Below are 142,747 nucleotides of genomic sequence, written 5' to 3'. Positions count from 1 at the left end.
GACTGATTCTCACAGTACTTGGTTAAGATAGAGACAGATTGTGTTTTTATTACTCAACTGTCTGCTGAGAAGTTAAAGTGGGTGATTTTCTGTAAAACAGCCTTTTTGTTGTTTATTAGCAAACCAGATGGAAATGCCATTTTTTATTTATTTGCAAGTTTTTTGTTAAAAGACAATAATGGGATATAAAAATGTAGGAGGCTCTTACGATAACCAGCGTTATTATAACAAGTAGTAAGCAGTGGTTCTACTAACCTATGAGCGCAAAAGGTCTGACTCATCCCAGGGCCTTGGAGCAGCCAGGTGTAGAAGGATGAGGCAGCTCTAACCAGGAAGCAAAGAAGCTGGAGCACACAGGTTGTAGAAGGAGCAGGTTTGGGTTAATGCGTGGATGGAGAATCAGAGGGAGCTGTGAGGATCTTCCTTTGACTCAGTGAACGCAGCTCATCCGTAGACTCAGTGCTGTTAATTACTGCGCGCTAATCTCATAAACCTTGCGCCGCTCTGTGAACAGGTTGCATCAGAGTGAAAAAGCAACACGACTGTGCAGCTGGGCTAAATAAGCTGAGAGAAGCTAACTTTGAACTCTGCAAATAAAGCTTAAAGGAAAAGGGAACAGACGTTTATGAGAGTGGATCAGGTCCAGGCTTTGTGATGAAGTCGAGCCGCTGCAAAATAGTCCAGGACGATAGAGACTCCTGATGCTACGCTGGTTTATGGAAACAATCTGAGAGGCAAACTTTCCCTTCTCAAGATGATTTCCATTAAATGCCAGAGATTAATCCTGCCAGACTGTAAAGCGCTTGAGGGTCGCCATTAATCCACCCACCGTGAGTAACCTGTACAACGCTAACCATCAGCAAAAGTGAGACGAGCAGGCTGGAAGTCAAACCTGGCAGCGTCTCAGCGGATTACCTCTGCAGTCATCGCAGTAATCACGCTTTTGTCCCTTTTGCTTCAGCACAACTGCACAGATACACATCCATCCACACGCGCCGGCGTACCCTCCGCCGGCTCATCCGAGCTGAATTGCCATGGCAACGCTGGGCTAAAGATATTTCCAAGTAGCAGCGCCATGGCAGGATTTCAAAGAGCAGACGTCTATAAATGCAAACATCCTTTGGAGGAGCGCGATCAGATGCTGAATGGGGGTGCGGTGAAACTCGAGACGGAAGAATTGGATTTAAACCCAACGCGTTTCCGTAATATATGAGTCTGATGAAACCAAATTAGATGAGTTAGATTCTGTTTTTCTGATTTGGTGTAAACAGACCGGAGATCAGCAGGTGTTAATCCAGCTTCCACCACCGTGGCTTGTTTGACGTTAACACGGCTCCATCAGGCTTTAGGCTGCAGCTGGTAATTGGCCCAATAGATGCTAACACGTCCCAGGATAAAAGAAGAAAAGCCCCATTTAGTGGCTCAACTTTTCATTCCATAAGAGCAGAACAGACCATTGTTCAGTTCAAGTGTGACATTGGATTGAATTCTGCCGCATGAAGTGAGCCTCCGTTCCCTTTTATTCTGCCACAACAATCATTTCCCATCGTTGGATTCCTTCCACGCATCTGCACATGAATCAAGTGCTCGGGAACCCGCTTAGATGTTTACGGTGCGTTTCCATATGATCAAGGCTCTGTAGAAACAGGTGTGGGTCATATAGTGAATTATAAACATGTGAAATGTCATTTCAACCTCCTTTTGTCAACTACTGTATGGCGGAATCATCTCTCTCAAACAGATGGTTTTAGATTTCACACACGTCTCACACCATGAATGTCTGTGTCTGCCGTTGCAATCTGTCAAGGAGCCTGCTTTGGTTCGACCCTAAAAGAAATGCATTCATTCAAGGACTGATTCAAGGTCTTTGGATTTCCCATGTGAAAAGAAATGACAAATTTCACTCTACAGCAAAACCAAATTAATATTAGAAGTTACACACTTTATTGATTCATTGGGAAAATAGCTCTGGACACCTGGCAGTTAAACTGTGGACTGGTGTGTTGTACAGTGTCAGTATAAGACCTGGCCACAGAAACTGGATGACTGCTGCACCAGCTGAGCTGCTGCCACCGCAGCATGAGGCCCAATGTGAAATGACCACTTCGTTTTCTGTTACCGAGCAAACAGGTTGCAACAAGATACAGATGCTCAAAGTACCAGCACTGTGTAGCATCTAACTGTGCAAACTACTGTATCTAGTCTGATAGCGAAGCACACGACGCCTGAGCCGTCTGGATCACCTGAAGCCTGTCACTGGAATTTAAATATGTCTGATTCGATCTGCAGTTTAACACCCTTTTCATATCTGGTACAAGCAGAGACGATGTTTCATCTGGAAGAAATGTCATGTGAATTCATCCTGTGGGTTGAGTTACAATCTGTCAGCAGCCTCCTCGTCTCAGCCGAGCCACAGATGCGCGAGGTGGAGGTCAGCAGCGGGGACGAGGGTGAGGCGCTCACACAGAAGGTTCTGAACGCAGAAACCCGTTCTGACAGAACGTTGGACCACGTGGTGAGAAACGACTCTTTGATGCTTTGTCTCATTTACGTCACAGGCCACAACATCCAGCAAGGATTCAGAGAACCTTTTTATGACTATGTTAATTCCCATACGATAAAAATTTAATCAAAAAAAAAGAGCATAAGAAAGAAATGTACCATCTCATGTCTGACCTTGACTGAACCAAAGAATTTACAAAGAATTGTAAAAAGAAAGCTTGTATTATTTTAATGCTTATTCTCCAAGTTAAACATTTACAGAGACTCTGCAGCCTGAAGCCAGTAATTAAAACTATCTCCATCCAAACAATGAATTGGCCTTATACATAAATCAAAGCCAGGTTTCCCACAGCAGAGAGCAGCTGTCTATTAGACCTTCAGTGTTCTTTAGGCCGATTCAGCAGCTCGTCCATCCAGCACCAGATCCCAGGTCCTCAGTCCAATATGAGCGAAACACTGATCCCCAAGCTGCTCTTTGGTCAAATGAGAGGCGTGAGACAAAGGAGCTGGAGGAGCGACTGGCGCGTTACTGACTGGTTACACATTAACAGCTGAGGCGGCGGCTCTGCAGCTGCTCGCTGGCTGCATAATCGCGCTTTAACGCGGGGAATATAGTCGGCAGGGCTCATCCTGTGCTCAATCCATTCTGTTCAGTCGTTTTTAATATCTCTCATCCGAGTCCCTGAACTTTGTGTTTGAAGAGTGGCTCCAGTTGCCGTCCCAGCCTTCTATTTCATGGCAGAGCCGCTGAGACGCTGTGGTCAAATTGTATGACACAGGGTATAAAGAAGAATGTGGCTCTTTCTTCAACGACGTCAAACATTGTCACATCGCAGTAAATCCGGTGCCTTCGCTGCCGTTTAGTTCAGCTTCCTCTCACAGCAGATCATGGCTGAAAGCAAAGGCCTCCACCTACAGCCTACGCATCCACCTTCAGTTCAGACCTCCATCTTCAGTTCAGACCTCCATCTTCAGTTTACGTCTCCACCTTCAGTTCAGACCTCCACCTTCAGTTCAGACCTCCATCTTCAGTTTACGTCTCCACCTTCAGTTCAGACCTCCACCTTCAGTTCAGACCTCCACCTTCAGTTCAGACCTCCATCTTCAGTTTACGTCTCCACCTTCAGTTCAGACCTCCACCTTCAGTTTACGCTTCCACCTTTACCTCAGGCCTCCACCTCCAGTAAAGGCCTTCATTTTCAAACGAAGCCTTCACCTTCAATCCATTCCTCCACCTTTAGTTTAGGCCCAGGCCTCCGCCTTCAGTTCAGGCCTCCACCTTCAGCCCAGGCCTCTGCCCTCATTAGAGGCCTCCATCTTCAATCGAGGCCTCCATCTTCCATCCAGGCTTCCACCTTCCGCTCAGGCCTTCATCTTCAGCCACAAAGACAGCTGTCTCATCTGTGCTACTATTCAGATCAAGACACACCTGCTCATCAATTTTCACCTATTCCCATCATGTGCCTGCAAAGGATCATTAATGAATCTGCATTGTCTCCATTGTGACGGCTGGTAAATCTGGTCTAACCTTCATTTGCCTTTAACCACTACATCAGTCTTTTCAGCATCTCAGCACTCCATGATGACAATAGATTACCTTCTAAATAACTAGACGCGGCCCCTGAACAGCCGCCTTCCTTTCCAGACAGTCAGGTAGTTTCCATATTAATGAAGGCTGGGTAGACAGGACCGAGGTGTATTTGCTTGGACAGAGGACAGCAGACACTCACATTTAATCACGGCGCTGCTGCACTGATGTTTGCTCATCTTGTCGAAGCAGAAGCAATTTGTCATACTTTGCAGGCGATGGGCCTCAGTCCGAGCTTCAAAGAGAGACAATGAGCCGTCTGACCCGGGTCTTCTACCATTTCACCGTATCGTTTTTATGAAGCATTGAGTTCAAAGGTACTGCCGCTTCACTAAGGGACGATTCCAGTGTGTGACAGTGCAATTTATTAACAAAAGATTTTCACAAACTTTTGATTTTGACCCTTCAAAACTACATCTGTCTTTTATGGAGTCGGGAGAAATAGCTGAGCCTGTTTCATCTTTTAAAGGCCTAACTTGCATGTCATAGCGGCGCTGTGAGTCATTCCTCTTTGTCCGTGGCGCTGAGGAGGAGTGTAATGGAGCATGTGAAGGAATGAGTGTTTATAGGGCCGCTTTGGTAAGGCCCGAAACACCCAATTAACTGCAAGAGGGAAACATTGGTTTGTGTTTTTCTTCAAGGCGAATGAGTCAAAAACAAGAAGACACGCTGAAAAAAAACAGACGGGACAGGTCACAAACCCATAACGCAGCTCCATGTCCTACTGCTGGTGGCACAGTTCACCCCGAGTCCGTGTCTGCCATCACACTGGAACCAGCAGCGTTAGACTCAACATTCATAGTTCATGCATGCACACAAAACAAATTCCCAGAATTTCTCCCAGGAGGAACTGGATCTGAACGCACATAGACTATCTGTCATGCTACTGTCTGAATGAATGTGTTTGTGTGTAAATGAGACGCGATCCTTGCGCCTCTTAGCAACACTGTAGCGGTAAAATGAATGACATGCAGTAAATGGAACACAGTGTTTTATAGACTGAAGAGACCAAGGGTCAAGTGTGGAAGAAAAAGCTTCTGGAAAAGGTTCAGAGATCATACACACTTAAACTGCAGAAGAGACTGTAGGGAAGACGCTGCAGTAAGAGCTTTAAATGAGTTAGAGAGTAGAGATTAGTTGATGTGTTTGTTGTGATTAGTTTGGGTTCAATTTAAACCTTTAATTGCTTACATCTTTGTTTTATGTCTTCAGTGGACAGTGTTGGCCAATCCATGTCTTACTTTTCAGGTCAAACTTGTGCATTTTTGCTACTATGTCGACTTTTCACATTGCGAAATGTGTTGTACACTGTATCTGCTCTAAGCTTCCCATTTCCAGCTTGTAATTCACCGCTGCAGGTAATTTTCCCAAATTCCCAGAGCTGAGTTCCACTCTATCCTGTCCTTGTGCTGTCATGCCAAATGGCAGATGCACCCGCTCCTGGAAAGTTTTGGAGGGGAAACAGAGCGAGGGTTTTGGAGCCCAGCTGTCAGCCAGATGAAGCCTCCTGCTCTCTGTGTGTTCTGCGAGCAGCAAGGATTCGGGTTCTGTCGGCAGAGTAAATAACATGTTGTCGTGTTTCTGTCAAAGTTTTGCCTCCTTGGCACCGAACACGCTCTATACAAGCGCGGCGCTGCCAAACTAAGCTTGGCTAATTGGTGATTTTAGACTGGGGATTAGTGAGGAAGCAGAATTCATCACAGTAAACACATGGTAAACAGGGAATGTTTTCCAAGACTTGGAGATGAATCAAATATTGTTACGTTGCTAAATCATTGGGTCTATTATCAGAAAATGTTTCTTGTGTGAGAGTTTTGGGAGCAAGTGTTATTATTCTTTTGTTTAGCATTCTAGTTGATCTTGAAGCAGAATTTCAGGCTCTCGCTTATCAAGCCTGATGTTAAATGAAGTCCCCTAAGATGTCTCAGCTCTTCTCAGGGCGGCAATAACAACATGGCTTGTAACTAGAGCAAGTTTGGGCAAACTCGCCGGCGCGCTCATCCCCATTTAACGTAGTAAAGTTTTCAGCGGGCACCAGGCAGAACAAAGCCCAACTTCAATTAGCTAAGCTCACTGGTTCCCAGTTGGTGCGACTCTAAGGCAAAGGCTTGACATCACTTCTGAGCCTCATCCTCGCCAGAATTTATTACAAGCTTCTGTGATCACAGAACATGTTACACAACCTAATGATTCAGCTTTTATCTCATAATAAAGGCCACAATGCACATAGATATGAACCTTTCACATTATAGAACCCAAAATAGGCGAAGGCTTGCGATGCAATGCGGACTACAATTAAAAGTGTAGAGGCCAAGATTTGTTCAGATGTTTGTACCATTTATGCACATCATCTACCCCCTTGTATAAATAAAGTTAAGAGTGTACAGTATGATGAGGGCATAATCGGGGCAACACAGTAGTTCAATGATAGGGAAAACCTAGAGAGTTTTTCATGAAGCAGTCAGCTTTTAAATACCATCGTCTGTGCTGTTTAAAAAAAGAAATCTGCAGCCACAATGGATTTTTAGGAAAGTATTTCAACACTGACACAGATTTCATCAGTTTTGCTCCGTACGCTATCGCAACTGAACTGAAATGGGCCTGAACAGACGATGGTCTGTTTTAATTAAGGACACTGTATCTGACTCCTTTTTGGTGGCCGGAAGATGTCGATATGTAGACAGATCGTCCAGAAATGTGTCAGTGTTCTGTCCGAGCCCTTTCCCTCACAGTGTCTGAGCCAGAGCCACTGCCTCCATTGCTAAACGTATGGTTTAACACTGTTAAACCATACGCTATGTCACTGATCCCTTCATTACATCATAAAGAGGGTAATCTTAAACTCACTGTTTTAATAAGATAAGATTCTCTAAAGCAGGAAAATATAATAAAAGGAGGGGGTGCACTTCTAATCCCTGTGGCATCAGTCTGTCAGGCACCCAGAAGGTACAGAAATGTATAAAAATGACTAAAAACTATAATCTGTTGATTAGGAAAACTTTAACAGATGGATCCAAACATATTTTAGGAATTACAAGCTGAAATGTATCTTTTTGGGCAGATTTTTATGATCGAACGTAATTTTACTGTCAGCTTTACTACTTGCAACCAATAAATGCCAGATGCTGAAACCAACATTATCACATCCTGGGTCAGTTTGGTGAAAACAGCATTTCCTAAGTATCTACATCTTGTGAACCGCAAGTATTGTTTCTGCAGACTGTTGTTGATCTGCATTAGGCTGATGGTGGGGATCCTTTAAGTGCTTTTGGTGCTGCAGAGCTCTCTAGTGTTCAGGCACCTAGCCTGAATCACCACCTGACCAGTATTTCACTTGCTGGAGGAGAAATATAACCAGGAACAAGCCTTAATCCAGAACATCTACATAAATATGCAGACGACACTTTAATCAGCTTGGAAACTGTTTGTTCCCAAGTGGAAGAAAAAGGATTCAGGACATCCCTTCACATCAGTTTAGTCACTAAACTACAGCCGTAAAATGCAGCCTTCAGGTGTCCTCTGTGCGAATTGCTCTGTATTTTAATGTAAAAGGTAAATCACCTTTGAAGGGGGTGAATACATAAACCACACAAGACATCCCTTTTGAAAGTGCAGCTTTGACAAAGTAAACTGCTGCATGAGTCATGACTAGGGGAATTAGTGAGACAGGAAGTGAGCTGCCAACCTACTGTATCAGACCTTCCACATCCACGCTGACACGCTCCGTTGCTAAGGAATCATATTCACTGGCCCAACAGGCTCTAATGCCCCCCTGTGAGCTCGCTGGCGACAGTCACCTCCAATATGAAACTGTGGGCGGATCAACAATACAACTGCTCAGCTGCTACTCAAGCCAGGCACAATAATCCTGTTAGCCACGCTGACCTCACGGCTGAGGTCCCGTCCAGGAATCTCCTCCTCTTCTGTCTGTGTTCACCTCAGTCAGGCAGGAAAGGCCGTTCTCTCTGCGATGAATGCTTTGTTGCTTATGTCCCGGCGATAAGGAGGGCCTCTGCTGCTCTGGCTCTGAGGGGTTCTTATTGTCATGGCACTGGGACCAGTCACGTGCCATGTGCTTTGCATCACTGTTGTTGGTTTAACAACATCAATAACACACTTGAAATATATGAAACAAAAGAAGCCAATGACGGTGTGATAATTAAACAAAGATCAGAGAATCCATCCATCACACTGTTTTAAAATCTTCTAATCACTTTTTGATGGAATTATAATGAAAAAGCCTTTAAAATGCAAATGTATTTCCTTTCACCGAAGTATCGACATGAGAAATTGTTGATGCTGCACCAATTCTGGAATCTGGTCAAATGCTTCAAAAACTACTGGCTTACTTTGACACGTTGAGCCCGGTATGAAACAAACGTTTGTGTTTTTGTAATAAAACCCAATTTGTGCAGTTCCCCCTGTCTTTTTGCTATAGAGCTATTTGCCTGAACTAGGAAGCTGGTGAAAGGCACTATGGGATTACTGCCAAAATGGACCCATCTTTGTGACTGGCACATCTTTCACTCCAGGTTTGCCCTGCTGCCTTCAGGAAACACTCTAATATCCTCTTCCATCGTCTGTTTTATTACCGGAGGATCAATCTGAGGTTTGTGTTAAGATCTGTCATCACTGCTCATTAATGTCACACTGGTAGATGGAGTGACATGAATACAATGTGTTTAGATTGATGAAATGCTTGGTTCTTTAAAAACACACACAGACAGCGGTTCATCATTTTAGACACTGTGTAATGTTTGTGGCTTCTTTTGTGATCTTTTGATTATAGAGAATCATTTATTTTTCTTTTCCATTAGGCTTCAGCAGAGTAATTGGAAGGTTGGAGAGGATATTACGTTTTAAAAGACAATTAAAGATGAATGTAAATAGAGCTGCTTCAGCCGCAGCTGTTATGCAGAATAATTAGAAAGCGTTCACACTTATAAGGGCAACGATCGGATGAAACCGCATTTAACCTAGAAAGATAAACGTGTCATGTGTATCTGGTGTTTCATTAAAAAGGCATCAGCAAGTCGCTGCAGTCGAAGTGTTTTTAGTTTTAGTATTTCTAATTGAATGTGAATATTGTTGTTCCTGATCGTTATGTTAATAAGTGTTAAGTAACACTCTGGGCTTAATTTCTGAAGAGCATAATGGTTTTCTAAGCTGAAATGTAAAAATCTTTCATGTTTGGTATCTCAGCGCTGCACTCGACTCAGATCAACTTCTCTAATTTCAAGCTGACAAATTGTCAGTGTTTAGTGGTTTTACGCCTGCAGTCTGCCTCGCTAGCGCACGCTCCCAGACTCCATGCAAATGAGCGTCTTTAACCAAGCATTACTGGACTGTGTGGGATTTATTTCCAAACGGCGCTGTGCAAAGTAAACTCGTGGGTTCACTGTGGGTCCCCCCCCCCCCCCAGTTTTTGCCATTAATTATAATCCTGTCAACACAGCACCACTTGTGTAGCGCGACGGTTGCTGCCATCCTCGTGCCCCTCAACGGCACATGCAGCTCGGCTTGCGCAGTACGACTGAGGCGAGAGTGGGCCGGATGCGCTTCCCTTCCCTGGCAGGCAGAGGCTGCATTATGCTAATGCAAGAAGCCAGAGAAAGGCAGAGAGACTGAGACGGAACGAGTGCACAATAAAGAGAGTGTGAAGAAGAGATGAGTGGATGAGGGTGACTAGTGGATGCAAGGTGCGGAGCGAGGAGTCGCACAGTGTGGATCTGCGGGGGCAGGAACGGTGTCACCGTCTACATTTAAAGCCCCCGTTCGCTCTCCTCCACAAATCACTTAAATTGGGTCTGACAACTGTTGAAATCTGGCTCAAATGCATCTGCAAAGACACTGAAACCCTCCAAGAGATACGGCGGAGAACAAGAAGGAGCCCTTTGAACCTAAGATTCCGTTTGTACATCTTCAATCACTAAATATGTGCAAACAAAGCGCATGTATTTTCTTTGTGACCTCTGCTTAAATACCCTGCACCTGCTGATGAAGCCGAGCTGGAGAAAAGCATAAATAGTCCGTTATTAAAGCAAATTTAATAATGGCTCCATCAGGCGCCGTTAGTCACAGATCACCACTGTAAGTACCTTCATCAAATACTTTTTATATCCATGGGATTAAAGAATGGGAGAATTCTACAGCACGAAGGCTGGCGTAATGGAATATAGGAAGGAGAATGCAAAGTGAGCACCGTGTGAGAAATGTGTGGATGCAGTAATGGGAAATGAGGAAGCGGCGTGGTGTAGTGTAGTAAGCACCTTCTCAGCACAAATAGGACTGTTTTAAGCTGCAAACACAGACAAACAGAGGCGTGTGTGATTGTGCTGCCTCAGGACATGCGCACGCCGTCCTCACTGCAGGGCCGCTGTTGGCCAAACGGGCCCGGCTCATAGTCAGCCCGGTGACGGGGATCGGACCAGCCGGTGCCACAGTTCTGGCACTTGGGTAGAGTCTTAGGGGAAAAGTTTTAGAGGCGTTGGGGATGCGAACCGTTAAGCTGCTTAAGACCCCCAAGGGAGTAAGTAACAAACCTAATATCCTCTCAGATAGTGATAGGGAAAGTTTGGGAGCTGTTCATATATTTTAAGTAAATTTAAACATATGCAGATGAAACTAATGGAAGTCAAAGACGATGGCACCGGGAACCTCTGTGCTCCGACTTGCGGTTCCTGCTCAGCTTCCCGGACACGTTGTAAAACATATCTGCCACCGTCCACACTTTCCACCACACTGCGTCGCTGAACCGCTGTGACCTGAGGCTCCGTGCCCTGTGATTTCGCTCTGGCTGCCCCTGTGTTGCTCTGTGAACTGCCCGTGCTGCTGCCTCCAATGACTGACGGCTCTCTGGTTATTTCATTGAGTAGTAAATTAAACTTCTGCTACTATGGGTTCGAGGGGATATGCTGTTGATGTAGCATTAGGTACTGTACTTGTAGTTCTACCTACTGTAGCTGCACCCGTTTGGTTCAGTGTGGCTCCGTCTTCCTCATGAACATGAAACACGCATGCTCCTGTGGCTGCATCGTCATGGGACGCCCACTTTCACACCACAGGCAACAAACTTACCTCACTGCAGGAGCTCCTCACTGGTTCTACAGTAAGTACTGTACGACTTCTTCTTCTGACTCCTCTGGAATATTTTCTGGATCCACACCTGTGTTTTCATTCTGTCTTCTTTCCAAAGACACTCATCACGTATGATGCTTCGCCGAACAGCTGCCATAGATGGTAGGAAGGTGCTGTTATGATCATTGTGATCATTAGGTACGATGATTTTGCATAGTGCCATGGCTCTGATTACCTGTTTTGACTTTTATTTTGAAAATAACTTCCTATTTGGTTATGCTCTCTAGCTTCCTTAAACCCAGTCCACTGCAGTTATTCCGATTATACTGTAGTTTACGTGTCATACAGTATATGCATTATACAGTACAGTTTTATGACTACAGTCATTTTAATGTATAAAACACAGCATAATATGCATTTGTGTCTTATTCTTATTCTTCATGCTTTTACTGCAGAGCAGCTGCAGAGATTCAAAGTTCCACTTGCAACTCAATAGCAGCAGCAGTTCTACAGATGTTTTATACTGTAGGTCTCACATTGCACCTGACAGTTTGCCCCTCACCCGCTTTGTTTACATCATCATCATCTTCATCATCACAGTTTGCTGATGTGAGCTGATGGATTAGTGGTGCAGGAGCCCCGTTCTCCCAAACACCCAGCACATCCACTTCATCTTAGAACAAGGACAGCTTGATTGATTCATTTCCATGCTGTTGCCTTCATTTGTAATTACTTTGATATTTTTATGTCGTTACCACACAGGCTGATGGATAATACGTCTCTATCCACTCTGTGAGTTTAATTGAGTCTCTGTAATGTAAATTCACTGGGTTTATTAAAGGCGAGTGATAAAAGAGATGCCTCCACTTCAGAGCCTGTCAGTTTTATGAGTGTTGAAAAATTTAAGTTAAAGTACGTCCTCATCAAGTGGAACTGTGATTCTTTAACTTTATCTCTTTACTTTATAAACCAATTTAATGTTTAGACTGGGTCAAACTTAATTATAAAGACATATTGTCAGGCTGCCTCGGTCAAGCTGTGAATACAATAGACTAACCCACTGCTGATTACGTGTGTGGAAGCTGCTGGGAGAAAACCTGAGCACCAGGCCTGGCGTTACTACGGTCTGTATTTATTGAACGTCATTATTCTGATAACATGATGCATCAACACAGTGATATCACATAGTGGAAAAGGCTTGTTAGATGGGATTTTTCTGGTGGACCTGTGAAGTGCACTTACCCCATTGGCCATGCATGAAAAAGAGGCCTAATGAATTTGAGGCAGACTGTGTCTGAGACCTCTGTTAAGGCTGAGACCCTCCACTTGTGCATAAATGGCCTCTCTCACCCTTTTGTCCTCTAAAGAGAGGCATTTGTCCCTTAGAGCACGGTCCTGGACCTGCCCCTCCTGATCAGCATCTCTTTTCTCAAGTAGAGCTCTGATGACTCGCCTTCTTGAACACGGTTATACTGTGTGGGACTTTCTGTTTGGTGCAGACTCTGGTCTTCATTAAAACGCTATAACCTCCTCTGCAGCTGAAGCCTGTGGTGTGCTTTAATATTTAAAACTGTTTTACCTTTAGACATGGTTAAATCTTTCAGTAACCCTTATGGCCCTACAGTAGTTTACCTCTTGCCACATTACAGTGGTGGAGGGGTGTGAATGTCCCAGTGACCCTGGGCATCGAAGCTCCTGGCAGGATCTTTCAAAGTGGTCCTAGGGAGAGACAAGGTTTAAAGCAAGTTAAGAAACCTACATCAGCTGACCCCCTGCATGGCCACCGTTCCTACCTATCAGACTATACAATGTAACACAATACTTCTATATATACTGTGTCAGTATAGTACAAAACATACTGTATATGTCGTCATTCTGTTGTTCTGGTGAGGTTCTCTTTTGTTAATTTATGTCTGTGTGTTGATAGCAGTCAAAAAGTATTTCCCTTCTCCTTCCTACACTGTGACTGGATCAGTCTGCCACTGAGGGAGCTGTTCAGAGCTCCCACAGTCTGGTGCAGTGGGTGAGAGGAACTGTCTGTGATGGATGTCAGTCTATCAAACATCCTCCTCTCACGCACCTCCTCCACAGAGTCCAGTGGACATCACAGGACAGAGCTGGCCTTCCTCACCAGCTTGTTCAGTCTTTACTGTCCCGGTCAGTGCTGCCTGCTCCCCACCAGACTATACTGTAGGCCTCCAGATCCTTAAGGAGAAAGGAGGAGGAGTCATGAGTAAAGGAGGAGGAGTAATGGTGGTGATGCAGTGGTGTGCTGGGGAGGGAGACAGCATCAAGAAGACGGACTCCTCACGACTGGATAAGCTGGTCAGGAATGCGGGATCTGTCATCGGCACAGAGTTGGACAGCTTAACATCTGTGATGGAGCGGCACAGAGTTCAGTCAGTAATGGACTATCCAATCCATCCACTCCACAACATAATCGCCAGCCAGAAGAGCATCTGCAGTAACAGACTGCGGTCACTGCCCTGCTCCACAGGCAGACTTAGAAGATTCTTCATGCCCCAAACACACATTTACACCTTAACAGAGGGACTTGCACCTTAGCGGAAATCTGTACAACATTGACAATTGCATTGTTCAGTCAATTGCATCTATTGTCACTGGGTTTAAGGAAACTTTTATTTTTATCTTAGTTAATTTTTTTGTGATCATTATGCTGCTGGAAGATGTGACTTTCCCTCTGGGATAAATAAAACATCCCAGAGGGAATTCCTCCATCATTCATTCATTCATTCATTCATCCATCCATCCATCCATCCATCCATCCATCCATCCATCCATCCATCCAGGGCTATTTGAATGCATTTGAATACATTAAAATAAGAAAAATTCCAGCCAGGAGGAGAAGTAATAGGAGGAGGAGTCGTCTGTTCTTCTCCAAACAAACTTATATATAAATATTTTACATTTTATCAGCAAAAATGTCCAGAGAAAACAGGGGAAAACAGGGAAAATGGAAGTAATATAAAATATGAAAATTGTTATATCCTAAAAGGCCCAGAATGCATTGCACTCTGACGAATCACCTGAGCTACATTTATTGGACCTACCTGTAGTTTAGCCCCGCCCCCCTCTCAGCCCGATCATTGCTGGGGCAGGTACAGAAAAAAACAGGAAGCACTAGTTGTAGTCGGTGAGCACATGGCAAAAAGTCCTCAGATGTTTCAGAAGATTGAAGAGGAATAAATTATAATATCTCTGCATAGAAAATATGCAGGAATCTGATTGTGTTACTTGCCATCATTTCGTTTCAACCCCCATTGAAAATTGGTGAGGTTTTCCTTTAAAGATAGTTAAATTTTTATTATTTATTGACAAACATTTAATATGTCTGAATTATGTTTACATAACAGACTATGCAACTAGTTTGTATTTATATGAGCAAATACTTGCAGTCCATCTTTAAGATGAACTGATTCCTTTTCTCGGCTGCTCTGTGTCAGAACACTCTCACATTCAATGCATTAATAACTGATACCTTGACCTAAAATATATATGATTGCCTTGAGCAGCATATGGAGACTTTGACAAAGGAAACTTTGGTGAACAGTTTAGCTCAAAGGCATCAGGGCTTCAAGAAGCTTCATCTCACATCACTACAGAAATAAGAATCAATTTCACAATGTGTGAGCAGGGAAGCAAAGTCTGATGAGTCATTCGTTGCAGTGATGTCTGGGTGGAGAAGGTGGTCTGTTGGCTTTGGATGTCGCACTAATGGAGGCAGACACTCGGACCGCTTTAGGACTCAAAGAAACCTGGTTATAAGCACTAAGGGAGAGACGCTGGTGAAATTGATTAGGCATGATTAAAGTGAGGGAAGCAGAAGGGACAAGATGGGAAATTCTATTACCAAAATAAAAGCATCCGTCAGGAAGTGGCTCCACTGACATAAGTGACTACTTCTCCCTCGTATCCTCGTATCTGTATCTGTACCTTTAGGAAAATGAGCTGCCTTTGATGTACGATCGTAGCAGTGAGAGGGGAGACAGGAAGCGGGTGTCTGTGCTCAGATCGTACACACAGTCACAGCTCAGTGGTTATAAAAGGTGGTGGAGATCATGACCTTTGAATCACAGCTCGGTCTGACTGATGTTCACGTTTTGGTCCTTTAATCGCCCTGTTAGAACACGGCTAGTCTTGGGCCACTTCCTGGGTCTGGACACTTGGCTGAATGATGATTTGTGTCATAGTGAGAATCTTCCTGCTGTCTGTGTTCGACCACATGGTTTACACGCGTGTGGTGACAAAGCGAGGGGAAACTTACTCAAGTGAAAACCAAAAGGCAGAGCGTTCTGCTCAGCTGTTTTCAGTTTCACCTCCAACGTCTGCTTCCACTTGGGAATAATTATAGACTTCACTTAATCCTTCCAGATGTTTGTTCATTATCCAAACACAGCATTGTACAAAATTATTACATGTTCTTAAAAGCTATACAATGATGTCCTATACAATATGAGTCCTGGTCTAAAGGAGCTAATGTTGTGGACCAATTGGAGCGAGTCAGCCACTGGCCACCAGTACTGGGATGTGCTCAGATGGCAATAAATCCTGCCAAATCCTGTTGCCCTCTGTCAATTATGAGCCATAATCCTTTTTTTGAGAGTCAATGGGCTCTGAGCACAGCTCACTCACTGGGCTCATGCACTGGTACCAGTCAGAGAAAAGCCATTAGCATAACATCTGCTAGATACAGGTCTGATAGGTCTGTGACTGCTCAATCAACAGTTAACCACTGACCTGTCCTGTATCTCTGAGGGATTTAAAAGATGCCTTTTCATCTTTTGTCATGTTTAAATCAGTTAAACTCAAGTTCAAAATCTCATTTGTGCTGGACATAAATTTGCATGTGTCCAATCACAAATCCTGCAAGTCCATATGTCAGCATGGACTAATATTTTTTGTATTGTCAGCCACACAACAGGTTGCAAACATTACAATACACAAAACGTATGAACACGGAGGCGCATCCACTACATGTATGTTCAGCGTATTGGCAGTAACATAACTGCCAGATAGACCAGTCAGCGCTGATTGGTTGATGAGATGTGGCCGCTCCAGCTTCCTGACTGACAAAAGCACTTAGCGTCCCGGTCTCTACCAGTCAATTTATTTGAAGTCTGCTTGGCCACGAACCACCGCTTCATCTGCTGATGTCATCTTGTTTTCAGACAACACATCCCGCAGCCTCCTCTGTGATGACGCAGCCTCTGCTCGTCGCACTCTGGACCCTCCGTCTGCTTTGTGGGACCTTAATCACGACTGACCCGTGGATCACCACGCTCCCTGAGTCACTCGTGGCTTCCTGCTCCGCATATTATGCATGTCACAAGAAAGCAAACTGTTGTGGGAACAAAATTATTCAGATGCCTCCCGTTGTCTCCAGGGGACCTCTGGATCTGCAGCAATTTGGCTGAGGCCAAAATCACCCACCTGCCAAGTAAGTGAGGATGTGCAGTACTTCAGCAGAACGCTGGGGAGGGTACCCTCACAAATCATGTACAACAATGACAATTATTGTTATGAAAACTATTTACATATAGTCTATACAAATACAGTATGTACAGCATGTTGCAGTTTATTTCCTCTAAGGTCTCTAGTATATTCTCCCAAAAATAAGAGGCTCACACCAAAGATTGAAAAGGGCCAGTGGAAGCTCCATCCCAATGAGGGACCATCTGCCTCCAAAGACATGCTGATCACGTATGAACGATCACACTGAGAATACATCACACACACACAAACAAACAAACACAAAGGGTCCAACCTGGTAATAGGAAGTTGTATGAAATTAAATTATCTGCTCATGCTGGTTCTGTCGTAATTAAATTTCCAGGGTTACAGTCGCTGGCTCACTGGAGGGGGCACAATTACTTGTGTTAACATTTTTTCACTATTTAATTTTCAGGTTACTTGACACTAAATAGTTTTTAATTACAGGTTTGTGATGTTAATTAATTAGACTCTTAAATTACTGCCGTAATAGAAGGAATGTGTGTTGACTATTAATAGATTCGGGATCAACAGAGGCGCTGCTGCTGTTAACTGTTGTGTTATCGCTGCACGAGAAACCGATTTATTGGTGAAGCGTCAAACAGAGATACTGTAAAACAGGTGTTTCTTGTTTATTTTTATTGTTTTAAATCTTAATATTTATTTAAAAGCCAGGCACTTAAATAATTTTCTTTAAGGTTAGATAAAGGACAGTCAAAGTGGATGTAACACATGGAATCTAACATCGCATCTTTCCAGATGTTTGTGATTTCAGCTGACTTGTTTAGAAACGAGCTTTTCGGGAGCCACGGTTCTAATGATGATGTTTTCACCCAGGGCGTATTGATTGTCTGAGGCAGCCGACCGGATCGTGCACACCTGTGTCCAATTACCGTGCCTGCCAAGTGTCTGGGCCGCTGCACATTTGACGAGCAAGCTGAGTGCACACTAACCCGTGGTTGTAGTAATGAAATTAGTGCTGGGGGCATTAATAGATTCATACGCGATTGTGGTATTTATAGCTTATTTCGCAAGTGCCCTTTGTGGATAAAGTAGCGTCTCAGGACATTTTAAGTGTGACAACACGGTGTAGGTTGATGATAACTTGGGTTTAAAGCCTGATGGAAACTCTGAGACTCCTGAGACATCTTTACCATTCAGCAAAGAAAGGTATTGCTACCTTAAAATAATACAATGTAAAAATATTAATAAACAAAGACTAATATGAACAGAAATGTTTGATGACAGATTAAGCTACATGTACAGTATACTGTATAGACACAGACGGCTCAGGTGTTTATAATTTGTCTGCTCACACTTTCAAAGTCAGACTCTGTGTGTTTGGATTCACACAAGTAAAAATGTAGCATCTGCACAGAGACATACAGAAAACGCACAGAGGTCCAGACAGATACGTCTCGTGGAGAAGAGCGGGTCCATTTCACCTCGTCTCTCCGCGGCTGCTGGGTCGTTTGTCCTGCATTGATCTCAGCTGCTGCTCTATATTTCTCCCAAGGCAGGTTTCAAGTAAAAGCAAAGACAAGCAGGAGCAACAGTTTTCTCCCGGGCCATCCTAATCACTCTCCCTTCGTTACTGCCACTGTCCGTGTGCAGGAAGTGACCCGTACCACCACCCTCCGCCGCGGACGAATTGACGAGTGGCCCAGCTGACGATGCTCTTTCCACTCCTGCCTTTAATTAAAAAGCGTCCAGGTGATTTCCCCCCCACCTGGCCGATCCATCGAGGGCTGCAGCGAGATTAAAAATGTTAAGTGGTTGGCTTGAGGTAGCTGCCGAGCCCTCATCGCTCCAAGTGTGGTTTCATAAAAGTAATTCACTTATTGATTCGAAAGTCAAAAGTGATATGTGTTGGAAACTGGGGAACTCGGGCGAGGTTGATCTATAGACGAGGGGAAGCACGAAAGAGACATGAAAGAGGTGGAAAAGGCGAGAAGGGAAGCTGCAGTGATTATGTCATGGACGTCACTCAGACGTCGGAGCGGTTCAACCGCTGCTGCTCTTTCTGAACGTTAGCTGGTTGAGATCTGACTGAGTTGTTTTGAGGTGAGCGCTGCCTCGGCCCGAACGCGTCAAACCTGCAAAGGGAGGTTTGGAGGAGAAACATTCAAGGCTTTATTGATCAGACGTTCAATCTTTAATGTTGCTCAGATGTTCTCCTGGAAACCTAGTTAGGAGCAAAGATGCTGTGATGGGCTTGTAAGAGTGGAGTTCTTCTGAGTGAATGTCCTCAGAAAACCTCGGCGGTGATGAGTTAAGTCAGAAAGTGGTGCTGAAAATGTGTTTGTATGTGATTTGCCTTTGCAAACCTTTAACCTCTGATTAATATCAGAGTATATAACAAACACAGTTCATGTCATTTCTGCAGAAGAAGACTAGATGATGGTTTACAGTACAAATCCAGGTAAAATCAAACTTAATAAATAATTACACACACACAAAAGAGATTTTTTATTACTGTAAGCCAAGGGGTAATTTTTGGAATGACTTTAGAAATATATATTTTAAGGAATAAATTCTTCATTGATCCATTCAAGTAACTACAGTAATTTAAGCAGTTTATTTCTATGTGCAGGTCATGGCATGATAGAATATTGCATGACTTGACCCTGAAGAAATCACCAGAAAGAAAGAAATGGACCAATGACAGCTTTCAGCTGAGACGGGAGGATATGCATTCAGATAAGGTGTGTTAAACGTGAACTGCTTTCCTAAAAGATAAAAGACAAGCAGCTTTTAAGGAGGAATCAGCTAGAAATGAGCTCCAGGCTGGTGACACGACCCATAGCACACCTCATCATCCACAAACACAATCACATTGTAGTCTCCCCGACCTGCAGCCCTGAAGCTAAGGCTTCAGAGGAGGAGGAGCAAGAACATGTGAGGCTCTATAGTCAACACTGCTTTGAAGAAATGATTATGGCTGCTTTGAATAAGTGTTCATTATGCTGTGGCAGCTAGAAAAGTAATTTCCCTCACCTCCAGGATAAATGTGTCAAAGGTGTTATTCACCTAGAAGGAACCAAGGAAATCATGCTTTTATGAAACTCAGCAACAAGCTGTCATTTAGTCCATCAGCTAGAGGAGCCACACTGGCTTCTATTATGCGCCAGTAGTGCTGTAATTCTCCTGTGGACATTCTGCCTTGAAACATACCTTCAACATTTTTAAAGTTAGGCTGGTTTGGTTCTGGTGATAGCCACATTACTACGGCTTTACTTTGCTTGGCTCATTGGGTTTTATTTAATGCTTTACTCGCTAACATTGTGTCAGATACATAAATGTTATCGTGTATTGCGAACCTAACACCACATAAACACAGACCAGCAAAATGTCTGATTCAGAGTGGGAGATTCAGTAGGAAAACCAGTAGAACTCCCAGTAGGAAAACCAGTAGAACTCCCAGTAGGAAAACCAGTAGAACTCCCAATAGGAGAACCAGTTGAAGAAGCAATGTTGAGTCATTAGTTGATGAGCATGAAACTGTTTCAAAAGCTAAATTTGGCTCCAGTGCCACCGTCAGAGGTTCTGACTCCCCCACCGTGATCAACCCCTACACCTGCAGAGTGGAGCCTGAACGGAGCACTGCACAGCACACTGGCTGGACCCGCAGTCCGCTCAGCCAGAGTCCGATCAGTGTCAGGGCTGCAAAGAGAAGCACGAGAGATCATTATGTCAATGGGCATTAAGTGGCACAGCTCCTCCTCCCATGCCATCCCCTGCTCCATCCTCTGTGAGCAGGCGGAGGCCTGACACCTGTGGGGTAATTACTATTGTTTTCAATTTCCACGTCATCACTGTTAGTAGCACACATTATATAGAGTATAAGGCACCAGTCGGAGCTAAAGACGTCTAGGAGCCCGTAACAAACAAGGCAGCAGACGTGCCAGTCTTCCTCTGGGCCCCTAAGTGTTATGATTCCTGGGGCCGTTTTTGTATTTCCTGTTTTATTTTGAAGGACTACCTGTTTCAGCCAGATCACACCTGTTTCCTATGTTATCTCCGGTTCACCTTACACTAACTATGGTAGTAATCACCGCCAGTATTTAAGCACCACCTCAGCCAGCAGTCAAATGCCAGATTGTTGCGTGTATACTCACCTCTTTCCAGCATTGCCGTGTTAGTTTACCTCGTTCCTGAACCTCGTTACTCCTGATTCCTGCCTGCTCCTTGTCTGTACCTCTGCTACGATAACCTGGTAACGTACCTTTGACCTAAGACCGCATGATCCTTATCTGTACCTCTGCCGTGCTTACCTGTTGACGACCTCGCCTGTTTTTGGACCTGAACCTGCCCGCTGCCTTTGCACTGTCACTGAAGCTTCCTCGTGTATGAACCTGCCTGACCTGACCACGTTTGTATCAATAAAACCTGTCTCCAGCTAAACTACAATCTTGTCTGACGCTGTGCATGTGGGTCCGACATCTGCCTAAACCCGACACTAAGGGTGTGATGTCATCAGCATCTGTGCAGCTACAGAACACGTGTTTGCCGTTTCCGGTTGGCAGTTCCATTTTTCCCACCAAACAGCGTGGTGATCTTTAAGCTGAGTGATTATTTAATGCAGCCTGTGATTAGCCTGTAAAGGACTCCGGCGGCCACTGTTTGACAGGACAGCCGTAGCTGCACACGTTGGCCTGCACTTTACAAACAAAGTCTTCTAGGAGGTATAGCTCCTTGCTCAGAGACGTAAAGGAGGGAGGCGATAGTGTTCATCTGAATCACAGCAAACAACACATCAAAGTGCTAATCAGAGGTGCTGAGAGGCCTTCATGCCGCCGAGGTCCTGCTGCTTTCGCTGCCGTGATCAGAGCTCGCCTCTGGGACGGTCACACCGGGGTTCTCTGTTAACTATACACACACCCTCAGGACCCACACAGCTGATCTGACCCGTCTACTTCCCAGTGCGACAGCCCTGCCAGAAGCCTCCTCATGTTTACACTGAAAAACACCATGGCGGCAAAGTGTGCACTTTATTAATTATGTTAATAATAACCAAATAATATATGTGAGAGTCAGTGAACTAGTGTAAAATGTGCATGCAGGTAAACGATGTGTTCATATCGATCAACGAAGGAAAACAACAAACACTGAGAGTCACTGGGTCACTGGTTATTTGAAGACTGGCATGAAGGGCCAATTGTCACAGTTAAATAACATTAAACCCTGAACCATCAAAAGTCAACAGAGCAGAAGCGAAAGCTTAGGAAAGTAATGGCAGACATACAGACAGTCTACAAACAAACCAGTTGTTTAATCAAAAGACGAGAACATGTTGATGACGGTGAGAGATTCCATAGATCTGTATCTTGTTTAATGTGTTTGTGGATTCAAACTGCAACTTGTGCCTCCATTCTATCTGTATTACTACAGTGGCTGGATGGTCCAGATGGATGATATTAATGGCTTTATTGGTACATGCTTTATTGAAAGTCGACGACTTCTTCAATTCTTTGTGCTTCATCACGTTTTTATATACCTGCTTTTGTTTTGTATCACATTTGGTAAACAATTAGCTTCCGTCGTGTCACCGCTGTGATCTAAAAGCATCTAAAAGATGCTAACTATCCCACACTGCTGGAATTTTATTAGCTGCGCTGCCAGGAATCCTTATCTGCTCCCAAAGAGAGTAACAAAGGACACATCAATCACTGTTTGTCAGTAAACACTCGTGAATTCTTACAGTGTTCACACCTACAGGTTCTCGATGGTCCACACGGTAATTCAGCCTTCCAGTCTCCAGAGACTTTTCCCCCTTCAATTTAGTGGAAATACACACAGTGTGTGTGTGTGTGTGTGTGTCTGTGTGTGTGCGTGTGTGTGTGTGTGTGTGTGTGTGTGTGTGTGTGTGTGTGTGTGTGTGTGTGTGCGTGTGTGTGTGTGTGCGTGCGTGCATGTGTGTGTGCGTGCATGTGTGCGTGCGTGCGTGCATGTGTGTGTGCGTGCATGTGTGCATGCGTGTGTGTGTGTGCGTGCATGTGTGCATGCGTGTGTGTGTGTGCGTGCATGCGTGTGTGTGTGTGTGGTGGAGGCAGTGGAAGGCAGTGAGCCAAGCTAAGGCAGGGCTCAGCCCCCAGCAGCTGCTTGGCAAACAAGCAAAATGCCACCACGAAGGAAATAAATAAGCCACGGCTTTAATTAGCATCCCTGCTACCACTCCTCCTCTTGATTTCTCTCCTTTTACGTCGAGGGCCGGGGACAGGATTCTGATGTCAAAGAGAAAGCTCTAGGAGGAGCTGCCACCTTCCGAGCCCCTAAACGCTTCTGCTGAAGGCTTCTGTGGCGCGTCCGCCTCGACTGCGGGCTTGTTACCAGTGGAGCGAGGACACAGGCTCTGTGAATCATTTCATTCGACAGCTTCATAAGGAGCAAATTATGGCGCTAACATTTATGCTGTGACAATGAGGCTGTGATGCTGCTGCATATCTGTAACTGGAAATTCCACCTTAAAAACGGGCTTTTCGACTCCATGGCATCATCCTGACAACAGTGAAACCAGTCAAGATGTTGAAAGAATGTTCTGAGTATTTTCTGATGAAACTTTCTGCTGACGCTTAATAATGGGACATGATTCTTATTGGGATGTCACTAAAGTACGAGACATTTTACCTTCAAAGTTTGTTGGTTTTTGCCTTTTTGCCCATTTAACCTTTATCTCCTGTAGCCACAGTGTTGCAGGACTGCAATTATTGTGCGCAGTGTAAAACGGTGTCCATTAGCTACAATGTGTCTCACGTCTTGTGAGTTTACATCAAATTAGGAAAGTTGCACAGTAATTAATTTCCTCTTTCTCTGTCGCTCTACAGATTTCAGTGTTTAATTGCGTAGCGCCGGGCTTTAATCTGCTGCCTCAGTGTCGTCCTCAAAGCTCTGACGAGACTAATGGGCACAGATACGTCCTCTGAATCAGCAGGTGCACTGGAGGTCGGAGGATTCTCAGTTGTCTCAGACATTTCACTGCTGATTACGATAAAGCGGAGTCGTACACGTTAACCGCTCAGCAAATAATAATGATAATAATGTCTGTGACCCAGGTGTAACAAAAGTATGGACCTCCCTCTTTATAGAGCCAGAAATCAGCCTTAGAACCAAACAAACACATCAAAACGAATACAAATAAATATATATGTATTAGTTGAAAGAAAGGCAGGAGAAATTAACTGACTAATTACACTAATGTCAGAGCAGCGCTCATGCTGACTGGTAGGTGGGAGCCTGTGACTGCAGGCTACAGCCAATCAGCTCCAAGAAAAGCTTCACACAGCAGCTAATTACACAAACACAGACAGAGTTTAAAGCACAGCACATAACAGAATGCAAGTACATTCACTTTACAAGCAGCTTCGCCAGATGCCCACTGGGCTCCAGCTTCGCTGAGGGTCATTAGGTAAGTTACAGTACTGATGAGTTCACCGTTTGTAAGCAAAGGCACGTTTTAGCATGGTTCAACAGACCCACAGGCATCGGTTTGTGAGAGAGAGAGAGAGAGAGAGAGAGAGAGAGACAGAGAGCTCTATGACATGATCACGTCCAGGCTCAGGATCAGAACATGAGGCATGAAACACCAGATCTGGTGACAGGAGGTCAAGATCTACTGTACATACTGTATAGAGTCTGCAGTCAGCAGCTTCACTTCATCGAAGAGAAACTAATGATGAGAACAAGGTAAAAGTCACAAGATGAGACATGGATTTAACATGAGATGACGAGGTCTCGGGGAAAACTGAGGGAGGCACAGGGAAAAAAATACAGATAACAAGGTACTAGAATTAATGGAAATAGACCTTTCAAAATGAAGTGCTCAACTGGAAGTTTGGGGGAAAAGTGGGATGGGTTAAATGCAGAGGACCAGTTACGTTGTGACATTCTAACGAGTGTGATAATGACATTAAAAAGATTATCTTCTTTTTCTATTTATTGCAAATAAAGCATGAGTGGATGAGAGGCTACAAAAGAAGCTAAAATGCTAAGTAGGTCAGCTGATCTGTGTAGCCACTGAAACAGATTAGTGTAAAGGATCTTGTTTTGTTCTGTCTGACAAAGGCAAACTAACTGCTGTAACCAAGTTTTAGCAAGGATACAACTCAGCAGAGCAGTGTTTGTTCCGCTAATACACTGTTTGTTTGAGCCATTTCCAGATTTCTGCCACATAACTCTTCCACTGGCAGCAGAGTCTGCAAACGGAATCAAGCAGAGGCCAGGAAAGTGCAGACAAAGGGAGGGCGAGCAGGCAGGGAGGAGAGAGAGAGGAATAATGATGCACGACTCAACAGTCGACGTCACACAAATGCAGGACTCACAGAGCAACACTGGGTAAGTGAATGAATGGGGTAATTCGCTTTAAACCTTGGAATACAGTGACAGAGGGGGGCTTTGTGTTCTCAGGTTGTCTGTGCATCCATGCATACGTTCTCTGATCTCATTCACATGAGCAACATCTCTGAGGATCCGCCTGAAGGAGTTTAATAGAGTTTTACACCAGCATCTACAAAAAGACATTTTATGTGATTTAATCATAATGTTGACTTACTAATATTACAATAAAAAGTGTAAAACATGAATCAGAGTTTTTTTTATTTTTATTTAATGTATTTAGGACAATAGTGCTGAATGGTGATATGGGCGCACAGGTTTGGAAAGTACAACTTACTGTAAATGATGCTTGCAGTGGCAGCAGATTCAGTAGGACTCTGATTTTTTGGGGGGTGGATTCTTACTTTACAAGCTCACAAGTCCATAAGAGTAGGTTAGTGTACAAACAAGTGTTTCCTTCAAGTTTTCTAATAAACTCTTAATCCCAAGAACTAAGCTGCAGTGTCAGTCGCTGTAAGACGAGTCGATCCTCGCTGTCACTGGACGAGAGCTGGGGTTTGAAGTCAGGCCCCAGAGTCGGTCCGTGCCAAGTAGAGAAATAACTATTTGTTTGCATGGTAACAACAAAGTTTTAATTTGATTTCACTGAGAGATCACTGAATAAAACTAAAAACCAAAGAGTCAAACTGTGCTGGATATTTTAGTTATACTGATTTGATTATGACATATTTGCCTGTCAAATGTCAATTAATTCAATTTTAAAGTCATGAATTATGAAGTGTTAGCTCTGTCATCCAAACCTTCATGACCAGCACAACTCTGTGTCTGAGTCTAAATCCCTACGGCGCCCTCAACACTGTGTCAGTGACATATGTTCACTGGAGGCAATAAAAAACATGTTTAACAGACATCAGAAACAGACAACAGAAACAGACATCAAAAACTGTAGACCAGCAACATCAAGGTGTGTGTGTGTGTGTGTGTGTGTGTGTGTGTGTGTGTGTGTGTGTGTGTGTGTGTGTGTGTGTGTGTGTGTGTGTGTGTGTGTGTGTGTGTGTGTGTGTGTGTGTGCGCATACATTACCCCCAAGCTTGCACCCAATTATGGATAAGTGTTGACAGGTGCAGAGCAATGTTTGAGTTCTGTGACTGAATTGGAAAATCTCCGTAGTGGAGTAAAGCTTGTGGCTGCGAGACCTCATCTAATCTGACTGCACCTATCGATCCGCGTTATAAGCTGAAAAACTCCTTAAGCTCCCCAAGAACCAAGATGTTTATATAGGAATTGATTAAATTCTGGGCAAAACAGCGCTTGTATCATAAAGACAGATCGATATCACTTATTCTTCTGAAAAACAATCTGCAGATTTAAGTTGTGTTAAAGAGGCACGGGACAGAACTGCAGCACATGGAACACTGTGAAGAGGCAGAAACCCTGAGACGCTTTGAGACCTGCTACAGCGAAAACAGTCGAATGGTTTGGACCAGTGTCAGGCCCGATCGCTGCCTTTCAAAGTTCATTCAACACTCGTGACCTGGAAGACGAGGATGAGGTGTCACTGAAACCCAACTTTAAAACACGTCCCACTTCCCTCCTGCAGCCTCTCACCATCATCGTCTTCACTGTTTAAAGGATTAAAGGAGAAACATCAGTTTTTAAGAATTTTACAGGATCCAGCTCCTTCCACGCCGCAGAGAGAGAAACCCCACCTGTGCAGCCGCTCCCTTGAAAAGTGCTCTCACACATACACTACAAGCATTAGAATAAAGAGCATGACTTCCTCCCACCTCCCAACTTTGTGAAGCAGCACATCTTGAAGGGTAACAATGCACCAAGGAGCGAGGCCGGCGGGGATGCTGCTCCTCATTATTTCTGCTTCCGTATCAAACCTATCATTTCTGATCTGCATTTCATGCATTTGTTTTTCCTCTTCACACGGAAAATGCATTTTATATGGTCGGCTGAACTGAAAAATATTGAAATCTGATTTAGGCTTTAATGAGCAAAACATCCACTGGCTTTTATTTTTCTTTTCTTCATTGTTGGGGTCTAGTTGCCAAAACAAAAGCCTTTCTCCCATGTAGTAAATGTTGTGTTTAAATGCTGCGCACACGACATGATAGTATAATGAAGTCTAAATCCAGTGACACATAGGGAAGCACCGGTCAAAACAAAGTCAAAAATCAGTGGAGACATTAAAAAGCTAGTTTTATGACAGAGCTGAACCATTAATCACATCATAGGCAGTTTGGACCTGAAAAAAAAGAAAAGAAAGAAAAAGAAAATTTGTTTCTCACAGTTCTTCCAAATTGTCTTATTTTTAGTTTAGGGAACTAACATAATGCCGCCTTCCACACTCTTATACTTTGCTGTTAATTTACATATAAAATTCAACATATTTCTGTAATTCTGAAATGTAGTTCATTGCTATAAATCTTTTTCATGAAATGTATTTTACCAGTTTTCTACAGTATTAATACTTTGAGGAGAGAAAACAGTACTTTACAATATTTTTTGCAATGTATCATGGGAATACAAGCAGTACAAGTAGAGCCCACATGCTTGAGACAATCGTCCAGTTTGAATTTTCACCCATCTTCATCCGTCAGTTTAATAGGTAAGTTTAACAGGTAAAGTACATGACATTTTCAAACAGGTCATATTGTGTATGACAAGTGACAAGACAAAAGCACTGTATGGGATGTACAGACATTGCCTGTTCTGCATGACTTGAATAAACATGTTTGAGTAGGTTGCTGAGCTTATTTCCTAAAATAGCTTAATTGCTGAAGAGAACTATCAAAAAGTTATTAGCATTTTCCATTCAGTTTTTCCCTGTACATGAAAAGCTGGGTATAGCTTTGGGTTTATGTTAATATTAGTATGTCAGTGTGCAAGAATATTGAATAAATTTTAACTCTTATCGTCGTTTCAATTAAACAGGTGGAACAAGAAGACGTCAGCATCTGATCTAGATGCGTTGTTCAAAGAGCACGAGGACAGGATGTGCCCTGGACTCGATGCTTGCTGTCCAGCTCCAGTGGAAGGTCGGCAGCGTCGGCTACTTTACGGATCGGAAGCTGCTCGTCCAGGGTCAGCGTGGGCGGCAGCGGCAGATGACACATTAGCGGAGGAAGCGGGTGATTTGCTCGACAACCGTTCCTTCGTGCTGGAGAAGTTCAGCCGTTCTGTGCCACCGTCACAGGTCACGGCTTTGTTGGAAGATTAGTGCTGCACACCAAGTTTAGATGAACTTCATTTAAACCTGATTTGCATAAAAGCATTGCATTGATAAAATTACGAGCCTGTAAGTCAGCGCAAAGGGGAAAAACCAACCTGCAGGGCATCGACGGGAGCACGGAGCACAAAGACGCTATCATCACTAGATAAGAGGCGTCTGGAGGTTTACAAAAGTTTGATATCAAACTAAAAAGTATGAAGTCAAACATGGATTATGAGGAAGACAAGTGTCTGACTGGTGTGAGGTGCCTTTATCCTTTCATGCCTCTAAACAGAGAAGTGGATCCGTTCATCTGTGTAGGCACTGGTGCACCTCGCTATACACCACTTGTGTTGGTTGACTCATTGTGAAAGAACTAGATCTTCACCCCCAAAACAATTCTGTTCTCACATCAAAAACTGCAAATCTGTTTTCAACAGATTTATCTGTTCCAACTATGATAAGGAACACGTATTTACTAGTCACAGCTGCTACTGAGTGAGCAGAGGAAGCACACGTTGGTCCTCAGGGCAGACGGACAGAGGCTCTGACTCCTCGTATACTCGCGTGTCTCCATTTCACGGTTGGGCTGTTGTCACTTTCGCTTTTTCTCTTCACACATTTCAGTCAAGGCAGCTGTTCACGACGGCTTCTGTCTCTCACACGTCTGCACGCGCCTCCGTGTTGACAGCGGACTCGGGGCCCAGCGTCATCACGGTCACGGATCGTCCGGACCCGTCTCTCCTCCCGTCGTTTCGTGGTCGCGCGGGGTCCGCCCCCGTCTCCACCCCCGTCTCCGCCCCCTCTCCGCCCTCACCGTTCTCCCCCGACCCAGGCGTTGGGTGTGACCTGCCAGCCCGAGCTGACAGATGTGCCAGTGCTAAGCCCCACCCCCCCCCCCCTTCACACCCGTCCGCTCGCATCCGCCAGCCGTGTGACACGGGCCGGGTGCGACGGCCACCGCCGCTCACACGTCAGGCTTCAGGGCCACGATGAAGGAGCAGGTGGCCACGAGCTCAGGCGCAGGCTGCTCGTATTAACCCGAGTTAATACAAACTTCTTGTTGAATGTGTGACAGACTAAAACAGCTGCGCCGTCTTCATGTCATCCAGCGTTTTGCTTTTCTGGGATTAAATGGAAGGAGCTCTTTCTTTGACCCTTGGCAACGCTGCGAACTGAAGCTGAAACTCTCCCGAGCTCAGAACAATTGATTGACGACGCATTTGAAAGAGCGTTGTTATGAATAATGCTTGTTATCGAACGGACTCCGCTGTAGCACAAGGAACTTTCCACCGGCAGAAGCATGTGCTCCGCCTGCACAGCGTCACCCACTCATCAACGCGTGAACGGAAGGAGCGTCTTCATTAAAGCCGTTTACGAGGCTCTTTAACCCGGCCGTGTCCCTCGTCATGGCCCCGTCCTGGCTCCTCCATTGTTCCTTTGCTGTTTGGTAAGGTTTCTACTAGAATTACAGGAGCCAGAGACTCTCGTGGAGTCAGAGATGACTGCCTTTGTTGCACCAATACGAACAGAGCAACTCTGAGTAGACGAATGTGCTTTTAAACCTTTATCCTTTCAGAATCCATTCTGTGCCAGAGCCCGGATTAATAAAGATATTGACAGTTTGGAGTCGTGATGTGACCATTTTCCTGTCGCTAGATGCCCTCTGAGATTCTGCTTTTTATCCGCCCTTTAATAGGTGAAATGAAAGGAGCCATTATGAGCCAGGTGTTTCATTTAGAATGGGAGTCAAAATGAGCGATGGTTCACTAAATGAGCCATTTTACCACTTTTCCTCCACAGCAGCGTGAGCTCCAATCAGAAACTGAATCGCTCCCAATGGAAGCCGCCGCGGCAATGGAGGGCGCTGAAAGGAGAGAGTGGAGCAAAGGAGCTGCTCCTGGTGTGTGGAAATCAAAATGTGATGAGAACAGAGACCTCCACGCTGATGGGACCAAAGAATGATCCCAGGGCGTCTCCTTCCACTTCCGAAACCTTCGCACCACTTTTCATTCCAATGCTTTTGAACATGAACCGATATTTATGACTTTTAGTGATCAGGCCTCCTTTTAAAGGAACTACAGTAAGGCTGATGTGAAACACCAAGACTTTGTTTTCATCACTATGCCTATAACATCAAAGCACTCTTATACTATATATAACAGCTTCAGTCTAGAACCATTACACAGAGCTCTTACTGAGTCTGTTCTATCTCATGCCTTTTTCTTCTCTCTCTGGACGTTTCCATACTCTGCTCCTCCCTGCAAAGCCTCCAGATATTTCTGGCCCTTCTCCCCGTTGCACTGGCCTCCTACACACCCACTCGTCAAAAATATGATAATTAAATATGTTCACATGGGGGGGAGTAGAGAAGTGTTGTTGTGTGTGTACTGTAGGTCGGTGGCTGTGTAGTTAAGGCTTGGTTTGAAATCCAACTCTGTAATGTATATATGATGTAACACATATAAACACTTCAGAACTTGATCAAGTGAACCGGTAAGTGATGTATGTTATTATAAAGAAAATACATTCACACAGCCCAGTCATCAGCATAAGTGGAAGCAGCCATGGTCATTGAGCCAGGAGCCTAAAGCTGGCACTGGGATCAACTGCTAGAACACGTGTGACTTTACAGGGAACCTGGAAATCCTGGAGGAGAGGTCACGGTGGCAGAAACACGGTTTACACTGTGTTAAACAGGAAATGAAATCAAATCTGTCTCCAATACGACAGGGATCACAGGTGCAAAAGAGTTATTATGCTTCAGAGATGTGGCTGTAAGAAAACTTGGCCATGGACAATAACCACCACCAGCTCCAGCAGACGCATAAAGAGGCAGCTGCAGAGGCTGAGCCACAACAAGGCAGCAGGACGCAGTTATCAGCCTCGGAGAAATCAGCTCTGCAGGATTCTGCAGAGCAGCAGGTCTTCACATCAGAAGGACCGACTAGTCCTGCGACTGGGACTGTTGGTGAATCCCTATGAAGCCCCTGAGTCCAACTACCATCACCTACCTGCACCTCAGAGCCCTCACCTGGACCTCTGGGTCATTCAGTGCCGCTGACAGAACCCAACCTGTGAGCAGGCGCTCAGCTACAGCGGCTCCACAAAGGTTTCCTTTTGACTGGTTCTTACCCTGAAAACCTCTGACCTCCTGCAAAGTCCAGCTCTGCTGAAGGTCCTGGACGACTGTTCCGGTCAACTTTACACAGCTTAACCCAAACAGCGGAGAAAGCTCAATAAAAGATCACCACTCTCACTCATTTCAGTATCTGTTGCCGTCTGTTTTGATTATATTCTTGGGGTTGCAGTTTTGTCTTAAATTAATTTTAGCTTAAGAATAAATAAATTAGCTCCAAAAATGGAGGATTTCATTGTCTGGCTGCAGACCCCTGTTATGCTGGAGCTTCAGCTCCCAGATTAATGGCCTGACATCCTCCCCAAGGAATCTCTGCTAGAAAGATGAATTCACATTTACCTCATTTTTGACAAGTGGCCCTAAAGTAACAACGGATGCCACCAACATGTCACGCAGCCACCTGTGCTTTTATTTCCACTCCACAGGTCGAGCAGGTACTGTACCAGCTTATTTGTAAATGGGGACGATTAATATGACTTTATCTGTGGAACTTGGTGGTAAAATGACAACGCTGGATCTTCCTGCATGTTACACACTGATATTGATCCCTTATAATTAGATGAGGATGTGGTGGTTTGCATGGACATGACCAATCCGTTCAGATGTATAACTGATCAATGCTACAGACAACCTTAACCTAAATCCAGTCACTGATCGACTGGATTCCATGTTTACTCAATACTAATTATGAAAGTGATGGTTCTTGTGTTGAAGATGGTGACTGGGAAAACAGCTTCACCTTCAAGAAGGTGAACTGGTCCAGTTTTCCTGAGCTTTTTGGCAAAAGAAGGATCAAAGTGTTGTGAACTGTATGACAACACGCTTCTGCATCTAATAATTTGTGCCAAAGATGCTTAGCTCCATCTACTGATCCACGAGGTTGGACACTGAACAGGTAGACACAAAACCCTTTCTACTAGTTGCATTACATTTACAGTATTGCATACTGTAACCTGAAATCAACGAAATAAAACAATTACTGTAAATTTAATGCATAATTTAATTGCTGTAACATCACAGCAATCTCATGAAACCTTTACTGTGATATCATAATAAAAGTATAAAAGCATGCTGTCAAATCTGTAAAATCACAGTACCATACTGTTAACTCAGTAATCTAGTGTCTTATATTACTGTGAAGTCACAGTAAAGAGCTGTAAATTTACAAGCAGTAGAATATTGTGAAAGTGATGCAATTATTGGCCAGTAATTTACTGAAAATATACGATGAAATATTTAACAGTGCATCAGCCAGTTCATCTTTTGCTTTGCCTTGAAACGCATTCACGTACAGTAATTAAAGATAACAGACTTGAATGTTTTCAAGTTGCTCCTGCACAACTTTCACACATTTATAATAGAACCAGTAAACAGCGGCAGAGTTTTTTAAAGTGTACAAAGCGTAATTTGGGCATGAAATAATCAGGATGTAGGAGCCACAACCACTAGTGCTGCTTGATGTTTGGGACTCAACTTATGAATTTGAGGTACAGTTTCACTGAGCGAAAGACATCTACAGTTGAACCAGTAATGAAGCAGATCCTGTTGAAGCAAGTTGATTTTGAGTGATGCTGGATTTAATCTGAATGAATGTAATCTGAATCTAAATTTTTATAATATCAGAAGGGAAATATCTGAACATCTGGAAAATGACAAGGGAAACAAAAGGGACAGGAAACAAGTTGAAGCTACAGAACAAAAAATCCAATGACAGCAGGTTTTGTTGGACTAAAAAATTTGTTTGTATTTTTGAAAATTTAATATATCTACTTTACAATTTTGGGAAATCATTACGCTTTCCCTTTAGTTCCAATCATTCCTGTATTTGGCTCATTGAAGCTCCATCGGCTGGTGCTGGGGCAGTTTCCACAATTGAAAGGCAGGTTCATCGTCAAGCATCATTTAAGGAAAGTTAGTGAGCAGTGAAATGTTGAGTAAATCCTGATGCATCTTTAATTGACAAAGAAAGAAAGAGAAAGATGAGAAGGAGAAGAAGAAAGAACAAAGGAAGCAGGAAAAGACCATGAATCCAACCATGAATAACAGACTGTGGATGTGATGCTTTGTTCCATCTACAAATGTTCTATATGTTCGAGGGGATGATTTTAGATACAGCAGTCAAAAACATCTAGGTTGTGATTTAAACCAGTACAGGGTCCAGTGTGATTCCCTGATGATGGATGTGAACATGTGTGTGGAAAGTGCAGGAAGCCTCACCGACGTCCAGGAGTAACGCCTCTAGAATAGTGGAGTCTAGAGTAAAGTGTTCTGCACATTTGTCTTTAAAGCCAACAAGCATTAAGCACTTATCAATTTTCTTTTAGATGATTATGAAGCACTTTGTTTTGATCTGTCACATTAAATACATTTACATTTGCGAACAGTTTGAGGGGCATCTGTACTTTAAAGCACTGCATCAGTTGCAATTATTATTAGTGCTGACGTGGTCTGAGTCCAAACTACTGGTGTGTGATTCGTCTGATCTCCTGTGACTACGAATGGATCATTTAAAAGGAGATTCTTCACGTTAGGTCACAGCTGACAGTGGAGTGCATGGAATGAAAGTCAGCATTAAAATGTAGTATTACTGTGAAGGAAAAATAAAAATAAAAAATGTAAACTCCAACGTAACAGGAGCTGGTGCTGGCAGATCCTTCATCACAATAAGAATAAACTTAATAAGGTACAAATGTCTGGTAAGATTGTACTCCATGTAAGAAAACTGCATCACACAGAGCTTGAGTGTCGAGTACTGAGGGAAAACAAGATGATTTGCTCTGAACATTACGATAAACATGGACTCTTAACCCCGGCGCAGGGATCAACACACTGACACGGGGGACTCATGCACACAAAGCTTTTAAATGCTCCTTAACCGCTGCTTTCTGCTTAGTGAACCCAACGGAGGTCACTTTGACTCAGTCGTGATTGATATGCGCAATTGCAGCCTCTATTTGGTAGCAATGCTGCTGCGCGTACACGCATTTCTTACATATATACTCAGGCCTAGTCATTGAGCATCCTCTGAACAAAGTGGATCGAGGATGTTATGAAGCTGGGGAAAGCTGAGTAAACACACTTTTCCTATTCGAGCCGGGGGCAAAGCCTGAGGCTAAAGTGCAGTGGCAAACTAGCTCACACAGTAGAACTTCCCCTCCTACCTCATTCATCACTATATGTTGCTTAAATAGCCCCAGTATTAAAATATGTAATATTGGAAATGTATTGAAATTTGCAGAATAAAGACCAGAGTCTTAAAAGTTGTAAACAACTTACTGTACAGAAACCCACCCTTCTAACAGGGCACACAGGGAGAGCAGTTAGCCAGCTGAATCAATATTTAAGCTTCACGCCTCAGGAGCAAAGGGATGAGGAGTAAGAGAAGGAAGTGGTGGTGATTCATCAGGAGCGGATCCCGTCCCGGGGTTGGCTGGGTTTTAAGGACTTCCCTCTACTCGGGGCTCTGGGAACACACAGCAGCTGTCTGCAGCATAACGTCCCATCACAAGCTGTTTGCGTGTGTGTGTGTGTGTGTGTGTGTGTGTGTGTGTGTGTGTGTGTGTGTGTGTGTGTGTGTGTGTGTGTGTGTGTGTGTGTGTGTGTGTGTGTGTGTGTGTGAGTCCTCGTCTCCACCGGATGGAAACTGCTCACGTCAGCGCTTGTTACCGAGGCGGAAAAGTTCTTCGGAGCACCTGAAAATGGTTATTTAAAGCTTCAACTCTCCTTTAATGCTTTGTAATTACCTTGTGCCAATGAAACGTATCTGTTAAGATTCTTTGACTAAAAATCCATTAGCTCCAGCTTAACAATTCTCTTCCCAGCACTTCTGCTTCACCTATAATTTATTGGATGTTGCTTCAGCGAAGCTGCCCATTAGCAGAGCAGCTGTGATTGGCTGGACTCCTAAAGGCCACCGTCGGGGCCGTTCCCAAGCCCCTATGGCACCACAGTCACGTCATAGAAAAGTCCAACAATCCACAAAGGTTCCCTTCTGTTAAGACAGAAATGGCCAATGAAATAACTGAAATAAAAATGAAAATATTGCAACCATAGACCAGGAAGTGAATCAGTCATCTACAGTATTTGAAGGTGAAATGTAAAAAGAAAATTTAAATTTTTTGAAACTGGAGCCTTTATAGTGTAGGTCATTCCTAACAACAACAAAAAAAAAATCAAATATCAATTTATATATGACTTTCAATTAGTTTCAATTTGTATCATATGTGATACATCGGGTCACAATGGAAAGCCCCCTGGTGAATTGTTGCCTCCTGGTATAAGTATCTGATTGTATACATTGGGTTTTTCTAGAAAAAAAATCTCAAACTGATGCTTTAGAAAGTTCAAAATCTCATAGTCGTTAAGATTGATGACAAATGAAATAGGTTGATAAAATGAACGATAAGTTCTGTTGATATGAGACGTAAACTGGCCTGGGGTCAAATATGACCACTGCTAAAAACATCCAAGAACGGCCAAAAACCAAACCCTGGACTAAAACCTGCTGAACACCTGTGGAAAGAGCTGAAACCTGAAGTCTGGAGAAAGAAGCCCTCCAAACCAGACACGGCTGCGGCATGTTGGACCGACATACCCCTGGGCAAGTGCAGATGTAATGCTGTCCAGACACGCGGCTCTGAGGGGGGGGCACTGCTGCTGTGTGATGCTGTTCAGCTGGAATCTGACGGACGGGCCGATGTCAGACGAGGTTTATTCCCATCGATGCCGAGCATCAGTCACCTGCGTCAGTTTCTCCATTCACCATTTAGGAACCATAAATGTCTGGACGTGGCAGTATTTCACAGTATGTGAACGTGAAACCTGCTGTTGCTGCTGCTGCTGCTGCTGAGAAGAGACATGCTTTTAATACAAACCATGCAAATAGCAGTATTATGAGCGGTTCCAAGGTCAGAGATCTACAGATGAATAGTTGGATGACCGTAGTTGAATGGTTTCAAAGTGTTGTCTTCTATTTATCATTTATTCCCATGACCAAAACCTAAAATGCAGCATGAACCAATAAGGAGGTTTTACATACTTTAAACCTGCATTAAGAACACATGCAGCATGTGGAGCAGAGCCACTGATGTGACCTGCTGCTCACAGTCCCCAGCCAGTCCCAAAGGCCAGGAGGAAGTTACGGCGCGTAAAAAACAGTAATTAAAGCAAAGTTTTGTTTTAAACCAACACAATATTAACTAAACTTCAGTAGCGAAACAAAGCAGCAGGAGAATTAATTAAAGCACCTTCATGTGTAAACGTGTGCTGGTGAATATGCTCATTCCTCAGGTAATAAGTGAATTCTGGAGCTGAGTCACAGCGTCTGGAGCTCTGTCTTCTACAGGAGGTCCAAACCCGTCCCCATCTCCTGGAGCTCCATCAGTCTGAGCTGTCAGCTGCTGTGGCTGAGTCCCGCCCACTCACTGGCCCCAGGCCTCTGTCCACCTCACGGGCCCGACGAGCCTTCCTCATGAAAGCAGCTGCAACTTCATAGTATATGCTGCAGCCATTTGTCTCCCCCTAAAGCAGCGCGTGCAGAGGAGCTTGGATCCTGGGAGGAGTGCTTGGGTCGGCCTGGAGGTGCGTTCGATTCGATCCCTCCAGCGACCTGGCGTGACCCCTGTCTCCTCTTCTGTGCATACTGTATCTACTGCTGCTCTGTGCTCATTAATAGCATTCATTCGTTGCCGTTTACTGTCCAGGTATGAGCTGCACTCCCTCATAACAGAGGTGTCTCTGAAAACGGTGGCTTCACACTGTACAGTAGGCGCTTCCTGTCCGAGGAGACGGACCCATTCGCATGTGACAGGTTAATTGCTGACCTGTGTGTGAGGACGCCAGGTCCACCGCCTGAAGGCGCTGCCACTGTCCACCATTAATAGCTGACATCCATCTGGCGGAGACGCGTGTCCGTCCACAGCCCGAGGCCCCTCCAGCGCCACGCAGTAATTACCAGCTCTGTCTGGCCACTGGGCTGCAGTGTCAGGAATCACACAAGTGCTGATCCACAGTTTTATTTTAGGGTCATATATGCATCCGCGTGAAATGTGCTTCTGTAAAAGTGAGAACTGTTAACTGGTTCTGCACAACGGGACTGAAAAGCCAGCCCACAGACAAGCATGGCTGTTAATGGTGATGATGGTGGTTGTATACAGTCCATACACTGTAAATCCAAGGTGGGTTAAATATTTGACACACAGAACACAGGTCACTGCAGTGGGAGACACCAGTATGTTCATAGCAGCACGTGTCTGTGAAGACAGTCCGCAGATCTACACATAGAATAATGGAGCCGTTACAAAAGCAACAGGTCTCTTAAATGGAGGAGGAAACTTTGAGCAGCAGGAGGCAGCGACAGCTCAAGCAAAGAAAGTGAGACAATAATGGTGAGGAGCGAGTTGAAGCTCACCTGCCGGACGTTAGATGTTACTGTGTTCACGCGCTCCGTGATAAAAGCTGCCTCTGGGGTCAGACGCAGGTCAGAAGACGTTAGACGTTTGTACCGTTGGAGGTAAACAGGGGACAAAAGGCTCCAGACACAAAGAACAGGATGAAAATTGTAAAAAGAAAGAGTCGCTACTGTGATAGAGAGCACGACAGACACCGTGGCAGGAGGGAGTCTGGGGGGAGCAAAGCGAGCCGCTGTGAATGCTAGTGGCTCATTACAGGGAGTGAGCAGCAGGCGATGCAGGAAGGAGGAGGCCGAGTCTGACGGAGGAGCAGAGTCATGGGTCTATACAGTGGAAAGCCACAGCCAGGGTCAAAGTATGGCTTTCGCTCTAAATACCACAAACTGTGGGCATGAAAGCCTTCAAAAGTGCTGTTTAGCTGTTTTCAGGTGTGTGACGTCCGCCGGGCCTTTGCGGTTTGAGGATGATGTTGATGATGATGAAGATGCTGATCCTCCGTTAATTGCAGGCACTGGTGCGACAGAGGGCTCAGACGCCGGTCGCTGGCGTGTGCGAGGGTCGGTTCTGGTGCTGCACCACGCGTCCGTCCACCGAGTCCACTGCAGAGGCTCCGTTCAGGGCGGCGCTGCCTGAGGGCTGGGCCGAGGTTGACTGTGCTGATTAGCCGGCAGCAGCTGACCCAAGCACTAATCAGCGTGAGTGTCTGGCTAATATTTACACACATATAGCAAATGGGTGTGTCCATAAAAATACTGTTAATCTGATTAGAGCGCACAGTGGAGCGGGTGAGATTAATGGGGCTCACCGGTGGCGTCGCCTCGTGCTGTTGCTTGCATCTGCTGAATTTGTGGCTTTAATAAATATCTGTACAGCGAAGGAACAGCAGTATCTGTTATAGTATCTGTTTTGAGACTGAGCGGCTCTGGACCGGGGTCAGGTGGAGGACTGCAGTCTCCCGTGATTGCACATCATCAGGGTTTAGGCATCCAAAGACAAACACGCCTCCGTGCATTCGCGTCCAGTTGAATTATAGACGCGTCTCTAATTGGAGTTATGAGCTGTGGGCTCTGAACTCGTGGACCGTTCAAGGTGGATCTTTATCTCGGCATTGCAGGAAACAAATGTTTGCTCGCAGAAAAATCTTTTTCATCATTTCAGCTTCTTCCATGTGCACAAGTAGAGAGAACCAACAGCTGCTGACATGGATTCATCAGTTGAAACTATGGAAACTAATATGAAACATGAATTGATATTTAAGAAGGAGCCGAGGGTTCACTGCTGTGGCTGTGCAGCTGCTTAGGGAGATCAGCCACACCTCAAAACCATGAAATTAAAGCTGTTTGTCCCGGCTGGCACCAATTGATGGATGCACTGCTCACTGAGGTGCTGTTGGGATGAAAGAGAAACTTCCTGGTGAACAATGAAGCTCTTCATTTGCTTCTGGGCCTGGTAGATGCAGCAGGCTTCATGTGTAAGACTGCACTGAGGACTAAAGCAAAAAGCAGCTGCACTGATGAACAAACTACGGTATGAGCATCTGCATCAGCGTGCTGCGACAGGTTCATCCCTGTGAACCGGGTCGACCTGGGTTTCATAAGGCTAAAGTGGACTGATGTGAATAGAACACACTGATAGGCAGCACAGGCTTCACATCTGTCAGTAACAAGCTGCGTGAGGGATCACACACAGCAGCTCAGTGTCCGTTTGGACTTCAGCGCTGGTGTTGAGGTGGAGGCTGTGGGACAATAATAACAGGCGTCTATGGAGACGCTCCGTGGTCCAGGTCATGGGTGTTTATTTAATTTTCAATTCCAGTTGGATGTCTGTGTGTGCAGCGTGGAGCAGTGGTCCCACTGCCTACTGTATAGAGGAACAGCAGCCAGCTCCCAGCCATTAAACAAGTGGATACGTTGCTGCTGATGTGATGCTCGGGCCCAAACACATCGTTGTCTCTGTTTCCATTTACAGTTTTATTACTGCTACGGGTTGTGTGGTCACATGGTTTCAGGTGCTCCGTCCACCCAGGTCGACGCCAGTGACCTTGTGGTACCAGCAGTAACTGGTACCACAGTACTTCTGTAGTTCCAGTCAGTCCCAGTAATACCAGTCATCGTGGTGGTCATGGCATCACAGCTGCCCAGTTTACAGATGTTACTCCATAAATCCAAGGGGTCAGACTTAACATGATGAGTAATTACAGGTGGTGTTGAAAGTACTGTAACAGTAGCAGTATGATCAGTGTTGGTGCGAGCTCTAGGTAACTGGGATGACTGGGAAGCCTGTGTGTCCGCGTCAGCTTCAGAGGATGTAAAAAAGTACAAATGAAATACAGCAGAGACACTGAGACGCTGAGCTGGTGGTGCTCGTCACAGCACAGCCGCTGACCGGCGTCGACACGGCCGACCAACAACTGCTCACACACACGCACGCACGCACGCACACACACACACACACACACACACACACACACACACACACACTCCTGCTTATGTAAATACAAGATGTGTACTGGTGTGAGGCAGAAGGGAGACACAGATCCACATGATGTTACTACTGTAGCAGCGTACAGCACGTCTCATGCGTGATGAATGACCACACTGCCCCCTAGGGCTGCGAAGAGGCATGACACCAGTCACTGCAGAGGATTCCATTCCTCCCGCAACAGAACAAACACAAGCCAGAGTTTCAAAGAGCGGTTAAAGGGATGGATGTTTTAAATCTATGTTATGAACATGCCACACATTTTATATATGATTTTTTCCACAGTAACAATAGATCATTCTTCACTCAAAGCTGAGTCTCATCTACTGACGCTCTCCTCTGCTGCAGTCTGTCGTCTGCCACCTACTGCTGCTCAGCGATCATTGTTTCCTCTATCGAACTTTGTACAGTTCTGAAGTGCCTTCATGTGATTCTGTGCTTATTTGATGTTACTGCATTACAATTAAAATTGAATGGACAATTCCGAGGCAGAATCCTGCGGTGGGTGGTGTAACTGTGCCAACCAAGCTCATCTGTTGCATCCAACGCATACGTGTTACGCTCATTCATTCGTCACCAGGTGCTGGTTTCATTGGTGAATGCTGGTCAGATTCAGAGTCAGGATTTGTGATGCAGGTTTACAAGAGTGGGCCTGTGCAGGAGAAGAGAATTTGAGAAGTGAAGTAAAAAGTCACCTGCTAGTTTAGATCAGTGTTTTGCTTCAGTTTGCCTCCGAAACAAGCAGATAATGTACTGCATGCTGAAAGCTAAGAATGCTTCATAACATGAAGAAGAAAACCTGCTGGCATCAGTGTGTGAATGAGTGTGAATGGGTGAATGAAAAGTAGTGTAAAGCGCTTCCGATCTCGGAATAAGTACGAACCATTTACCATTTACCTGTTTGTAACCTGGGAAATAAGCTAAAACAACCTGGTCTGACACCAAATAGCACAGAATGGACAGAAACTGAGTTTTCTCTCTACCAGTTTTGGTTAGAGCTCATTTCCTGCATCCTTTGTGGGCTTTCGGCATCGCACCACCTGTGCATCCCTCGCTGGCTCTGCGGAGCCTCTGGAGAACTTGCTCTCTAATAAAATAGAGAGAATGCGCTTTAACTGCTCTCCACAGCGCTTTGCATCGGCAGCCCCGAGCACAGTACGGATGATAGTGTCACTTTAAAGGGAAGCAGAGGGTTACGGCTGCTTTAACTGCAGCCAAATGAATGCCGCCGCTGTAATTAAAGCCCAACGCACCTCCACATCTTCCACGTCATGTCAAGAGCCTTCCTGACTGTTCTTACATTAAGATGGTAATAAATAGTAGACCTTCACAGCTTTTGAACTACATGTCTAATAATATCCTCACACTGTACACTTTAATGCAGCATGTTCCTTACTGTATGTAGCAGTTACAGGAAGGCATTTACTGTTCACTGATTCAATGACATCATTTCCTTCTACACAACAATGGTTTATAGGAGAATGTGTTTTAACCAAAAGCAGCTGTTTATGAATGATAATGATCTCGCGTATGATGTCACAAACATCATTATATCATAATGTTACTTGCCTCCATCAGATGTCATGGTTACTGTGTTCATGTGCGAATGTCTGTACAAATAATAGTTGCATTTGTTAGTGTATTTTGCCACTTGGAGGTAGTGGAACATGAACAATTGTTAGAGGGAAGCTGCAATAACGGGGAATCGCAGCATTATGAGTGTCATAAAACCAAATCAATGGGCTAATAGGCTGAACTGATGACATGAGAACAGAAGTACTGCAGAATAATAATACCGACACCAGCTTGTGGACCAGCTCCATTACTAGAATGTCAGGGGGAACCCGCCTTTGTGCCGCTGGCCGGTCCGACCAGCCGTCTGCTTCTGCTGCCAAACGTTTGTCTCATGAAACGTGTGACACTTGAGTGAGTGACAGTCGTGTGTCTGCCTAGAAATATTATTTATTAAACATTCATACTGAGCTGATGCTAAAGTGGTTCATGTGCTTTATCATCTGTTTAGCTTGAGAGGACACTGTGAAGACGGTCTGCGTGAAGCAGCAGTCGGTGTTTCCCATGACTTCACCTCCTCTCATGTCTCACTTAGTGGACAGACGAACAGGCAGCTGTCGCCACTTGTACTTCAATAAATGATTCTTAGAGAAGAGCTCACAGAGGGACGAGGAAAATGAAACCAGGGACTGGAGGGAGGATGAGGACGGGGTGGGGGGGGCGGTATTATAAGCCTGGAGAACCAACGATGGGAAGAGACAGTGAATGGAAGGTGAAGGAAATAAAAGGGAGCCGGCAATATGAGTGGGAGGGAAAACAGGGAGACGAGGGATATCGGGGGAAGAAAGGGACGAGAGGATGGGATTGTTTGTCATTTATATTCAGTGGTAATTATTCCTGCTGTATTCTAAACCTCAAGGACTCATGGGTCTTGTTTTGATAGATTTTCTATATAGATTACCTCAGTTATATATATATATATATATATATATATATATATATATATATATATATAGAGAGAGAGAGAGAGAGAGAGAGAGAGAGAGAGAGAGAGAGAGAGAGACGTCATACAGAGGTAATGACAGCTTGTGTCCAGCAGATGGCACCAGAGGAACAGTCTGCTTCCCATTCAGGCAGTAAATAGTGGTAAATAGTGTAGCTGTTGTAATGAAATGTGACAGGTCGGTCTTTAGTTTGAGTCATTTCAAAGGTAAAGATAAGAAAAGCTGGATGAAATGTAATTATAGCATTTTATTATTTTCTGGTGTCATGTCTAATCAACCGCTAGACAAACTAGTGGAATGAATCCTAGTCCGAGCCCAGTGTGGCATGTGCCTGAAGCAGCTATGTTGTGGCAGCAGTTTTTAAATGAGGGCCTACTTTTTTTCCTTGTGTTCATGACATTTGTAGCTGTGGGTCTTCTCACTTAAAGTGAGTGATTGCGTTCAGCTGTCATGAATGGGTCATTAACTGCTGGTAGGGCTCATCCACATCAGTGTCTCCATACAATTATGGGTCCATTATGATTTGTTGCTGTCAGCCAACTCCAGACAAAATGAGCACTACTGATAATATGAATGAGGTCACACGGTGTATTTTATGATGAGATGTAATCCTGTCTTTCTATAAGGCCATGGGACGATTCCCATCGTCGCCTGAAGGTGGAGGTGCTGAGCTGTTGTGTGACTTTACTGACGCTGGCGTGTGTCTGCTGTTATTGCTGAAGGACGTTGCATCGGTTTGTCAGACTATGATGTTTATGGTTTTCTGTGAGCACTTGCAGGTTAAGGTTGGGACGTTTACCTCTTTTCTTTCACAAGAACATATTATATAACAGACAAGGTCACTTATTCACATTTGTAAAAAAAATTCTCCCTTTTCTCTTCACGGTTAATAAATTTCAGTTGAAATATTCGCCTGATTCAAGGGCCGAAGGACAAATATGCCCTGTGGTGCAAATCCCTCTGTAGAGACAGATTTGTGATATTGGGGTAAATAACTAAAAAAGTATTTGAATAATTTAAAGGTAAAGATTGCAATGCTTTGTGCAAAAGGATGTTTGACTGTAGTAGTTAGACTGAATGCCTTGTGTGTTTCCTGTTCGTATCCTGGCAGCAACGTGAAGGGCATCGGAGGCTGATCCAGTGAAGGGGACTTTCTCTAAAGGCCTGGAATCAGGCTCTAACTGGTCCTGTCTGTCACACAGGGTCTCAGCTGTCAGCTGCTGTCAGGCAGGTGCAATGATAAGAGTCTGACTGTCACTGTGCTCAGGGTCACACCTAATGGAACAGTCTAACAAATGAACATGAACTGTTATGAGAAGTTAAGGCATCAAAAAATACACGTAGAAAATATAAATGTACAATGAATAACAGTTTTATGACTGTTGTAGTGAAATGGGATGCTGTCTCTTTTCAGTTCACATGGTATGTTTATTACTGTTTATATGAGCCAGTTCAGTAATGGACTTATGGCTCGACACTAAAAAGCATTTTTATTTTTCTCAGAGCAACTAACCCGAAGTGTGTGTAAATATAAATATTGGGTTTGGTGAAACTATGACCCCATTATCCGACCGAAAAGGAGCCGTTCTCGCCTCAACCAGCGGTTTAAAAACTATGAAGCCTGACTCTAAGTCTGTTTTCATGTCAACTGCGTTCTTAGATGCTACTAACAGGCTAACGACGCCAATGAACGTTCCGTTCCGCCTCCTCACAGCGGCAGAAGATGAGGGAGTGGTGCGGCGCGTGACTGCGCGCGTGTAGGCTACTCGGTTATTTGTGCGTTGGGAGATGGAGGAGGGCGGGGGGTGTGTGGGGGTGGGGGGCAGAGTCGAGGAGGCAGCGCACGCGAGGGCAGAAGCGCGTTTCCTGATTGGCTGTAAGGCATTGGTACCCATCTACGTCAAGCGCGATAGATTTACCTCGAACAGGACCAGATGCGGAACCTTCAAACTAAAAGCACGCTTTCGGTTGCATTTATCTATTTCCATGCAGCATGAGCGTTTCACATGAACTAAATCTGTTTTTAAAGACTGGTTTAAGGTTTGCAACATCGAGTGGATTCTACTTTAAAATGCTGACCGATATACTTGTTTACCCTTTTGTGTTATAACGGGCTACAGTTTCTAGCTCAGACCGGAAACGGGCGCTGTGTTTAGTCGAACTTCACGATCTCCCGAGAAAGAGGAAAGGATGTGACTGGATTCTCGCTCGCGCGTGCCTCATCGGCCCCTTCACTTGCTACGTTGTTTGTTTGTGTCCTCTCGTCCTTCGGCGTCGAAATGGAACGCGGTGCTCGTTAGCGGTGAACCTGTTCGACGTCACGCCGCAGCTTTGGACGATGATCCACCGGCAGATCTTTCTATCCCAGGTAGGTCGCGTCCATTGTTGCTGTGTAACGTGAGGTGATGCAGCCCCAGCCTCCAGCAGCGGCCCAGCGCCGTGTAGCCGCGTAACGACGTGTGTCATCCTCCTTCAGCGCAATTCAAGAGGCGACATTTATTCCTAACAGGACATTAACGCAAATTAGTCACGGGCGTGTGTTTCTCTCTCCTACATTCGAAGCAGCCTTTACGTGACATTGTTTTGTGGGACTCGGTTCCCTCGTAGCCTGTTTTTTTCATTGCTAGCACATGCACATCCTTTCTAAAAGTTGCATTTTCCTGCATTAAAACGGCCTAAATTGACCTTTTGCCCCTTGAATATGAGCACAACCAACGTAAATAGGTACCTGAGGATACATTGAGTCATTCTCCATATTTGCCACTCAGCAACGGAGCATTAAATTAATTATTTCCTGGGTTGTGTTTGTGATGTATTGCCACTGTAGACGTCAGGGCCACAGCATCGCCCTAGATTTGGGATTTACTAATATGAGGACAGGCTTCCCCTCCTCTTTGTTTGGGGATCCCCATCCTCAGAATCCTCTTAAACTAAATACTGCAGAAAAACACAATGGTTGTATTTTTCTTTTGTTTTCCCTCTAGTTTGGTGTGGTCTAATGAAAAGTCTGCGCAAACTACACATGCTGATCAAGAACAGACGCTGGTCTCAAATCAAAAATCTGTTTTTGTGGATGTTAGCGTGGTCACAGTATCAATAGTGACATCATCAGTCTGTTAGAGTGATGCGTTCAGACGGATGTAGCGGTGACAACAATGTGCTTCAATGAGGCTCACACTTGCCTGTTCACAGTGTCTTGATGAATCTGCTGGTTACACATTTACCGAGCGAACTGGTTACAGTTTTGTACAGCTCCAGATCCGCATCAATATTCAGTTTACAATGTCAGCAAATATATGACTGTGCATTGTGAGTTCACTGATGCACCACCACGCTAGGATTAGTACTCACGGCATCAAACGATCCTAGTTTACTTTGAGGTGAAACTCTGCTCGTAGCAGCTCCAGAACTCAGCACGAGAAGAAGCCTTTGTGGGAAAAGTGGAGTATTTTAATGTTCTGTGGTAGTTTCTTCTTTTTACTTCTTACTGCAGACTGGGTGAACATGACAGCTCCAATGAGCAGAACCAAAGAAAGCAGCTTCCATACATTATTCCTTTGCTTCTGTTGGATGTCAAAGCAGAGAAAAGCACAGGCTTTAAGTGTTAATGAGACGTATAAGATCACAGTGGAACAGTGCAGAATCATAGCAGCTCCTTATTGTAATTGTTGCCTATGATCTTTGCTATTTCCTGCAGTTTTTCATCTTCACCTTGTGATGCATGTTTTAATTTGCCCTTCTTCTTGCGTTCCTCCGTTGCGTGCGTTCCGTCTTGTGAGGGTACACTTGCATCGGCCTTTGGTAGTGAACTGGATGCTGTCCTGCATATAGACGCTCATGGTGGACTGGATCACGCCGTCTACTTGGCCCCAGTCTGCTGTGTAGAAGGTGCAAGCAGAGTCGCCGGCGCCTGAGCCAGCAGTGATGCTTGTAATCCGGAAACCGTGGCGTCATGTTACAAGATGACTCTTGGAGACGCTGCCGCCTGCTTTCATCACAGAGGCCTGTAGATAGAATTTGTATTGATTTACAGCATGTTGCCTCGGCTGCGATGACCAGTAGACGTGTGAGGCAAGAGGAAGAATTTCCCCCTCTATGATACATATGCTGGATGAGACGATGACATCAAATGTTAGCGGTGTTTATAGACTAAAAGCAGTCAGTTCTCTGGAGTGAGTAAGTCAGAGCATATGGCAAAAACATTTCCGGTATCGGTACCCACCCACATGGTGGCAGCATCACAGTTTACTGCCTCTCTATCACTCAAAATCATCACAGCTTTATTCAACTCAGTTGACATTGTTTCAGTGTTAGTAAAAATGCCCCATACTGTACTCACACCACATACAAACTATTTGATCCCAGCAGTGGGGAAAACCTATCTCTGCATTTGACCCATCCCCTGGGGGAGCAGTGGGCAGCCAAGCGTCCTCCCTTAGTGGACTTAGACTTTTCAAGGTGGGAATCTCTGGTAAAATCAAAGGGACGTTGTGTTTTGGCCCTGACTCCTCTGCACTATCTACCAAACCACAGATTCCTTTTGTTTGCCCACTGAGCTGCAAATTAAACATGACTGACAGCTGAGCTAAGGGGTTGTGATGAAGCCACTGAACAGGGAGCATGACAATGCAGCTTCTTTGTGTTAATGTAAGACAGGAACTCCGTTGCGTGAAAATAAACAGATTTGTTCACCCACCGCTACATAAATGCTCATGAACACTGATGAGTCATTAGATGGGATGCTGGATGCTGCGTCTGATTGTTGCTGTATGTCTCTGTGTGAAGGTCACTGTCTGTTTGTTTCCTATTGTCTGTCTATGTGCTGCGGTTCGCGCCTTCTCAATTATTCATATTTGTATCTCACAAAGATGAAGTATGAAAGTGTGACGATGCCGCTGCACACGTATTCCATACATGACTGTCACCTGCTTCTCTGTCCTGTGGTTTGTAACCTGGCGCCCTTCTCCTCCCGCTTCCCTCAGGTTTTGGTCTACTTTGGGTTGACTGGTCATTATGCTGATGCAGCTCTGTAGTATCAAGGTCAGTGCCCCCACCCCTGTTCCCAAACCGCCTCCACCATCACGCATCACTGTCATTTGCCTGCGTTACCAGCCTCTGCGTGATTCTTTTATATTGTATGTTCATGTACAGAATGTTTTAATGCGGTTTACAACATCTGCAGCACACTGATTAAACCAGCAAAGACTGCAGTGAACTGTACATGCTGATAATCTTTCCTCATCGCCAACTGCTGGTGTAGAGCATCACCCTTTACACTGATCAGTCAAGGCTGGTTGAGTTGTGCCCGAAGCCTCTTTCTAACTGGAGCATTTTCAGATCTGATGTGAGGATAGAAAAGTCTCTGTTGCGTTGCTCTGACTAGTAATGATGCTGCATCTTGCAGCGATCACAGCATCCATGCTGAACAGACTCAACTCTTGGCAAGTCACGCTGCACCTGTGTTAAAATGGATAAGGTTCAGCTGAATCCTGTATCCGGATTCATATTGTAGTAATTCTGGGATTAGTAGTTTATTAAGGTAAGTATTACATGTACAATTCACCTTCCACCAAACAATAACACAAAATAAATGCTTTTTAATAAGGTAATAATATAATGGCATATATATATATGTATGTATATATATATATATATATATATATATATATATATATATATATATATATATATATATATATATATATATATATATATATATATATATATATATATATAAAATTGTTCACTGTACGTTCCCCGACTGCTGATTAACAGAACACAATTTAAAACAGGGATCCAGCAGTTAAAATGTTGTCATGATAACTAAGTGACATGATGAATCTGAAGCTATGTGTGTCAGAGAAGCAGAACTAATCGGTGCCCAGCACACAGATCTGATTAAGAAGTAGGACAGGACCGATAGCTTCAATCCTACACGTCAGTGTAGCAGCATCTCACTACAGCGGACAGTTTTCAGGCTATTTAACATGGGTCTGATGTCTTTCACTGCAGTGCTATGCACTCCGCTTTAGTTTGTGTTTGACAAAGCTGTTGGGTTACACTGACTGCTGTTGCTGCAGCTCAACCTTAAACTTTAAATGGAGACAGACCCAATACTCAGCATCTTCTCTTTTTATAGTAGCTACTCTCTGTAAAACACTGGGTGTCCACCACACTGTGCCTTAATCATTTAGTTGTCAGATGCCTGACTGTGATTAATGACTGTGTGATGTAAGTAAGTAAGATGTATGAATCTCAGAGGAGACTGCCTTTAAATCCGGATTCTTCAGTTTTTTTATTGATGCATTGGAGGAATCCATTGTTAAAGACAACATGAAATCTTGGGAGTTTGTTTAAAGCAACTGTTAAAGTTGGGATCAAAGGCACAGATGAAGCTAGTTCACCATAGAACACATTATAACTACTGTTTATGTAATGAAAATCACAATACTGTGTGTTTTGTGGCAGAACTTGTACCAGAATCGCTTCCTGGGCCTGGCGGCCATGGCCTCTCCAACCCGTAGCCAGACCCGCCAGCGCTGTAAGGATCCAGTTCGTCACAGCTATGGCCCGGAGACCTATGCCCTGAATGGTCTGAACCAGGAGGCCTTCATGCTGGGGCTGTCGCGGTCTACGAGTGACACAGACCTGGTCTCCCCCGACGCCCGGTCCACCCTTACCATCAGCTCCTCTCACTACACAATAGGACAGTCTGAAGACCTGGTGATCACATGGGACATCAAGGAAGAGGTGGATGCTGGAGACTGGATCGGAATGTACCTACTTGGTGGGTGGACATTAACAGTTATGTCGTGTTTGTGAACGAAACCTCAGTACCTGTACAGAGTCTATAGCTGGAGGAGAACAAATACAGAAGCCAGAGCCAGGAAAGGCTCTATAAACACATTTCCAGTATACAGTGGGTTTTAGGAGGAAAGCTTCAGAGCAAAATGTTTATTCACAGATAGACAGTTGATTCCCTGCAACAGATGAACCCTTAACCCAAACCCAGACTTGTTAGACGATGCGGTTGCTGGTGGCCGTCTCTCAGACACACAGTGGATTCCTATTGGCTGTGACATGTGAACGTCTTCCAGTCTCGTGCTCTGTAGGGTTTCACTGACAGCTACCAAAAGAGTAAAAGTGAAATGTAAACTACTCATACTAAAAAATGCTTTATCACATTACGCACTAAACAGGTTGGTCTCCCAGACTGAATGTGAATGGTGTAAACTTGTTTTCTTGCTCACACTGTGATTTCTTGTTGTTTCAAGCTTCTACTTTATGTCACATTTGACACAAACCGTTGTGACCAGGTTCCTTGAGTTAACTCCCCTGACGTGTTCGGTTTCTCTTCCCAGATGAGACTTTGTCTGAGAACTTTCTGGACTACAAGAATCGAGGCATCAGTGGTTCTAGCAAGGGACACATAGTTTGGAAAATCGACTCCGGCTGCAACTTAAGTGACGGTAAGTACCAGAACAATCAAAACTGTATTCTTCAGTTATATGTACAATATTTAATGGTAAAAATGTTGTGAATGCTGAATGGAACAAAGGAACCAACACATCTTACAGTAAAGTACACCAGACTGCAGTTTGGCTGCTGTTTGCCAGGATTGTAAATATTCTGCGTTTAAACTGATGTGAGATAACTACTAATGACATCATCCTTTATTATCAGCGCCACGTGGACCCATTTAAATGGTGACCAGTGACCAACAACAAGTGCATTCATTATAATAGCTGATTAACTAGAGACTCTATTTCTAATTCTCTAAAATCCAACATTTTGACATACAGCGCTTAGAACAGTAGACGTCACCAGCTGTCATTCACATCTCTGCAATCAATGCAAACGTGATTTGTTGTGTTACTTGGGGGTTAAAATAATCTCCCACTCGAGATGACGTGCAAGTGTAACCTCACCTTCTATCTTAGTCCAGTCCACTGAATCTGCCATCTGCACGCTTCCAGTTTAGCTGCTGAGTGACGACACTCTCCAATCTGTGGGTGAAATATAAAACCAATATAAAATCCATCTGGTAATAAAAAAATGCTGGAGTTTCTTTAATATTTAATCACTTTAAATAACTCAAGACTGCTGGTTAAGGCTCAGTTAATCCTGTAGGAAACCTTTAGTTGTGAGATGTTTTGTTGACTTGAGCTGACGTTGTCACCAGCATCTACACCTTTTTTTTGTTAAAGGCCTCTTCAGCCAATAACTGCTCCTCTATTCACATGTCAGCATCTGCACAGTTCATTTCATTTTCTCTATCATGTTGTTTACACTCGTCTGTCTGTGGCCAAGTGAGCTGAAAAGCATCACTATGACCTTAATCTGCTCAATCTGCTTGTGTCCCCTGAGCCTTCAGCCTTTTGCTCTGCTTCAGTTTCAGCTTCTCAATAGGATGTAGTTTCACCACAGTGAAGTTAATTCAAATAAATAAAATAGTCATTTTTCATTCCGAGCTGCGCTAATGACTAAATTCATGAGCTAGTTACTCATTGTTTACTCGCATCACGTGTTGATAAGATGAAACTAATGTGTCTCCGTCGTCCCATGTCTTGTAGCTGAGACCCAGGTCTGCTTCAGATATTACCACGGTGTGACCGGAGCACTGAGGGCTACCACTCCCAGCATAACCATCAAGAAGGGCCCTGCACCTGTGAGTCTGACTCCACCTTTATTTATAACATTTGAAGCTTGATGATATTTGTGGGACTCGACCCGGGGGTCACTTACAGAGCCTTTAAGGACTTATAAAAACCTAAATCATCTACTGTACTAACTGTGAAAACCTGATGTACTGTAAGGAGTTTTTACTGTTGTGACAATTATGGATGTTGTGTTTTAAAAATATACAGGTACAGTAGATACTGTAATCAGTAGAAATCCTTCTCATAATAGCTAGAGCAGAGCTCACCGAGGCCACAGACCCAGACTGAAGCTCTTTGTGCTGCTTTGTGTCATCTGTTCAGACACAGAGCTGTTGCATCACACGTGCCTTCTACAGTTTTTCACCAGGAGAATTACTTTGTCAGGCTTCCAAGCTTCAGTTCTACAATTTGCTAGTGTTCACTTCACTGTTTTCTCCAGTCAGGATTTGTTTACTGGTTTGTTTGGGGGATTGGATTTAATTTTATTCAGATGATAATTTATAGGGGATGGATTATATAATAATCTATTTATATAACCGTGGTTGTAAAATGAAGTACTGTACAGGGGGCTATGGAGTCAAATCGTTTTTGGTTTTTAAATTTTGTTCACATACATAAAATAAGCCCTTGATCTTATGCAGTTGGAACTTAGCTGGTGCTGGGTGGGAAACACTGGCCAATATTCTACATAACTTGTAGTTTTTGTTCTGTGGCAGCTCCTGGAGAGCTTTACACTAATGATCACACATCCCCTCTAGGTCATAATGGTTCTAACATAAATGAATAAAATCTGAACAGACATTATACAAACATTCCATGTGTAACATTTACATTCTCTATAATCTGTCTCAGAAAATACTCCGATGCAGATCAGAAATTTACGAGTGCACAGTTAAATGTGCTGAGCTGAGCATCCCTGTCAGTGATTACTGGCCCACAGAGAGTTATCAGGTCATGTCATCATAAACCTGCTGGACCTCATAAATGTGACACCACTGTCTGGTCCAGACCCACCTGACTTCACATGTCACGTTTCTAGTCTTATGAGAGTAAACAGCCTGGTCATGTCTTATATCTGCATAGTGAACTAGACAGTTTACACACAAGGACGGTGAAGGACAACTGAAAGTTCTAGTAATGGGCAAACAATAATCCAATAATAATACATTAATGCATGACCGTGCCAAAACAACAATGTCCAGAAACTGTTGCTAAAATCACATGTACAGTATCACCACTGGGACGAAACCAGCGGCCTCTGTCTGAATCCTATAATCTATCACCAGTTAAATGAGACCAAACCATTAGAAAAGACTGAAGCCACACACATGCTCCTGTCGCTCTGTCAGTGGTCACTGTCCTTCCACCTGTCACTCAGGCCTGAGGGCATCCAGCCGGGCGATCGAATTTCCATATTTACCTTCCCATTCTGCTGCTGTGGGCCCCTGAAAACGCTGATGGGCCCAGAACCTGATCTGTACTTGCTTCCTGAGCACAAAGGAATAAAAATAACTGCCACAGAAGGAGAGACAGGGAGAGAGGGAGTAAGGCTGGAGGAAGCGGAGGCAGCTGAAGGCAGAATGCAGCCATTCAGATTTTTGGAGGCAAGACAGAGGAAAGCGCCAGGTCGGACTGCTGGAGGCCGACGTGCAAGAAACAAGGGAGAAGGAAGGAGAGTAAACGGAGAGGCAGGAGGCCGTTTAGCCAGATCTGTCTGCTGTTTACGCTAGCAGCCACTCAGACCTGTCAGAAGACACAGCGTGTGTGTATGTGTGTGATGGACGGCGTGTGTCTCCAGCTGAGACTGTTGTCTCCCAAACGTCCTGAAAGGAGGAGCAGGAGGAGGACAAGGCTCAGCTGGATAGCCAGGGTAACCATAAGTATTTGCTCCACTCTTTTCTCAGCACATCTGACAGTCAGCTCAGTAGCTCAGTCAGTCATATTGTATGTGTTTTACTTTTTTACTCAATATTTGTGATGCCTATTAAAATCTTGGTTTTGTAAACGTGTCTGCTAACCACAGCTTGACCTTCTGTTTATTTTTTTTACCTTTTGGTAAATTTTGACTTTGATGTACTACCCCTGCAGGGATCAGTACAGTATGTAATTTAAACAATACACTAGTATCCAATCATTCTCCTCTGCTCCCTCCAACCTTCTCTCCTGTGTGTCCTGTGCTTCTCCTGTATGTTCTGTCTGAGCTTCAGATAGTCATAAAACTGGATAAATAGGAAGGCAGAAACATACTAACCAGACAAGGACTGATTTCTGTTGGACTCACTGAACTCTTTAAAAGCATGTTATTAAATGTAATTCTAGTAAACAAATATTTTGAAAAGTGTCGTTAATACAGAAAACTAGAGTCAGTGATAGTGATGTCACATTCAAAATTACGGTTATTGAAGCAGAGAATGAATTCACATGTTTACGCAAATTGTAGTCATTTAAATAAAGGTCACAGCCTCCCTCAGTTATATCATTGTAGGATACAACGCTGGGTCAAGTAAAGTGAATAGAGCAAAACTGCTTCTGAGCAAATATGACAAAAGGCTTAATAACTGTAGCTTTTCATTACCACAGTTTATACATGAATAATCATACACACAGCAATAAGTGCACTTCAGCGATGTTATTAGGCAGATGTCAAATGTTTTTTGGATACATATTGATGTATTTTACTGCTTTATGGGAACATTTTTACAAATACTTGCCTTTTAAATGTGTTTATGTCCGAACAGACCGGTGGTTGCTGGTTGGTGATTCACATATTAATGACCTGCCCTTAACTTCTCTTCAGTCCTTTATCAGTCCCATCTAGGTTCTCTCAGTAGGACTGCCTGCAGTGTCGCTGAGCTTTCACTGTTTCTTTTAGATGATTAATTAACCATATAGAACAAATACAGCCTCTTTCTTGCCGGTATGTTTTCTAGCGTAACCTGTGGAGGTTGTGACTTTAGTAGAACGGTTTCTGTGTCTGTGTCTGATCGAAAGCAGGTGGAAACTCGTTATTGTAACATTCACCACATTCTACTCACACACGGATGTTGGATTGTATAATAAGATGCCCTTTGTGAACATCGGCCTTCACCAGTATTTAGTTTTTCCAGTCTTTTATGGCAGTCCTTGAAGCAGTTATAAGATGCCTATAAATTATGCATCATGGTTCTTCTTACATTCGCTCTCTTTTCTTCTGCAGTAGGTGGTAGATTAAATAAATTGCGCTGCAGATGGATGAATTTCCATTTGTTAGATTAGTATGGTGGAGGATGTGGAGCTGGCATTTCTGTGTCTGACTGTGCTCAGCAAGGCAGATTAGCATCTCATTAACATGAATTGTTCCAAACATCTGTCATTTCCTTCCTGCTCCTGTCACTTTCATCGCCTTTTTTGTGTGTGTTGATGTTGCTACCCAGTCGCATAAGAATTCACACCTGACACAGACTTATGTGAGAAAATGCTGCAGTATTTTGGTATTTTACAATCTGTTCTGTATCTGTACAATCTGTAATGCATGTAGTTAAAAACAGTGATTCTCACAATGTTTGTCTTGTGAAATGCAAATCCTTGTTGCTTTCCTGTAAATATCTGAACGTCTGCCTGGACCCTGAGTCAACTGGTGAAAAAAGTCATATAAATAAATGACTGTGCTCAATTCTTTTACTGAGCATTTGAAGGTTTACGTACTGTACATAAAGTGCCATGATTAAGAGCACAGTGTGGTGGAGTCCTCTACTTCTTTATCGGCTCCCATCCCCTAAGGCTCCCTGACTGTCAGGATAATGCAGACAGGGCATACAGTAGGTTGCAGGATGGTGTCAGGTGAAAAGCTGCTGTGTTTAAATGATCCTGGACTGAAGTTTAAATTTGCATCACAATTTGAAATTTTTGAAAAAGAATCAGACATCAGTCATATACATGATTTGCATTTTAAATATTTAACTATATTTTAACAGCTTGTTGCTAATCAGTTTTACCTACTTACAGTATCTGCATTTTTGTAACTACATGCTGATATTTTATTTTTATTCTACATAAGTGTTGCCATGTTGCTGCAGTGGCCCATTTTCCTAATGGGTGTCATTAAAGTTTCATCTTACAGGAAACCAAGGCAGATGCTGCTGTAGTAGAGAAGGAAGCATTGAGTGTGTTTTCATGTTCCTCTCATTTATACATACAGTAGTTAACTCTGCATGTATGGCTCTATTTTCAGATATTAAAGCCAGTGGTGAGTCCTGAAGTCAACCATGGACTGGGCAACAGGAGACTCATCAACTTCTCCTTATCAGGTAGGTTAGGTTAGCCTGTACTTACTGGATTAGGGCCATTGTACATCATCAGATACAGTGTTATTGTCATCAAATTAAGTTACTGGACTCACTTGAGTTTTTGAAGTAGTTTGAAGTAGTTCAAAATTATGCACAAAACAAGTGGTTATTTTGAATTAAATTGCACTATTGTACATAGATTATCCAGATGTTTATTACCTGGTACATTACCTAACCATGTGCCTTGCCTGTGGTTTTACATCAGTTATTAAATGTCATTGTCCAGTTTAATCCAACTAAGCACAAGCCTTATTGCTCTGTACTGTATGTCTGTCAGACCTGCAGGCTGTTGGTTTGAAGAAGGGGATGTTCTTCAACCCCGACCCCTACCTGAAGCTCTCCATCCAGCCCGGGAAGCACAGCATCTTCCCTTCGCTGCCGCACCACGGCCAGGAGAAACGATCTGGAGTGGCCTGCAACACCGTCAACCCCCAGTGGAGCGCAGAGGTACGTGAAGCTGCTGTCCCACATGTTGACAGACGTCCATGTTAGATTTATTCACTTATCTGTATCCATGCTGGTGTGTGACCCTGTTATTGGATAAGGTATTGAAAACTTTTAAAGCTTAAATTTACAGTGTTTCTGTTAACTCCAAATGGAGAAAACTGCAAAAACAGATTTTTTTTACGGTTTAAATTTAATATAAGCCAAAGATATTTTTTATTCGGATATTTGTTTATTGACAGATTACATGAGGAATTTAGTTCAGGATTATTAATCAGTATTGGATTATTCTAAAGACTTCTGAAGATGTCCATGAAATCACTTCTTCTAGGGACAGAGATGAGTGGGCTCGTCTTTGGTTTCAGCAACAGAGTGAGAGGATCAATGTAATCCATGACAATCATGTTTGCTCTGTACAAAGCAAGATTAGCCAATTGATTTTCCCATTTAGGACTTTTTCTTGGAAAACCTTGTGTTTCTGGAAAGTTCACTGTCAATCAATCCGGCGATTAGCGGATCAGTGACACGATGGTTTAACTTAATGAGACTTTGGATGAATGACTCTTCACAAACAAAACATTAATTTTATTTCCCAAACACACAGAAATGAATTCACTGGGGTGAATAAACAGTGTTGAAAATAATACTAACGAAGCAGCAGCGTTTGACTGCTATTATAGGTTTTGCAGTGTAAAGTTTAACAAGGGCAAGAGAAAAGAAAATGGTCGGCCAGAAGGTCGCCTCACACAGTTCTCACTGATGTCCCCCCTCTGCTCGTCTCCAGAGGTTCAGCTTTGTGTCTCTGCCCACCGACGTCCTAGAGATTGAAGTGAAGGATAAGTTTGCCAAGAGCCGCCCGATCATTAAGCGTTTCCTTGGGAAGCTGTCGGTCCCCGTCCAGAGGCTGCTGGAAAAACACGCCATCGGGTGAGTAACGCAGACCCAGGTATTAGTCTCGCACTTGGTCATGTAGTAGACACGTCCATCTGCGTAAAACATCAAATTAAACAAAAAACACAAGAGCCAAAGAAATGGAAAAATTCATTTTTTTGCTTTGTTTTTATTCCACTCCATAGTTTAATCTGTAGAGGTATTCTAGCCCACAGTGGGCGAGGCTGTATAGTAGGTGGATGTAGCAGCCTTAACTGTCACGTGACCAACAGATTTTAGTTTCTACTTTTTCAGTCTCCTGTTGTTACTGGCGTTCTGCCGCTGTGTTTGTTTGCAGGGACCGAGTGGTGAGCTATTCGCTGGGTCGCAGGCTGCCAACGGATCACGTCTGTGGCCAGCTGCAGTTCCGCTTTGAGCTGACCTCCTCTATTCACCCAGGTACGAATTATATACTGGTACAGAACGTGGTGAATTCACTCTCAGTCATCACTAAATTAACTGAAAACGTCATCCTCGAGTTATTAAGTATTTCAGATGAACTTGGAAACTTCTATATTTGTTTTGTTGTTAGATGATGAGGAGGTGTCGCTGGTCATAGAACCGTCCCGTTTTGACGGGGGGGACGTAGCAGACGTCAACCACGTCTGTGTCGCCCCTGACGACGACGCGCTGAGTGTGGGACCTGACATGCCTGACCTTCCTCTGGATGGTCACACCGACTCTGTCACCGATGCTCCAACCCCCACCGATGAGGTGTCAGTGCCCGAAGAGGTCCAGCCACAGCCAGAGGGGTCCCCAGAGGTGGAGCAGGGGACGATGGAGGAGGAGAGCACAATGAGGGAGGAGCCCCCGGTGACGGAGCCCCGGCCGGAGCCGGAGGAGGCGGCCTCAGCTCCCCAGCAGGAGGAAAGCGATGGAGTGGATGGAGAGGATGTGAGGCAGCAGGAGGAAGGAATGGAGGAAGAGATGGAGGCGTCTGACCATCACGCTGAGGAGGAAGCAGACGAGGAAAACGAAGATGGGGAGGAAACGCAGCCAAACCCAGACTCTGACGATCCAGTAGCAGTAACAGTAACGGATGAGACTGTAGCAGAGGCCAACACATCCCAGGAGGCTCCAGAGGAACCGACCCAAGGTGCCACAGAGGAGGCCACAGAGGCGGGAGACAGAGGCTGCGCGTCCTGCACCTGCCAGTCCCTCTTCTCCAGCTACACCTCCCATCCCCCCTCACGCCGTAAAAACCGGCCCTGCTCCCTGCCAGTGTCCGAGCTGGAGACCGTGATCGCCTCAGCGTGCGGCGAGCCGGAGACCCCGCGGTCCCACTACATCCGGATCCACCATCTCCTCCACAGCCTCCCCTCGGCCCAGGTCAGACCTCCCAGCCAGGAGGAGGAGGAGGCGGGGGAGGGGGGAAATACGGGCTCCACCTCCACTACAGTAACACCCAAAATCTCCAAAGACGGAGAAGACGAGGAACAGAAGGATGAGGAAGAAGAGGACACAGCCCAGTCTCCCTCTCAGGTACGAAGGCCTGTGTGAGACTAGTTCACAACTCATCCACTGGGATTCTTTGACTGGTTTTATGCTCAGCCTGGTAAAAGTCATTGTGTTCCAGCCAAGTAATTAGTAATGCAGATGGTGGTGTGTCCAACAAAAGCATTTTTAACATCAAAGATAAGTAAAAAAATCCTCGTCCCAGACTTGAGACTATGACCCTCGTTCTTTGTTCTAGTGTTTGTATGGAGGTTGTAGAGAATAAGTTGAAGTGATCCTGTGCAGGTCCAGGAGTGTCCAGGGCCCTGCTGCCACCGCTCTCTGCCCCGCAGCCTCTCCATCGAGCGCCTGTCTGAGCTGAACCGGCTCCTGGAGGGTGAGGGGGGAGACCCCGAGGCCGTCAGGAGGATATCTCCCTCCTGCCTGGGGAGCGAGGACGGGACCTCCAGCAACAGAGCAGGGAGAAGACCTCCGGGTGAGACCGACTGCGAGTTCTGCGACACCTCCTGCTACAGCACCTCCTGCTACAGCACCTCCTGCTACAGCACGTCGTGCTACAGCAACTCCGGCTACGAGGCGAGGAGCCGCTTCTGCAGCCACACCCGCCTCTCCTCCGTGGACAGCAACAGGCTGTCGGGCAGCACGGTGTTCTCGTCCCAGGATGAAGAGGAAGACGAGGAGAGCGCCTTCGAGCCTGTGCCCGACGGAGGCCAGACGCCGGAGGAGCAGGAGGCAGGGGGGGCACGAGGAGAGAGGAGGGCGGGGAGGTGGAAGGAGGCCAGGAGGAGGGAGCAGGGGGAGCCAGCCCCGCCCAAGAACGGTGAGACGGAACTTCTTCATTCTGTCTTAGAACCTGCTCAGTCAATTGTCTACCAGAGTCACACAAAGCTAATAATTAGCTTAGTAATTATTATTTACATAATAATTATGTAAATGTTATTCTGAAGAGCCTTCCAGTTTCCCTTCGCTTTGATTTATCCATGTTCATAACCTAAACAAATGGTGAATGCTAGTAGTACACTAGTACAACGGTAGTGAGCTCATCACTGAATATTTACAGTAGAGGCTTCCCTGCAGCTCAATATTCACAACCACACCTTTCCTAAACAGCAAGTTATTAGTGAATTAATCATTTTTTGGTTAAAACAACATGTATTGATGGACTGGCCCTGAAAAGACAGACTGTGTTCATACTAATACTGGTTCATGTTAGTACTAGTGCTTTCAACATTTTGAACGTTATTATTTGAACATAATATATAATATAATTTCGTACAGTGTTAAGCTTCAAAACAGTCCAGTACGTTTTTTGTTATTTCTGTTATTTTCTGTCTTTTTTTCACTTGGTGGCAGATTTAAGCCCCAGTGTGTTACTGTACTTCTGCTTGAACTGGTAGCTTTAGAGGCGTTTGTCTTTGCATGTGTTTTATTGTTTGTGGCTACACGTCCATTAGGCCAGTGATCCATTTATGATCAAGGCAGTACTGTTCCTTGCAAGTAATAATTACGTAGACAAGTAAAACATTTTAATTAAAAGACAACATGCACATGCAGTATTTTGAGCATTTTACATGATGAGTGTTACACTGTGATGGAAAAGTAGGTCACACACACAAACCAAAGCATCCACCCACACACAGAATTGCAGAAACAAAATTCCCCTTCTCTGAAATGCATCAGGCTGCATGGTGATGTGGTGGTCAGCAAGCAAAAAAGGTCCTGGGTTTGATTCCAGGGTCGTCCAGGTGCCTTTCTGTGGAGTTTACGTGTGTGTGTTCACTCCCACAGTCCAAGGACCTGCAGTCAGGTTGACTGGAGAGTCTGAACAGAGTGAGTGAGTGAGTGAGTGAGTGAGTGAGTGAGTGAGTGAGTGAGTGAGTGAGTGAGTGAGTGAGTGAGTGAGTGAGTGAGTGAGTGAGTGAGTGAGTGTTCTGCTGATACTTTTTGAATTTTATAAAACTTATATTCTAAGAACTTGTTTTTATTTATTGTTGGCCTTAACCTGAATACCAGTGACTGGCATTCATTTTTATTGTTTGATATCATTTGTGTAAAGTTTACTGAATTCGTATTACAGATCCCCACAGCATGTGTTTTAAATTCCATTTTAGTCCATTTTAAAGCATCAACAGTATTTTTTTGTTATTGGCTGAGTTGTGTTACTGGATAATGTGTTGGTCAGTGGGTGTCTGTTTAAGAACATTTGCAGACATTATTAAATCTCAGTTTTTGTGGTAGTTGCAGGTGTCCTGCTTACAGTATGTCAGGGTTGTGTGTTTAATTTGCATTAAACTCAGTCAAGCATTTTGTGTTTACTCATCTGAACAGACATGGAGAATGTGGAGTTGCTATAGTAGTTTGCTGATTATTATATTAATATCCAAAATAAAATTGAAAAATAAAATTAAGTTATAAGTGCCACTGTTTAACTTGACTGAGGCAAGATTAGACCAGATCCAGATAAAAGAAATGCTCATAAATAGATCTCCCCTGATGCTGTGGTCGTTGTTGGTCTTATGGTGGAACTTATTATTTCAGGGCTTTATTTCCTATTAACTTGTTTATAGGTGACTCATATTAGACAAGATAGAACGAGGTTGGTATCGTTGGTGTGAATCCAGCAGGTGTCACTTAGCACAGCGATAACGTGTCTGTACTGTACGACCTGCCTCCACCCCCACGCTCCGCCCTCGCCTTCCAACTCATTCCATGACGGACACCTCCTGCCTTCCACTGTTCATGTCTGCGTGAGCTCGTTGTGTGACAGTGATTTCCAGTCTGCCGCTCAGTGGCGTGAACGGGTAATTGACCTGGTACTGTCTCTCTGATGTTGTGTAGGCTCAGACCTCTCCCCTCCTGTTGGCCACCTTCCAGTCCTGCGACCCAGCCATGATCTAAACCATTTTCCTGCTGCCACTGACCAAGCCTTACCTCCAAGTAAGAAACCACAGCTCCCAGTCTTACTCTGGAGTCTCATCCAGCACTGTGTGCATGCTACTGTGTATGTTTGCTTCATGTTGCGTCTGCCATCATCATCATCATCCCATCGTCCCTCCCTGACTCCCTTATAGTTTTAGTTCAGCTCTGTAGGCTTCACTCACACAGAGTGGGAGCTGAGCCGCCAGCTCCAACTACATACACTTAACTGTTACATCATCCTCCAACTGAGAGGCTCCAAATACTGTGCTATTCCTTCCTCTCCTTTTCGAAAGGAGCCAACAAAGTGTGTTGCTGCTGCTGCAGAAAAAGATTTTTGAACAATTTGAGGCTAAATCTGTAAATGGTACTACAGACCCCGAGGGTTCAATCAATTATTGTTGGTTAAAGCTCAGAAAAAGATGATTGCATCTGAAATTAGGTGAATCACTGAGAGCCGTTGTGGGTTTGTTGTTGCTGATGTCGGCCAAAGTGTAAATAAACACACACCAAACTGAGTCCAGACAGAAAGTAGCTTCATTAAGTTAATCAGTAGGACTTCATTAATGTGTAGCATATTTTAAAAACATGACTGAAACTGCTGCAGTATGGAAAGATTCTACAAAGGCCTGTAAAATACCTTTAGCGTCATGAATGAGCATCCTAATTAAGGGAGAGGGATAAAATATACATTAAAGTTTGTCAAGACACACTGCAGTTCGTGCTGAGATGCATGTGAGTGGTAACGACTGGTCCAGCGGATGCCGAGGGTCCAGGGTCAGTCGCATCCGATGATGCCAAAGCAAACAGTGCACCGGGGGCTGCTCAGACAGTAGTTAGTGACTCAGTTCAGGTGAGGGACACAAACGCACTCCCTCACTGCTCCTTAAAACAGATTTAGAGGTTGTTGTCATAGCTTTATTAACTGCATCATAACTGGTCTCATGCTGTTTCTTGGTTGTCGCGTGTGCATCAGAGGCCCATTCTTTTGTAGTATACATTGTGCATTACGTCACTTTTTAAGATCCTCCTCTTCCTGTTTATTGCCCTCTGATGCTGCACATGCTGGTTTTATCATGTACAAGAGACCATCTGACTCCTACAGGAGCTAGTGATTTTCAGGAGAACATTTGCTTGTATCCAACTAACTGACATGGCAACAGCAAACGCATCCCCAGCGTTGCGCTAACGATTGTCTCCTCCACACAGACTGGGAGGCGCGCGTCGACAGTCACGGCCGAGTCTTCTACGTGGACCACGTCAGCCGGACCACGACGTGGCAAAGGCCCAGTCACAGCAGCAAGTGTGACCACGGCATCCCCCGGTCCGGCTCCACCCAGCAAATGGAGCAGCTCAACAGGAGGTCAGGGTCTGACCGGAGACAGCTCCAGCTGAGATGTTTTAAAATGCATAAATCTAACAATATGGAAATGCATGAGTCTGTTTATACAGTATAACACAGCAGCATCTGCTGCTGTTATAACAGAAAGGACTTGTTTAGTCAATGATGTTTCTTGTTTACTCAGATTATCGCATTTGCATTTGTTTTTGTCAAATCAAATTGAACCTAAAGCTTGAAATTGAACCCAGGCAGTAAAAGGGAGGTGAAGCTGCAGCACTGGAGCACTGCGGCCTTATAGTGAAACATGGCTGACATCTGCTGACACAAAATGGAACTCAACAAACAGCCTGTTCACTCTGCAGGTACCAGAACATCCAGAGAACCATGGCCTCCGAGGAGGAAGGAGGCAGCCAGAGGTTAGAGCGGAGCAGCAGCACAGAGACCGACACCGATTCCGCTCCAGCAGGTGCTTCCCCCGCGCCTCTGTCCCTTGTCCTGCTCAATGAGGACCGTGACACTTTTCCTATTTGTCTAATTGCGTGTCTCACTGTCTGCAGAGCCCTCGTCTCCTGTCAATCACCAAAAGATGAGCAATCTCCTCCAGTCACCTGCTGTCAAGTTCATCACGCACCCAGAGTTCTTCACTGTGTTGCACAGTAACTATGTGAGTGTTACACAGAGGGAGAACATCAGTATTGATACTGTGGGTGTTTAGATGCACATCAAAACCAGCTCCTTATATGGAGGTATGAGCGTCAAACTGTTCTGCAGGCAGCCTACCGGATGTTCACCAGCAGCAGCTGTGTCAAACACATGATCCTGAAGGTCCGTCGCGATGCCAGGAACATCGAGCGCTACCAGCACAACCGGGACCTGGTGGTGTTTCTCAACAAGTTCGCAGACACGCAATTGGAGCTGCCAAGAGGCTGGGAGATAAAGACGGACCCCCAGGGAAAGGTAGACACTGGGAATGGGCGGTGAGGTACATGTAGGAGAAACACTAAACTCAGACACAGGCCAGAGGGTGAAGCCCGTAAATGCACAGTGCAATGCACTCTAACGGACATTTTCCTGCCTCCCACAGTCTTTCTTTGTGGACCACAACAATCGAGCCACGACCTTCATCGACCCGCGCATCCCTCTGCAGAACGGTCGGCTGCCCGGCCACCTGGCCCACAGACAGCACCTTCAGAGGCTGCGCAGCTACAGCGCCGGAGAGGTACAGTATCACCACAGGCACCGCTTCACTACCACCACCTACCGGCCTCTGGTGTTCGACTCAGAATTAGCAAGGATGGCAAGGTTGAAGACACTGACAGGCAGTTACCTCAGAGAATAGAGCCAAGACCCTATACACTGTGGAGTAAAATAGATTATAGTGACACATTCAGTTGTGTGGTTATTAGACGTTTAGAGGTAGAAGCTATCCTCACCGTTACTGTAGTCTAGTGATACTGTCCGTCCATGGTCGCCCCGTGAAAGCCCTGATCTGTTGGTTCGTCCTCAGGCCTCTGATGTGTCCAGGAGTCGTGGGGCTTCTCTCATGGCCAGACCCGGAAACAGTCTGGTAGCCGCCATTCGAAGCCAGCACCAAGCGGACCCCCAGCAGCCGGCCGCACCCTGTAGGCGCCGCACTGAATACCTATGGCTGAGTGCTGATTGTTCTTCGCTGGTGGCTCTAGTCTCACGCTGTGCTCACGTCTCTGTGCTTCTTTGTTCCTCTGTCTCACCAGCGTACAATGACAAGATCGTGGCGTTCCTTCGACAGCCGAACATATTCGACATGTTGCAGGAGCGGCAGCCCAGCCTCAGCAGAAACCATGCACTGAGGTACTGTTCTGTTCTCAGCGATGGTGGCCTTTATACTGTAAAAGGTTAAATATCCATTATAATCAGTCGGTTTCACACAATTAATTCTGATTAGAGACATTGGTTGGTTTGTTTAATCAGATCAGTTTCTATACATTCTTTTCAGGCTGAGCTAAACCCAAATGAGATTTTCTGAATTAGACTATTTTTTTCTCTGTTGCTCAGGGAGAAGATCCACTACATCCGGACTGAAGGTACACAGGGGGTGGAGAAGCTGTCATGCGATGCAGACCTGGTCATCCTGTTAAGGTGAAAACTACACCAACTTCAACACTGAATTTGAATTTATCTATTTTAAATAGTCCCCCAGCCTGCTCCTAATGATGATACTGTACCTTCATTAATCTATCTTTAATTATAACAAATTATTATTTTTATAACAGTTATTTCCTCTCCTGTTTTTCCAGTTTGTTTGAAGAGGAAATCATGTCTTATGTTCCACCTCACCCCATCCACCCGGGCTTCAGTTTCTCTCCTCGCTGTTCCCCTGCCTCCTCACCTCAGAACTCTCCTGGTAGGTCATACATGTCTGGGGTCAAGTATTTCTGGACTTCTGGTGAAATTTTAGTAGTTTTTATTAGCTGGTACTGAAGACAAGGGACAAGGCAGCAGGGAAAAAGCTAGATGCTGACTGAAAACAGAGGTGTAGTGAAGATCTGTTGCCGGAGGGACGCGTGGGTGATAGTAGCAGGTAGACCTAGCTCCATGCTTCAAGCAAGTCCCTTTAAACTCGCAGATAAACACACAGAGCCGACGTGTCCTTGGTGTTCAGGCACAGCTGACTTCAAGTAAAACAAGCCTGCTTTAAGGGCAACCTGCCATGAATGAACTGTGTTCACCTTAACTGTGATAACCTTCTCTGTGTCTGTGTCTGTGTGTGTGTGTGTGCGTGCGTGCGTGCGTGCGTGTGTGTGTGCAGGCTTGCAGAGAGCCAGGGCTCCGGCTCCTTACCGCAGGGATTTTGAAGCCAAACTAAGAAACTTCTACAGAAAATTAGAAGCCAAGGGCTACGGCCAAGGCCCCGGCAAGATCAAGTAGGACATACAGCATGTGATACTGATGATACTGATGATACTGATGATACTGATGTGCTGTTTGATATAACTGCTGCTGTAACAATGTTGATATTGTGGTTGTTGCAGATTGCTGATCAGGAGGGAACATCTGCTGGAAGGAACCTTCAATCAGGTGATGGCGTGTTCCCGCAAAGAGCTTCAGAGGAACAAGCTCTACGTCACCTTCCTTGGGGAGGAGGGGTGAGACGTGTGCATCATCGTCCATTTAACAGTCAATGGCTGTGCAATGGTTTTAAATACTACCAGGAGTATAACCTGTGTTTTTTTCTGGTTCTCAGCCTGGATTACAGCGGTCCATCCCGGGAGTTCTTCTTTCTGTTGTCTCAGGAGCTGTTTAATCCTTACTATGGTCTGTTTGAATACTCGGCCAATGACACGTACACCGTTCAGATCAGTCCCATGTCAGCGTTCGTTGAGAACCATCTGGAATGGTGAGCTGTTAAAAAACCTTTTTGTAAAGTATATAAATACTTATAAATATTAAACATTTATTCATATAAGGTGGCTCCGTTCCAGTATGTGGAGTAACTGGTACCATGACCAGAGATGGCACATGTACGAGGGATGTTGTTCATTCTCTGATCTGTCTTTGTCTACATTCGTCCTACCTGCTGCACCTCAGGTTCCGTTTCAGCGGCCGGATTCTGGGTCTGGCCTTAATCCACCAGTACCTGCTGGACGCGTTCTTCACTAGGCCGTTCTACAAGGCCCTGCTCAGACAGTCAGTACACACACACACACACACACACACACACAACCTTTATTTTCCTATTGTAATAGGAAAACTACAAGATCATCATAAGCTACAAGAGTATGGTGAACCGTTTATAGCTCTCTAAGTCCATTAATTAACACCAAAAAACAACTTTTCACCACAAAATACATGATTCATAAGACATAAACATAGCCAAATATTTTGGTTTGTGAGCCGTGCGTGTCCTCCAGACCCACAGACTTGTCGGACCTGGAGTATCTGGACGAGGAGTTTCACCAGTCTCTGCAGTGGATGAAAGATAATGACATCACTGACATCCTGGACCTCACCTTCACCGTCAACGAGGAAGTCTTTGGCCAGGTCAGCCTTAGCGTTGGGAATGTCTGAACCCTGCATTTGTCTTAATTTTAATCTTAGTACAGTAAGCTTCACAATAAACTCATATTTTTACACAACTTATGAGTTAAGGACGTTTGAGTCAATAGTAAACTGTCAATCTGTTGCCAGGTGACAGAGCGGGAGCTGAAATCAGGCGGCTCCAACCTGCAGGTGACGGAGAAAAACAAAAAGGATTACATAGAGCGAATGGCCAAGTGGAGGGTGGAGAGGGGAGTGGTGCAGCAGACGGAGGCACTGGTCAGAGGATTCTACGAGGTGAAGAGTGAAAGCACACACCATGGAACTGTTACAGAACATAAAGACTAGTTTGGAAGTTTTGTGTCATTTATGGTTACAGCAATAAGATCCCTGATGAGATCAATAAGACCATAATCCTACAGTTATTACACTTATTTTTAATAAAGTATTTCATTTTTTCACACTCATCTTGGGGCTCTGTCACAGGTGGTGGACTCCAGGTTGGTGTCTGTGTTTGACGCGCGGGAGCTGGAGCTAGTTATCGCCGGGACAGTGGAGATCGACCTCAGCGACTGGAGGACCAACACCGAGTACAGAGGAGGTGTGTGTTTGTGCACGGAGTCGCGTTCCGCCTGCTTTTAACTGAGGTCACAGGAAATCCATGTTGTCTTCTCGCTGTCAGCTCCTTTGCTTACTGTATTCCAGGGTACCATGACGGCCATATAGTGATGCGGTGGTTCTGGGCGGCTGTGGAGCGCTTCAACAACGAGCAGCGCCTCCGTCTGCTGCAGTTCGTCACGGGGACGTCCAGCGTGCCCTACGAAGGCTTCGCCGCCCTGCGAGGCTCCAACGGCCTGCGGCGTTTCTGCATCGAGAAGTGGGGCAAAGTCACATCACTCCCCAGGTACGAAGCACCGTTTACTCAACAAGCTGCAGCGACACAGTGTAATCAATGAGACACGTATGACCTGCCATGTGCTTATTCAACACGTCCTATGACCACAGTGACGCTTTGAGGTGCCGGGGTCTTTACCTTGTTCCCTTAACTCAAATGTCTAGAGTGTAATGGAGTATTGTAGTTGTCCTGTCTGGTATATTTATGGTGTGTCTGTGCACTGGCCCGTGCCCACATGCCCGTGGGCGCCGTGATGCTGCCTCATCCCTAGGAGGCATAACTCTATCCCAGCAGGTGGCAGCAGTCCGTGTTCATCGGCGGCATCGGCTCATTGTATTCTCTTTGCCTCTTTCAGGGCTCACACGTGTTTTAACCGTCTGGACCTGCCTCCGTACCCGTCGTACACCATGCTGTACGAGAAACTCCTGATTGCTGTGGAGGAGACCAGCACTTTTGGCCTGGAGTGATCAACAGATTAACGTTAGGCACCCCTCTCTATGAAACACTGGCTGGGCCAACTTGTAAACAGAAAAGTAAATACAGGATGTGGATTGTAGTCAAATACGTTTTTTGGTCATGTGGATAAATGTCCATCACTAATGTAGTACGATGTGGTAAAGTGTGGAGTTTGACACCATTAAAACCACAGCAGGACAACAGTTATTTTTATAACCACTAAGCCATTTACGACTGAAAAAATAAATATACAGTTCTAGCAAATAAAATTATAAGCTAAACAACAGTGATTTACTGTAAGTCACTGAAGTATCTATACATTAGCAGCTAAATACTTGAATCAGACATTTAATGTAAAGAAAAGAGGATAATATTAAAAAATAAAACCCAGGAAAGAGAAGCAAATACAATAATACAATTATAAAAAATAACTAATTCAAGAAAAAAAGCTTTTAATAACTGTTTTTAAATGGTTTCCTTGAATCATAATTAATGATATGCGCAAAGTCTCAGGTGGTTTGATGCTGGTAAATCTATAAATGTGGATTAAAAGAAGAGGTTTAAATTATGACAGAGATTTTTTTGACAGAGAGTTCAACTTTATTACTGTGGCTACAAGGCGTGTGTGTCTGGACTGTGGAGCCCAGAAAGGGGGCGAGCAGGTGGTCTAAAGCCTCAAAGACCTGTAAAAACCTGAAACCACTCCTGAAGATCAGCAGTGGGAGAGTAGACAAACATATAAGATGCCAGAGGGAGAGAAGCCGGGATCATTATCAACATCTTTTTAAGCTAAAGAAAATGACATAAAATTAAGTATTGTGCAAAGAAATTAGTAGCTGCTTAAAAACAACTACGTGTTGTGAAGACACTGTGTCTGCAGAAAGTTGCTCTCTGGGCTGTTGGACAAGTTGTGCTGTTGTAAATGGTGAGGATACAAATCATCCAGAGCTACTGACATACAGTAAACACCCTGCTGTGAAAATAGGACTTAAACCACTGACATCAGTGCCACTAATGAAGCCACACATGCAATACAAGCATGTGAAGGCGCCTCTCCTGGACCCAGACTCTGACCACTACTACTATTAAATATTGTCATCTAGCGACACTTGACCCTGACTTTAAAGCTGGCCTCAACCTCTTACCACAAACATCTCATACCAGTCTCTCCAAGTTGTCTCCAAAGCAGCGACGGATGCCACGTGACTCCTGGGACCCCTCCTGTGGAGACTGAGGTGGACTGTGGCGGCTCAGCAGACAGAATGGCTCAGTTCCTCCACGTGCCGTGGACACTCCACTTGGCTGTGAGTCCTGTCGGCTGCAGTTTGAATGGAGAGCGCTTTCTCTCCTGTTCAAGTCTTCCACTGATGGACCTCATTCTGTCTGCATATTATTGCTCTGTGCGCCAAGCAGCTACTCCACTATCTGAACCTTTACTGTCTCATCATGGCTGGTGTGGGTCTCCAAGGGCTTCACAGATGGGCCTCCCGAACCCGTGCATACCTGTGATGTACAGACAGGCCCGTTGGACAACCAGTGTAATATATATATGCAATACTTACTGTATGATGTTTATTTCAGTGATGGACTGCAGTGTTTCCTTTGTCTACACCTAATCCAGTAATAGGACTGTATCTCAGTTACTACTTCCTCGTGTGGCCTGTGGGGTTTAGTGGTTGTGAGTAAAAGCTGAGTTGCGGTTTTTGCATCGGTTGTTTCTGAAACCCTGTTTGCATGTTATTCTGGTGTTCGTCTGGGTTTCCTGTGCAGAAATCCACCTCCAAACGGGTTTATGGGAGACTGTCACATTTCATTTACACTCTTTTTTTAATTTCTTACTGTCTTGTTGTGGTCCTACTGCACCACACAATACTCATGTAATATATAACACGCCAAGAATAAATGAACCAATGATGCTGGACTGGAATCATGCAGCGTTTAGCCAGATGTGGAGACATCCAGCGTCCTTATAGCCCCTTTTCTACTGTATGTCTTAGGTTGCTGCTGTGTGCAGCTCGTCGGTGGAAGCAACTTTATTTTACACACCAAAGTGTGTAAAATCAGAACTACATGTATGAAAAGCATCATGTGTCTTCAGAGTTAGCTGCCATTTACAGGTTTGTAAAGTGGAAATAACCTAAAGGAAACTAACAGACGCTGACTCTACATCAGATACTAACAGCAGCACTAACAGCACCATGTGTCAACTGTTAGCTGTGTTTGGGTTGAATAAAGAGCACTGGGAGGTAAACAGAATCTAGCTTTGGTCTCACTGACCATTAATGCGAGTCTGTGGGGAGTTTTAGGTTTGCTACTGTAGGTAAAAGTCTGCTGTTAAGTTCACAAAGTGTGAACTCTTCACGAGGATGCTAAACGTCTAGCTAACTTCGCTAACTCAGCCCATGTAAAGATTTAAGCGCTGGGGCTTTATTTAAGATATACAGTATATGTTTAAAATCCCATCCATTTTTTTAAAACGTACGCGTAATGCGGACAAATACAACTTACATTTACAAAAGGTTTCTTTTGTGAGTGTGTCTACTGTTGTAGATGTTCTCAGCAACATTAAGCCAGATGGTTTTTTGTAACAGAACGCATTAAGTCACTAGTCTGACCAAGACCCTAATGGACTTGAGCCGGTGCAGCCGATTAAATGAGAGTGGTGTGTTATCAGTAGGACGGAGCACTACCTCCCTGTGATCACGTCCGTCATCACCCACAGCTCCACGTTAATGTGGGAAACCAGTGTTTGGGTCCAGTCACACGTCCAGGCCTCATGCCTTGGTTCCCGACCGTAATGATGACACTCTGTCTCCACGCGGTGCCGTTTGGGCAGATAATGAACAAAACGCTGTTGTTTTGCACGGGATGTCGAAAACGATCCATAACTTTCACGAATTCATCCAACGTTCGTGTTGTTGTCCAGCACTGGGCTGAGGTCAGAACCCTTTAACTGCCCAACAAGGCTTGAAATAAGCAGGACTGCATTTGTTTCCCGGTGGTTGGTCCAACTGGAGCTGGAGCAGCTTCCAGCCAAATTCAAACCCTCCGTTGGCTAATTGGTGCTTTTTGGAGTAACTGTCCCGAGTCCTGCACACAATTGACTCTACAACATAGAAATATTATGCAAAACCAATGTCGGATTGGATTGAATTGTTTTTTTGGTCTCTGGTGGTGAACTGACGGCGGCGGGGGTCCGATCCGTCCCTGCAGCCATCGTTGGCGGTGCTGAGGCCTTATCCAGGACAACCAGGCTGTGATCATGTTGCATGTCTCTTTCTTTTCTACAAGTTTTTGTACCGTTCTTTATACTGTGTTGTGAGTAAAGGGAGAAATATCTTCCCTTGAATGTTTTTTTTTCTTTTTATTTGCGATCCGGGACACTGCATCAGTCAGTTTGCCTTCACCTTTTAAAGCCTTTGTGTTTGACCACGTCTGTGTTTTCTATTGCATCTGGAGGCGCGTGCTCGGTCGGCGAGCATCCGTGGCGCCTGCTGTGTTTCCACACCTCTCATTGTAACGCGTGGGGCTTTTGGGGGGCTTCCGTGTCACAACGCATGGCTCGCTAGGTCACGTTTGTGTTGATGTGTCGAATACGCGTACACTCATGTTTAATATAAGAAAAGAACGGCCGCAAGCACTTCCAAAAAGGTTGATAGAAGCTATTGTAGAGTTGTTTGGAATATTTGTATCTGTTGGAATAAAGGACAGGATGTCAACAGGTGGCAAATTGTAGCGGCTGTTAAGTATTTGTGTATTTTTAGTGCAATTTATTTGTCTTGATTCTGAAGCGTGCGTGTGAATGGCAGGATGAGCTGTGGCATCTCCTGGTGGCGCTGACGCTGACGCATGCCTGTTCCTCTTTGTAGTTTCACACAGGCCAGATGTAAATAATGCTGAAGGCACAGCTGTCCCTGTCTGAGAAAGGGTTAAATACTCAGGCTGTGCGCTCGCTCCAACGTACCAGACAACTGTTGAATGAATCTAAACAAAAAGGTCACTTTATTGTTTTGCTGCCATTGTGTGGATACGTAGGACAGGAACTAAAAAAAAGACATTACGATTAGAGTGACAATCAAATCTCAAGGTTCATTCTTGAAGGAATGTTGTAATATCATTATCTTGTTTTGGTATAATTCTTAAAAAATAAAATATGATGAAGTACAACTGGACTGGACCTGACTTTGTCGTTGGATTTGAGACACGGTGATTGAGAACAAACAGCCAATGTGTGGCGTGAAGCTGTTTCTCACTGGTCCTTGAACGCCTCATTGCCTCATTTCGTCTGACTCACATACAGTTTCCAAATTCTGCTAAAAAATCTTTTATCTGTGAAGACTTGATGCGCAACAACAAAGCTGAAACATCACATATTACATCAAACATTGTATTTACTGAAATTCAAACAACGCTATAAAGCAATTAGAATTTCCAGGCTGTGTCCTTTTTAACAGCACGTAGTTTCCACGTCCTGTCCTGGGGACGAAGAAAGCAGTAGAGGAGCTCGTCAGTCTGTTCTGCATCACAGCAGGGTGCCACTGCCCGGCTCGGAGGAGTGGCTGCAGGCCAGACGTCTCCACTCCTCTATGTACCTGCACCGTGAGACGTGAGAAGCGTCGTCTCTTTACCGATAGACGATAGATAGATCTCACCGCTGGGCGGAGGGTCGTGCTGTACTGTACCTGTCGAAGTCCAGGGTGCTGCTCCAGGACAGGAGCTGTAGCACGTCGGCATCCTCCTCCTCCTCCTCTTGCACCTCCCGGTCTGCGTCTTCCACTGGGCTGACCACATGCCGACGCAGGGATTGAGCTTGTGGACGACCTCGGCTGTACCTGTGTGTAAGGTGGAGACCATCACATTTTTATAGAAAAGCAAAGGTTTGTCTCACAGAACCTCCTCTTTCACATCTAAATACAGCGAGTCTGCCTGAAATCTACCCAGTATGCATTGTGCAATCACCAGTGTAACTTTATAGATGTTACTTTTTCATTTTATACAAATAAATCTACAACAAGGCAAATTGTGATCATCCTGTATTAATCTGTCAAACATAAATGGCCCAAACCTCCAATAACTCACATCTGCTTCAGCCATTCAATTCTCCGCCTCTTCTTCCACCTGAACACGTCCTGCTGCCGCTGCATCTTGGAATAGTGGAAGTCCATTTTTTGGTTCTTGCATATTTCCGCGTCTTCGCCCGCAGGCGCCGCCTTCGGGAGAGACACAGACTTTGTCGCCTGTGCCGCTAAAAGCTGAAATGTGTCACCACCTGTCCTTTAAACTAGTATCACTGTGACTGACTTCACCTTGACCCAGAAGAGCCTCCAGCTGTTGTTCTCTACGCGCTGGTACCGCCCCGATCCGGCCTCCTGCGCGAGCGGCCAGCCGTTGTTCGTCTGCCGGGCCACGGGCCTCCTCAGGCCCGGCTGGGTGTAGTCCCTGGGGCTGCCGGCGCACACGTCTGCTATAGGCCGCTGTGTGAAGATCTTGTAATAGATACTGGGGGGGAAGGAGGTCTGAGGGAAAAGGAGGGAGGGACAGGGCGTCACACGCAGACACAGAACGGGGAGTGTCATCTTCCCCACTCACCCCTCCCAGTCGAAATCTGATGACGACCCCGGCAGCAGCGTCCAGCAGCTCTGTCTGACATGGGGGGGAGTCCTTTAGCATTTGTTTCTCTGTGAATGATGTTAATTTGACTTATTACCTCCCGAGGGTTGACAGTTTTAAGGGCAGACTGTGGATCCTGCTGGTTGCAATGATTGATCAGCTCCTTGAAATACTTGAAGACCTCCCTGTACTACAGTAGCAAAAGAAGACGTTCACATGATCTCCTTGTACCAGATGCTCCTGCATGTGGGCATGTGCAGCATCCACAGCAGCGGAGCTCACCACGTAGCTGCACCAGGCCCTCTGAATGGTCCTGGCTGCTGCCGCCTGCAGAGCCAGCTGCTCCTCCTGCACAACCTGGTCCTGTGAGCTGGAGGAGGGACGTTCAGAGTAGTAGAGATCTCTACATACTGTACTGTTGTATGTACTCACTCACTCACTCACTCACTCACTCACTCACTCACTCACTCACTCACTCACTCACTCACTGTTTTGTCTTCATAATATAGTCTTTAACAAAACAGTTTCTTTATGTTATTCCTATTTGACTCTAAACTTTATTCTGCTGGTCTTAAAGCTGTGACTGATTTGGATCTTTAAATACTCACATCCCATAATAATCTAGAGCATGCATTGATGCAGGCATTAGGTCATTCTCATATTACTATTATAATAGCCATTCATATCTTTTATATCTAGATCTGGTTTGTTATTATAAATTAATCCAAACCCCATCAATCGCAACCTACATAGGAAAACCTTAGTTACTATTTAATGCGAGGGATATTATTCTAGGAAGCACAAATAATAATAATATTAATTATAATTAGTGCTCAGATGATTCAGATGTAGAGTGAAGGTGATCCGAGAAATTATTACATAAAGGGTGATCAATACTAGATTCCACTGTCGGCTGCTTCACTTTCAGAAAGGACAAATGTGATTCTTACACAATAATAAAGAAATGAAGCTAAAGTTGCTATTAAATTATTCGATGTTATGAAACTTACGTTAATTACAATGTTCATTTCAATTTATTGAAATGTCAGAATATTTTGTTGCTTCAAGCTCTATGTATAGTAGAGAAACATTGAATGTAGCTAACGTAAATATTAAAACCTCAGGACTCAGGTTAGTTGAACCAACAGCTCTGTGCTACAGGTTTTAACATGTCAACACGTGTCAACCTGTAAACACACAACTAGAAAACAATAACTAACACATAGTTACCTCATATCTTCCTTAAACAGTGAATGAATAAACTCGTCAGCCTACTCAGGAAGTTGAGAAGTGATTTTAGTCTGTTACCTGGCAACATGACACAATGAAGCACGTGGCTTTCAAAATAAACTATAGAGAATTATTGACATTCACAACCGTATATAGAGTTTAAAAATATATGTCAAACAATATGCAAAAGTGATTTTCAAAGCCGCTTCGCAAAGTGGATTTATTAAACTGCACTTACCGGCAAACAAAAAACGGGAGCTTTTATTTTGAAGGCTACGCCTTAAGAAAGCGCTAGGCGCGTGTCTCCAGGGTGAATCCGAGGTGAGCGATTGTTGAGAAGGACGCTGGACCAGAACTTCATGTGAAACTGCAGTCGATACAGAGGACGTTGTTTGTGAGGCTCTTGATCCACGTGTCTGTCCTTTAAAAACCACGGGTCCTTTAAAACCTCGCATTTGTCACCACGTAGGTGAAGCCTCAACGGGACGGTGGTATGTATGAATGTTCAACATAATATTGTGCTACTAATCAGAGTCCAACAGTAAATAGTAAAGTTGAAGTGATGAGCGGTTCGTTGATGACCACTAGATGGCGCTGTTTAACCAGCAGCTCCAGCTTCTGCGCCGTTCACCCACGCGCTCTATTCACACTGGACTCGCTTTCACCTCTCAACCTTCCGTATGAGAACATTCAATAGTGGTAAATCCGTCCTTCCATATTTCTGCCATGTTTACCAACACCGCCCTGCATTGTCAATCCTGCTCCTCAATCAGTCTGTCAGTCTGGGACCTCACACAAAGCCAATACCCCAAATGACGTGGGCCGACTGAAGCGCTGAAGTGCACGAGCTGCTTGGAAGAAAAGGACTTATGTGTCAGGACCATAAGCAGGTGAGTGTGGAGGCATCAACCAGTTACCAGGTTTAAGACCGAAGCGAAACTTTATACAGAGGGAGCGTGTGAACCCAGCTGAGCCAGTCAGGGCTCTGATGTGTGTGAGTCCACATCTGTTCGAGGTTGCGTGGCTCTGCAGCCTCCAACCGGTACCTGCTGCAGAGGAAAAGGACAGTAACGAAAAGTGAAAGTGCCCTCGGACGTCTGTGGGGACCCGCGTTCATGCAGGTCGTGGTATTTTCAAAAGCGCCGATGGCGACGTTTGACATGTTCCTCCACTGCGGGAAATGCTTGGCTGCTAAACTGGAGGTCAGGAGGCAGGCGGGTTACGGCAGCATCAACCGGACACCGACACAGGACGGCAACAAAAGACCTCCTTAAAATGTGAGCGTGACGTCGGTCAAACAATAAGGGCTCTGCCTCTGATCATAACTCACCTGACGTCAGCTCGCACAGACAACCTCTCATCTCAGCTCATAAATTCTGGGAGGATGGCCGCGCTGGAAGTGTCCCTCACCCCCTGATCTGGAAGCAGGAGACGTGTGTCCTCAGGTCCAGTACAGGTCGCATCTTTGTGGATGACAGCTGTAATAGTGGATGAGTGAATGTCTGTGGCGCTGTTTCTTTGGGCGTCTAACGGGTTTGAGGCGAGGGAGGGACGAGCTGCTGCGTCACACACTGAAGGCGTCATCTTGACACGCTGAGCAGACCACTCCGCTCGGTGGAGTGGTCGAGGTGCGAGCTCCACCGTCCCACAGAGTCCCACTCAACACATAACGCAGAGAAGTGTCGCCAGCTGCTAAACAGCTGTGACTCATGATGTGATAAAAATGAAACTAGATTATAAATATCTGGATACCAGTGAGGAGAAAATGAGCAGCCCCCCCCCCCCCCCACACACACACACACTGTGTAGCACAGGCCAACAACAGGTGCTTCCTTCACTGACCTTAACAGACCGCAACACATCTAGATTGTGTCCAGATATATTATTTATATCTCCCTGACTCATTGCTCCCTTCATTGTTCAGATCCGTTTGTGAGAGCGCTGATAAAAAAGCAGTCGCGCTCCGTCGGCGTTGAGCATTTGGTTCTATTTTAACGTGGCCTTAACATCAACAATAAACACTGTAAAATCGGGCCGCTGCTCCCACTGTGCTGATTGAACGGCGACATCATCGGGGAGAGCACGGCCAACAGGAAGACGCTCACCTCCACTCAAAGGAGCAGAGGAAGAACAGGGGCGGCGGGAGTCCATTAATACCACGCTGAAGACGGCCTCGCTCACACACACACAGCTTGTTTCTCCTAGTAACACGTACACGGACTCACATCCTCAGTATGAGATGCCCGGAAGCTTTTAAATAGTAGCATGACATTAACGACCTGCACTCAGACACAACTTCAATGATTTGAGGATTCAAGCATAGAAATGAAATGAAATACAGTATGAATAATAATGTTGAGACGTACAGTGGGACACGAGGGCCAATGATGTAGGACCTGTGTGAGGAACACAAGTGGACTTTAAAAAAAGAATGAAATTGCTTTTGTGCAAAAAGAAACAAACAAATTGGAAAAGAACACTATAACAAACTGGGTCCATGAAAGAGGTCAACAAAACCAAAGTACTCTATAAGTAATGAAGCAACACAACTAGAATGTGGACAACAACACCTGACCTGGAGCACGAACAAGGAACAGATATAAAGTCAATGAAAGACATCACAACGCAACAGGTAAGTTACAAAGGTGGTTTACGTGAGCTGTGGCAGCGCATGAGGCCGTACTGTACGATGCATGAGAGCTGCTTCTATGCTGATGCCGCTGCAGAGCAGTAGAGGAGCTAGAGGACAGGAGCTGTGGACTAACTGACTGACAGTGATATTTATTAATCCAAGCGGCCGTATCTATGAATCAGAGAGGCCTGAGCAGCTCAGGGTGGAGTCCTGCTGGGATAAGAGAGGAAGGACAGCAAAGCGGCTCCTAACTGCTAATTGGATCCTGATGTATTGTTGTGCTTTCATACTCATCTCCTCCATCAAGCTGAAAGCAGCGGCAGAAAAAAGACCGAATCAGGAAATAGAAGATTTAATCCATGAAGACACGACTGACGCTTTCATGAAAGATAAGACTGAAGGAATGGCTCTCGTCTTGTTCCGTGCAGCGTCTCCCAGAGCGATACGTTTCCTGTGCCTCAGACCCTCAGAGGAGGCGGCAGCGCTGAGACTGAAATAGACGTCAGGATGTGACGCCAGCGACGTGTTAGAACAGTTATCAGTTGCTCTGAAGACGTCCCAGTGGACGTGACCCTCAGACGCTCAGATCCACAGCCTCAGATTGACTTCTGGATTGTGCTGGCTTCGTTATTCTTCATTTCAGACACAAACTGTCACAGTCGCATTATTAGCTGCTGTACAGTGAATAGGAAATGAATGAACCTATTATTTCTCTCCCAAACATCAACGCTTTTGAACTGTCCTCACTTCTCTGTGACGCTAAGTCCATTGTAAGTCCATTGTAGATGTGACTAATCGGGCGCTCTGACCTTGAACAGTTTTTAGGAGGAGCACTGTAGCTTCACGTCACCACTACAAATCATCTCTGTATATGAAATAGCCCATTTCATTTATTTTTATTATTATGACAACTTCACCGTTTAGTCTGGTTTTAGAACCCAAAACACCCAGAGGAGCCGTGTCTATGGACCCGAGGCCTCTGTAATTAGCTAGACACTAGTGGACTGAGTGCAGTCGCAGTTTAACCAGCTGCTCTCTGATCATGACAGACAATAATGCAATAGACCCTATGATGGCGTAAAGACAGAAGCCTGGATTTTACATCTGACCTGAAGCAGAGAAGCACATTGTAGATGTTCAGTCCTCGATTCAGATCCGAGGTGTCGTATAAGACAGTTTGCTGATAATTCTGTGCAATTAATTTTATGTGAGCAGCAGAACCCGTCATCAGTTGATGTTGGTGTTTATTAAGATAATAAAACAGTCAGCACTGATGGCCTGAAGGCTTCAAGTTCACCACTGTTTACTGCGACAGCTGTTACTCACTGGTGGAACAGCAGCTAAGTGAAACGGCGTCAGTGAATATATTGGTTGTTATCATTCAGCTGGACTTTATGCTGCTGTGAATCACATCCAGGCTGTGCACAGATCTAATCTCCTGCTGTCAGACACTTTAATTCAGTCGCACCTGTGAGGAGCTGATGTTATGCTGCTTCTTATTTAATGGGCCCACGAGTCTGTGGAGGTGCGTGTGATGTAGAGGAGGCAGGCGTCCTTCTGGTCGCCACGGTAACGCGGACATGCTGCCGGACTAATCAGCAACACGTGAAAAAAAGGAGGAAGTGCTCTTTCAACATTCTCAGTGTGGAATGTCTGCAGATCAGCTGTTTGTTTTTTCTCATTTTCCAGCTGGTTCAAGAGGAGTCTCATGTTTCATCATAATCTGTACTTGTTTGGTATGTTAACCTTGCATTGCATGTGGTTTTTTATGACTGTGGTCGACATCATAAGTGCAACGTAAATACAGAAATAATCAAAAGGCTGAAACTGTCTGAGTCTCAGTCTTCGATCTTTGTGAGATTGTAGATCAGGCAAGAAAGAGATGTCATCACTCATATCTGTGGACAAACTCAGCCAAAAGTGAAGAACTACTGTATTCGACATACGCTGCAATAGGTGACATGTTATATAATGAAGTAGTCTGGGTGGGACCTGTCCAGGTCCTGTAGCTTCCTCCCACAGATCAATGACCAACAAGCACGTCAGACAAAGAACGGGTCCTCTGTGAATCCTACAACGAACACAAATGGATGATTCATTTCCCAAACATTTTGCATTGATGTAATATTTATATATGGTGTTGTTGTAATTACTGTACGAATGCAGCAGCTTCCTGCAGCTTTTCAGCCAGTCATGCTGTCAATGACACACGTGCAGGTTTCACACGCTGAGGCAGTAACTGCACGCGATTTGTCCTGTTTTCTGCTGATCTGGCAAGTTCACACTGAGGCAATTAAAGGCTTCTATAATATTCCACTATGCTCACCGCTGCTTGAGAAAAGCTCCATAACAGTGTTTAATGAATCAATGAAGGAACATAAGCTGCTACTGAAAATGCACACACTCCACAGTTCACTCTGCGGTGAACTAATGAGTTTTGTTATTAATAATTGTACTTCGCACACAGGCGCGGAATCCTGCAGTTGGTTTCAAGCACTGAGACGTTCTTAGCCGTGAACAGTGTTTACTTCACCAGCTTTTATCTGACGAATGAATTACCAAGCTGCCACTATACAAACCCCGCAGTAACATGTCGTTGTGCTCCACTAGCAATCATGTGGAGTGCATCCATTTCCAATCCTCCCTCGGCTTCTCCTTTATCCCATAATTACCCCACCGCCCACTCTTCTCTCTGTCCTTTTCTCTCCCAGCTGCTTTTAGCATCATGTCTCGTCCTGTCTTTTATTCGATGTTTATTGTCTGTCCACCTTTTCCTCCTGCATGACAGGTCCACTCCGCTGATCTTTTCGGTGGCTCCGAAAGGAAAAAAGTCCCTTTTAATCCAATTACTGCTCTTCACGATGCTCGTGCCCTCCGAGACCAGCCGCGAGATCTATCATTGGGAAACAAGTCAAATGAAGCTGGGCGGCAATGAAGGCCATTAGAGATAAGCTGAGCTGTTCTGCTACGCTGGAGCTGTGTGGTGGGAGGGAGTGCGCCGTCCATGAAGACAAACGTTGGCGGACGCTCGGCAGGCGGCAAGAATCAAAGACGGCTCTCATCACCATGGGCGCCATCGCTACAGCCCCACAGGTGACGCCTCCACAGACACGCTGATATGAGCCTCTGACCCAGAAAGGCTTCACAGACTGTTAACCTGTACTGAAGGCCCCTATGTTAGTTATACAGGACTATAGGAAGCTCAGGTCACACACTAAGAGTATTATTAGAAGGAGAGAGGGGGATAGAAATAGGAGGAGAATGTTTAGTCACATGATTGAATTCAGTTGCTGGGATGTAGCTGAACACAATGAGAGCTCCTATGGTATGAACGCTTTAATCGGATTAAAATTTTATATAAGCATCAACACACTTCTGTACAGACATGATCACAAACCTGGGTTCTTACGGATCTGAGCCTCAGTCTCTAATTAGTTGGTGCTAGTTTTCCAACGGCTTCTCCTTTGATGTGGAGATGTGAAGGGGCGGCTACGCTTACTACATTAATGGAATGAATCTTTAAGCAAACAGGACATTTCAGCATTTTTAATAGATTATCTGCTTTCATACCAAATATAAAACGAACTAAAGTGTCCGCATGTAGAGCAAATGCCTGAGCAGCAGAACCACCACGGATCCTAGTGAAGCAGAGCCGTTCACAGGGGGTTTTCCAAAGGAGAAATTCATTCTAAGTGAACCTAAAGCATTACTTCTAATCAGAGTTACCATAAATATGTAATATGTATGCTGTGTAATGTGTAGCTTTTGTCACGGCAGCCTCTCGATGGGAAAGCAGAGGCGGCAGAAACAGGAGTTACGGATGGAGACGTGTGGGTTTGCTGTTTGCGTTCCAGACCAGACTCCAGGTCAGAATTCACTCCACTTAACCCGTCTGAAGACTTGTACGCTGTAATGAAAGCAGTGCTGTAGCTGGTGCCACGTTCAGGGTCACGGTGACATGGTGTGTTTCTTTCTGTTCCCTCAGTTCTTTCTTCTTCAGCTATTTGTTGGCAGAGCTGATGAGTTGAGAAACACTGAAAGTCATGGCTGAAATAGAGACTTTATTTTTATGACCAAACTACAACTAATTCACTTCTCAGTTAAACTCATTAATATTCAGTGACATCACCTGGTGATGATTTCAGCTCATCACTTTACTGGGTGTTGACCAGTGCTGATATCAAACCTGTGATTAAATAATGAATAGCAAGAGTCTAAAAATATCTGAACCAAACCAAGAATCGGACTAAAGTTGACTTACAGTATCTGGACTTTATGGGGCGGCAGCGAATCAGGTTGACCAGGTTGAGGTAATGTCCATGTGCCTTCGAAAGCAATGAGCAGACACATTGTACCATCACTACACTGGAGTGATAGTTGATGGAAATGGGCCTCCATACACCTATGTAGATATTGCACCAAAAAAGATTTTGCAGTTGCTATTTGCAGCTAAATTAGTCATTTACCACATTAGCAGTGTATAGAGTGTATTTCTGAATAGTTTGAAGCTATCTTCATTGCAAAAAATTGTCAAACATAGGACATTTCTAAGTGACGCCAAACTTTTGGACGTTTGTATATACTGAAATACAAATATATAATACACAAATACATAATATAATAATCTGTTTTTCCAACTTTATTAAATGGTCAAAGCAACAGTGAAGGGCAAAACAGACATGACAGACAGACAGACAGACAGACAGACAGACAGACAGACAGACAGACAGACAGACAGACAGACAGACAGACAGGCAGGCAGGCAGGCAGGCAGGCAGACAGGCAGGCGGGTGGACGAACGGACGGACGGACGGACGGACGGACACACAGACTTTAGTCACCCTACATTAGAGAAAGTCATTTGCTGGAGCAGCAACGGAAAGACAGCAAAATGCAGAATAAAGAAAAATTTTCAAAATTGTGCAGGATTACAAGCAACATATTACATATTTACATATTTACAGCTCAGGCATGTAGTACCATACTCAAATGTATGCAGAAGTAGAGGAAACACGTGGCATGTACAAGAACATGTAACAGATTTGAAAATAAGAGTGAAAATCTGAGCCTGTCAGACCTCCACATTGTCCAGTCTAACAGCGGTGGATGAAGGACCCGCTCCTTCCTACACAGTGAGTGGATCAGTCTGCCACTGAAGGAGCTGTTCAGAGCTCCCACAGTCTGGTGCAGTGGGTGAGAGGAACTGGCCATGATGGATGTCAGTCTATCAAACATCCTCCTCTTAGCACCTCCTCCACAGAGTCCAGTGGACATCACAGGACAGAAGTCAATCAGCATCTCCTTGGTCTTACTGGTGTTTAAACACAAGTGGTTGCGCTCACACCAGTCCACAAAGTCCATGATGACTGACCTGCTCTCCGGCTCGTTCCCTCAGACACACAGCCAACGATGGCTGTGTGTCTGAGCTGGTGTTGTATGTGAAGTCTGAGGTGTAGAGGGTGGAGAGGAACAGTGAGAGCACCGTCCCCTGAGGGGCCCCAGCGCTGGAAACCACCACCTCAGACACACAGTTGCGCAGCCACATGTACTGAGGTCGGTTGGTGAGGTAGTCGTCGTCCATGCAGTTAGCTTTGTCCACTCCTGCCTCCTCTAGCTTCTCTCTCAGGAGCACTGGCCTCATAGTGTTGAAGGCGCAGGACAAGTCAACCACCCTCTGTGGTTCCAGCAGCCTCCAGGTGAACACGTGGGGGTGGGGGCCGCTGCTGGACTGGAGACGTGTGAGGTGGAGGGGGGGGCGCTGGAGTCAAATCTGTTAAGTTAAAGAACAGATTCACTCATTGGGTCCAGGGACCTCATTCAAATATTGATCCGGATCCTTTGAATGTTCCATTTTGATTAGACTCAACTGCTCCTCGTGTTTAATACTCAGCAGGATTCTTCCTTCATTTTGGGACTCGCTGCCTCACTCTGTTCTCTTTGCAGGTTTCCCTAATACAACAGCTGAAGTGTTCTGGGAACATCTCAAACCATTTGTCATAACAGTTTTCATAAGAGCTACTCTGCTGGGGGATAATGACAAATGTACCCGAGGAGAGCATATGAAAGCGGATGCCTGCTCTCCTCTTTGCAGCTCCAGTACATCTCACTGCCAGCACTCCTCTTCTGCTGATTCAAATTCTGGACCTGAAGCACAAAGTGGGACCTCCGTGTTCCGTGGATTAAACCAGGTTTACGTTGTGCCAGGATGAGCCTTTGAGCACAGACAGACCCTGTGAAGTAGAAGTAAAGGCCATGTGAGAGGGATGAGGCTTTATGGATCAGTCAGTGTATACATTTCAATTCTAGCTGTGTAACCTTTGAGCAGGCAACAACAGCTGCCACTTCATTTTGTTTTGTGCCACCCATTGTGAATATATGAATTTTATAAAGGCATCAGAGCAAAGTGTGATGTATGTGAGCTACAGTTAACGGAGCCGTTCTCATTCCCAGGACCTTGGTCTTCATCAATCTTAATGTAAGCGATCACAGTATATGAAGTCAAAGTGTAGAAGACAGGACCCGGTGGTCGTGGGTCAGGAACATGCAGTGCAGTTCTTATGCTGTACATACAGTATATCTCATGTTATTACTGGTTGAATAGAAAAAGAGGCAGGAAGAAATTCCAATGGACATATGCAGTTATTTAGTTTTCTCACCTGAAGAAGAACTGGAGCAGCAAAGTGCGTGAGCTCTGCAGAACCAAATAGCTTCACCTTGCGATGGAAGTCCATGTCCACGACAACGAGCAAACTGAGGACCCCTTCATCCATGAGCTGGCATGAGTGAAGCAACATGAAATGAACTGACCGAGTGAAAACCAGTAGGTGAGATGCAGTCATCACAGTTATCACAGCCTGAATTCATGCACGTCAGTGACGAGTGCTGAGGTTCATGGCTGCTGACTGAGTCTGCGATTCCTCTGGAGCCACATTTTACAATTACAGGAACTCGAAACAGAATGCTTTCAATGCTTATTGACCACTGGCCACGTTTCACATCTTATCAGCATTCCTCTCACCCACAGGGACACACCCAAGGTCTCAATGTACTCGATTTTCTTTTAACTTGCTGTAAGAACCTCCAGATCAAACCAATGTTCAAAGGAGGAAGTTGTGAGTTGTTGTTACAGCTGCTAAAGCTTTGGTTCTTTTCCTTCCTCCTCTCTTCTCTCCAGCGTTTTGATGCCTTTTCCCAGTGATTGTGAGTGGAGCTCCCAGCAAAGCACAAGGCAGTGATCTATGAGACCTTTAACTGGGCTGGAATAAAGACTGAAGGGGTGCTCAGTGTGTGTGTGTGTGTGTGTGTGTGTGTGTGTGTGTGTGTGTGTGTGTGTGTGTGTGTGTGTGTGTGTGTGTGTGTGTGTGTGTGTGTGTGTGTGTGTGTGTGACTTGCGTATTATACTACACGGAAAGCTCAGAGGCGATTACCAGGTAGAGATTGGTTTCACACCCAGTCACTAATGGAAACCTCACAGAGTAATGAGCCGTAATGAAAGTCACAGTGTCAGAGATCGCGTGTGGATCAAAGAGGCCGTGATGCTCTGCTCCATCCTTCATGAACATCGTAGATCATCAGTAACCAAATGTTTCAGTGACTTCTGGCTCAGCTTACGTCCGTTTGGAGCTAAAACCTTTTGAATGAACGCCTCTGCATTAGCTGAGCCTCTGTCTAAGGACCGTGTACAGTAGCAGCCTGTGCTGTAGAGAACAAATCCAACCAATAACCAGACCGATATATTAAAGTGCCAGGTAGAATCACGTCAAGGAGGTAAATGAATAAACATCTCTTCCCCGGTGTGTTTTCCACGAACCACTCTATCATCCCTGTGTACCCGCGTCATTGCCAAAGCTTTTTTTAAGTTACCAGAGTCTCCCAAGGACAGACAGTCACACATGATCACATGATTATTGGCTGAAGACCCACTGAACACATTCTGTCATTCTAATGATTTAAAGATTTAAAGGCAGTAATTTGTTTCTTAGAATTGACTCTATTGTACAGAAGGTTGAAGCAAGAAAACAGTTGTATCACAGTACACACACACACACACACACACACAGTCTGTGCTGAAACCTGGGCAACAATAATGACCACAAACACAAAATACTGTCACATACTGTACGTAACAAGTCTGAATGATTCTCACATGCTATGAGCATGTTTGGTGGCAGCTTCATGCTTGAACAGTGCTACCACATTAAAAGTGCCTATGCTGTGACCGTGGCGTAACCCCTGAGGAGACAAAGGGACAGACCATCAGAGCTGGTGACCCTCAGACCACCATGTACTCTATTATTACAGCTTCTTTTGTTCCAGACTGCACTGAAACCCCGCTAGATGTGACTGGGACAGAGCGGTAGCTTCACCGTCTCGCTGGCTGTTGTGTGTGTCATGTCCTGCTGAAAATAAAACCCTGACGCTGACCCCGAGTCGTGTGGCGAGTACTGACAGCATTGTGTAAGCAGTGAAACAAAGGGTCAAATCCAGGCCGTGCAGACTACGGCCTGGATTTGACCTTTTGAGTGTGACGTCACAGACTCTCAGCAAATGTGGAGAGAATTTAGATTGTTTTGTGTCTCACTGGTGCTTTTGAATCTGCTTACGGTGTTTTTAGTCACTTTCACACTTTCTATAAACACAATCTATGCAGAGTTATGAAGGGTTAATAGGGACAGACATACTGTTGGGACAGGGCGGTTTTAGAGACTTTGCACTAAAGGAAGGAAGAAAGCCTTTCACAAAGTAAAACATCTGTAGAATAAAGTGAGGTGATAATGCGTTCACGTGAAGAGGCAGTTTGAGACACTTGTACGTATATTTATGGCTACGAGTGTTTCGTTTGTTCGCTTCACCTGCTTTGAAGCATAAATCTACATGAATCTACCAAGCGGGCGACTCTGCCTCGGCCTCTGAATAAGCCGCACATGACGACGATTCAGAGAATCAGAAGTGACGAAAGCAGCGGAGCCGAGAGGAATCAAGAGGCGTCTCGCATTTTCATCTCATTCAGACGTTTTACTACAGGCGTATTTTTACACGGACAAAGGCGGCGCCTGTCACTCCTCCAGTAGCTGTTTGAACATCTGTGCCCTTAGTTGAGCAGTTAGCAGCTGAATCAGCAGATGTGAACATTTGTGACTCTGACTCCATCACTGATGCGACACATGCAGTGAGATGGGCGGCGGCTTGATCTCTAATGCTTCTAAATGTGGAGTTCGTCTGTTAAAATACACTGTGCCAATAAATCGCCCACACCCCAGAGCTCTATCAGCGCCAATGTAGCGTGAACTGAATAAACCGGACCCTGCGGCAAAGCTTTGTGTTCTGATTAGGACAAGTGTCCAAAGTGTTTCACATTAAACAGATTATGTAAGTAATTCAGGAACGGAGTCGATAAAAGGAAGCTTAGAGAGGATGAAGCTGCAGAGCAGAACCTACGTCCTACAAATGCTGCAGGTCTGTAAAAGGCTCTGACACACAAACAAACAATCTTACAAGTTATTCTCATTGAGCACATTTGGTCAAGCGCCAGACCATCACCTGTGTGTTTGTACAGCGTTAGTAGTCTGTGTTCATACACCTGAAGCCCAATTTTCCAGCTCTGCCAGGTCCCGAGGGAAATATGTGTCCGTTTATCTGCTGCGTGCTGCACTACCAGCACAGCTCTATACGGCCGCCGGCCTCTGACTGCGTCTGTGGGTGGTGGGTGGGCGGAGTGAAGGCCCCGTAGCCCAGGTGGAGAAACACCATCAGAAATCAATGTCTGACCTGCGTGAGGAGCAGGCTGCTCCACTCAAACCCTCGGCTGCCGCCGTGCGTCCCCTGCACCCACAGCCTGAACCTGACAACAGATAGACATGTCTGGGTTCAGACCTCACAGAACTTGACCATGGTTGAAATTACATGCTCCTACTAGGAAGAACGACGCAACATCATGAAGTCGTCGTCCGTCAACGTGTGGAAAACGTGTGGCTCCTCTGTTAGAAGCACACAATAATGTGTTTTGGCATGTCAGACTGACATCCTCAGGCTTTAACGATCTCCTTTACGATCCCTTCGCTTCCACCCTCTGTTCCTGGCAAACTCTGGAACATACATATTGTCCTCCATCTCTGGGAAGACAGGAAGTGAAGCGAAAGCTACGGCCTGACGTTTCCATGGAGACTCACGCCGAGAGTGAGGGAAGGGGTCGTTTGGCTGGTTCGAGAATCAATCTGGACACACAGAGGAGCTGTTCCCATGCTGTATCTGTAGGGACCTGGAAGAATCTGACTCATTTTAGGAACGCTGCTGTTGGCTTTTCTACCATTCCACGATTAAAGAGGCCACTGTTCTCCCGAGGAACACTTCACTTTGTTCTGACCCCGCCACCCCCACCCGTCGTTCTGCAGCGTTAATCACAAAGTTAATCACACGTTTTGTCCATCAGCTTCGTGACGGCCAGAGGAGGGAGGCCACAGACCAAGCGCCTGTTACCAAAGCAGGTGGAGTGAGTCCAGCTGGAGGAACACACTGATTGTACTCCGTTATCTCAGAAACGGGAGCATTTCTCAGGGATTCTGATGCTTTTATTACTGTCACAAAATGAAAAATCACTGATTAGGTTCAAAAACGGAGAGACAGCACGTATGAGCGTTGAAGGGTCTCCATTTGCTGCACATGTCTTGACTTTAATATCATTTTATCGTTTTACATCTTCACACATCTGACACACAGGTCTTAGGTGTGGACGTGTTTCCTGCGTCGCATTCACTGCAGGTCAAAGAGAAGCGAGAGAGGAGTGATCAGTCGCACGCAAACGTAACGAGACGCTCCATTTAAATGAAACACTTAGCTAAAAAACCAATGTTGGTACAGTTCTCTAACAATAGATGAGACTTCTTCTGATTAATTTTCTCCCTGTGGGCAAATATGAAACAAATGACAGCAATGAAGCTGAAGGAACGGCCTCAGTGAACGCGTCTGCATCTGTGTGCGTGGATAACGTTCCCTGCAGCGAAGGCAGGCGCCACAATGAGAAATGCCTCCCGATTTAATGGAGGACATGTGTAGATGTATAATGGAGGCTTTTGTGTGTGGGGATGTGCTATCAGTCATCACTGGGTGCGTTCTGTGGAAGGCGTTCATCTCAGCTGTGCAAAATGTGCAGATCTGTTTATTTCAGGAAGACGCATGGACGCCCAGAGGAAGCAGCAAAGCCTGAGGTACGAAGGCTCATTTACATATTGAGTCAGGGACCCGCGTTAGTGCAGTCAGTCGTAGCAGGCAGTGTGATGGAGTATGTACAGTATCTGTGCTTTTTTTAATCCCACACAAGAGAAGAATTTACCAAACAGCGCCGCTGTCGTGATTGACACCTCTCATTACCTTCTCACTGACGGGCTGCTCGCCACCGCTGCTCCCACGTGAGCCCCCAGTTACACATGCACCGTCTGGAAACGTCACGCAGACACGTGTGCAGGGGGGGTGCAGCCTCGGCCTGGGGGGGTGGGGGGGTCATCGAGCCCCTCCACCCACTGCATCGATTTAAGAGCGAGGACTCTATTTACACATGGCTGTCAATCACAGCAGGTCTGGGCAGGTCACGTCTTCATGCCTCGCTGCCTCCACTCTTAGAAGCTCTAACACAGTCTTGTTTTATTCTATTACAGCTCCCATGAACACAGTCCGCTGACCTGTGTGTAACCATGAGCAGTTACTTCCCAGCAGGTTCTTGTTCACCTCCGGTCAGACGAGGGCTGATGGGAAGGTACGATAATGAGTCGCAGTTTGTGCTGGAAGCGACCTCTGCCCTCTGCTCCTGCTGTGTGTGTGTGTGTGTGTGTGTGTGTGTGTGTGTGTGTGTGTGTGTGTGTGTGTGTGTGTGTGTGTGTGTGTGTGTGTGTGTGTGTGTGTGTGTGTGTGTGTGTGCACTCCACTCAAGTAATACTGTAAATGATGAATAAATAAAAACAACACTTAAATGTAGTTGGAAAGTTATTCTAGTCAGATATTAGAAATTCGACAGCGGGTGAGTTTGATGAGCCTTGACTTTAGATGTGTAATGATTAGATTTTGACTTTGTTTACATCTGTCCCCTTTGGGGAGGGTTAGGGTTATTGGTGCAACGCAGAGAAGTGGAGCATCTGGTGAAAACTGTCCTGCTAAGTAAGATTTCATAATAAGTGCAGGGCATCAGTGCTATATTGGCTCGAAGCTTGTTCTGTGGAATATTCAGTTATTTTTTAATACATATTTTTTTATTTTTAATACACAATATAATAGAACAAGTAAAATGTAAAATGATTCAACACTTTACATTGTTAGGACTATGTTCTAACATATTATAATGACATAGTTTCATTATGCCTATGATCTGTTTTAGCTACTATCGACAATCACATTTTAAGCTATATTTTCATTTTGTCAATGACAAACTCCAATACATTAACGTCATGATAACTCTTAACTCTGGTACACCTCGCTGTTTGCAGCAGGATAATCTGCTCAGCTCCTAACGGCACTGACACAACCACTGACCCGCTGTTTTTTTAGTCAGCGGATTAAGGAGCCGTGCTCTGCGCTGATGTCGTCCCGTGGGTCTAACGGAATGAGCTGCTGTAATGTTTTGGAAAAATGAGCAGCGCCGGCCCTCATGAGGAATCCCATGAACTAAATAGTGATCAGTTTACACCTGTAGCGAACGGCATGGAGCAAACACTCGAGGGCCGAGAGCTCACCGCTCTAAAAATCCTGTGACGCTGTAATAAATAGGATTGATTCTCTGTGTCCCTGAGCAAAGCAATTAAAATGGAAACATGTCAAGATACTGGGAATCTGTTAACTGGTAACACTTAGGGATTCCTGGTGCCACTCAGACGTCTCCTTGGGCTGTAAGCGTCCTGGAAACAGTCATCCCTGTTCATGTTGTGCAAAGGTGGAAGTTCACCTGGAAGAAATCCTGTCCTCAGCAGGACCTTCCTCAGCGTGGTCGACCTTCAAACGTCCTCCAAACGCACACAGGAAAGTACATGTCACATTAGTAGTCTACTCACTCTGCTACCTTCATTACAGACAGTGAAGTCCAGGAAGTCCAATTGTGTAACGTTCTCATTATTGGCTGCTACACTGAACCAGTCAACGAAGAAGCAATTTAATGTAAACAAACGATAAACTGAGGTTTTTATCAAAAAGGTATTTACTGGTCTGGTTCATGAACAAAACTGTAGGAAATGAGATCTTTTATTTGGCCACTGGTTCCAGTTTATCCAATTACGTTGAGCTCCTACAAGCAGGGGACTCTAATTGTGCTGGCTCGTCTCCATGGCGACGCCACACAGGGCAGGAGAAGGACAGTGCGAGACCCCTAAAGGCGATCCATGGGGGTCCATTGTCTTGCTCTGGTTCCGTCGGTAGCAGACAGGATGCAGGCCGGTGGTCAAACCAAACAACATTATCTGTGTGTATACACAACAAATCTCCACAGGACCTTTAGCCCAAACACCAGATTAATCCAAACATCCTCCCGAGAGCTGTCATGGAGTCCGTGCGCATGTGTGTGCATGAAGTAGCATGTCAGCAGCGTCTGGATGTTTACACCAGTAAATTACATATTTGGGCAGATGTTTGACCCCAAGGTCCCACATTTGTATGGTTTTTAATGGTGTAAACAGATGGCACCAAATATGAAATAATACAACAATGAATGGGTGGTATAGGGTTAAATGCTCTCACACGTCTCTGTGCCTCCAGTGAAGTAGTTTTAACTGGGTTCATCCCAGTGACAGGCAGTGTTGTGGACCAACTGGCCAGGAAGTGGTGAAATAACTACACAACAGGGGGCAAAACAGCAGCTGGGACCTCTGGACGATCACTGACCAGGCGACGGTGTCCACAGACGGCATGGAAGCAGCGCAGTCACGCTACAGAGGACTCCCAGGAAGGAGTCAATGCCAAAGCTTTGCTCCACATCCACCCCTCCATCATCTGAACCCACTCATGTTTCATTCAAGCCCATAAACAGTTCTGACAGAACCTTAAACCAACACTTGGTCCCAGGCACTCTGTGTGACGCGTTTGTCTGCTTGTCTCGCTCCCTGTCTGTCTGTCAGCCAGCCGTCAGATCGACAGCGGGCGTCTCCAGACCGCCCTGATCTGATGAGAGGATCGTTGAGTCCAGCTGCCTGTCATGGTGTCAGTCAAACATCTGTGTTGGTTCCGTCCCAGTTTCCCACTCGGGCCGCCTGACGCTCATTGTCACTCATCAGTGTCAGGACGAGGTCCGGTGGGAATGCGACAGCAAGGAATATTAAACAGCAGCGTGCGGTTTGGAGACGTGGAGGCTCCACATGAGAGACATGTAACACATGAAGTCATGGAGACAAAATGAAGGCACATCGCACAATCACTGAGCTTCTGAATACTGTGAGCTACAGTCTCTGATTTGAGTCTGAGTCCTTTGGTGCGACCCCAGTGTGTGAGTTTGGAAACGATAAATGACTCTTAATTAAGCATTAGAATAATGGTGACTCTGTCTCTGGCCTCGGTTTCGACCCCTGGAGCCGATCACCGTCCTCACGCCCTCAGACGCTTTTAGTTTACGCTGCCTCAGTGTGATGCTGGAGCCTCCTCCTCTTCCTGCTCCCCACATCCAGATAAAGGGGTTCTCACGCTGAATCGCATCCATACAGACGCGCGTGCGCTGCAGCTTTTATGATGCGGCGGCTCAGCGAAGGCAAACTGTCTGTTGTTGAAAGCGGGTCAGAGCTGCTTCCAGCCGCCCGCTGTCAGACTGTGAGAGCAAATCCTGATGCAGGCGCGTCACGAATTCCTCAGCGAGGTGGAAAAATGGACTGATATATATATATATATATATATATATATATATATATATATATATAAAGCTGTGTTTTTTTGTTTAAATCTGCAGGATCTGGAAACACACGTTTCTAAAGCTCAGGAGCAGGAGGACAACAGAAATTGTGGCTCGGTAGACGGTGAGGCCTGACATGAACAGAATGACACGTACAGAAAAGCATACAGTCAAGGAATAAAACTATGGAGAGAACCTGTAAAAGCTCTAAATACTGACACCAGATATGAGATTAAATGAACTTAGATGTTGTTTTTTCTTGCTGCCTTTCGCTTTTTCCCTTATTGTCACGGTTGATATTTACAGTACTGTGACTGGTAAGTTGTGTGATTGTGTCTACACACTGAGTGCAGCACATTTGTTAAGTCAGCTTTAGAAAAGCCCGTTCACTCAACAGTTTAAGGAGCTAATTATGCGCTCCTGCAGCCTGACACAGGAGCAGAGGCGTATTGTAATACTGGGCTCAACTCACCAGGAGGAAACTCATTTTACCAGCTTCAAGCTTTCAGAAACAAACAGCCAATATTAGATTTTCCCATTCTGAACACAGCAGCGCTGCAAACAGGCGCTGCATGCTAATGCTTTGGGCTTTGAGCTTTCCTGCAGGGACAGACTCACCTTCCACGGCCTCATTGTTCCCCGCTCGCTGCCGCTGAGGCTTGGCAGGACCTCGACCGACTGAGCGATGGGGGGGGGGGGGGGGGGGGGGGGGGGGTTCAAGGTCCGTGGAACACGCGGACTCACTCACAAGCAACTAACCAGCTGTTTACGCGGCGTCCCGCCAGCTTTGGCCTCCGCCGATGCATCACTTACGCTCGAATCAGAAGGTGCGGAGCCGAGGGTCAGCGCGAACGTCGGCATCTGTCTGTTCTGGGACGGCCTTCAAACCACACGCCGCCTTTAATAGAGGTCCTTGGCAGTGTCATCCAGTGAGGAAGGGCTCCAGTGGCAGCGACGCTGCCGTTTAATAGGCCTATAAACAACGATGGCAGCTCTGGTGGGAGGAATATCCTGCCTGTGCCAGTGAACTGCTTTTGTAAAGCGAGCGCGAGCGGAGCCATCTTTTTCCCCCCAATGTGGAGAATCTGGCAGAAAACAGGCGCCGCTCCGACAAACTGGGTCAATACAGGATTTAATCAGACACGCGCGTACAGGCATGAAACCCTGTACGCCAGCGTCACATGTCTTCTCCGGCAGATTAGAACATGGCCGTACATCACATTTAGCCCCGGCGTCATCGCTCGGCTCGCTGACCTTCCACCGCCTCAGAAGAGACGTCTTTGATAGTCAGATCAGTGTGTAAACGCTGGAATCCGACCTCACTACGGCTTTGGAGCTCACAAACTCGCTTCAAACATCCTGTAACAGCAGCTGTTCCTCCTCGTGGGCATCTGCTCAACGAGGCTTCTCCTGGAAGGAAGTCAAACACCTGTGGCAAGTGGATGCTCAGACTGGCTCCCAGTAATTAACTCCACTAAATGCAGTTGCCGGGTTTTGCATTTCACACCCAAGACTTGTTGGGTTATTAGTGGGGTGCGTTTGAGTTCAAATTCCTGCCGTGACTCCTGGGATCGGCCCAGCAGCATCCTGCGACACAGCAGGAGGCGAGACAGAGGGATGGAAGATGCTGATGCGGGTGATAAGTTCTCCTAGTTTTGCATTGAAGTGCATTTTACCTGTTCTCCCCCCACGTCTCCCCGTCGTATTACGCAACAAGGACTGAAGTGACGCAGAGTTTCACAGCTCGAAGCCATGTCTTTGTTTTGGTGGGATGGGATTATTTGTGTGTCTCCAGCTTCTGATCTCATGCCCTGGAGTCAGACGAGTCTCTGGTTCCGCCGAAACACATGACGGCGCCCTGATTAATGCACACATCGCTTTGGTTAAGAGACAGCTCAGGTTCCAACAGACAGGAAGATGAGGACATGCTGATGATGAGGAAATACATGCATGCATTAGCATGCGAACATCACCAAGTGCAGCTTTCACACTAATGTGATGTGTGTGTGTGTGTGCGTGCGTGCGTGCATGCGTGCGTGCGTGCGTGCGTGCGTGCGTGCGTGTAACAGGAAGTCAGCTCTACTTTTAGAAGAATTCTCCTTTGAATCCACGTTTGTGTTCACAGCAGCAGGATGCAACACCCAAAATACAACGAGGTGCTGTACAGACACGTCACTGGAAAATGAAACACACTTCTGAAGCTATAAATACCAAAGATGCATTTACACCACTCAATAAAAAAAACTCTTTCTGCTGGGAATATTTATGTGATCTATTAAACTGAAGCTTCGCTTGGATGTCACAGCCCATTCTGAACAAAGCAGTAACAGCACCCACCGGAGCGTGAACAGCCTCAGATGAGTCCTCATAGCAGAAAAGGTCAATGCGAGAAGCAGGTTCACAGTGTTGTTCAGCGAGATTCTCCCTTTAAGTCGCAGCCTGGGAAATAAGGTCAAGGCCCAACAAGCGGGCTCCCTGCAGCTTTAATGTATGAAAACACAGCAAAACAAGCAATAACAGAAAGTGGGCTGAGGACAAACACTGACACTGTGTCTGTCCCGGGAGCCGCAGTGATGCTGGGAATGATGAAGGATGATGACGGACGCCTGTGGGAACGTCCTGGATCATGTTTACCCATCCGTCCACCATCCATCCATCCGGCCTCCTTGCTGTTCGGAGCTTTTGGCAACGTACTGTGCATCGCGCTAAAGGTCTCCCATGGTTGATGGCGCAGTGGACTGACATCAGCCTAGATCTCAGCCGGGCTTTGTCCTCGTGGGGGTCACAGGCCATCACAGGGCAACACACTCACTTTTTCCAGTCAAGATGCACGTCACTGAAGTCTCAGACGTAGTGTCTGTCCACTAACACGACTTCCCAGGCAAATAAAGCAAAGTACTACAGACAATGTCCACAGTGAGGTCTAATTTACAGAAGAACATATTTATTCTAACCTCACGTTTATCATTTTTAATGCTGGCTTTCATTCTGTGATATTTTTAGTTGGGCCCTCATCCAATCATTCCATGATCCAGTTTCACATGGATCATCAAACTTTCATCTATTCTCATGTTTTGAGGTTTTACAGATGTGAAATTCGGTCTGTGAATGTGTGTAATCGGCCACTACCTACGACCATCGAGACTACGTCTTCTGCAGAACCAGGGGATCTGTGAATTACAGCATCAAACAGACTCATCCTCAACGACGTGTTGGACACTTGATAATGGTAAACACTGTCATGAGGAGCTGTGGCTCTGCAGGAACCATACGCATAGAAATGGTGTGAAGCTGAATCTGAAACATGATGTAAGATGCTGCAAATTACTCAGTGCATTTTAAACAGAGCTTAAGGATGTGGACACAATCAACAAAATTAGACATGAGTTAGTGTAAAACCAATATGGTGTCTGTATACACACATCATAAATGTTGGAGAGGGAGGATTGAGGTCAAATGTAGGGTTGGAGACGGGTTTTAGTGGATTTTAGGTTAAAGACAAGAGGAGAAGCATCGTGTCAGCACCACAGCACAGTGAAGACACAAAGACATAGCTGTGCATGAGTGAGAGGCAGAATCCAGATGTGAGGTCCTCTGGCTTCCAGCAGCAGTGGAGTCGGACCGAGGAGCAGAGGGGGGAAGACAAATATGAGAAAGGTGAAGCCAGGGGAAAGGATCAGAGACCAACAGGTCACATGGCAGCGCTGGTCAGTTGACAGGAAGTGGCAAGTTTGCACAACGTCAACTGTTTTCACTGCCTAGATTAAATCAGTGTATAAAAAGAAACAACTACTGTATTACATGTGTACAAACATTCCTCAAAGGTTTATTCAAATAGATTTTGTCTGACTCTCCCAGTGAACTCCACTTACATCATGTCCTCCTCACACGTAGTTTACTCTTATTCATATCAGCCTCAGCTGCAGCAGCACCACATTCTCGTGGACCCATCAGGTTTCCTCCGTGGTCCAGTTTGTTTAACTGTTATATTTATTTCTTGGCAACTAAAGCGTCATTAATGGTTTTGCCCATTCAACCTTGAAACTGTCTTGTGGGAGAACAAAAGGAAAAGGATTAGAGGAGCTCAGTGAACTGAATTCAGACAGCAATATTATTTCTGTCAAACCAGTTCATAAGGAACGTTTTTTAAAGTCAGCGAGTCAGTGACGTATCTGGATACAGATTTAAGTTTATTCATTTACAGGCCAGTAGTCTCCTACCTTTCACATAAACCTTACGCTGATTCATGAGTTACTCCCACGGTCAAATAAAACCCAGGAGTTTGTTTTTTGTTTATAAATCTGTGGTAGGAATCAGACAGCAGAGGAAAATGTTGTTGAGCTTGTGTGTAGGAGAACTCAGCTGCTGCTGCTGCTGCAACCGCTGCTGTTGGCCAACTGTTTACACAGCACAAATGAGATCATTAAAGATCCAGAGTAACAGAAGCTGTTGGGTTCTGATGTGGAGGGAAGAGTGGGAACGAAAAACGGGGAGGATGTCCTGTTTGGGTCGTGTGCTACAGAGCGTTTACAGGGCTGTGGGAAAGTTTGTGTGTGTGTGTGTGTGTGTGTGTGTGTGTGTGTGTGTGTGTGTGTGTGTGTGTGTGTGTGTGTGTGTGTGTGTGTGTGTGTGTGTGTGTGTGTGTAGGGCCTACATAAACTATAACCATTTTGTAATTATAACATTTCTCCCCATTACCTTGCTAGAGCTTAGCTGCTCTCTTTTTTTATTTTCATACTGTGTGGAAACTTATTTGGCAGTAATTTCAGCTTTTTTTTCAGTTTTTAAGCTACTTACAGTTGGAATTAAGGAGTTGATCTCATTTTTCTGTAACAGTAGAAAAACATTTTTGGATATTGGTGGTATTATATACACATAAATTAACATTACATTATAATGTTAATAATTACGACAAACAACAGGCATCACCCTGTTTCCAAGGACCAACGACCAAACTAGATAAACACATTTGAAGCATGTCCACAGGCTCAGGTCTAGATGCCGGAGCAGACTTTCCATCTTTGCTTGGTTGGATTCATCTCACCTGCTGAGACGTCCTCCGCAGCACATGCTGCCACCACCTTCATATTAGCAAAGATAAGCAGCATGTGGTGATTGTAGTCACCGAATCCTCGTCCCTGACAACCTCTCTTAGACAACCTCCAAACAGGCTGTGGCTTCATCTGGTTTAACCATCCTCATCTAAGCGGGTAAAGAGTGTGACTGGTGCAGAGTTGGTGTGTTATCAACAGACCTCTGTCACTGTAAACTGAGTCCAGTCAGGACAGTTTGTCCCAGATGGACTCCGGTCAAGTTCTACCTTCATCTCACAGGAAACAGGAAGCACCTGAACGCCATCTGGCGCCACATCAGATGCTCGGAATCGTCTTGTGTTGTGTGTGCGTGTGGACGAAGGAGTGCGGAATGAAACACACAAGAATGATGCTTCGGACACGGAACGGTGCAATGTGATGCTAAGTGTGTTGGCTCAGGAAATAAAAGGAATAAATGGGATCAATAGTCATGTACATGTCAGCTTCTTACAATATGATGATGCAAGTTTATATCCAATAAAGAGCAGCGTGAGCCAGGGATGTTTCCTGTCTAATACATGTAAAACATGTTATATGTCAGCTGCTTAGATTTAATCAGACACAACCCAGAGGCAGCAGGTTGTGACTCCACCTCTGACCTCACCCCTCACGTGGGTGATGGAGCCCTGAGCCCTGTACCAGCAGCCCGTGCATGGCACTCTGCTGCTTCCTAACCACAGGGTCAACCCACTTCCCAGTATTCTTCTGTCATCTCTGGGAAAAAGCGCTCATATCCTTCCTGCCTCCGAGATGCGGCGTTCAGCGCTCGGCTTGCTGCCGCGGCGTCGGGACGGCCTCTCGCTGCCCAGCGAACTATTGTCTCCGCTGTTTGTGCCGCCGCAGAAACAAAAGCGCTCGCGAGGCTTCCTGGACTTCTTCAGACGGAATAAATATTGTCTGATATCTTGCCATTTGTTTGTTTGGTGGGACTGAGTAATAATACCGGGAGTGTGCTGTTGTCGCTGCGCAGCTTCGGGCCTCACGCTCCGGCCTCTGGGGGATCAGACTGAGTGTCGACAGCAGAGTCAACACGGCCGGCCGCCTCCCTGCGTCGGTGATGACTGCATTGTTTGACTCGGAGTTTATTTACATGATGCACTGATCAGATTTGAAAGTGCATGGCTGGGTTTCTGTGTATTGTTTCAAAGTTTACACAGACACAAAGCGAATGTGTCATGGATTCAGCTCTGAATGTTGGTATTGTTTCAGTGAAATAGATAGAGAATATTGTCCCAGGTTCAATGCGAGGCCACATTGGCCTGAGCAAATGCTCCCAGGGCTTCGTTGGCAAGTTCTCAGCCGCGTTTTTAAAAAGAGCAAATGAATAAGAACAGAAATGTCAGTCAGGCTCAACTCTGATGAGTTTAAATAGAGAGAAGCTTCACTTTTGCTGGGTGCATCCAGGCTCATCGCGTGTCTGCATGCTCCATTTTCATCTACATGAATCTGGGCCAAAGAAACCTCAATGCAGTTATGAAATGTGTAACTTTATTAAGCTGGAGAGCTGTGGGGCGTTCATTTATCTGAGGCAGACTCTATTTTCGGACTGGATTTCAGAGTGTGACCTATTTCACCCTCCTGTGCTTGAGAACTCGCCTGGAGCTCCAGGTTCTCGCTGTTTTGGGACCAAGCAGAGTTTCAGTCTGCAGAGGGTTAATAACCACGGTAACTGACCTGCTCTAACATTAAACATGAGTGTGGTCATATGGCCGCCATCAATTTACTGTAAAAAGTCAATACTGCAAACACATGGAGGTGGATGTCATAAAGTTGGTGCATCAGCATCATGTGTCATTACAGTACTTGTCTGTGTCAGTTATCATGAAGTAAACGTGTGTGTGTGTGTGTGTGTGTGTGTGTGTGTGTGTGTGTGTGTGTGTGTGTGTGTGTGTGTGTGTGTGTGTGTGTGTGTGTGTGTGTGTGTGTGTGTTCGCTACAGATAAACTTGCAGGTGGAAAAACACGTCTGAGATGATTGTATTTCGTTTTTGACATTGATGAATGTTCATAAGAAAACATGCATATTTACACGGTTTCCAGAGGACTGAAATAACCAGAGAGCTTTCATTCGTATGAACGTCCACTCGGTCGGGAGCAGTAGTTTGTGGAAACACTGCATCTATAAGTCAATGGTCACTCAGCTGAAGGCAGCGGCGCCCACGTTCTAGACAGTGAAGGCAGGTCTGAAACCAGCCTCGTGCAGGTGTCGTGCTGTGAAGATGACGACTCCAAACCTCATGTCCAATTCTTACACTGTAGTTCTTACATCACTCACTTTGGCTCATAATGACACATGATCAAACGGCGCTTCTCTTCTAAAGGCTCCTCCTTTTGTACCAGGTACTTGCTTCAGTGCAAACACAGCAACCGCTTTGATGGAGGCGGTTACCAGGCAACTCTTCATTAGACTGCTGGAGGAAAGGAGCCGCTAACAGGTGCCCTCAACAACTTAACACAATGGCTCGTCTGGACCGGCTGTTTAGCCTTCACGGCACCTCGGTGGCATACGTTGTTATAGAGGTAATAAAGTGGAGTCACCCAGGTGGAGGTGAGTAAAGGTGTGATGTGGTGATGCTAAGCGCTACCTGCCAATCGGCAGGAGGCAGCGTCAGCTTCAGCAGAGCAGCTGAAGGAACAACAGACAGCCGTGGTTTGAAGAGATTTAATCATCGTTGCAGCTGATGTGAGACAAAGACAAACGGACGTCAAGGCTGTGGAGGAAGACAGAAACGTGTGTGTGTGTGTGTGTGTGTGTGTGTGTGTGTGTGTGTGTGTGTGTGTGATTGAGTTCAGACCTCTGCTGGTGAAGGCTGGAGGTCAGAGAAATGATCAAACCCATGCAGTTTACTTCAAAGCAGCGTGTTTTTACTGGCGAGGCAGCGCAGATACAGTAGACAGCGCGACCAGAGTAGGACTGTAGAGGTCTGGATCTCAGGTCGCAGGGTTCAGCGTCCTCCGAGTCCTCTGTGTTCCTCTGGGTATGATGTGTTACACTGCGAGTGGGGGCTCAGGTCCGTCCTCAGGCCTCCCAGCTGTTTGGTAACACAAATAGTCACAGAGGGTTCAAAATCTATCAAATGCTTTTCGTTGAGGTCTTTTCCAGTGGCGACCGTCCACTCATCTATAAGATCAAAGCTAACGTGAACAAAACGTCCCAACGTGGTTTGTTTTTAATGCTCATCATTTCATGTAGCACTTCTCTCCTTTGCCTCTTTGGCTGACAGCGCTCAGGTCCCAAGTCCAAATCCATGAGCTGAAGGGATAAATTGTTTCACTGCTGGTCAGAGAACATCAAACCACCTGCACCTTGTGTGTGTGTGTGCGTGTGTGTGTCAAACAGAACCACCTCCTACGTCCTGAAGGGGATCTCTAGCTTCACAACAGCAATAAATATCACACATGCAACATGGACCCGACAACCAAAACGAGAGGAGATCTAATACAGAGACACCTTAACTACTGTCTGAGAGTTCCATCATGGTGAACGGCCTTAGCTTTGCATAAAGGCTGGAAACAGTGGCAAACATCTGGCCTGGCAGCCTGAGCAGCGTCGCTGGGCTGCGATCAGGTCTGTGCTAACAGGAGCAGCTCGGGCCCCGCTCCTCCCTCCCTTCAGGCCAGGATGTCGCCCCTCTTGCTGCACCACACCACCACGGCGATCATGGCCAGCGTGAGGAACACGGGCACCAGGATGAGCAGGATGAGCGTGTTGTCGGGCGGGTCCCGCCACACGACCTCGTCGATGGTGCAGTTGGAGAAGAAGTGCTTGTGTATGTGGATGATGTATCTCTCCACCAGGGGGTTGGGCCAGTAGCAGTTGAAGATCTGGGACTTCATCTCAGTGCAGAGGGTGAAGAAGTGGTACTCGCTGCGTGAAGGGAGGAGGAGAGGAGAACGTTAGCGCCGACTCCACGGCTACAGGTGTGTGTGATGCCGGTGGGTTCGTCGCAGGGGCCCGGCGGCGTATTTGTGACTGGAACCGGGGACGCACTGGGCTCTTTCAGCCTGTACTCTGTGCGTCTACGTGCTTTCAGGGCCTTTCACAGCTTTGGCGGAGCTGTTCAGGCTTTGGTGAATCCACTCAGACGAGCCTAATCCCCCTCAGTGTGAGTCCCCAGCGCTACAGCTCCCATCCTCTGCCCCCGGCATCTCTGCTCAACGCCACCAACCCACAGCTGAGTAAGTGGCAGAGAATGCAGCTACATGTAGCACACACAATGAAAATTGTGATAACAAAAGTAAGAAATAAATGAGTAGTAGAAGAAGAAAATTAGTAAAAAATAGCAGAACATACGTAAAGAAAGACTCGTCACGTCAGGTATAAATGACAGATGACCCAAACCCTGGTGGGAATACTGGACTCGCTGGGAGCAGAAGCTGCTCCAACTAACAGATCATACATATCAATCTATGTAAGTGTGTTGTTGCTAATGGCACCGGCTCAAAGGCAGAAGGAGAAATCAGAGATGCGCCGTCAGTGCCGGAGCGTTTAGGGAAACGCGTTCCAAATGCAGCAGAGTGGGGAATCACAGCCTTTGAAGTCATGTCCCACACGTCGACCACAGAAGAAAGCAGGCTTCAGTCGGCGGACGGGCGTTAATGTGCTAAAGGCTGCTGGAGCCCCACAGCCAGGACGACAGCGGAGGCTGAGGAGCAGAGTTCATCATCCTGTGCTCTTCATTAGTTGTCGTCAGGGCCTCTGGGCCGCGCTGCCACCAACGTGCGACCCGGTTGGCTGAAAACCAGCGTTATGAGAAAGGAAACGGCAGAGCTTTGTTTACGCGGCCCTCTCTGCTCCTGGACTCTGGCTCAGGCTAATTACACGCAACAACACCAAGACAGCTGCATCACCAGCAGCTCTCACTACGGTGGTGTGCTGCTTGTGTCGCGGCGCAGACGCTCACACACAAGCGCACGCAGCTTAAAAAGGCTTTGGCTGCTGAATTAGGAGATATCTACCTGACCCCCCACCCCCACCCCCCGATTGCACAGACCCGCTTTCCTTTTTACCTGACAGTTGCTTTAATCCTTACACACGGCTTTGAATTCCTCACCAAAGATGTGTTAGTGACCAAAAAGGATGCAAAGCCTGAACAAATGCAGGCGGAGCTCCTTGAAATGCAACAAGGCATGCAGTGCTGCGTCCCCTGCTGATACACGCGCGCTCATGTCCCAGTCACATGATGACTGACACATCAGGGTTTAATTAACGGCGCTTCGGAATCCTCAACATTCCTCTCAGTGTTCTTCTTTCTGTTAATTTCCTTTGGCATTAAAAAACGCTTAATCCTATATTTTGTTTCTCTGCACTTCAGATTAAAAACGCCATTTAAACACTATTTATAGGTCTGACGCAGAGACCTTCTTGTGTTGGTTTCCTTTAAAACTCACTGGAAGATGGACAGAAAATACAACCATGCATAATAATCGCAGCAGCTGTTGATAAGTTTGACACACCTCTGTATAAAACCTTTGTTCACATGTTCAGAGTCAACAAGCGAGACAGAATTGAACTTGACCTAATTCTACCTTTATATTACGGATATATTTTTTTAAGTTGCATGCTTTCGAATGAAGCTTTTTCATATGAAATCCTGTACTGATCGTACAGTGAGCGTGACGAAGCCACATGTTCATTCATTTGGAGTGTAACAGCTTATTATTCACCTCCTCGGCTGTTTTCCCAGTTGAGCCTCGCGTTCAGTGAACACATTCTAAAGCTGCTCAGTGCGTCTCTGCCCGTCGCTCCTCCACTGGTTCCTCTCTCTTTGCTCTATTTCTGGGACATATTGGAGTCTGGCAAATGTATTGACGTCCGTTCAACACGCTCTGTGTGTCTGTGGAGGACGACCCCTTAACTGACACTACAGATAGAGAACACTCAGACCGGATGGCAGATAAGAGCTGAGTGTACATAAGTGCCCACATATCATTTAACCTGCACTGATTTCCTCTGGGGGCTTAAAATGACTGTGGTGCTCTGCAGTAACTTGTGAGAGCTGCTTCCGGCGGAGAGTCCTGAACATATTTGCTTCCATCAGTGCCAAATCGAGACTGCGACGGGCAAATAATGTGAGGAGACACTTCATTCTGCCTCATTCTGTTGTGATAGAGGAGCAGGATGCCGCTCTGGTGTAGAGCACTTTCAAATCTGAACAATTGGGCAGAAGCAGCAGAGGCTCCTCTGACTTATTCGCACTGGGGGCAAAGCAGTGGGAGTGTACAGTAATCCATTGTGGGACTGAGTAAACAAGGGTGGGTGATGATAAATGCCTCAGTGTAAATATAATGAAATAATAATGATAAATGCACATGTAGGATTTAACAGGGATATATGAAAACATTATTAGAACATCAATCATTACAGATCCCGACCACGGCAGTGAGCCAGACGCCGGGCGTTAAACGAATGCACCAACCAAACATCACCGTATCATCATATATTTGTGAATATGATGATGGAAACGCTTCACATTGTGTTTCTGTTTATTCTGTATCAAATTTCCAGGCAGAGCTTTAGAGTGATACTAAGAGCTTTAGTGAAATTAGAGTTAGCTTTATAGATCTGTGTGTATTACCAGCATTATGCCACCACATTTCACTGACACTGACAAAAACCTTCGCTTTATGCAAATTGGAAAAAAAACACAGTATGAATAACACCGCCATGAATCTGCACCAGCTGTTCTGTTGCAGTGCTGCATAACACAAATGTTGAATTAGCACGTGAAGCAAAACTAAAAGCAAATAACACAAATCATTTATCACTTCCTCTGAGATGTGACTTTCGTTCTTGTAATGAACACCTTCCTTCAGGCATCAGTTTCAGTGTTTCATCACGTTGAATACAGGCTGAACATACGAGCAGTGGCCTTAAACAAAAGGCTGCAGACCTACAAACTAAAATAAAAAGGTCCCCACTCCCTCACAGTGGCCCCTTCCTCTCACCTGATAAGAGCTGCTACTGTAAGTGTGATAACGAATGGAGAACATAACTCATTCATAAGTGCCTTGTTATGCTTTGATTCATAATCATTTCTGTACCTGATGAAGTACGTGAGGTTACAATAGTTCTGTCGGTCGATGTGAGCCATTCGCTGCTTGAAGTCCTCTCCACAGTCCTCCACCTCCCACTGCAGATGGGACTCATTGCAGGTTTTCCTCGGTCGGGGGGGAGTGGGCTCTATGTTTAAACTGTCAGTGGCTGAAAAGGAGAGAATAATAACCGAAGGGTAAGTAGGTAAGTCCATGGATGGATGGATGGATGGATGGATGGATGGATGGATGGATGGATGGATGGATGGATGGATGGATGGATGGATGGATGTGCTTACCTGACAACCCCCTCATCACCCAGGTGCTGACTGTAAAAAGAAAATATTCCATGTTAGAGTTGTTCTTTTGTTTTATGGTTTGTAGAGGTTTCTACAGTATGTTTGATATGATTATAAAGGAATCCATCAGATTCTGATGCTGGAAGACTTGTTCATGAGGTTAACTTGGTGACCTACGGTGAAAGGAAGGTAACAAAAGAAATTAAGTAAGTAAAAAAATCCATTTTATTGGCTATCACTTACGCAAAGTGGGAAGCATCAGTGGGGTGATCTACAGTAACTGATAGAAGCATTACTGTCAAACAGTGTGGAGGCGTTGCTGTTTTCTTAAACTGTCCCCTGACGGGCATCAAACATCGACTTCCTCCCTCTCCCAACCAGAGCAGACAGACAGCAGCCCCGACAGGCAGCGTTACCGTGCTGCTGCACAGGAAGCTCTGTCTGCTTTGAACCAACGCCACAAAGCAGGAGTCAAGATTGAAAGACGCCCGGAGGACAAAGACTAAAAATAAAGGCCTTCCTGTTTAAGCATGTGGGGATGTTTTGATGACGTTTCACCTCGTGTTCACATTTTACTGACACAGTCTCCATCTTAAAACATTACATTTCTTTTTCCAGAAGCATGTGAATAAGACATTAAAGGGATGTTACTGATTGCACAGGCGAGTCAGGAGCACGTTTCTCTGGAGACAACCTCGCATTAAAGGTGTAGCTGCTTTAGACGGATACTTCCTGTTAAAGCCCATTGTTCAGTCAAGTATTAAGCCGTCTGACGTCTCGGACTGAATCAGTGAGAAATAAAAGGAGAAAGTGAACTGTAATGAACCGCAATCAAACGAATAATAAGAGCAAGTATGTGCAATCAAGGAATTCCTGTCAGTGTTGGGTTTCAGCAGAAAAAGGAAACAGCGAGTGAAAGCTTTCTCTAAGTGCTTCACTTAAAATGACAGATGAGTCACTCTCAGCTGAGGGCGCTGTCCGAAACCCCCCGAGCTCATGACGGGTCACACAGTCAAAGCCGTGGGTTTATCTTTTCCCGGATTCTTACACTTGACGTTAAATCCACTTCCTGCTTGTCCTCCAAAGGGAACTGGAGAAATCACCAACTGTACCAGGGATGGAGCAGCCAGACATGCACACACACGAGCATGAAAGCTTTACGATAATGAGCTACAACAGTCAGACTGTTGTCTTAAGGAGAGAGACAATCAGACAAGCAAGGATTTCCGCTTCATTGATTCCAATTATGGGAATTTCCTAAGACTAATACCTGAACGTCAGAGGGAGGGCCGGCTGAAGCCGAGCTGCTCTGAGCCTCTTAAACACAGAGAGAACAGATAAAAAGCGGGAAACATTCAATTATGTCCATTGAGGGAGAATGAGGTCCAGGTGCTCAGCTTTTATACCGTCACTGTGATCCGACCGTACAGAACGTCAGAACCCGTTCCGCTCCACCTGACAGTTCCAACAAGCTGCCTTGCGCATTTGCATACGCCTAGATTCAGATCTCAGCTGGCCACAGAGCCGCGGCAGCGACTGTTTGTCTTCCAGGTTATTAATAAGCACAATCAAGATGGAGGACGTGATGAAAATAACCTGTAACAACGATCTGACGGCAGGGGTCCCATCAGTGTGAGCCGCTCACAGCGGGCGGCGGTTTGAAACTCAGCTGCGCGAGCGTGTGTGTGTGTGTGTGTGTGTGTGTGTGTGTGTGTGTGTGTGTGTGTGTGTGTGTGTGTGTGTGTGTGTGTGTGTGTGTGTGTGTGTGTGTGTGTGTGTGTGATGCCAGAGAATAAATGTCATCCCACTGTGCAGAAAATCCAAATCCCACTTCGGGTTTAGAGCAGAATCAAATATCACAGCTGCGACTTTAAACTAGTGGCAACATTTTTTTTGAGGCAACAAGCAGTAAACTGAATATTTACTGTGTCATGAAGTTGATACGGTGAACGTGTTGGCTGCTTGTTCATCTGCCTGTGTGGTGTGACAGTACAAACGTATCCCTGGTACATAACACTATAAAAAACCTGAGTTTTATACACACTCATCAGTCATAAAACGCTAAATCTGACGTCCTAAAGTCCACAGACAGGAACAAATGCTGTGAATCCAGAAGCACCTCCAGGAAACAACCCCCCCAATGAACAGTGTAATGAAATGAGGACGTGAAACTCCTGAATTGTTAATGTCAGAGTCGTCTCTGTGGTTTATGCTGCACGTCCTCGTGTGCAGCACAGCAGCTTCACTTCAGCTCTGCCCGTGCGAGCTGCATCCATTCATTACCTGTATATGGAAACCGATGCTTGATGCTCGTACGATAATTTATTCTCTAACAGAACCTGACATCAGTCCATTCGCTGACATTCACGGGAGCATTTAATCCGTCACACACAGTCACACGTGCCTCCTCATCCAGCTGCCGGCCTATTTTTACCCCATTTATCAGGCTGCCAGGTTCCTCGTGGCCGAGCTTCACAGGACTGTGACTCCGTTGCTGAGGAACGAGTGACGGAGCACAGGCAGCCATGCAAACGAGGCCTGATCCGTCCCAATCAGTTGTGATTCAAACAGGGAGGCTCATGTCAGCGTATATAGGTTCTTCAGACACCACAGAGCCAGCAGAGCTGGCAAATTAACATTTTAATAGCTTATTAAAACACGTCTAGTCTGAATTTAAATAAAACTGTGCCTGGCACTAGTCTCATCAAAGAAAATTCATTCATATCTCTATAGAGTATTGACTCCTAATAAAATAACAAAGATGTAATCAACTAAAATAATTAAATAAAAGTGAATCTCTTCTTTCAACTGCTAGTCAGTATGTGTCCATCGTTCCCACTCATCTGGGAATTGTCTAGTCCACAGAATATATAAAATCTATTTATGGCCCAACTTGGGTTGAATATTTATGGTATTTATAATGATGATGATAGGGATGCTAGAGTGAATAGAAGAAGTCATGTAAAGCCCGAGGAGAAGTGAAAGGGCTTCAGAGACAACCTGCAACATCAGGTCTGTATCATTATCCCCAGCAGATGTGGAGTGGTGTAATAAAGGTTTGTCCATAACGGTGGGATTTAATTAGAAAAAATGTTCCTCCAGTGATGCTAATAAATCCTTGTTGGTTTAAACACAGGATATGAGGGAGGTCTTGTTCAGATATGGATCTGTGCCTTTAGCCTGTGTTTCCAAATCTAAGACATTTAAAGAAAAGGAAATAAACACGTACATAAACAAATGAGCTGAGCTTTCAGCGACATGAACGGAACTGGAGAAGGAAACGCTCCTCGGCTTCCTGACAACCAGAAGCACAGATCTGAAGCCCGAGTCAACGTAATCTGGGTCAGCGAGTCAATGCGCATCGTTGTTATGTGCATACGTGGAGTAGATCTATCAGTGGGTGTGAGTTCAGTCTCCCACTGATAGAATAGTCACTATAAAAGCATGAGATGTGGCTACGAGGGTGTGATGTCTGTCACCGCACCCACTAATGAAGCAAGGGGTGAAAACAGACGGTCTGATGGGAAGCTTCGATCTCTGTGGGTCCAGTTCCTCCTGGTTCTTCACAGAACCGCCCAGTCTCCAATCACGCAGCTTCACTGGGTCCCTGAGCAAAAACCTCCCTGTCTGCTCTGATCAAGGTCTGATCGATGCTCAGTCCTTGAACATTTGGGACGAGCTTTTAGGGATCATGCAGCTTTCAGGATGTTGGTTTTGAGCTGAGAAGATCCTTGTTGTCACCTGATGTTTTACAAAGGTGGATCCACCAGGATCCATGAAGCTCATTTGGTCCAGTTAATATGAAAAGATGTCCCAAAGAACAATTGAACTTCCAGAGAAACACGCAGACCTCGTGCCTAGGGCCCGTGAGGTGAGAGCTCCACCTCTGCCCGTCTGAGGCCATTTAAAGCCCATCTTCCTCCTGTGAACAGCAGCCAGCTCGTGTAACGCCACCGCTTCTCTCATGCTCCATGTTGTCACCATCTGCACAAAAACAGCTGCAGCCGACTGAGACGCTGTGACACTGACGTGAAGCGTTTCACAAATGCACATGAGGTCAGCAGGAAACGGCTGCTCTTTATTCCAGGGGTTTCTCAACCGACCACTGAAGAAAACAGCTGCCGAGGAGTCATTCATTCCCACTCATTCCAGGACCGTGAGGCATTTTTAACCTTTCACCCCCCACAGAGCAGATGGTTCAATATGCGGTGACAGTGGTGCTGTTGCTGTGATCAAACAACATCACGCAGAGGATGTTTCTACTTATCTCCCTTCCTCACGCCCGAGAATTTCCATGAGTGAAGGGAACTATTCCCAGCAGTAGCCAGAAATATTCCTAAAAAAGCAGCAGCGCTTTCAACTCTGATCCTACTTCTTTAAGGAACTGAAGTCAGTGTGTGAAACGGCGGCAGAGGCCCAGGCGGAGCTGCTCACAGCTTTAGTTTATCAGCAGCCACTCATTGAAGCACTGCCACAACCTCAGGATCCACATCATCACGGTGATTTATGGTCAGTTCCTGTTTATGCAGGCAGAATATAAAAGAATAAAAACAAAAAAAATAATAAAACATTTTTTTATTCAGAATAGTTTTATGTTTTTCATATTGGAGTACTCAAAATATATTATACCTGTAGGTTCATGTTTTGGATTATGAACACCTGCAGCTCATCCTTCCTGCCTGGGATCGTGTTTACAGCATGAATTGTCTTATTAAACTTATCTAAGTTTGCTGTACTTTAGTTTTTTTCTCTGCTTTATCTGAACATATTGTCTGATAAATGTGAGGATGTTCCTGTAAACTGGGCCATAAGCTACTAGTTCACTGCTGAGGACTGAATCCCATCGGTTCCTGACAGCACATGCTGTTACAGTACTGAGCATAAGTACAGTGATGTGTTCTGTTCATTTTGCTACATAACAGTGTACTTTTTATTATGTTTACCTGTTCATATTCATTTACCTGGTGTCACATCCAGGTCTAATATTACACTATCTCTCGTCCCTGTGGTGGGTTTTCATTCAGCTTCCAGCTTCATCTTGTTTGTACTTTATGTGATTTTTCCCCAGAGCAGATTCATGTCTTTGAATCATTCCTGTTGTGCTCGGTGGGTAAATTATAATCTCTGTCCTCAGCACTAAGTGTTTTTTTTAGAAGCAGGGTAATAATTTGTGGATTCACGTACCGTGCTCGCGTCTACATTCAAGCCTGATTTCTTTTGTCTGCTAATAAAACTGGGACGTTGTGTGTCTGGCAGGTCTGCGTCTCCTGTGGCCGTGGGCAGACATCTGCTGCTGTACGTAAACCCTCCGCAGAGGCAGGGGCAGTTTCTCGTTCATGTTTGGTTCCGAAAATGCAGAAAAGCAGAATCGGGCCAGACAGACAGCTTTCACAACCGGTTTCACAACCTTTAGTATGTGTTGAGGCAGGAAGTGGAGGCAGGTCCAGCAGTGGAGCTGCTGAATCTTAGCTCCGTGGAGCCTTTTAGCATCTTTCAGCTCAGTCGAGGTTTGGGCTCCTACTGGTTTAGTGACAAACCATTAAAAACCATAGAGAGGCACAGTTATAGACTAACAGGTGATTAACTTGCTTGAGACGACAAAACGCTGCAGCGACTCATGATGTGTCCTAATAATCGACATGGGGAAACCAGATGAATGTTGTTTTGAGAGAAGCGTCTAATGGTGGAAGCCATTAAGCTGCTGGAGATAATAGAGCAAACATGATCCCGGACACCATGTAACGACTTTGGCATCTCCATATTCAGTTCTAATCAGCATAACAGCTAGAGTTCAGCTCAGCCATGGATTTAGCAAACGACCTGTAGGGTCCTTTATGGCCCAGTTTTAGAGGAATCCAAGCTGTTCTCAGGGTGGAGGGGTCAGAGGTCAGGGAGCGGAAGACGACACTGAAGATTGACACAGATGCGCAAGACGGAGGGGAACTTAGCAAACAAACACAGGAAGCGCTGAGGTGTAGGAGAAGAAGTGGAGGAAGAGTGTAGGGGTCGTAGGCCGGCAGATAAAGGAGGGGGCGGCGGCTGTGGATCAGGTCGGGGACAACAAGCGTGTGCTCGGCTGGTGCAGCAGGCCAGCTGGTGGTCTGAGCGCTAGTTTGACAGCATGCTGTGGGTGACGGAGGCGCGCGAAGGGCTTTTGGGATAAGAGCCCTGTATAAACGCAGCCCATTTACCGCGCGGAGAGGAAAATTGCAGCCAAGCTGGAGCGGACAGGCCCCCGTGGAGCCCATCCATCTGTCCGCTGGCGCTCACGGCCTGTTTGTTAGCGCTGCCCCGCTATCACGCTCACGTAAACAAGGGAGCATCATTAAAACGTTTTTTTTACGTGTAATCATGTACGTCGACGGCCCGGTGGCTCAGCAGCAGCAGCGGCAGCTCAGACGCAGCACGGACCAGGTCTTCACGCTCCTCTTCATCTCTTCACTTTTTTAACAGAATGGCTAAGAAATGCCTGCAGCCACTCGGTTTCATCCTTAAACCACAGTTTAGTTGCAGCACGTTTAACGGGCCGGTCATGGATGTGCATCACTTTTCCATTTTTCACCTCCTTCAGTCAAAACGACCAAACACTTTTCCATAAATGTCCGAAGTAGCAGCATTCAGCGCTGGGCAGGCTCTGGATCTGTCCCGCTGGTGTGATGAACGGGGGAGGAGCTGAGCCCTCGCTGCCTGTTCAGACGCCAGTCACGCCGTCACGGCTCCTGTTTATCGCGACCTCTCTTTTCCGGTCCCACCGTTCTCATCTGATGACCTTGTTCAGCAGCCGTCGCGTCTACTTCATATTCAGGACGGGCACTTAGAACGCGGGGGTCTGTGCAGAACGCTGTGGTCTGACACCTGCTGATGAAGCCTGACCGCAGGGAGTTAGGGTTAGTTAACCCTCAGCCTACTGACTATTTACAGGCCGGACTGCATTCTACTTCTACCACCATCTCTCTCTCTCTCTCTCTCTCTCTCTCTCTAACTCTCTCTCTCTCTCTCTCTCTCTCGCTCTCTCTCTCTTTGTAAAGTACCTGCAGGTTCCCTGAGGTTGTAATTGTGAGTAGAGGCAATATAAAGAAATACATTGAAACACGACTATTTGTGTCTCACAACCCTCAGTGCTAGTTTCTCATTCGAGGCAGCTCACACTAGAGCATTTTTTTTTACTTTCATCTCCAGTCTTTTTCATTTTCATAAGACCCTAAACCTCAGCATCATAGTGTCACATCGCAAACATGTGTGCTTTTGAGCAGGAGCTTTGCTCATTTTCACTAAAAACCAAACCTTTAAAACGGAGTCAGTGAAAGGAAGTTGACTGAAGTGTTAATTAAAGGTTAATCTAAGCTTGATTGAACGTATGAGGCAACAGTTCATTGGAGCAGGATGTGGTTGATTGCTGTCTAACAGCTCACGCGGGAGGGTCGGGTATTTTCCTCATTAGGTTCCTCCTGCTGTTCTCATTTTCACTGAAATATGACTTTTTGGCTGCGCGACTGCAAACATTGTGTCATTATTGGATGAAATGACTCCCGATGATTAAAGCGTCTCCCTGCTGTCACAGGTAGCGCCTTTCATTTCCATCTATCGCCAGACTGGCCGTGGAACGCACGCTCGGCTTCCTGCTCAGTTTATTAGTGCTCGTTACTCGCCTGAACGCGTGACTCCGGCCTCTGGGAGAAACCAGACGCCTGTCAGACGACCGGCAGATGACCACCGTCCTCCTCCAGCCCCGGCCCGTGTTCCTCTGAGGAGCCAGACGCGTCCAATGGCTCCGGCACATAATGACGGCGGCTCTGCCCTCTCGCTCCTGCTCAGATTGTTTCAGTCGCCAAACAGCTTTTTGTACTGCATTCCCAAGAATAGACCACTTTACCTTTTTGATTGTGCACTATATTGTTAATGTTCAACCCTCTCTCCTGATCTCCCCTTATATTCCACCAAATTTCAGCTAATTTCAATTGGCTTTTAATAATAATCAACAACTCAACTGTAGTGACTGTCAACTGTAGTAAGTAAAATAAACTATTTAAAAAAAACAAATATGCATACAAATTATATATATATTAATAAATGGGTATTATTTCTTTTGTTATGACACTTTCACCTTAATCAAAATCTTTTTTTGAATAAGCATGTGGCTTCAGAGCTGATCTCAGGTCTGCTATTGCTCCGACCTCCTTCTGGTGACTTTTATTCAGGTAATAAATTTATTAAATAAATTATTTGTTTAGTATTCTAAAATGCATTTAAGGGTAAGTTGAATTCGTATTTTATAATATATATTTTAATAATATGTATTTTTTAAGATATTGAATAGTTATTTCACAAAGGAGGATGTTGTGTTTTCCACTGTTCCTCTTTCAACAGTTGAGATCTGACATGGCTGATTGGACCTAACGAGCTGAAAGAGCTGATCAGATGACAGTAAAGGCAGCGTCCACACGGAGCGAGACCCAGGAGCCCAGCGTTTGCTGCCGGCTGTCGCTTGAAGTCGGCGTTAGGCTTTGATATGAGGACGAGGAAGGAGGCAGAGTTCAAGTCCCTCCTGGTGCATGAATCTTTAACAGGCATGTGAAAGATTAATAATGCTCTTTCACATTTTACTGCAGCAGAGCTGCAGCGTGTGTTTAAACACCGCTCACAAGCTTCAAAAGCTGCTTGGCCATAGACTGAACCTGGTGGCGTTGGGTATTCTAAAGGTGCTGGAACACACAGCTCACCAGCGCGCAGCCTGACCTGGCTCACTCATGACATTTACAAGGCTCCTCATACACTCGTACAGTCTGAGGTAAACTGGCTTTTATCTAGAATAATCACCCTGTCCGTCAGTTCGTCCCAGGGTCACGTACACACAGACAACAACTCACACTGATGGACATTTTGGAGCCTCCATTCAACCCGCACTGTGGGAAAGAACCCAATGATGAACTAAATGTTCCTCCATCTTCATAATCTGTCCTGTCATTCTGTCATCTGGAGGCAGGTGAGCAGAGCTCCCCGTGCTCGGGAGACGCCGCGTTACGAGCCTGAACAGCGGCTGAGGAGATGCTGACGCGCTGAGATGTCACTGGAGCCGTGAAAAAGGCCTTTCACAAAAATAACTTTAACACGCTTTTTCTGTTTGGAGGAACAGCCGAGCCCTGAGGCACCCCCGCCCCCCGCTGTGAGAGAATGTGTAGCTGTTTACTGGGGGAAGCAGATGCGTCGCGCTCTGTGGAATCACTGATGGGACATCACGCGTTGTACAACGCGTGTGACATTAGGTCCTGGCTGTGTTTGAACTCATCTGGCCTTCACTTTTACTTTCCCTGTGGGAATTTTAAATGGGAAACTCTTGGAGGACCAGAGCGTTCACAGGAAGCCGCTGCTTTATGTCTTCATAGCCTGGGAATCTAACCCCTCGCTGCTGTCGCAGCTCCGGGGAGATCCCACATTTACCATTTCATAGGCAACCTATCAACAAGACAACACGTCCATTCAGCTTGCATTTTCCACGGCTCTGGGATCAACATGTTTGAAATCCAGAAATCTGGATACCCAGCTGTTACATGGCAGATATCCAGAGGGGCCAGGCTGCAGATGTGGAGCAGACACATGGCAGAGCCTCCTGTCTATTACATGTTTACATCATCTCTTTGGATCTGTGAGCTCATTGCTTATCCACCTGCAGGTTTACCTCTTTACAAACTCCAGGGAAGCAAGTATGAAAGCACAGAGCTGGTATTTAAATCAAGTGTCATCTGGCCCAGATATGGGAGTGTCAGACCATATGGTTTTGAAATGTGAGCTGAACCACTGCTCTGCTCGAGCCTTTAGCCTAGATACCCACATCCTGAAAAGGTCCCTGTGTAGCAGAGCAGCACGAGCTACAGCTTCCACTGCCAGCGACAGTGATCACAAAGAAAACGGCTTAGAATAACTACATTAATGCTTGTGTCCCATCATCACGGAGCAGGAGATTATAAACTATACATTTAAACATGACATCAGTGAATCTATTATCTGGGTTCATGACTTAACACTTGCACCACATGAAACATAATTTCATACATGATTTCATCCTTGTACGACCGGTTAATGAGCCAGATCCTGAAATTCCCATTGGCCACGATATAGGTCAGGTCTGCGCACTGGGGCATGATGCGGTGCTACGCTGCATTCCCCCGCTCACTGATATGACACATGCCTGGAGATCCTGATAACTTCTTCCCCTGCTGATACATTAAGGCAGGTGGGGGGGCAAATAACACGCGTGTCCTGCGTGGGGTGCAGCCTGCAGCCGTGAATGTGCGCTCACGCACCGGAGCGCGCGGCACTGGTGTTGACGCGTCCGGTGATTTAGGCAATAAATGAACAGACAGTTGCACTCACCTAAAATCCCAACGATACAAAGTTTCAGCGGAGCGAGCTCATTTGTATCCATCACGCTCACAGGGTCCTGTCAGGGGGTCTGAATGAAATCTCAGCTGCAGCTCCTTGAAATTCTGGATTTGAAGCGAACCATAATTGAATTCATCCCACGTATGCAAATCCGAGTTCGGTCATCCTGTCCCGAGTCCTGGAGTCCGAGTGAAGGATCGGCTTGAAGGAGGAAACGGCCGGAAAGAGACACAAAAGCGACCGGAGCTCGACTGTCGCGCCCAGTCCTGTGCCTGCGCCGTGGAGTCGATGCACAGGACCACCGTCGGCGTCCTGCATCCTCTGGAGGAGGAGGAGAGAGAGGAGGAGGAGAGAGGGAGCCCTCCCCACCAATCACTCACGCTCAATACCTGAGACGGCTGAATACCTTGAAAATCTCAAACTGTGACTGAAAGGCGCAGAATACAGAAACCGGTAGTTTAGATTATTGCTTCTTCCTTTAAATTGCCATTACAATTAGTGAAGCCGGTAGAGTTCTTTCCCATCATAGGTACTGTAATAACAAAAACTGAATCCTCACTACAGCCCAGTAATTATTTGATGGACCGCTGATGGACTCAACCGCTGAAACAACACTGACCTCGTCTGGTTTCCTCTCACACTGCAACTTTGTAATTGTTAAACTGGACGAAATACAGAACGAACAGCAGCACTGAGAAACAAAGTACAAAAGAATTTTTATTTGTTTGTTTGTTTGTTTTTTGTTTGTTTGTTTGTTTGTTTGTTTGTTTGTTTTGTACTCTTTGTCTGTACGATGCACACACGTAATTACACGTACATACGTGCGATTAGCAATATACCTATTTAAAAATAAATATTCATGATTAAGTTATTCATAAAAAATAAATATATTGCATATGTATACATGTTAATTTAATTCATATTTAATTTGTATTATTTTAAAGCTGAATAATAGTTAAAGCTAATGTACACGGCTGCAAAATGCAGCATAATGATGCTCACTAGCCTTTATTATATTAGACACAGCCACTTTATTAGGCGCCGGCATAAACACAGTGTAATACTCAGTCGCCGTAGACAGGGGGCGCTGTTGTACCAGCTTAGCGTAAGGAGGAGAACTGCTGGCAGGTGGTGAAGGGTGTGGGAGCGACACGGACCAAATCACTCCAACATGTTTGTCCTGTTTAGTAAAGCAAAAGAGAAAATAATTATGAGATGGTTTTCATTCTGCGAAACACAAACTGGATCATGGCTCCCTGGAATTCTGTATCACCTATCAAACAAACCGCCAGTTTCAAATCTCAACAAGTTCCCCTAACAGGTTCTAAAGGACAAAGGTCACCGCATGGTCACACCTTGGTGGAGCACCGGTCATTCGGCCGAGGGTTGAAGCACCTGTGGCCTCGCGTGGCCCTGGGGGATTTGTATGGGATCAGATAGAGGTGCAGCGTGAATTGGGTCGGGGGTCCAGCACAGGTAGGCTGCGTCCTGAAAAGATCTGGGGGAAAAGGTTATCGTGTAGCGGATGGAGCTTGAGAATGATAAACGAAATAATAATGAGCCCGTCACCCCTGAGTGACGGCCACAGCAGCTGAGGAGGAAATGGGCCAGGTTCCGGTGGAGGGACGTGGTCGCTCACCTGTGTGCGCGCAGGTGCTCCACTTCAGCCTCCACATCTCACTCCGTTTCTCAGCCGCGCTAGATTCCGATCTTCGTTTTCGGATGCGCCGTTGAGCGGCGAAGGCGTCGGAAGCGTTAATAGGATGTCAACAAGTGACGCAGGAGAGACGGAGCCCCGAGTTGTAGGAGGAGAGAGAGCGACGCCGGAGTGCGGGACGGCGCGGACGAGCAACGCAAGGTAAACGCGAACGTCTCCGAGCGCCGCTTCAGCGACGGCTCCGGGTGCGGGGGGGCTTTTACCGCGCGCCGTCGAAGGGCTCACCGTTGACGTGCACTTTTAACGCCTCCAGTCGCTTCCCGGACACTTTTATCCGCGGCGCGAGTCGTTGCGTAAACGGGAGAGGAACCGACGCCGAACTCCGTTTAGAAAGCGGCGTATTTAACGTGCGGCGCCTTCCCGACGCTCAGAGATGCTTTACGGAGCCCGGGACAACTTATAGCGATTCAGGGCTGCGGTTTAGTGAATTCGACATTAAGGCGGTTCAGTCATTTTACGTCTCGCAGTTTGTTCAGCCGCTGTTAAATGACCTTCCTGTAGTAGAATAGCGCCTCAAAACGTGGTCATTTCACTTGGACGTTTTGGATGTAGAACGTCTGGATGCGTTATTATCGTGTGTTTGCCGTTTATGGTAGTTAACTTCAAAGGTTTGACAAAGGAGATGTCATCATTTGGATTAGTTATGTTTTCAAATAGTGTGTGTGTGGGGGGGGGGGGGGGGTGACGTCACTCTCATCGGGCTGCAGTAACCTGGCCCGGTGTGGTTGAGCGTGGTTTGCTGCGGGTTCAGCGTCTCAGCAGGCGAGCTCATACATGCACATCCAGTGTCTGCCATAGTGGAGGCTCAGTGCCGCTGCCTGTGCATGTCCACTGCCCCCGCTCTCTTTATTATCACATCCTCCCGCTAATCCCCTCACAACACGTCTGCCTCTGCGTGGAACCCGTGCAAGGTGCGCAGCTGTAGGTGCGGCAGCGGACGGGACGAGGCACTCGTCGCGTCTCGCAGAGAAGTGGAGCCCGTAAATCATTTACAGTAGTTGGACCATTACACGGGGTTTGTCAGAGTTGAGCGCACACCCACGCGGTTCGGGCTGGATCCTTGCGCTTATATAAGTGTTAGCTGGCAGATCCGGCGCACACACCCACAGCCAGGCCGACCTCCAGGGCAGTGTGCACCGACGTGCTTGCGCTGCGCGAGGCGCACACAATGCCGCACGCAAAGTGCCGTTCAAACACAACAATTAGTCAGCGGCTCACAAAGCCTCAGAACAAACAGCAGATGAAGCACCAGGTACGGCTGAGCATCCGAGCGCAGCTCACCTGCGTCCGAGGAGAGAGAGGAGAGAGTCTCCTGCTGTGTGAGTGCATTGGGAAAAGGCCAGTGTGCAAAGTGAGATTGTAAATGACGCTGATTCTGATTGTTTGGTTAAGAGATAACATTTAACTGTTTGTTGTTGGTTAACCAATATTTAATTTGACAGCATTTGGCTGGTTAATAGTTAGCTCCATGCCAGCGAGGGATACGTGGACCGATTTCTGCAGGCGTGTGATCATGGAATCGCTCAGATGATTAGTAGAATACTGTGTGTCCAGTGAAACTCCAAAATGAACGGGCAGGAGTTGTCCGAGCTGCTTCTTGGATGGAGTTGTTTTGCAGCTTTAATGCAGCATCGTTCAGGTGAATAAATAATAAAATAATTGAATGAAGCGGAAGTAATCCAAAGGTTAATAGATAAGGTGATGAGGTGAGGTGAAGTTAAAGGTCGGAGCTAAAAGAAGCACAACGACTTGCTACCACTCATTTGAATTTGTAACGAGCACAAGTTAAACTCAGAATCCAGAAACGTTGAAACACCAGCAAACATTTCTATCGCACTGAATTATGATCATGCCCGAATCTGGCCGCGTTTGAAAGCTTTGCAGCATCCAGCTGGTGCCTGTTGCAGCACCGCTCCCCTCCAGTCATGAAGCTCAGTCTCTGATCTGTCAGTTCACAGTTTTAACGCCGCTCCGGATGAAGCCACGTTTGCTGTAGCATGTATTGTTTTGCGATTTGAATTATTGTTTGAGCTTTGTACATTTTTTCTGACTTGACCCGTTGTAGGATACTGGGAGTAAACGTCATCAGGGGCTCCAGTGCAGCTTGTAAATATGCTTCTCATTTGATATGGTTTGAAAATCTCATCAGATATTACACAGTAAACATTAACCTTGATGACCTGTGGCTGGTGTGTGCGCACAGTGCAGAGCAGAGGTCAGTGAAGGAACAAATGATCACATTAAACATGTTCATCCTCTGACAAACGGAGCAGCGCAGTGAAAAAACGGCCGGTTGCTATAGACACAGTGGAGTGAAAGTTGACTGTGGGAGCACAGTATTTTAAAACTGAGCGTGTTGTGGTGAGGCTTTTGTCTGAATCACATCACTAGAAACAGACATAGGTGAGGATAAAAGAAATCGGTTTCTCAACCGATGCAGATAAGACTGAGCTGACAATAAAATGCAAGGCAGTCTATGACAGTGAGAAATGACATTCATAATTTATAATAATTGAGCTTTGTTGATCCCACTTTGGGGAAATTAACCCCTGCGTTGGGGAAAACAGCTGCGATGCAGCGTCCAGGGAGCTAGTGTGAGCTGTGACTAGTCTGTTCATTAGCAAAGCATTTATCATTAACACACAACACAAAAGGAGGTGTGTGTGTTTGAGGCATGGACCACTACTAGAACTGAAACACAGTCAGTTGTAGCTTCTGCAAGTCACAAACCGGTGCATGGACGTATGACAAGAAGCCATTATTGTGGCCCCATGGAAAAAGATGGGAAAGGTTGTTGATGTGGCAGAAATCCAGCACAGCTCATGCAGCATTGTGAAGTGGGAACAATGTTCATATTTGTAGTAGATGTCTGACACCATGCAACAGTTCACACACTGAGAATCCTGTTTAAAACTTCGAGCTCCACCAAGTCGCTGTGCAGGCGCTCAGACCCGTATGGCGGCCAACATGAACCCCGAGGGTCACGTGACCCCTGCGGGGCTTCGGCGGCACTTCACAGCGTTTCTCAACTCCTGGACGGCTTCGCAGTCGAATTCTTGTGATGGCACATTTCAGACACTCCGCACCTTAGAGCTAAGGTGGAGCTGGAGGTGCAGCCAGGGATCGAAAGCTAGTGAAAACAGGCCTGAAGTGTCTGCAGCGTCAGCGGCTCCGCTCCGCGGGTCTGTAAACAGCTGCTCCTCGTGCTCCAGCGCTCGCCGCCGCATTGGTCCACAGTTACCTGCTGCTCCCAGAAGCCCTACTGATGTCACTGGCATGCGTGGAGCTCCTCCGTCGCCCCGGGCAGAGGCGGGATCACACGGCACCAGTACCACCCGCCGTGGAAGCGGTGCCGGCACGAACGCCGCCGCCGCCTCCCTCGTGTCACGTCATGTCAGGCCCCGCTTATAGCTGCGTGCAGATTATGCCCTGTTGAAGGAGAGATGATGGAGAGGTGGAGCTCTGCAGGACAAATCCAGGTTGTTAGACTCAGATCATCGCACTTCATGTCACAGAAAGCCCCTGGATTACAAAGGCAACCAGTTAAGAATCAATGAAGTGAAGTGAAACCTGCAGTGTCTCGGGACGCGCGACCGCTGTGCTTTCCTTCGCTGTCAGTGTTTACAACTGACTGTGTGTTAAAGGCGCATACGCATGTGAAGTGACTGTGAGTGGGTGTGTTACTGTGGCTCCAGTTGTAAGAGAAAGTGAGGAGTGAGGCCTTATATAAGCACAGTTTAGACGATAAGCAGAGGGAACTGCATGAAATCAGGTCAACTATGGGTCAACGGTTCAATCTGCAGCGATGTGATTACATACTGGAACTGAGGGTCCAGGAAGGTAAATATTAATATTTAGGAAACATGATTAGGGTTTAAAAGATGAAATAAAACACATGCTGATTTGGAAGATTATGAATTCTAATTTGTGCATGAGCAGAAGACTGGGAGTTAATGAATGTTTAGATGAATTCATTTTACCGTGTGTGTGTGTGTGTGTGTTAGAGCACAGGAGGATGAAGCCTTTGACCGTTTCCAGCAGCAGCGTCATCATGGTGACATAAGCCCACATGACCCGGACAGTCACCTGTCAGCAGTCGCACAGCAGGAAACACACCAAGGTGAATCACACACACTCCTGGAGTTGCTCATAGTGATTTGGTTTTTGTAAACGCCTCCTCCAGTACAGCGCGTACCACAGGCTCATCCTCTCCTTTCCCTGTGTCAGTTCATTCTGAGGTCCGGGCACAGAAGCATGTTGGCTCCACATTCACATCCAGCCTCTTCCTGACACTTTCCAGTCATCGCGCAAACAAACGGGAGCGACGACCCACATCCCACCCTCACAGGTGAGAACGAACAGGAGCGAGATCATGTGACATTTGAGCTTGTTTCATCTGTGGTCAGGATTCCTGTTTTTGTGCAGCTTTACCAGGTTAGACCCGGACTTAACCCAGGGACTGTGAATTACTTATTACCCTAGATACCACAGCATGATATTCTGTTTGTAGTGAACATGTGCTGCTAAGCTGCGCGGCTGCAGTCTGCGTGAGTCCCTCCCTGTGATTTTGGCATACCTGTCTATTAGAGCCTATTTGTTTAGCGAGGACACACCTCTGTACCGTACAGTGAGCACAGGCACCAGGACCAAATATAGACTCCTACCAGCAACGTGTGCGACCGTGTGCTAATATGTGCAAAGCATGTGCTGCCATGTCCTGGATGAAAAGCGTCTCAGAGGCGTGACAGTGGGAAAGTGTCTCAGTACCGAGGGACAGAGGCGAGGAATGCTGAGCGTCCTGCTGAGCAGCATGGTTGAGGCAAATGTTAGACATTTGATCCTCAGACTTTTAGATCACAGAAAAGACTAGAAGGCGGTTTCAGTTGAGAGCAGACTGTAAACCTGAAGAACCATTCCAGAAGTGTGCTTTTGCTGACACATTTCACTAATGTTTATCTCTATCTGAGAACCAGACAGTGCTACTTCAGGTACATTCAGTGATTCTCAGTATTAGTTTGTATCTGTCATAACGTCTATATTGTGTCATGTTTACGTGTATTCAGCAGTATTGATATTGTTGCATATGGTTACACAGTAAACGCCTGCGTCTACGCTGCAGCATAATCACGTTTTACCTGACATCTCTCTCCTGTTCTGGCAGTTTGATAGAAGCACAGAGAGCTGAGCGTGAGGACGGCAGCTGTCAGGTGAGGATCAGTCTTTGCCTCACAGTCGTAATTGTCCTAATGGTCCTCATGGAAATGCAGAACTAATTACCGGGCGTGCAAATGTGTCACAATTCATGGCAACACCTTCAAAGGCTCTGAAATGATGTGAGAACCACATAAAATACCACAGCACGGTACGTGACACTGCGTAATCCTGACTGTTGTTCTAGGAGTTAGCGACGGGACGGGGTGTGTTTGTGTCCTTGGACGTGTGTCTGTCCAAAACAAGTTGTTCACGGCCGAAATCTCCAAAATAGATCCAGTACGGGACCTGAAGCGGCGTGCTGCGAAAGCCAGTGCATGACATTTGCATGAATATGATACGAGAAGCTGAAGTTGGCACATGAAAGTAATCAGACGTTAATGACTGTGGAGTTTGACATTGATGATATGTGGTTTCAAAGTACAGTCTGTCTGGGATATTGTGTGTCACTCTAATGATTTTAGCTGGAGACAAAAATGTGTTGAGAAATAGCGTAAATAAAATGTGAACATTTACAATATGTATAAAAATAATTGCTTTATAACATCTGCTTTTCTTTTACCAGGTCCACGGACAGACTCCAGAATCAGCCCACTGTCGACTGACCCGTGAATGTAACGGCCTGCACAGAATCTCATCTGGGGACAGCTCTGACTTTAAAGCGCTCGTTGACCCATCAAACTCCGGTACCATGTTGTCGTCCACGGTGGTTTCGGTTCTGGCTCCGCACTGGAGCGGCCGACGCCGCGGCAAAAGGTTAGAGGAGACGAACGCCTCAGAAGCCCAGGGAAGTCCAGGAGTGGCGAACACCCTTAACCGGGCCCAGCAGCCCAGTCAGAGCCAGCGTCTTTCTGATGGGCTCTTTACAGACGGGTCGCAAGACCGTCCGAGGGTCCCTCCTCTGGGGAGCAGGAGCCACACCGCCGGCTGGTCAAGCAGCAGTGGGCCCGCGAGCCTGAACTATGACTGTCAGAGAAAAATGACCCAGACGGTGTCGTTGGATGTAAACTCTGGAAGACTGGACAACAAGTCTGGCCACACGGCTGCGTCTCCTCTGCCGCTCCTCCATCTTAACCCCAATGAACAAGCCGGACCCTCAATGTTAGGCTCCAAACCAGCCACCGGCACTTCGCTTCTAACCCTGAGACGATCCAATGTCTTGTTTTCCTCTCTACCCCTGAACAAAGACACAGAGGACAAACAATCTCAAATGATTGGTTGGTCCAAGTCCAGTCTTACATCTTCCAAACATTCATTTCAAAATAAGGCACCTTCTGATACGAACCAATTCCCCGAGTTGCCGGCCCGTGCCACACATTCGTCATTTGACTCCACCCTAAAAGAACCTTTGTTCTTTAGAAGAACCATCCTAACATCCAAATCCTGGTGGAAACAGGATGTTCAGGAGGACGGTTTCCCTCCAACCACCGGCGATGCAGCCAAGGTGACTGACACCCACAGCCCCCCCACAGATCCCCCCCGTAGGGATCACAGCGACGTGGCCTCTGCTTTGCCCAACGACAGCCAAGGTTTTACTGGTTCGACCTCCAGCAACAGAGACAACAGTAACACAACAGAGTCCGTTTGCAGAAGTAACACTAACCTTGCTATGAAGACACAGGGAGGACTTCACAATGAACTAAGAGCAACAGACTCACCTGACCACAGGTCAGATCCGCTGGTCAGACAGTTGTATGGCTCCCATTTAAAGACCAGGGAACCACAGGAGCCTCACGGTCTGACCAGCACATTGTCCTCCTCTATAAATACACCACTGACTCCTACCAAGGATTTCAAGCTTCATGAAAGTAATGGCTGCATTTCAGAAAATCTACCACGGCCCACTTTACTGAATCCCACAAGCTCAGCTTCACCCACTGAGAGAAGCAGTACATTTAATTTGAATCCTTGCTCCCCCAGGTCCTACAGCCTCCCCACGTCGCCTCACCAAAGCCCGTCTGACAGGCAGGCTTCTCCTTCCGCCACCAGCCAAGCTGATTACACCTCCGCTGTTGCCCCCAACACCAACTCTAGCGCCGCTCTTCATTCCCATCCTGTTTCTTCTCAGCCTAGCAAACACACCTTATTACACACCGGCTCTCCTTTCCAGGCCCCGAGCAGAACCAGCCCCTCCCCTCTTGGCTTTGAGAGGACCTACGCCTCCTTACCTAAGCCGTTCCGCCCTAAACCAGTGTCCAGCCTGATTCCCAGTGTCACTGGTTTCACCAAGAACCACACCAGCCCGGTGTCCACTGCGTCTATCTCATCTTCCACCACTGCAGCTACAACTGTCCCCAGTCTATACCTCACCTCTCCGTCTGCCATTAAAACCACTCCCACTGCTGCCTCCGTCTCCTCGCTCCTGACACCTCCTGCGACGCCAGTCGGCCACAACTGCGCAGACATTTCAAGCCCAACACTTTCAATCAATCCAGAAAAAGACCCCAAGAAAGGGGAGGGGAAGAGAGTCAGGCGAGTAACGTGGAACGACTCAGTGGACCTGCAGCATCCTGGGTCCGTTTCATTAGAGAAACCCGATCAGGTCCCCACAAACCCCCTGTCTCCTTCCAGGTCCCCCCGAAACGTCAGCACTCCGTCCATCTTCTCCTTCCTAAGATCCAACAGTCCCAACAAAACTACATCTCCCCTCAGGTCCCCTTCCCCTAAAACCTCGAGCATCCAGGTGAGGAGCGGAGAGAAGTTTCGATCCTTGTCGTCAGACTCTGCTGATTTAAAATGCAGGGAGCAGGAGAGAACGAGGCACAGGCCAAGTGACGCTGCGATCTTTAACCAAGACAGACAAGACTTGCCGACCCACAGGCAGGAGAGGACGCAGTCGGTGGAGGCCGACGCGGGTCAGAGCCACCCGTCTGCTCCTCTGTCTCTGCCTCCAGACTTCCCCAGCGGTTACAAGCTTCGTTACAGCTCGCCCCCTTACACCAGTCTTGTGTCCAACAGGTCAATGCATGGAGAAACCAGGGCTAGAGCACTTAGACCACCCCTCTTCCAAGACGCCTCTCGATCAATTTATTCCTCGCATCCCTCCTCAAATACCGATCCTGCCGAAGTAAAGCTGCTACCCACATCCAAGTCCCCCACTTTGCCTGTTGGCCCAACTCAGCCCCTATGTATGTCCTTGAAAAACAAGATGCCAGAACATTCAGAGTTTGAGCTTCTACAAGCTGATGAAGCCAACAGTAATCACAGCAGGAAAGGCGGCCAGAGCCACCACAACGGCCAGGTATCGCTTGTTAATAACAGAGTCCACATCACCTCTCGCTCTCTGGACAGTGACGCTCACGACTCAACGTTTGTAACTGAGACACTGGTTTACAGCATTAAACCTAAAGTGGGTGCGCCTCCCCCTGCTCCAGCCCGCGCATCACCTGCACCTTCACCTTCACCACTTCCCACAAATACAAAGGCCTCTGTGGAAACCAAGCGAGGTCAGCAGCCTCACAGAGGGCAGAGGGCGGCAGAGGCTCATCCACAGAGTCACTCGGATCAGAGCTCCAGTGGGAGCAGCTCAACAGAGAGTCAGCAGTTAGAGGGGGAGGGCTGGGGCAAGAAGATGAAAGCTACCGTGCTGGGTAAAAGCAGGTTCTTCTCAATGGAGAGCCCAAGTGAACAAAGTCAGAAGAAAAGCCGGTTTGCACTGAAGAAGAGCGTTAGTAGCCCGAACCCCAGTTTATTGAGGTCGGACTCAGAGAGGAGCAACAGGCCCAACAACAAAGTGGACCAGGTCCTTAACAAACTCAGACAAACCTTCAGCAACAAAAGATCTGATGACGATGCGTCGTTTCCATGGAAATGGAGGAGAGCCTCCCATACGCCTTCGCTCAGTGGGTCCAGCGACACCACTACAGGCAGCAGCAAAACCCTGGAGGAGCGGGAGGACAGAGGAACCGAGGGAGCTGAGAGATGGGCACCAAACAAATACACCATCGTACCGCCTTCACCGGACAGCAGAGCAGCGCCCGGGGATCAGTTCTCAGCCGGCTCTGACCGGGACGGGCTCAGGTCCGATAGTAAACCGCAGGTTCACGTGACGGTACACAGCCCAGCGGCGCAGCCGTTCGACTACTACAGCGACAGCGGAGCAACAAACCACTTCCTCTTCTGTAGAGATCCTCCTGGACGAAGCGGCAACCCTCCTGCGTGTTACCCTGCTCAGTGTAGGAAGTCCACCTCCAGCCCCAGGAGCCCTTTCTCGCCCTTCTCCTCTCTCTCACCCCTCTCCCCGTTCTCCTCACCTGACGTGACAGATGACAGCGTCTTCTACAGCCCGAAGCTGCAGCGCCGCAGAGAATCGCCCTCGCCGTGCGACCCGGGGGAGGGTCTCAGCCTGGGGGCCTCCAGGAGGAGTCGAGCATCCACAGGTCCCCCGAGTCCAGGCCACGCCCAGGGCAGCCAGCACTTCGCGTCCTCCTATGCTGATCTGAAGTACGGCATCGAGCCCGGCAGGTCGTTTTCTGTGAGCTCGGTCCTGTCGAGTCGAGCCTCGAAGCCTGGACGCATTTCCACTGGATCCAGGATCATGAGTGTTGGCGACCTCTCCGAGTCCGTCCTGACTTGTGCAGGTGCCGGCGGGGACAGGGATCGGGGGTCCTATCCGCCCGCATGGACTACGGGCCAGGATTGCCAACCCGCTATGAACTTGCATTTGCCCAGTGACCCTGGTAAAGTGAGGTCCAGGTCCCTTCCTCGATCACTGACCCTCGCTAACTGGAGCTCAGGAGTGTCCATCTGTCACCCTGCTCCTGCTGCGTCCTCCAGGTCAGCCCGCCTCTGGAGTCCAAACATGAACCCCTGTCACTTTGCATGGGATGCTGAGGCTCCTCCGACTCCTCCTCCGACACCCCCCCTGTCCCCTGTGTCCAGACGTATATCCAAAGCTTCCAGCCAGGCCTCTCCTCCTTTCTCCAGCTCGCCGGGATCCCCGCAGAGTGCGGACAGCCAGACGTCCAGGGGCCATCGGCCCTCCAGAGGTTACGTCTCCAGCCTTAGCACTTTTGAGGAGTCCTCAGACAGTAGCTCGGACACGACAACAGACGACGAGTATTACCTAGAGACGGGCGAAGAAGAGAAGGAGACTGAGCTGTGAAAAGAAAAATGGAGCAACGTCCACAAGAGCAATGATGCACAGGGGCCTCCTCTGATCGTCTCATTTTAACCTGTTGGGATAGTCGGTTGCTTGCATGATTTGCCTTTTAAAAGTAGTGGTTGTATCACAGAACTGAGCGAGCATGTCATCAGCTTAGTGTGTAACCTGAAGCGTGTACCGTAAATACAGTTTAAGAGGAGATTTTGACTTTCCTGCAGTTTGGAGCGTTGCATGGCTGTAGTGAGCTGTTTAATAATCGCTCTGCTGGTTGAGGCTCTGGACGCCTTTTGTCTTTAGGTTTGCATTTCGTCCTGCTTCTTAACAGTGCGTGCTGAGATAAGCTGCTGCCATAGAATGTACCACGTGTGTTCTACTGTTTGGACGTTGAGAGTAGCTGCGGTTTTATTAACCATTTTTTTTCTTTTCACCTTTTGTAAATGGTTTGTGTTGATTATTAATATTGTTTGTACTGTGGGATGAAGATGATGTTCAGATTAACATTCTCTGGTGACTTCATCACGTGCTCTATGCAGCGCCTGCTCTTATTTGCTCTATTTGCACAACGACAATAAAAATTCCTAATATATCTTTTTATAAATAAACGTAATGTTTCCAAAAAGAATGCTTGTGGACGTTTACACTATAATTTGACATTGTGTAATTTCATTGCTGTGTTTTCCCATGACAGTATTTACATACCATAATAGGTGCAGCGGTATGCTGGCTGTTGGCTGGACAAACTAGATCTGGTGCCTGAGGCCACCTCCAGTCGGCAGGAATGCGTTGGTCATATTAAACTGTGTTTTGCTGGATGTTATCTACTTTAAATAGTGGTGTAGGTGGAGCTGTGGAACAGTTTCACATAATTCAAGTGGGTGTTTCCTTTTGTTCTGTGGCAACACCCGGCGTGTTATGATTAGATAAAAGTGTAAAACTGTCGCTTTGTGTCCAGGTTTGCTGAGAATGGCTTTGTGCGACTTATGTAAGTGACTTTCTCTCATTATTTCCCCATGTGCACCACATTAACCCTGACATCATGTGGGAAAGGCGTCGCACCGTGTGTCATAGACCTCAGAGCAGCAAGTGTGGATGTTTCCATCTTTATGTCATTGTGATGAAATGGCATCATTGTTCACACTATGGTTCAGGTTTTATTACCCAACACATGAACAACATGCCTCATAGGCCTGAGAGAAAAACAAAAACGGAGCATGTGCATGAGACAGTTAGGACCCACTGCTCAGCGGAGCTCAGGTTACCTGTGTAGGGAGACTGAACAGAAGCTCAGGAAGGGAAGGTCTGACTGTGGCAATGCTGAAAGATGGAGGTCAGTCGGAAAAAGGCGTAGCCAGATGTTCTGGTGCTTGGCATGTTGAAAATACTGCAATAGCTTATTGAACCCTGGGGTACCAGAACGTGGTCCAGCAGTGTTGAGGGTATCACCTAAATGTCACTTTTACCTCTGAGGATAATTTGACAGACCTGGGGGCTGTGATGTAGAGTCATCAGCCTGTAACGTGCTCCTGAGTGTCACACAACAGCAACTCCACTGCTGGTTGCAGACCTGGGGTCATAGGTTGTGGTATTAAAATCAAACAGCCCTGAATAGGATGGAGGTGACGGTGCTCATCCAGGTGTTCCCCCGGTCAGACATGCACTCAGCTCGTCTGGAGTGTCTGCACGTGTGGGCCTGTGATGGACCGGCGAGGCCCTCGCCCACTGACAGCTGACACAGACCCAATCATTGCCTTCAGATTCAGATGATGAATGAGCGAGTGGAGATGCTGCACAATCAGACTCTAACCCCCAAACCGACGGAGGCAGGAATTGGAGGTGCTCCGTGCAGCCTCGCCAGCCGTCTACAAACCCGACTCTCTGCCAGCGACACCATTTGTCAGTTCATTTGTACTGTTGTAGCGAAGTGTGAGAAACACAGTCCTAGTGTTGTTGCAAAAACTGTTCCTGGGTTTCTCTGAGCTTCAGCCACAGTATCTGACATGTCCCTCGGGCTTCAGCTCTATTCACGTATAGTGACACCACTGTCAGCTATAGCACGACTGTGACGGACATGAAGGGAAGCTGTGTTTGTCTTAAAGCAAAGACAGAAGCTGCTCCTGTACTTCCACCTGCAGCTTCCAACAGGACTGATGTTGAACCTTTAACACATGATAACAGTATCACACGCTGTGATGAAGCAATAATATCAGAGGTGTCTTTGATTGAATTTGTCCTTGTGTTTTTTCTTGTCTTAGATTTCTTTATCAACTGCTTAATAAAATAGATTTAGTCTCTATTCACCAGTTTTACAGCGAGGATGTTATAAAACCAACAGGACAACGATCAGCTTTTTAAATGTTACCCTTTTTTTGTGTAACAGCTGAACTGCAATTACAGGAATCTTTGAAAATCACACCATTTGTTTTTTGGTGCCAAATCTTTGTGGCAACCTGATATAATTTTCTCATTATTTAGTATTCAGTTCAGCCAAAAACAGAACATTGCTCATCTGGATAACGTTCTAATAATCTTCTTCCAGAGATGAAAGAAGGAAAACGATGCTGAGATGCTTTCAGCGCCATCATGATGCAAACAAGCCGACAGTCCTGTAATGGCTTCACAATAATATATATATATATACAATTATAGTGTCAGTGTAGAAGCTCATTTTATCAAACTGCATAGAACATGTGTGGAGGGACATGATGGTTCCCTATAAGACAGACAGAAACAAACTGTCCCCCAGAGCAGAGACAGTATCAGACCGCCTACAGTCCATCCAGGCTCGACATGTGTGGAGGACGCGTCTGCATCCAACTGAACTGGAGGTGGGAATAGTTTTTGTTGTGTGTTGCTGTAATAAGTCTTTCATTAACTGCATGACGTCCCCCAACGTGTGAGGTTCTAGAGGTTCTGTCTGGACTCCTCTTTAATAACAGTCCAACTTCACACTGACCTTTTAACCACATGTTAGTGTGACATTCGCCAGATCGCAGTCGTCTCTGTAGTAAATGATTGATGCATCATGTATCCATGGCAACACATGAACACAAACTAAACTGTCCTGCTGCCTCCAGGGGCTTTGTGTTGTAGCAGCCTCACACTGAGAGCTTCTCATGAGCGGAGCTCTCTGGCCATCTAATGGTGGAGGAGTGTAGTTCACCTCAAACGCTCCGCACCCAAACTGCTCCCACTGCTTTTATATGCGCTCTGCTGTGTTCGCAGAAACAGCCACTACAGTATCACAGTGATAGACGCTGCATTAAAGAGTGAATGATGGGTGATAAGGTTTCCTTTATCAACGCTTTACTGCCTTATGCTTATTATTAGCGCACGTTTCATCACTTGGCTGGAACTTGACCTTTTCCTTTTAAGGATCTCTCTTCAGCCGCCGGCTCCGCGTTCAGGGAACACTGTGTTGTTGTTTTACGGTTGGATACCGTCGTCAGGAGGCGGCTCAGAGTTTAATCACTGTCGGCGCTGTTCAGCTTCGCTGCTTCAGCAAACCTTCACCTACAGAACACTCAAGTGTCCAAACGCTCAGCCGGACAGGAAGACAGCTCCTTCCATTCCACTAATGAGCAGGAAGCTCCACTTTCTCTCTGTGCTCATTCACTCCTTATCGTGTATTACACACAGGAGCAGGGTGCATTTTAAACCCATTTCCTCTTCATTCCACTGCTGCGGCTCTTTGCCTTTGTGCATCGTGTTGACCGGGAACTCTGCGTCTCAGCCTCCTCCGCCTATTCAAGCTCATGCTGCAACTTGCCTGCTTTGTGCTGGATGGTTCCTCCTAAAATAATCAAGACTGGCAAATTAAAATGTTCCAGCTTTGTAGTATTTTGGCTCACGGCCTCTTCTGCAGCCTGTTAATAGGCCGATTAAGGCATAACACCAAATGTTCTGATCTGGCACCGTGCTCTTTTATCCCTTTTACTGATTAATGACTCTCTCACCTTGAGACTTATACATGTTTAAATCACATGCACCCAGCAAACTACATGCATTTTCTGCAGAACAGAAGGGACCCTGGAGTTATCTACCTGGCCTCCAGCCTCTGGACCTGCCTCAGCTCAATGCTGGTTTACTCTAGGTGAACCCTGGTGACCTGCTTATTCCTCAGCTCCGCTGCCATCGCGGCGGCATCAGTGATGACCTCCGTCTCTCTACCTCCTGCACAGCCTCCCCACAGCTGGGCAGTGTCCACCCCCAGCTTCTTCTTCTGGTTCAGGAGACATTAGTGTGAAACATTACCTCATTATGAGACACTGAGTCTGAATATCTCAGTCTCTTCTAAAAGGGACTTTGTTCTTTTGAGACGTAGCAGATCCATCTTCTTATTACAACTTGCACTGCCTTGCTTTCAACTATACAGTTTAAATCAGTGCTCAATGTTGAGACTGTGTTCAATTTAGTGTGTGTCATTAATAGTGTAAGTGTCTTGTCAAATACTGGGCTTTTTAAATGTATCTGTCCCTTTGTAAAAACAATGACCTGATTTTAGGGTCAAAATGTTATTTTATATTTAAAAAAATCCCCAACACAATGCGTTAAAACAAAGCAGGGTGGAGTGAGGTGTTTCCCTTCTGCTCTTGAGGTATGACGTTTATGAAGTCCAACAAATGTGTCTGGCACAGTGACAGACACACTCTCACACACTGGAAGGTTGGGCTGTGGAGTGAGTCTCCTGTCAGGAGAAGCTGCTGCTAAAGGCTGCTCACTCATGGTTCCTTCCATCTGATAAACTCTCTGTCCTGTATGTGAAGCAGCTGTCTTGAGTTAGTTGCTATCGCAGCAGGATATGATGATTTATCTTCATTAAAAGCCATTATTTAAAGCTGATATCAGGGCAGCTCTTACAGCATCGTGTGAGTGCAGTGCCTGCAGAGCGATACGTCACCTCATTCTGTCCGTCTGCATCACGAGAGCCGACCCTTAGGTTCCACCCTGAGTCCAGCCTGGTTCGTAGTTCACTGTCCCTGTAGGAAGCTTCTGATCTTCTCCTCCTCCTCCTAAAGCCATGCCAGAAGCAGCCAGGAGGATAAAAAATGAGGGAAAGAGCGCCGCTCCGCAGGTCTTCATAGTTTTCCTTAAATAGAAAGGTCATAATAATCACTCTACAAGGTCATAGGACACAAACTCTCTCACAACTCAGGTGATAAATAAAATAATAACACCACAGTGTCCACCGTGGACTCATTCGAGTTCCTAGGGTCCACAACCTCCCAGGACCTGAAGTGGTCCCCCACATAGACACTGTCCCAGGAGCCATGTTCTACACGGCCATCATCCAGTCTGTCCTCTGCTCCTCCATCAATGTGTGGTTCAGCTCAACCACCAAGCAGGACAGACACAGACTGCAGAGAGTGGTCCGGTCAGCAGAGAAGATCATCGGGACTGAGCTTTCCATCCATTGAGCATCTGTACCGGGCCAGACTCTGTAAACCGGGCCAGACTCTGTAAACGGGCAGCAAGCATCACTGCTGACCCCACACACCCCATACAAAAACTGTTTAAAGTCCTCTCCTCTTGCAGGCGCCACAGAGCTATGGCCACTAGAACCACCAGAACCACCAGAACCAGCAGACACAGAGTCAGCTTCTTCCCCCAGGCTGTGTCGGAGCTGAACTCCATCACATAGAGGACTCAGTAAAAAACGTGTGGTGCAATTCTTAATTTATTTTATTTTATTCTTTATTTACTTTTTGCAAATAATGTAATTGATATGTAAATAATTACTGTTCGGCATGAGGGCAAGAAAAGACAGAGTCAGACCAGATCCAATTCCTTGTTTGTCTTGTGCAAACCTGGCGAATAAAAACGATTCTGATTCTGATTTGGATTCTAATGGTGGCTCTAGAAACTTAACACGTTAGCTCAATGAGTAAATTAGCAGATTTACAACCAACTATACAAACTCAGAAGTGAAACCCGCTGTAACAAATACGCTTTAGTGTCACACCGTCCTGAACGAGGCCACAGCTCGCACTCATTCATGCTTCCTGGTTTCTGCGTGCTTCACATTCTATCACCTGGGCATGAAATGTGACTCTGCAGTGGAAACAAACAGAGGGAAGAATGTACTGTAGGCACCACCACATGTGCAGGAAGGAATACGGCCTCATCCAAACAGACGTGGGCAGAACGTTCTATTATTGTACAGGTTGACTCATCATCATGTGTTCATACAGGTCTCCTATTTCCATCCGAGGTCAGAGGTCAGCGTCATGGAGAGACTCACCTCCGAACCAGCTGGCTGATAATATTTTCACAGAGAGATAAAAGAGATGTGAACGGCATCACACTGTGACGTGATCTTTAGAGAAGCAGTCAAGATCTGCTCGAAACACACAGAGACCTTCAAAGGGACAGAAACTCCCCAAATATATAGTCACTGTGACGTGTTCAGCTTCTGAGGATTATCTTGTTTCCTTGTTCGTTTTCAGACTCCACGGTCTCGGAGTCATTTAACTTAGACCTAAAAACTGTTCTTGTTAGTTTTCAGTACATGTTCAAAGGTTCGGCTCATTGTAATAAGACTTAAAAACAAATGTTTGTTTGTTCCAACTGTTTTAATTGGACAGAGGGCTACAGAGTTAACAGCATCATACTCATCAGTGACCAGTCAGACAAAATAATACTCCCATAGTGATAATAAGTCAGTGTATAATTGCTAGGACTGGTTGAGTGCAACATACAGAGAACATCAAAACTAGGTTATCAGCGACGCTTCAGTGTCCTTCATGAATCCATTCAAAACTCCTTCACACCAGAGTCCAGTTGAACGTCAGCCCTCAACCAGAGAGAACGTCTGACCTCGCCACAGGAGGACCTCCAGACCTGCTTTGGTAATTGGTCTGTGATGATGATCATGTCATCGGCCAAACACACTGAAGGAGCACTAGGTTTGATGTGTGGATGGAGACGCTCTGGGGCCCTGGGGCCCTCTTCAGCCCCCCCACGGAGAAAGCACAGTCATTGGGCCCTTTCTGCAGCTGCAAGGAACATTCAGCTAAAACACGGGGGGGGGGGGTTACACACTACAGAGAAAAATAGACAAAAAAATAAGGAATGGTGGCCTGGGTGACCGTTTCCACTTCTCTGTTTGCTGGGTCTGTTCATACCCGTCTATTCTCTACTAGAAGCTTCTGAGGAACGAGAGAAAAAAAAACAAGCCCTTCAAGTTGCTCCAAACATGCACACAGGAATGTTGTGAACGACCAGAGAGAAGAGAAGGTTGACTCCAGGCCACGTCACCTCAAACAACCTAATGACACTAATGACTAATAATTAAAACGGCAGGCCACTGGATAAATGACTGATTATGCACATTAAGACCATAAATAAGATATAAATAGATCTGGCTCCAGGCCAGATTCAGCAGGATTCACACATTCAAACACTAACATCCTCTTCATCGCTTCTGTTTTTGCAACCTCACATTGAACTTTTCTGTGTGACACATGACTCGGAGCATTCAGGAAGTTCACTTTCTTGATTCCACCTGCAGGGGTTGTTTCAACAAAACACGGCCCAAGAAGTTAAAGAAACTAAGTCTAGAGTATTTACAGTAGGAAAGCTGCGAGCTCCGCAGGCCGAGAACCAGGCCAGATGTGAACGCATCGCACGAAAGGACACAAGGATCGACTTCATAGTACTTTTCTGTACCGTTGTCATACACATCAAACACAATAAAAAAGAGTCTATGCAGGTTCAGACGAGCGCTAAGAATAAATGCGCAGCGAGCAGCTAACAGGGTCCGCGTGCAGCAGTGCTGGTGTGCGGCGTCATCTGGTCAGAAGGGAACGGTAGAAGACGCGAGCGTTTGGAATGACGACGGCATGATATGTTAGGAAGCTTAGACGCTCGGCTGAGTCTCTGTGCTGCCCCGTCCGTCCTCTCTGCCGCGTGAGCTTGCTGATGGGAATGTCGTGGCGGCGCTCCCTGCGGGCGGCTCAGGTCTCTGGGTTGGGCGTGGCGAGCAGCGGGACGTTGTCCCTCCTCCTCCTGCCCAGCGGGGGGCGCTTGTACTGCTCCCCGTCGGCCAGCGTCTGGGGCAGCGGCTTCCTCTTGCTCTCGGGCAGCAGCAGGATGGACAGCACGGCCAGCAGGGCCAGAGACGAGTAGACCACGTGGTGCAGGAAGTAGCCGTAGTGGTTCCTCAGGTCCATGAGCGGGGAGCTGAGTCGGCCCACGCAGCCCAGGGCGAGGACGACGCCCACGCCGGTGCCCCTGCGCAAGCACAGCGTCATTAGCGTTAGCCGTTAGCTCAGCTTTGGCTCGGTGTCATTGTGGAGGCGCGCGATGTCGTACCTGATGATGGTGGGCATGACCTCCGCAGTGAAGAGGATGCAGAGGGATGCAGTGGCCTGGGAGGAGAACAGGCCCAGCACTGAGAAAACCGTAATGGCTGCCTCGCTGAGGTCTGGAGGAGAGCAGAGCGTCAGTAACGATGGAGCACGTCGACGTTTGGTTCATGAAAAACACACCTGCAGCTACAGCCGACCTCTCAGCCTGTGGTGCTTAATTAACGCTCTGACTTTGCTGCCACTGCAGTGTCCTACATTAACTCCATGTTTTACTGGAGTTCAGCCACATGGGGGAGACTCAGACCAGGGCTACGGGAAAACAAAGTGGGCAATATTTTCACACAAGTGGCTGAAATTGGTGTTAAGCTCACGTGTGCCTTTACGTTTGTTCCAGGAGGACTTAAGGATCCAAGGGCTTTAATCCTAACACATACTGGTTCACTAACAACAGGGGGGGTGACAGTGGCTGGGACCAAACAACCAAAGCCAGCTTACACTCCATGAGCCCCAGGAGGATCAAAGAGGCCAGCCCCGTCATCGTCATGGAGAGCAGCAGGATGCCGCGGCGACCGCACCTGTCCACTGCTGCCCAGAGCGAGAGCCAGGCCCCGCCCCCGGCACACACGGACAGCAGGTACGTCCAGTAGAAGCTGGGGGCGGTGCCCCTGACGTCACCGCGGAAGGAGCTGTAACAGTGACTAATGCCGTGAGAGATGAACCTGGGGGAGGACACGGAGGGAACAGGCACGTGAGACATAGTGTCTGTAATAATACTGTGTGTAATACGAAACTGCGGCAGAGAGAGAGAGGTGTGAGTGTTCAGCTGCCACGTGAGTGAGGACCTACGAGGTGAAGCCCAGCACACAGATGTTCTTCCAGATGTTTCTGCTGTGGAAGAGCTCAGGGAAGGAGAGGCGGGGCCGTGAGGAGGGCGCCGGCTCTGAGTCCAGCTCTGCAGAAACACATCAGCCATGAGCTGACCTGCTTTTTCCGTTAATCAATACGCTGCTGCTGATTTGTCTCTAACATGACAAAGACTCAGTTCTCCTCCCCTCACATCTGTTTCCCTCTGTGGGTTAAAGCAGGCGCGCTCCTGATCCAGGTTCCTCTACATCTAAACTCAGCCCACCTGTGAAGCTCTCGTCGTCCCTCACTTCTCTGCTGGAGCGTCTCCTGTCGCTGAAGGAGTTCACGTCTGCAGATCGCTCCAGCAGGAGCAGCCAGCGCGGAGACTCTGGAAACACTCCGGGAATGCTGCAGGAGAGCGCAGACGACAGGACCTGCCGTTAGATGTCACAGTGCTGCTGCCGTGACCCAGATTTGTGGAAAATAATCACAGCGGGTGAGGCAGTAGTTGAATTCTTCACTTCTTAATCCAGCTGTAATCCCATTTACACTAAACCTGCAATAATAATCTTTCCTAAATCTCTCTTAATTTGATTCTGAGTCTGACATGAAGGCTTATATCAGAGTTCCTAGAGGAACTGAGGGCCCTAATGTGCCCTGACATTAGCTAAAAGGCTGTGAGTGATGAGTGGATGGGGATCGATGGGAACCGACAGCATTTAGAAGGTCAGCTGGCATCAAGACACATTAGGTCCTCATCCTGGCTCTGTTTAAACGGCCCACCTCAAAGTCATTACAGAAGCCCGCCCGGACCCACATCAGTTCACCCACAGGGCCAACACACAATGCTGTAAACATGACCTCTACTTCATCCTCCAGGATCTGGACCAGGATCCTACGCCAGGACACTGTTTGTGGATTTGTTATCCCAACACTGCGTCCTTTCTCCTCTGCTATTCTCTCTGTCAGCTGCACATCTGGACACCGATCTGTCAAACCGCTGAAGTTCACATATGACACCGCCGTCATTGACCTCATCTCTGACAGAGACGAATCGGCCGACAGCCGTGTGATGGATCGTGTGCTGTCATGGGCAGCATGGAATCACATTCTCCATCACAAGCCGGTTTGCTGCAGCCACGGCCGGGGACAAGGACCAGCAGCAACGCATCTTCCACTCAGGAGAGAATCGCAGAGGACAACCCCCCCCCACCCCATGCTAGTAGAGAGCATGTTCATTGTCTTCACCGAATCTGAGGAACATGAGACGCAAACGCATGCAGAAGCTCTCTTACCCGTAGCTGAGAAACAGCATGAGCGGTGCTGCCCCGGCTCCCAGCAGCCCCCTCCACGACTGGCAGCCCAGCGCCACCGCCAGCAGCAGCAGCTCCCCGGCCACGGTCACCAGCCCCCCCAGCGTGGTCGCCAGCAGGCGCAGGGGCGGCTCGCACAGCTCCAGACCTGGGGCGAGAACACGCACACCCTCCGTCCTCATGCGCACCCATTTACTGCCCTTTAGCAGGAGCGCAGCCTTGATCTTTCATACTCACGGGTGATGTACAGGGTGAGGTACACGCCCGCACTAGTGGCCGCCAGGCAGAAACGCATGACCACGAAGATGGAGGGGTACGGAGAGACGCACACCAGCACCCCGAACACCACCGACAGGGTCAGAGAGGTCAGCAGCGTCCTGGAGCGGCCCAGCCTGCAGACACACAGCAGCACGAGCCCAGCGGGCAAAGCCCAATACACAAAGACGGCGTTAGAATGCAAGAACAAAGATTTACTTCATATAATATTAACAGCATGAGAGACGAGAGCCGGGAGACGACCGGTCGGGAGAAAACGGAAAAAGAAACACTAAGTGGACTATTTGCAGTTTCCTGTTTTTCAGCAAAGGTTGGTGATGAAACGTGATCAGGACTTCACCAAAGTAACAAAATACACAAACACAGTCGTTCTAAGCTGTTACGCGTTACATAGGAACAACACAGTTCCTTCTGTGCCTTGAGAAACTCAGACCCACAGCAGCAGGAAGGACTTTGTCAAAGCAAATCTGCTTCTGCTCCTTCAAAAACCACCACTGTGTCTGTTTCATGTGTGCGTGTACAATAAACTCAGCCAACAAACCGATATTTAGGACTTTTCAGGACCAATATATGCTTAAAACCTGGAAACTTTAAAAGTTCACTCACTAGTTCCTGCTTCTGCAGCAGAATGTAGAGTTCATGCCACTCTGTGTAGATTCTGTAGGAATGTACAATGTTCTCACCCTCTACTGTCTTGGTTTACTTCAGTTTATGCAACATAATTAAAACCCCAATACCATTAAATGTTAATTGTAAAGTTCAATATTTTTTAATGAATCTGATCAGTGCGTGTGATGATCAGCCACTTTCCAGCTTTGTGCCGATTCAGCGCTCCTTTGTTTCCTGTCGATTTACACTACTCCCCTTCTCTGCTGTGCTCCGCTCACTGCTCCTCACTAACAGATGCTGAGCTCAATTGCTCGGCAAATTAATGGCGGCTGTTAGCTGATTAAACTGGCATCATCTCCTCACAGAGTTGCACCTTTCTCCAGACCTATCAGAGGCGCCAACACAGTGACTTCCTACTGTGTGTGTGTGCGTTTGTGCGTGTGTGCGTTTGTGCGTGTGTGCGTTTGTGCGTGTGTGCGTTTGTGTGTTTGTGCGTGTGTGTGTGTTACCTGTCTGCAGTGTAGCCCAGGCCCAGACAGCCAGTCAGGATTCCAAGGATAAAGCACACTTCCTCCACTGGGACCAGCCAGTATTGACCACACACCAGGTCCCACTGGACAACACACACACACACACACACACACACACACACACACACACACACACACACACACACACACACACACACACAAGGGGTGGGGGCTCTGTTAATGATTTTCTGCTCTGCATGCTGAAGACCTGGTTTTATTAGGTACAGTACACGAAGAGGACATATCAAGGACGTGTCAGCAAAACAAACTAGAGGAGAGAACAGGGACACGAGAAGTACACAACGGGAAAAATAATAACAAAAGGTCATCGAGACGACAAGAAGCCGAGTCAGAGAGCTTCACGTCTGACACCTAGTCAATTAGTTATTTGGTCTTTAATGCAGAAATTTACTTTGCATTTGTGTATGAAATAAAACTGATCTGATATTTACAATAAGGAAACAACAAGAAGACAAAAAAGGAAACAACAAGACAACTATGAGGAAAACACAAAGGAAACATAGAGTGTGTGTGTGTGTGTGTGTGTGTGTGTGTGTGTGTGTGTGTGTGTGTGTGTGTGTGTGTGTGTGTGTGTGTGTGTGTGTGTGTGTGTGTCTACTAAAAGTAATAGTAACAACAGTAGTGTTTTACCCAAACATTGTGCTCACAGCTGCTCAGTAAACAAATATCCGCTGTCAGACGCGGGTTTTATCCACTGATCTGCAACAGCTGAGCTACTAAAGCTAAACGACGTGAATGAGGTAAAGAGGCAGCACCAGCAGAGGCCACTGTTAGAAAGGCCCGGCATAATTGGAGGCCCTGTGCACAGACACAAAGAAAGCCTGTCGCACAACATCAGCCGCCGGGCTCATATGTATGCACACTGGGTTTAAGTGCTCACGGCTGAGGAATGCTTCAGATGACGGCAGCGGGGGACATGCACACAAACAGGTTCAGGAACTCCACAGACCAGTTTTCTCAGGAAGCCCGGTTTGTGTCTGGAGGTTTGTGACTGAAACCTGACGCTCTGACCCGGTGTATTAACAGGCTGCTGGCTGAACTGGACTTGTGAGACACAACGGAGAGCTCCCCACTCGCACCTAGCTCTGCGTTCGCTATGCTGCAGTGGTGTGGGTGGACGCCCAGCTAGCAGCCAACAGCCCTGACGCCCAAAAACCCACAGACCCCTTCACCAGCCTGGGTGGAGCGGCTCTGGGTGGAGACCGTCAGCGGCCTGGACTGCAACCAGTGCAGAGCTTGAGCAAAACACATGTCCACCAGTGCGGAGCCCAGTATAAGCAACCAACACAGGGACTCTGTGCTCGCTCAGCCTGAGCAGCTTGCTCTTTCCACCCGATCTGTGCCACCCTCCAATACGCTGCCGCTGTCTGTGATGTGATGGAGAAGCTGCCTGTGAGGCATCGTATCCACTAAATGTTCCCTCGTCACCGCAAGAGCTCAGGCACAAGGTTCAAAGTTGTGGCCTGGAGCTTGAGTGAAAGAAAACGGTTCAGGTTTCAGGCCTCGGGCTTCACTTTTCAAAATAGTTTCGCATACGTGTGAATATGATCTCATATTACCTCCGTAACGATGTTGTTCCTCAGCCCCTCCGTGACGTTGTAGTCCCATCCGGCCTCGCAGCCCACCACCGCCGCCTGGCTGCTGTTCACGTACTGCTTGCACTGGGACAGGCCCCCGCCGTCCCCGGGCCTCCTCCCCTTCTCCCACGGCAGCGAGGCATTCAGGACCTCCGGTGAGGGCAGGGGCCCCGGGAGGTGGCAGCGGTGCGGCGGCGACAGCGTGATGAGCGGGTCCGAGCAGAGGAGGAACGCCAGGAAGAGGTTGGGCAGGATGGAGAGGGCGATCAGGACTCTCTGCTTCTTCCTGCCCAGCGCCAGCACCATCACCTCGCCGGTGGGAGGCAGCGAGGGGGGGGCGGGCAGGGAGGAGGAGGACGGAGCGGGGGAGGACGGCACCGGCGAGGAGGGGAGGGAGGGAGGGGGGGCCGGGCACGGGGAGGGGGAGACCAGCGGGGGGGAATCTGCAGATGTCATGGTGCGGGAGCTAAAGGTGGAGGCTGTGGCGATGGCGGTTCCCCAGGTGGAGGAAGGAGGAGCTCTGTGGGGGAAAGGAGTTACACAGCGTTAGTCCACACTTTATTATGCGGTTCAGCGAGCGCGGCGGTTCAGAGGCCTGACTCCGCCGCGGCCTGAGCTGTGTTCACACACAGTGAGATGCAAACCTGTCTGTTATAAAGGTGACATCGGTGTCATCCACGTGTGGTAAAAGCTGAAAACCAGCAGCAGGAAATCCAACAAAACCGTGACAAAAAGATCTGAATGAGCCACTACGAATCACAAATTAAATGATCTGTAAGCGTTTACAACTGCTTTCAATGTCACACCACCACACGTGTAATAAACGAGACTGTGACTTTCCTTCAGCGGACACCGTGATCTCTTCGACTTAACACCGTGTTTAGTATCAGCTTTCCGTAAAGGTCCAGAATAAGAGAAAAGCTTGTTTTCGGGTACCAGAATAATGAAACTGCTTGTAGATTAAACACAGAACCACCGGATGTTTAGTGGCCAATCAATAAACCCCCGCATGCTGAAAGGCCCGTTCGGTGCGGACTCCTCTCCGGACACAAAGTTTCTCCGCACATGGCGCCGGTCCAGCGTGGAGCCTGACGCGAGGACTCCCACCGGGTTACATAACGGCCCACGGAGGGGGACGCGAGGCTGACACGCCGGGGAGGCCTCCGTACCGGGACGCACCGGCGGGGCCGTCACGCGGCTCCTCTCCGCTCAGAGCCCACGAACCCGGTGCCGGTGCCGCGACTCACCCTTTGGACGTGGCCGAACGCGCGCTGGATCCTCCACACGGTCACCGGAGCCTCGTCTGCGCTGCGCCTCGACGCCAGGCTGCTCCTCGCGCTGCACCGCCGCACATTCTCCCCCGGAGAAGGAGGGACGCCAGCTGCTGTTAGTTGGTCCCCAGCGCCGCCGCCGCCGACTTTGAGGTGTGATGGGATCCGCCGGGATGCTACGCCGCTGCCCTAGCGCTGCCGCTTCAAAGCCGCGTTGCTAAGTCCAAGTTTGCGCCTGTCGACGTTACATAAAACAGTGAAGCGACGCAGGACAGTGTCCGACATCATCTTAAAGGGAAACGCGTCGTCGCTCTGGTGGTGGCGGACAAAGAGCAGCTGGAAAACGCACTGTTTTCGGGTCGAGCGGCTCCGGCGCACTTCGAGAAACATCGGCTAAACTCGTCCAGGTTACGTCTCCTTGCCGACAAAGATCGTTTATTATAGGTTGAAAACTCACTGCACGGTAAGACTGAGCTCCCCTCCTGAAAGAAGCGTCCCACCCAACAAACAGGTGGGAAAGACACAATTGTAGTTCAAATTAAACTACATATTCAGTGCTATTTTTGCGAATATACAAATAACCTCAAATATCAAAAATTTGTAACATTTTTTCTTGTAATTT

General features: G+C 46.4%; 5 protein-coding genes and 2 long non-coding RNA genes across 11 annotated transcripts; 3 read left to right on the top strand and 4 right to left on the bottom strand.

The window, feature by feature from the left end:
• Positions 1-44,930: 44,930 nt before the first annotated feature.
• LOC114853765 (E3 ubiquitin-protein ligase HECW1-like) lies at positions 44,931-72,382 on the top strand. 3 transcript variants are annotated; one of them, XM_029147541.3, is made up of 30 exons: positions 44,931-45,143; positions 47,758-47,815; positions 49,244-49,562; positions 50,137-50,244; positions 51,349-51,443; positions 55,646-55,721; positions 56,038-56,207; positions 56,989-57,131; positions 57,433-57,533; positions 57,667-58,616; positions 58,875-59,409; positions 61,428-61,526; positions 62,715-62,868; positions 63,210-63,313; positions 63,405-63,511; positions 63,619-63,804; positions 63,932-64,066; positions 64,355-64,469; positions 64,581-64,677; positions 64,882-64,965; positions 65,124-65,230; positions 65,636-65,750; positions 65,859-65,972; positions 66,071-66,223; positions 66,415-66,513; positions 66,738-66,867; positions 67,015-67,161; positions 67,351-67,465; positions 67,570-67,768; positions 68,115-72,382. In XM_029147541.3, the coding sequence occupies exons 2-30, from the start codon at positions 47,789-47,791 to the stop codon at positions 68,224-68,226; spliced, it is 4,896 nt and encodes a 1,631-aa protein (XP_029003374.1). In that variant the 5' UTR covers positions 44,931-45,143; positions 47,758-47,788; the 3' UTR covers positions 68,227-72,382. The 3 variants fall into 3 exon arrangements, with proteins under 3 accessions (XP_029003374.1, XP_029003373.1, XP_029003375.1); XM_029147540.3 differs by lacking the exon at positions 47,758-47,815; XM_029147542.3 differs by lacking the exons at positions 47,758-47,815; positions 61,428-61,526.
• A 206-nt stretch (positions 72,383-72,588) lies between these two features.
• On the bottom strand, positions 72,589-75,217 carry c4h11orf65 (chromosome 4 C11orf65 homolog). Of its 2 annotated transcripts, XM_029147544.3 has the most exons (8): positions 75,056-75,214; positions 74,108-74,195; positions 73,923-74,015; positions 73,805-73,858; positions 73,522-73,731; positions 73,295-73,425; positions 72,898-73,047; positions 72,589-72,807 (listed from the first exon to the last, which is right to left on the bottom strand). In XM_029147544.3, exons 1-8 carry the CDS (start codon positions 75,058-75,060, stop codon positions 72,738-72,740), a joined length of 801 nt encoding a protein of 266 aa, XP_029003377.1. In that variant the 5' UTR covers positions 75,061-75,214; the 3' UTR covers positions 72,589-72,737. The 2 variants fall into 2 exon arrangements, with proteins under 2 accessions (XP_029003377.1, XP_029003379.1); XM_029147546.3 differs by lacking the exons at positions 73,805-73,858; positions 73,923-74,015 and having other exon boundaries at positions 75,056-75,217.
• A 91-nt stretch (positions 75,218-75,308) lies between these two features.
• Positions 75,309-83,765, top strand: LOC129603999 (uncharacterized). Its single transcript, XR_008694511.1, has 4 exons — positions 75,309-75,546; positions 80,476-80,780; positions 81,465-81,553; positions 83,631-83,765. It is a non-coding gene; the product is annotated as an uncharacterized LOC129603999 (long non-coding RNA).
• LOC121202213 (uncharacterized) lies at positions 82,505-84,644 on the bottom strand. The gene is made up of 2 exons (XR_005897656.2): positions 84,344-84,644; positions 82,505-83,917 (listed from the first exon to the last, which is right to left on the bottom strand). It is a non-coding gene; the product is annotated as an uncharacterized LOC121202213 (long non-coding RNA).
• Positions 84,645-100,278: 15,634 nt separating this feature from the next.
• LOC114853478 (receptor activity-modifying protein 3-like) lies at positions 100,279-115,842 on the bottom strand. The gene is made up of 4 exons (XM_029146890.3): positions 115,336-115,842; positions 104,965-104,994; positions 104,675-104,834; positions 100,279-101,498 (listed from the first exon to the last, which is right to left on the bottom strand). The coding sequence occupies exons 1-4, from the start codon at positions 115,385-115,387 to the stop codon at positions 101,243-101,245; spliced, it is 498 nt and encodes a 165-aa protein (XP_029002723.1). The 5' UTR covers positions 115,388-115,842; the 3' UTR covers positions 100,279-101,242.
• Positions 115,843-117,069: 1,227 nt separating this feature from the next.
• Positions 117,070-129,595, top strand: zmp:0000000991 (mucin-2). 2 transcript variants are annotated; one of them, XM_029146889.2, is made up of 5 exons: positions 117,070-117,202; positions 121,066-121,181; positions 121,289-121,409; positions 122,223-122,268; positions 122,838-129,595. In XM_029146889.2, the coding sequence occupies exons 1-5, from the start codon at positions 117,108-117,110 to the stop codon at positions 127,374-127,376; spliced, it is 4,917 nt and encodes a 1,638-aa protein (XP_029002722.1). In that variant the 5' UTR covers positions 117,070-117,107; the 3' UTR covers positions 127,377-129,595. The 2 variants fall into 2 exon arrangements, with proteins under 2 accessions (XP_029002722.1, XP_055364096.1); XM_055508121.1 differs by lacking the exons at positions 117,070-117,202; positions 122,223-122,268 and adding an exon at positions 117,379-120,901.
• A 4,331-nt stretch (positions 129,596-133,926) lies between these two features.
• On the bottom strand, positions 133,927-142,524 carry slc22a17 (solute carrier family 22 member 17). Its single transcript, XM_029146425.3, has 10 exons — positions 142,102-142,524; positions 140,837-141,374; positions 139,236-139,339; positions 138,079-138,233; positions 137,824-137,989; positions 136,812-136,936; positions 136,529-136,634; positions 136,178-136,401; positions 135,687-135,798; positions 133,927-135,605 (listed from the first exon to the last, which is right to left on the bottom strand). Exons 2-10 carry the CDS (start codon positions 141,308-141,310, stop codon positions 135,329-135,331), a joined length of 1,743 nt encoding a protein of 580 aa, XP_029002258.1. The 5' UTR covers positions 141,311-141,374; positions 142,102-142,524; the 3' UTR covers positions 133,927-135,328.
• Positions 142,525-142,747: the final 223 nt, after the last annotated feature.

Source organism: Betta splendens, chromosome 4 (assembly GCF_900634795.4).
Source record: "Betta splendens chromosome 4, fBetSpl5.4, whole genome shotgun sequence".
Lineage (NCBI taxonomy): Eukaryota > Metazoa > Chordata > Actinopteri > Anabantiformes > Osphronemidae > Betta > Betta splendens.
This window is presented reverse-complemented; position numbering and strand designations above follow the sequence as displayed.

Excerpts from the sequence above, each read along its gene's own strand:
- LOC114853765 (XM_029147540.3), top strand. The coding sequence starts at position 45,114 with ATGATCCACCGGCAGATCTTTCTATCCCAG. Across the intron at positions 50,245-51,348 it reads CGGCTGCAACTTAAGTGACG|CTGAGACCCAGGTCTGCTTC; the intron begins GTAAGTACCAGA and ends CATGTCTTGTAG. Across the intron at positions 64,678-64,881 it reads AGCAGAAACCATGCACTGAG|GGAGAAGATCCACTACATCC; the intron begins GTACTGTTCTGT and ends TCTGTTGCTCAG.
- c4h11orf65 (XM_029147544.3), bottom strand. Across the intron at positions 73,426-73,521 it reads GGAGGCTCTTCTGGGTCAAG|GCGGCGCCTGCGGGCGAAGA; the intron begins GTGAAGTCAGTC and ends TCTCTCCCGAAG. Across the intron at positions 72,808-72,897 it reads AGCACCCTGGACTTCGACAG|GTACATAGAGGAGTGGAGAC; the intron begins GTACAGTACAGC and ends CTCACGGTGCAG.
- LOC114853478 (XM_029146890.3), bottom strand. The coding sequence starts at position 115,387 with ATGGATACAAATGAGCTCGCTCCGCTGAAACTTTGTATCGTTGGGATT. Across the intron at positions 104,835-104,964 it reads GGTGATGAGGGGGTTGTCAG|CCACTGACAGTTTAAACATA; the intron begins GTAAGCACATCC and ends TCTCCTTTTCAG. Across the intron at positions 101,499-104,674 it reads AACCTCACGTACTTCATCAG|CGAGTACCACTTCTTCACCC; the intron begins GTACAGAAATGA and ends CCCTTCACGCAG.
- zmp:0000000991 (XM_029146889.2), top strand. The coding sequence starts at position 117,108 with ATGTCAACAAGTGACGCAGGAGAGACGGAGCCCCGAGTTGTAGGAGGA. Across the intron at positions 121,410-122,222 it reads CCCACATCCCACCCTCACAG|TTTGATAGAAGCACAGAGAG; the intron begins GTGAGAACGAAC and ends CTGTTCTGGCAG. Across the intron at positions 122,269-122,837 it reads GTGAGGACGGCAGCTGTCAG|GTCCACGGACAGACTCCAGA; the intron begins GTGAGGATCAGT and ends TTCTTTTACCAG.
- slc22a17 (XM_029146425.3), bottom strand. The coding sequence starts at position 141,310 with ATGACATCTGCAGATTCCCCCCCGCTGGTCTCCCCCTCCCCGTGCCCG. Across the intron at positions 136,635-136,811 it reads GGACGACGAGAGCTTCACAG|AGCTGGACTCAGAGCCGGCG; the intron begins GTGGGCTGAGTT and ends GTGTTTCTGCAG. Across the intron at positions 135,799-136,177 it reads CCTCCTGGGGCTCATGGAGT|ACCTCAGCGAGGCAGCCATT; the intron begins GTAAGCTGGCTT and ends GCTCTCCTCCAG.